Below are 144,179 nucleotides of genomic sequence, written 5' to 3'. Positions count from 1 at the left end.
GAGGGCAGTAGGGTCATGGATTGACTGCAAAATAGAAAAATAAAGTGCAGGTGTAGTTGCTTCACTTTTTCCTGAAAACATAATTGGGATTAATGTTATGGAGCACTCTGCTTCTACAGTTCTGCCACCATGGATGATAATCAAGTCAGCCCTTTGCCCAGCACAGGCGCACCTTTGGAATTGCCCGAGCTTTCTTCTGTAGAAAAACTAAGCAATATAAAATTCCAAGTTGGCAATGAGAAACCACTTCTCTGAAGAGGACAATGGTTGATTTAGGAAAATTGCTTTTCACTGATCCCATGTTTGTCAAACCCATTGTGTCTGGGACTGAGGCAGAGGACTCACTGAGACTGACAGCTGAGCACTGATGATGAACTTCTGTGCTGTGGGGGACTACTTCAGCCACTTGCCCTACATGGTAAAGACTCTGTAAGACATACAATTGGTTAAGGGTGACTAAGATCCATAGTAGACTTAGCTAAGTGCTTGCTTTCTATCCTATTTTAGAAATAGCCAGTCACAATTTGTTTTCATGTAGAATGATTTGAAATTCATTTGTATATCTATCTCCCAGGGATATTTAAATACACCAGCATACTCAGAGTCTTGTGTGATGAGTTTTGGTCTTGGTAACCGTGAAGCATAGCTGATGCTTCACTAGTTTGTCATTATGATTGCCTCCTTGGAGAAAGAAGAGCAGGAGGATTTAAGGATTATAGTCAACCATGTGACAAATAGAGGATGGAAAACAAACCCAGCCAAAACTCAATGTCCAATCTAGCCTGAAAAATTTTGGGAATGTCATGGGACAAAACTACTGGGACATCCTTCAAACTGAAGAAATAAATTATTATGTCACTGACACACCTCTAAAAAGGAAGCCAGGAGACTCTTAGACTTGTTTGGGTTTGGGCAAAACAACATCACCCTCATAGAAGTCCTGCTGGGCCCTAGCTGGAAAGTCACAAGAATGAAATCTTAATTTACATTGAGCCCTGAAAAGAAACAACAATCAATGTTTACAAAGGACCACCAAGGAGGCAATGTAGCTGGATGTAAATATCCAGTCTCTCAAATGCTTTTTGAAGTGTCTTTGACGAGAATGCATGCAGACTGGAGCCTCAGGCAGAGATCCCACACTGCCACTCAGCAAATCTACTGCGCAGACTGACGCAGACTCTTGATAAAGCCCTACTGGAAGAAAATTGCTTGCTTCTGGATGTTAGCAGAGACTGTTTCTACCACAGAAAAAACATCAGGTAATCCTGAGATTGGAAATGCCCATCAGGTCAGTGAAACATTTGTATAGAGAGGGTGCAGCTCAGCAGAGCTCATTGATAAAAGCATAATGGTTTATTCAAACTCCCGGACGGGTACTATTGTGGGTAGTTTGCCTCATACATGAACAGGGAACTTCACTGCTTGTGGGGCCAGCGATAGAGCCCTCTGAAGATCTCCCTGACCCTACCACCAGCTCATAGGAAGTTATAATTCTTTCCAGCTGAGGCAAAACAGCTTGCTTGTTTTACACATGAGAGTTTCTGGAACAAGAATTTTGTTGCTCTTTGGATATTAACCAACAGAGACATGTGCTCCACGCTTGTTAAAATGTTGGTCTTGGAAGGTAATGTCAAATTTCCACAAAGGGTGGAGCTGAGAGCCATGTATTTAGTGGTAGAGGAGAAAGAGGACTTATACATTCAGGAGAGTATTTGCTTGTTTATAGGTTCTTAAGCCAGTAGTCTACAGATTAGCCATCATGATCCTGGACCTAGAGAACAGTTTCATAAAATACACCCAAAGTAAATTTTATGGGAGTTTAGAAGAAAAATCAAGGTTGCCTATGCATATGCCCATTCAGCAGGAAATTGGAATGCTAAGGCAGATACTTCAGTCAAATCTTATAACTAGGCTTATTAAGTGAGCATGCATGTTGTGTGTGTTCAAACAGTGCAGAGACGGGACAAATGATGACAGAGTCCTCCTGCAACCTGAAACTACCAATGTGGAAAGAAATTGAAGCCAGTGTCAACAGAAAATAAGTCATCTGAGGATGTCTCAAGGTAGAACTTTCCCAAGGACAAAGGACTGAGAATTCAGTTGAACATAGAGTTGTGTGTGTGTGGAGGGTGAGGGTGCTACCAAAGTGTATTGACTGAAATGATACTTATTCTAATCTAGACTTCATTTATTCTGCAACAGAAACAGCAGCAACTATATAAAATACGAGCATAAAAAATACAATAAAGAATGTTTACAATAGTTGATATTCTGTCAACTGGACCTACCTGCGTATAATTTCTCTCATCAAGGTATGTACTTCAGTGCCTTTAATTTACAAAAATGGGCAAGAAAACATAATAGACGTATCACATTATCTATCACCATTAGAGAACTAGTCTTACAAAAATTGCAGTGGGGAATTAAAGCAGGTGGTGAGAAAGGATTGAGGAACTTGCTGAATCGACTAAACAAGAGTGTGTTAGCTCATTATGTTATGACTGTTGTCAGTCTAAGATGGCAGCAGGTGGACAGGAAGAACACCCAAAATGGCTGCGGAAAGTTTCAGGTCCCTAGAATAGCACATTTTTGGAGAACCACAAAGGCCTCCTCACCCCCTTCTCCCTCACCGCCACATCACCTTCCCGTGTGTGATTTTCCCCACGTATAGGAAAGTCCCAGCTCAGCTTAGACTCTGGCTTGGCCCTCTCATCCAATGACAATGAGACAGCTCAACCTGTTAGGATATATAAGGCACTCCCTAGTTCTGCATGTGGCTGCTCCTGCTTTGAGAGGGCAGCCCACCCGCTCGCCCCTGAAGCCCTCCAATATACATTCTGGCTGAGTATGTGTCTCTCAGTGTAATTCTTAGAGACTCCGGGCCATCCCTTTCAGTGTGTTCTCAGATTTGAGGATGTATTCAACATTTTATCTTTTCCATCTTAGAGAAGTTTTCTTTCTTCTCACTGGGTCCATTCTCAGGTCAGGGCTATTGTCACATGTGCCAGTAAAGAGCATTATTGAGACATAAAACATAATGTCTACACCACTATAGTAGCCCTCCTGCTGCACTTAACAGGGTATATTCTTACTAATATTAATAATTCTCACCCCACATAGCTCAATTAAGATCAGCTACAATTCATTAGGTTCAAGTACAATGACATCTTCCTGGGAAAGGAGCAGAGCAGAAGAGAGAGCATGATTAACGTTGCCATTCTTGGGTAAGCAGCATTGTCAAACTTGAAGTCTATGCAATGTATTGATTTCAAAAAATATAAATAAAAGTTATAATCATTGGAAAAAAGAAAGCAAACCCTGATGTTCACAGATGATATTCTATAAATACAGCAACCCCCTAGAATCTATAAAAAAGCATTAAAATTAATAAGATAGTGTCAGTAGTAGACCAAATATAACTATCAAAAAATTAATTGATTTGTATACACTAGCAACAAAGAACTAGATAATTTAAGGAAAAAAATGAGAAAGATATTTGATGTAGCAACAAAAAGTATTAGGTGGCTAGAAACAAATCTAAATATTACGTGGGTTTTCCTACAGAGATATTTGCAGTATTTTGTTTAAAGACCTTAAAGTAGACCTAAATAAAGAAAATATGTAACATATTCATGAGTAGAGAAACTCAATACCACGAAGTAGTTCTGCCCAAATTCATAGTTAGATTCAATGCAATTTGAATAAAAATTACAACAGATTTCTTCATGAACGATGACAAAATGATTCTGTATGCAGAAGAGCAACAGGAAAAAAGACTGCTTCTCTCTCTCTCTCTCTCTCTCTCTCTCTCTCTCATCCGTTTCCCCAGGGGAAACTAGCTGCCGTATTACAAGAACACGCAAGCGGCCCTGTGGAGAGGCCCATGTGGTGATGCACTGAAGCCTTCTGCCAATAGCCTGTGTCAAGTCTTGGGCTGAGTGCAGCCTCAGCCAGCATTTTAACTGCCAGCTCATGAAAGACACTAAGCCAGAACTGTGCAACTGAGTCACTCGTGAATTCATGATGCACAGAAACGTTCAGACAAATGTCTGTTCTTCTAAGCCACTAAATTTTGGGGTAATGTTGTATAGCAGTAAATAATGCAACAGGAAAAGGAATGGACTAGTCAATAAATTTGCTTGGGAAAATTTCATACCATTCAGAAAAATCAATTTCATTTTGAATAAAGACAAATAGAAATAGACAAACTAACACTTTCATTTAAAGTATAAGAAAATACTAATATTACCTAGATTTAATCTCAATAAGAGAAAAAATAACTTAAAAGAGAATTGATATATTTGAGTACATTAGAATTTATAAGCATTTAATAAAGAACAATATAGAAGATAATACGTAAGCAATAAATTAGATGTTTTCAATTCTACTTGAACATATAAACACCTTTGAAAAAAGAAAAAAAAATGAGCAACACAATTGAAAAAAATGGGCAAAAGAATTAAATCAGTATTTCAGAGAAAAAAGAATCCTAATTGTCAAATAGATATCTGAAAAGTAATCAGTCTTATTAAAACTCAATGAACTATAAACAAAAAATAAAACAGGATAACATTTCATAACCACCAGTTTAGAAAATAAGTTAAAATGTCAAACAATATTTTTAGCAAAGATGTGGAACCGGGAGATAATTATATCCTGAAGATGGGAGGGAGGGGTGACAGATATGACTGCTCTGGAAAGCATGTGGCCACTACGTTGTGAGGCTGAAGATGAAGACAAGCCCACCCACCCTATAAATGGCCAATCCACTCTTCCCTTTGCTCAGGCCGAAATCTGTAGCCCTCCTTGACTCCTGTTTTTCTCTCAGGATCTGGCCACTTTTCACTACCCTAGCTTCCACCACCTCAATTCATGTCACCCTCCTCTCTTGCCTAAATTATTGAAATATCCTCCTAACCAGCCCCCTGCTCCTGGCCTTACCATCCCTTCCTCTGTCACTCTGTGTATTATCATCATAGCAGCCATCGTGATCTGCTGCAATAGAAGTCAGGACATATTACCTGTGTGTTCAAATGCCTCTACTGAACTCGTTTCAACTAGAGTAAAGGTCACATTCCACACGTCCTTTCCCAGTCTAACCCCAGCTTAATTCTCAGAACTCTACTTCACACCCTTCCTAGAACACGCAATTAAGCTTCTGCTGCAAGTCTTTGCCCTGCTTCCCTCTGCTGGGAGTGGTCTTCCCTCTAAGGGTCCCGTAGAATGACTCGCTTTCGTGCCTGCTTTGGTTATTTATCCCAATGACATTTTCATAACAAGACTTTCTGGCCACGTCAATAAAAATGCTCATTCCTCTCCCTGCATGGCTTCCAACCCTGTACTTTTGTGTTGTTCCTTTTCTCTCATACGATCATCATCTAATAAATTCTACCTGTGCTAGTCTCTAGGGCTGCTTTCAACTGGGCCATCATCTCCTTCCTTCTGGGAACATGAAAGGAGTTTGTGGTCCCATGCTGGAGCGTGGCCACTGTGACTTTCCTCAGGCAGTGAGGGGCAGTGGCAGTAACAGGTGTCTATTCTGTGCAGGAGCTTGAAGAATCTGCATGGACCTTACCACATTCTCTTTTTCCTCTTCCTCAGTGCTTGGCACATTCCAGAGAGTAACATTCTGGTCATCTGGAGTTCCAAAACGAGAAAGACGACAGTGTGGGGTAAACTCCTGTTAACCTTGAAGGACATGTAACATAGAATGTGTAACGTAGAATGTAAAAATCATAATATATAACATGATCAGGAACTAATATTTGCAGTTATTTCTAAACCAGCTAGATTGGGGGATTATTTGTCACAGCAGCATAACAGGCCTGTCCTGACTAGCATAGTATTTTATTTTCTGTTTTATTTATTATTTGCCTTTCCCCATGGAAAAGCATCAAACGGAAGGAATTTTTGTGTGTTTTCTTCAGCGCTGTAACTTCAGTGCCTAAACAGTGCCTGTCATACATACAATTCTCAAAAGTAAATAGTTGTATAAAAATTGAACAAACACCCTATGAACTACCAGCTTTATATCCTAAAGGAACTCTTGCACAGCTGTACAAGAAAGCTTATGGCAATACTGTTTGTTTGTAATAGAAAAACATCACAAGGGAAAATGAAAACCAGAAAATATATCATTTGTAGAATGTATAAATCCGTGTGTTATTTTCTCTCAGTGAAATAACATAAGAATAAAAAAGAAAGAACCACCTTTTCAATAACATGCTGGCATTGTAGGAACCAAATATTGAGTGGGAAAATATAAGTCAAAGAAAAATATATTAAGTATACTACCATTTATTTAAATTTTTAAAATGGCAAAATGAAACAATATAACTTTGAAGGTAAGAAAACTATATCCAAAATCCAATCAATTATACACACACATTTCAAAAGTGTGGTCTTTCACGGGGAAGCAGAGAGTGCATGGCACTGGAAAAAGGCTTCGAGGAACATTCAGTAATGGTTGTGATCTCTCCTAAAGTGGACAGTGAATACATGCTTATTTGTGCTATTTGTTTTATTATGCTCTGGTCTTCACAGATACATTTTATAGTTCTTTATATGTCTGAAATGTTCACAGCAAACACCCCCACATACACATGCATGTGCAGAGACAGCTTTTAAAAAAATATCTAGTTGAATTGTGTTTTAGAAGAGGAGAGCTGGAAAAGGGGTTTAAATATGGAATTTGCCATTGTGCTCTTCCCTGAGGGCCCCCCCTGCATTGCACTAGGTCTTCATGGTTGTAACACCTGACCTGCCTGCCTCGTAAGGCTGGGGTGAGAGTAAATCAGATGAGCATGGCTACTACTTGTTTTGTATTGATCGTTTCCTCCAAGCCAGATATGGTGCCAGGCATCTAATACATTGAATCACATAATCTTCTTAGCCTACATCAAGGCCATGTAAACATCCCAATTTTAATAAAGACATTTAAGATCAAAAATGTCAAGAAATGTTTTCAAGGTCACCCAACTGGTTAGCGGAGGAGTTGGAGATAAGATTTCTATCTCCTGACTGTGCTGAGTTTGCTGCACTCTGACCAGTGCTACTACTAGCCAATGTGAAAGGATTCCGTAAAATTGGATGTATATGATGCAATTTTGAGGGATTTGTTTTCTATTATTTCTCTCTTGCAAGCCATCTTGGGCTGTAGGCAGGACTTGAAATTAGCATACCACCTAGTTTTAAAGTCTCATTGCTTCAACAACAAGACATTTTCTGTAAAGTGGTGGTTATAGTCATTGCCATGAGGGTGGTTTCAACTGCTTAACGTGCCCATAGTAGGTCTTACAGAAGAAAGGTGGTTGTACTCTTGGTACCATCTCCATTTTGGGGGGTTTAGTTATTGGAAGTTTATTGTGTTCTTTTAGGCTGTCATGTTTCTGTGATTCTTCATAATCTGTGTAGCCTTACATAGGCGGCTATGCATTTGAAGAAATAATCACCTCTTCCAGACTTTGCTTAGTTAAGGAAAGTCCTTTAACTTTGGAGAATGTGGGCACCTGACAGGAAAGTGCTGACAGAGGGGGCACACTGGAGTGTGTTATAGCACTGGGTCTAGTGGAGCTGGGTACCGTGTGCAGGAACATGTGGTAGCTCTGGATCTGTGGGGGGGTGCAGTGGCTGGGTGGCTCAGTTGGCTGGGGTCTATGTCATAAGCAAGTGAATGGTTCTTGGTTGAAGCTTTGGGGAGGTCTGGGGTGGCTGCGAGGACTATTGAGGTCCTCAGCAGTGCCCCTGAGTGTAGCAGTGAGTGTGCCTAGCTGAGTGGGGGTCAGGCAGATGGTAGCAGCTGCAGGGGCCGACTGTGGGCACATGCTGAGTTTTAGGGCTGGGGCATTCACAGCAGGGCTGGCTGGGGCAGTTCTGGTAAGGGGGATGCCAGTGCAGGCCACTGGGGTCTGTGATAGCAAACACTTCAAGATTCTTGGCAGTGAAAGCCTCAGTGGATCCTTGGTGGCCACGAGGACTGTTAAATTCTCAAAGCTGAAGGCTGCTGTGGTCCTCTGCAGAGCAGGCTGCTCGGGACAGTGGGAACACCCACCCGTCCTCGTTCTTAGCCATCTCCAGGAATCTTGGCTGTGCTGATCTCACCAAAGAGCTCAGTGTGATGAAACCAAGGTGCCCTGAAATGCTGGGGAAGCTTTTCTCTCACCTTTCTCTCCTTTTCCCCTGTGTCGGTTATTTGCAGGTTGAAGACATCCCTCTCAGTGTTGAGCTTTGCCAGTACAGAGGATGGGATGATGTAGGCAAAATGCCTTTCGACCCTTTCTGTGCAATTATTCTTGATTGTTTTCCTTCCCTGTGTTGTGGCAGCTTTTTAAATGGAATCCTGCGGTCTCCAAAACCTATTTCTGTTTATGAATAGCTATCTAATTGTTGGTTTTGCATTGGAGCACAAAGGCTGGGATCTCCTACTCCGCTATTTTGCTGATGTCCTACAGTATATTTTATTTTAGTCCTTAATCAACATTTTTTTAAAGTTTCTACAGTGTGCAACACACTGCTTGTTTCTGAGCGTGCAAAGATGAGTTTATCACCATCCCTGCCCTTAAAGGAGACACAGACTAGAGTTTATGCCTATTTTTCTACAAATTTCTCTCTCTCTCTCTCTCTCTCTTTCTCTCTCTCTCTCTCTGTGTGTGTGTGTGTGTGTGTGTGTGTGTGTGTCTGTGGCCCTTGTGCTCAAATAACTGCCTAATATTAGGAGCAGAACTCTGAAGACCTGTGGCTGAAATTAAATATCAATGCATATAAAGAGGCACTGATATCTTTTCTTATTTAAATTATAAAACAACTAGAAATTAAAAGACACTCTTGGGTAGGAAAAAAAGGTGTGAATACTTTTTTCTTTCCTTTAAAAATTTTCAGTCTGTAGTTTCCTCATCAAGCCAAAGCAACACCTTTAGCTTTGAGATTTAGCAGCTCTCAACGCTGTTAGGGTAGCACATTTAATCTATGTACACTGAATAGGAACTCTGGGGCCAACAAGGGTGAAAGGGTGATTATTTAAATGGTTAGCCGAGAGTAAAAGCAGCAGTACTATCTCCTGCAGATATTTTATTTTTATTTTATTTTTGGTATTGCCTAATTAATTTAAATATCATGCTACATTGATTTGAAATAATCTATAATACAAAATGTTTAGAAAGTTCTTCTTAAGAAGTCCTCATTTAATTCTCCATCTTTCGGTTGCTTTAATCCTGCCTGGCTTATTTTGTATTTCCATCCTTCACATTCAGTTTTTATGTAATTTTCTTCTTATTCTGTACTGTCTTCCCATTACCTCTATCTCATTTCATTCACTCATTTTGTTCTTAGAGAGCATCTGTGCACTATTGGCTACTCTATGCTCAGAGGAAAGGGTCTGCAGCAACATGTCACATCCGCAGAGGTGAATGTAGGACACGAGCAAGAAATCTTGGCAAGTGAAGAATGCACAGACAGTGGAGAAATCTCAGGAGGAATGTTTGCTGAGTCAAGTTTTCCTATTCCACGTGGATATCACTAAAATCTGGAATCTTACTATAAAAAATGAATAGCTTGGGACAAGAAGAGCACAGATTTCGACCAACTGTAGAGTGCTGAGATGGCTTTTAGCATTTAGGATGATTCTGAATTTATGTCCGTAGGCATTCCAATATCTGGTAGGAAAATAACTGGCTTCTCTTGGTTGTCAAAATGACAGTCTTATTTAATATGTCACACAGTGGATGCCTGTTCACCTTCTCTTAACTAAGTCAAAATAAAAGTGACTGTAAAAAGACAAAAGAACAAAAACACAAAAAACAAGTTAAAAGCAGTGTAGAGCATGAGATGTGTCAATTAAGAGGTATTTGTCTGTTTGTTTGTTTGTTTGTTTTTTGTCATCAGCAGCAGAATACCTAATGGTAGATAAAACACGGGAGATGTTTGCAGACGCCATCACCAGTGAGGCTTGAGGTGGACATTGCAGAGTCTCAGTAACTCTCTGTTATCATTGAACACTAGCATCTGGCTCCCTTCCTCCTCCCTAGCCTCAAAGCGCTAGTTTTAGCTTTGCATTTGTCACCCCTGCTTCTTAAGGCATCACATCTTCATACTGTGTTTAATGACAAGAAAAGGCAACGATAGTGGAAGTTTTCCCTGCCTGACGGCCTTCATGGCCACATCTAAAACACTGGAGAGCATGCCCCCCTTCCTGGGGCCGGCACAGCTTTTGCAGCCCACTTTCTGACAGTGTGAGCTCTGGAGCTAAGGGATCAGCTTAGGGGCGGGGTAGTCACCGAATGCTGCCAGTCAAACTTAAGAGAATTCTGGTCTGTTTGCTTCCAGTCAATTCTGTGTTCTTATAACCACAACCAAAACATTGTATAGACATTATATAAACTTAAAACTGGCTCCCTTTTATCCACTGGCCTTGATGCTCTATTCATTACATTAGTCTTTAAATCAATGACTACTGCCCTCAAGCAGTAAGAAATTGTAGTCTCAAATACAGAAGCTCCCTTTTAAACTGACTTATGCTAGCAAGATCACACCTTTAGTTGGGTAGAGAATGCAGATAGAAAATGCTTGAATAGATTATTTGGTCCTGTCTCATCAGCAGCAAGTATACTGCATTATTGCAATGCGTTGTTTTCCATTAGGTGACAGAATTTGGCAAATCCTTTTTTTTTTTTTTTATTAACCTCTCAGTATTCTGACCTGCTACCTTTACCTAATCTCCTAGCTCTATTATAGGAGCTTAGACAAGGATGCCAACAGCCAATATAGCCCAACATTTACCAGTTTTTATATACTCCTGTGTGTGTGTGTGTGTGTGTGTGTGTGTGTGCAATTCTATGAAATTTTATGACGTGTATAGATTCCAGTAACCAGCATCACAATTGGGATACAGAACTGTTTCATCATCATGAAGAAACTCCTCATGTCATCCTTTAATAGTTACATTCTTTCCCCAACCTTTATCTCAGCAACCACTGATGTGTTCTCCATCAGTACAAATTTGTCACTTTGAGAAAGTTATATAAATGGAGTAATACAATATGTAATACTTTGACATTGGCTTTTTTACTCTGCATAATGTCTTTAAGATCCATCTGTTTTATTGCTTGCCACAATAGTTCATTCTATTTTATTGTTGAGTAGTATTCCATTATTTAGATATATCATGCTATTTTAATCCATTCACCCATTGAAGGACATTTGAGTTGATGCCAGTTTTGCGCTATTTCTAGTAATGCTGCTATCAACATTTGTGTATGGGTTTTATGTGAACATATGTTTTGATTTCTCTAGAATAAATTGCCAGCAGTATAATTGCTGGATAGTATCTTAAGTACCAGTATATGCTTAAATTTATTTTTTTAAATGTCAGTTGTTTTCCAGAGTGGCAGTATTATTTTACATTTCCCCAGCTCCGCATAAAAGAACCAGTTTTTTGACATCCTCTTCAGCATTTGGTATTCTCAAGATATTTTATTTAGTTATTTTTATAGGTGTGTAGTGGCATTTAATCATGGTTGTAATTTATAATTCCCTGATGAATGATGATGTTGAACATCTTTCTATGTGTCATATATTTTCTTAGCATATCTTTGATAAAGTGTTTATTAAAAGTCTTTTGCTGATTTTCCAACTGGAGATATTTTTTTCCTTATCATTGAGTTCAGGTAGTTATTTACATAATCTAAATTCAAGTCCTTTTATGAATATATAATATTCCAATAATTTCCAGGTCTGTAATTTATCTTTTCATCTTCTTAACAAGATCTTTTGCAGAGTAAAATTTTTTAATTAGGATAAAATATAATTATTACTTTTTTCTTTTGTAGAGTATGCTTACGGTGTCATATTTAAAAACTTTTTACCTAATCCTAGGTCACAAAGATTTTATATTATGTTTTCTTCTAAAAGTTGTACAGATTTTAGAATTTAGATTTATAATGCAGTTTGAATTAATTTTATGTTAGATGTAAAGGTGTAAGTATTAGTCTGAGGATTTTTTGTTTTGTTTCGTTTTTCTATGGATATACAATTTTTCCAAAACCGTTTATTAAAAAGACTGTTTTTCTTTCACTTAATTTCTTTTGTGCTTATGTCAAAAATCAGCTGGCCATTCTTGTGTGAGAATATTCCTACATTCTCTATTCTGTACTGTTAATCTATTTACCTATCTCTCTGCCAATATAACACTGTCTTGATTGCTATAGCTATAGTGTCTTAAAATCAAGTAGTGTGATTTCTCAAAATGTATTAATTTTTGTCTCTTTAGTTGTTATGTTCTTTTTCTTTTATTGTACTTTAAACATAATGGATAACATTAGTTGGTCACCTGATGTTGCACAAAACTTTCTTTCCTTAGCTAGACCCTACTTAATGTTGAGGTGTTCTCTGGATTTGATTTGCTAACACACATTCATGCATTTGATGTTATATGTGTAAAAAGAAAACTGGACTTCAGTTACTATTTATTGTGTTATCCAGGTTTTGCCATAAGTTTGTCTTAAATACTGTCAAATACTTTGGGAAACTGTCTGTCAATCAAGTGACATATGTTGCCCATCACCAGGAGCAGCAGTTCCAGAATATCAACCCTCTATGTAGTTCACAGGTGCCATAGTCACAAGAAAGATGTGGCTTACATAGGAACCTCACAGAACAATGCTTACTCACATAGAGAAAGGACAGAGTGACACCAGCTTTAATAGGGTGTATTGGTCTCCTAAGGCCAGTAGGTTTCACCTCACAGCTGATGTAGGAAGTTGGTTTGTGTGGACCCCTCTTGTGCTGTAGGCAAATGGCGTTTTTCTCCCCGACAGAAACAGATGTATCAGTGGGGTTGGCAAGATGCCATAAAATGAACATGCTGAAGAAGAACAAAGTGCACACCAAGCCTGGATGCAAGAAAGATATTCCCAAACAAAGAGATAAACTCAGCACTGGCTGTGAGGGCTCCTTATCTCTGTGCAAGGAAATGTTCCAGGCCCCAAATCACATTCACGCAGCATGCAGTGGTCATCAGGCCATATGTGCCTCTTCTCCACCACTGTTCTTCCCAAAACCACTCTTTTGTTCATGTTTGATGATTGAGAAACACATTTTAAAATTTCTGGGAATAATTGACCTTTTAAAAAATGCACCTTCTTTTCGTAAAGTGTTTACCTTCTTATATTTTATATTTTAAAAATCTCTAAGTGGAGGAGTGACATCAGCAAGATGGCAAAGTAGGAGACACCAGTCTTCATCTCCTTATAAAAAACAACAATTAGACAGCTATCCACACATGAAAATAGCCTTGGGAGGGCTCAAGGTTTCCATTAAGAACATGCAGCAACACCATGTAGCAAAACAGAATAACCACACAAAAAGATCACTGGGGAGAATGGAATACCTGAGACATCAGATGATGGCTAGCTACAAAGAAGGGCAGGGGATAACAGTATCAGCTACATGGCAGCTGCCACCATGGTCTCCAGTGACCTGCTCTTCAGAGGATACACAGTATTCACGACTGAAGTATCCAACAGCTAACACTATCATAAAGCTCCTGGAGAGGGAGACACTGCTGCACTCTATCCCAAAAAAGGAGCCACTATTGTGTTGCCCTGTAACCAGGACCATTAACCCGTCCAAAGCCCCGTGCATGCTCTGGACTCTGAAGCAGTGACCACTTCATACATGTCCATGCTCCAGACCTCAGCTCTACAGCCACATCATGTGTGCTCACACCTAAGATACCTGCTAGTCTCACCCCATGTCCTCAAGCCAGGGATGCTCTGTGCAAGCCTTTACTACAGACCCTGATTTTGCTGCTGCTCCATAATTGTCCATACTGCAAACATTTGATCCTCTGCCATGGTGAGATAGCTCATGTCCTGGACCCTGAAGTCACTGTTACCCCATGCATATTCCAGACTCTGGCTCTGTGGCTTCTCTATAAGCATCTTCATTGCAGATACCAGAGCCACTACTGCAGAAGAAGTGCTCATGTTCTGGTCCCCAGAGCAGCAGGAGCCCTGCATATGCCCACACTCTAGCCCTAGCTCTGCAGCTTTTCTGCGAGTACCTGTGCCTTATATATTATTACCAATGTGGCAGTGGGTACACCTGCACCATGAGCATTGGTAACATTGCTACCACACCCTTGAGCCATGGTTTCTCCACATGTGCCTGTGCTCCTGACCTCAGCTTTGTGCCCACTTTACAGGCATTGTGGAGCAGACACTAGTGCCACCCCTATGCAAGTGTGCCCATGTATTGGACCAGGTAACAAGAGAGATCCCCTTGGTCATAAATTCTCTAGGGAGAGTAAAAAGATCAGGAGAACACCCGGAGCCTCTGCCACATAAGACCCCAATAGGCCTAACTGCCTTTTGCACACCCAAATCCATGGACACAGAAAACCCCTGCAATCTTCAACCATACTGACCTCAGATCACAGATGTATGGAGACTACCCTGCTGTACCTAAACTAAAGCAGAAACCACCACACCCCACCCATCCAGCACTCTTACACTCACCTGTTGGGGAAGGTCTTTCCCCACTAGAACCAGTCCATACAATCTAGAAGGGTGCACACAGCAACACAAGGTAACAAGAAAGATGAAAAACCAAGGAAACATGTCACCACCAAAGGAGCTCAATAATTTTTTAGTAACTGACCTCAAATAAATGGAAATCTATAAATTGCCTGACAAAAAATTCAATACAGTTGTTTTAAGGAAGCTCAGCAAGCTATAAGAAAATAGTGATAGATAAGTTAAGGAAATCAGGTAAACAATACACAAACAAAATAATAAATTTAACAGAGAGATAGAAAAAATAAAAAGCCAGACAGAAATTCTGGAGACAAAGAATATAATGAATGAAATGAAAAATGCAATAGAAAGCATCAACAACAGACCTTATCAAGCAGAAGAAAGAAACTGTGAACTCAAAGACAGGGCATTTAAAAATATCCAGTCAGAAGATAAAAAGAAAGAAGAATGAAATGGAATGGAGAAAGCCTACAGAATATATGAGACACCATAAAGAGAGCTACCATTTCCATTTTAGATGTACAGAAGGAGAAGAGAAATGGAAAGGGACTCAAAGCTTATTGGAATAATAAATTAAAACTTTCCAAATCTGTGGAAAGATATGAACATATAGGTACATGACATTCAAGGTCTCCAATCAAGTTCAACCCAAAGAAGACTTCAGCAAGACATGTAATCAAATTGTAAAAAATCAAAGAAAAAGAGAGACTCTTTAGAGCAGAAAGTGAAAAAATGTTTCTCACAAATAGGAAACCTTTGTAAGGCTACCAGTGGTTTTCTCAAAAGAAACTTTGAGAGGCTAGAATACTATATGATGATATTTTCAAATATCTGAAACAAACAAACAAACAAAAAATGCCAAACAAGAATACTTTGACTGGCAATGATGTCCTTCAGAAATGAAAGTGAGATAAACACCTTCCCAGACAAACAAAAGTTGAGGGAGTTCATCTCCCCTAGAACTGCTTTACAAGAAATGCTGAAGAAAGTTATTAAAATTAAAACAAAAGGACACTATCTGGAAACATAACAACATGTGAAAGTATAAAACCACAGATAAAAGTAAATATATTTTTAAATTTTGAATACTCTAATATTGTAATGGTGGTGTGTACATTACATCATTACTTCAAGATTAAAAGACAAAACTACTAAATGTAACAGTAGCATTAAGAATTTGTTAAGTAATACAAAATATAAAAAGATGTAAATTGTGACATCAAAAACAGAAAATGTTGGTGGGGGAGTAAAAGTGAAGGATTTTTGTATGTGATTGAATTTAAGTTGTTATTAACTTAAAATAGACTGTTACAACTATATGTTATATGTAAGCCTCATGGTAACCACAAAGCAAAAACATATAGCAGATATACAAAAGATAAAGAGAAAGAAGCAAAACATACCACTACATAAAATTATCAAACCACAAAGGAAGACAGCAAGAGAATGAAAGACACAAAGATTCTATGAAATAGCCAGATAACAATCAACATAATGGCAATAGGAAATAATTACCTGCCAGTAAGCACTTTAAACATAAATGAATTAAACTCCCCAGTCAAAAGTTACAGAATGACTGAACGGAGTTTTTAAAAAGATCCAGCAATATGCTGTCTATAAGAGACTAACTTTGGATATATGGACATACATAGAGTGAAAATGGAGGGGTGGAAAAAGATATTTCACACAAATAAAAAACAAAAGAAAACGAAAGTAGCCATAGTCATATCAGATAAAATAGACTTGAAGTCAACAAAATATTAAAAAGAGACAAAGAAGGTCATTATATAATAATAAAGGGGTACATTCAACAAGTGGATATAACTATTGTAAATATATATGCACTCATTATCAGAGCACCTAAATACATAAAGAATATATCAAAAGATATGAAGGGAGAGATAGACTGAAACTCAATAATAGTACAAGACCTCAATACCCTACTTTCAAGATGGGTAGATTATGCAAGACAGAAGTTAACAAAGTAATATTAGACTTGAATTACACATTAGACCAACTAAAACTAACAGGCATATGTATGTATATTCATTATATTGAACAGTAGTAGCATATACATTCTTTTCAAGGGCACAAGGAAAATTCTTCAGGATAGACCATAAGTTTGGTCACAAGACAAGTTTAACAAATTTAAGAAGACTGAAATTATATCAAGTATCTTTTCTGACCACAACTGTATGAAGCTGAAAATCCATAACAAGAATGTATTTGTCCATTTCTGTTGCGTGTACGTGGAAATGAGTAATTTGTAAGAAAATGAAATTTGTTGCTTACAATTTCAGAGGCTAGGAATTCCAAAGTCCAGGGAACACTTATGGTGAGGGCCTTCTTTGGTGGTGGCTTTATAGCAGTGTGGAGGTCTCACACGGTAGAAAGTGACAGAGCAGTGAGAAAATAACTTCCTCATGTGCTCTCCCTTTAAAACCCTCAGAACCATGCCCCTGGCCACCATTACTAATTCACTCACTATGATGTGGTCCTACAATCTAATCACCTCTTCAAGACCCCATCTTTCAATTACCATAACAGGATTTTCCCCCTCCCAACAATCACAGTGGGAGTCAAGTTTCTAATACATAAAACTTGGGGAACACAATTCAAGCATCATGAGTTTGGAGCAAGACTTTCAATCCATTATATTCTGCCCCTGATCCCACAAAACTCATTTCCTTTTTGCATGCAAATACATTCATTTCATCTCTAAAGTCTTAACTTGTTTCAACTCAAAAGTCCAAAGTTCAAAGTACCATCTGTACATTCAAAACAAGTTATCTACTTCCAAGATACAATGATGGGACAAACATAGGGTAAAAGGAGGAAAACTGAAAAATTCACAAATATGTAAAAATTAAATATGCTTCTGAGCAACCAGTGGAGAAATCAAAAGGAAAACTTAACAATATTATGAGACAAACAAAAATGGAAGCACAACATTCTAAAATTTGTTGAATACAGCAAAAACATTTCTAAGAGTGAAGTTAATAGCAATAAACACCTACATTTAAAAAGAAAAAAAAGATCTTAAATAAAAAACCTAATGTTAAGTCCCAAGGCATTAGGGAAAAAAAGAAAAAACAAAGCTCCAAGTTAGAAGAGATGAAATAATAAGCATCAGAGCAGAAATAAATTAAAAATACAGTAGAAAAACAATAGAAAAAAAGATCAATGAACCTGAATAGGTTTTTTAAAAAGATAAGCCAAACTGATGAAACTTTATTTAAACTAATTAAGAAAAAAAGGGAGAAGACTAAAATAAATACAATAAAAAGTGAAAGAGACATTACAACTGATAGCACAGAAATAAGAAAGATTATAATTGAGTACTATAAAAAATTATATGTAAAAAATGAATAACTTAGATGAAATAGATAATTCTAGAAACATACAACCTGTCAAGCTTGAATCATAAAGAAATAGAAAATCTGAACCGACCAATAATGAGTAAGGAGATTGAATCAGTAATAAAAATTCTCTCATCAACAAAAAGCTCAGGAACTGATGGCTTTACTGCTGAATTCTGCCAAACATTTAAAGAAGAACTAATTCCAATCCTCCTCAAACTCTTCCAAAAAATTGAATAGTAGGAAATACTTTTGAAATTATATTAAGAGGCCAGAATTACCCCAATGCAAGCCAGACAAGGACACTACAAGAAAATAAACCTACAGGCCAATATCCCTGATGAACATAGATGTAAAAATCCTCAACAAAATACTAGTAAACCAGATTCAACAGCACATTAAGGGAATCATTCACCATGTTCAAGTGGAATCTATCTCTGGAATGCATGGATGGTTCACTATATGCAAACCAATCAATGTGATATACCATATTAACAGAATGAAAGACAAAAATCATATGAGTATCCCAACAGATGCATAGAAAGCATTTGACAAAACCCAACACTTTTTATGGTAAAAACTCAATTAAATTTAAAAGAAATGTACATAAATGCAATAAAGCCTATATATATGACAAACTCACAGCTAACATCATACACAGTGGTGTAAAGTTGAAAGCTTTTTCTCTAAGATGAGGAACATGACAAAGGTTCCCACTCTCATCACTTCTTCCTGCATTGTACTGGAAGTCCAGGCCAGAGTAAATAGGCAGGAAAAAGAAATAAAACGCATACAAACTAGAAAGAAAGAAGTAAAATTTTCTCTACTCTCAGATAACATGATTTTATATATACAAAACCCTAAAAAACTTCTAGAACTAATAAACAAATTCGGTAAAGTTGCAGGATACAAAACCAACCTACAAAAATAAGTTGCATTTCTATACACTAATAATAAAGAATCTGAAAAAGAAACTTAAAAGACAATCACATTCACAATAGCATCAAAAAATACTTAGGAATAAATTCAACTAAGGAGGTAAAATGCCTCTATAGTGAAATTATAAAATATTGATGAAAGAAACTGAAGAAGATATACAGAAATGGGAAGATATTCTATTTTCATGGATCAAAATAATAAATACTGTCCAAACATCTATACTATCCAAAGTGATTTACTGATTTAACACAATTCTTATCAAAATTCCAATGGAATTTTTCATAGAAATAGAGTAAAATAATTCTAAAATTTGTATGGGGCCACAAAAGACCTCATATAGCTAAAGCAATCTTGATCAATAAGAGCACAGCTGGAAGCACCACATTTACTGAATTTAAATTACATTACAAAGCTATAGTGATCAAAACAGTATGATACTTGCGTGGAAAACAGACATATGGACCAATGGAACAGAATAGAAAGCTCAGACATAAACCCATGAATATGTGGTCAACTGACCTTTGATAAAGGTGCCTAGAATATATGATAGGAAAAGAAGTGATGTTAGGAATACTGAATATCTGCATGCCAAAAAAAGAAAAGAAAAGAAATAGGATCCATAGCCTATGCTATACACAAAAATAAACTCAAAAAGCATTAAAGAATTAAACATAAGATCTGAATCCATAACACACTTAGAAGAAAATACAGAAAAAATGTTTTATGAGACTGGTCTTGGCAATGATTTTTTGAATTTGACATTAAAAGCACAGACAATGAAAGCAAAAATAGACAAGTGGGACCACATCTAACTAAAAGGATTCTGCACAGAAAAAGAAAAAAAAATCAACAAGATAAAAGGCAACCCATAAACTGGGAGAAAATATTTGTAAACCATATATCTGCTAATGAGTAAATATGCAGAATACTCATACTAATAAAAAATAACCAGACTAAAAATGAGCAAAGGGCATGAATAGACTTTTTTCCAAGGAAGACATACAAATGGCCAGCAGTTATATGAATAAGTGCTTGACATCACCAATCATCAGGAAAATACAAATCAAACCCGCAATGAGATATTCACTTATACTTGTTAGGATGCCTGTTGTCAAAATCTCAAAAAATAACTAGTGTTGGTGAGGATGTGGGAAAAAAGGAACACTCATACATTGTTTGTGGGAATGTAAATCAATACATCCATTTTGAAAAGCAGTATAAAGATTCCTCAAAAAAATTAAAAATAGAACTAACGTATAATCCAGCAATTCCACATCTGGGTATATATCCAAAGGAATTGGCAACAGGGTAATGAATAGATATCTGTACTCCAAGTTCACTATGGTATTACTTGCAATAGCCAAGATATGGAAACAATCTCAGTGTCCACTAATGGATGAATGAGCAAAGAAATTGTTATATATATATGTATGTATGTATGTATGTATGTATGTATGTATGTATGTATATGCATAGTGGAATATTATTCATCCTTAAAAAAAGAAGGAAGTCCTGCCATTTGTGAAAATATGGATAAAACTGGAAGACATTATACTAAGAGAAATAAGCCAGACACAGAAAAACAAATACTCCATGATTTCACATGAGATCATGAGAAACAGAGAGTAGAATGATGGTTTCCAGGGGTTGAGGGGTAGGAGAAATAGGGAGATGTTGGTGAAAGAGTATAAAATTGCAATATAAGTATAAGTTCTGAGACCTAATGTACAGCATGGTGACTATACTTACTAATAATGTATTGTACACTTGAGAGATCTACTAAGAGAGTAGATCTAAAGTACATAGATAAATTAATTAGTATAATCGTGAGAATCATTTCACAATGTATAAGAATATGAGGGTACTTTAAAAAGTTCATGGAAAAATTTGTATTATCTTTTAATTCTGTTTTCCATGAACTTTTTGAGGTATATTTGAATCTAAACATCATGTTATACACTTTGAAAATATGTAATTTTCATCTGTCAATTGCACCTCAACAAAGCTAAAAAACCTCTGTGTTAAATTTCAATCTTTGTTTTGGTTTTACTCTTGAGTATGTATTTTATTAAAATCAAATCACATATTATTTCTTTCTTTCCCTTTTGTTGTGTGGTGTCCTTTGGTTTTTTGCAGTGGTAAAGTCTAGTTTCTTTCTTTTTCCAATTTGTATATCTGCTCTATCAGTGGTTTTTATTCTTTCTTGTATACTTGTGATGGTGAATATTGGTTTTTATATCCTAGATGCAGAGCTCTATTGAGAATTTCTTGTAGGGCTGGTGGTGTAGTGGTGAACTCCCACAGTTTTTGCTTGTCTGAAGGACAGCTTTGCTTGGTATAGTATTCTTGGCTGGCAGGTTTTTTTTTTTTTTTTCTGTTGATACTTTGAATATGCCTTCCCATTCTCTTCTGAACTGTAAGGTTTCCTCCTTCAGATCCTGTAATGTTCTTCTCATTTCATTGTGTCATCTGAGTCACCTTGTATCTCATTGTTTCTTTAAGATTGTTCCTATGAATTACTTTTCAGACATTTCAAAGGTTTTCTGCTATTTGGGGACTGGTACCAGAGAATTATTGTATTCCTTTTGGGGTGTCATTTTTTTTTTCATATTTCTAGTATCCCTACTTTGATGTCTGGGTATCTGGTCTTGCAGTTGGTTCTGCTATTACTCTGGAATGGCATTTGAGGAGAGAGAAATGTTTTTGCATTGAAATGCATGCTGCTTAGTGTTAATATCACCAACCATCAGTTCTTTCATTATTTTTTCTGTTTGCGTTTGTCTTTATTTAGCATCTTTGATGTTTATTTTATTTTCACTTGATGTATAATATGGTTTGCATGAAGCATGTGTTATGAAATGGTCTTTGAGTGAAAGCCTGTGAACATCCTTTGTTATGTGTTAGAATTCATCACATGTGCCCTGTATAAGGCTTACCTTGTGGGAGCATAGCTTGGGTTCAGCTCCTTTGGTGAGATCTTGCTTCATGCAGAGTACAGAAGGAAGGGCTTCCTAAGCCTGTTTTGACAGTGTAAGCTCATGTGCCCACTATTGAGAGTAATGCTGGAAACACTGATAGCCTGGCCTTGGGGGCCTAATGGGAGATCTCTGGTCCAACCAGCTCACTGCCTGGCAATGCAGAGAAAGCTTCCGGACTAAATCATCAGAAAATCCTCCTCATCTCCATACCATTTAATTGCATCTAAAAATAATATCTGAGCATCTTTGTCTTAGAATAGAGGAGCTTAACTAATTCACATTTTTGTTAATGTTTTGATTTGATATATGTCATCCTAATACATAGTTTTGCATTTTGGAGGAGTTAAGTTATATTATTTTTTCTCATTATCTCTGCTTATTTTTACTAAAATGTAAATATTCTGTTTCAAATACAATAAGTTGTTATATTTAGAATATTAAATGACATAATTGAACCTTTATTTCTGGGCAGTGTTAAAGACGATAGGGTATTTATTAACAATAACTAAGACTCGCTGAGACCTTACTTCTTGTTGGATGACATCGTAAGTGTTTCCTTTGTATCAAAGAAATTCATCCTCACAACATCTCCATGAGGTCAATACTATTACTATGCCCAGTTGTATGATATGGGTATAGTTACTTCAGCTTTCCTTTCATTAGTGCTTTGTGATATATTTCCCTCAATCTTTCATTTTTAAACTTTTTATGTCTATAAAACATATAGTTTTTTTAATCCAGTCGAGCAATAACAATATTTTATTTGGAATATTTATTCTATTCACATTTAATGTAAAACCTGATATTACTGGGCTTATTTTCACCATGTTACTTTTTGTTTTCTGTTTGAATCAATTATTGTATGATGCTTTTTCTCTTTGTTTCTGCTTTCTTTTGGGATAAAATATTTATTTACCATTTTATGTTTTCCTTATTAACTTGTTAGTCATATGTCATTTCTCTATTACTTTATTGTTCCCTGGAGACCACAAATTCCGTGTTTGGCTTATTATGATCTAATGTAAATTTTTGCTTTTATCACTTTCCCAATAAACCTGGAACCTTAGAAGACTTAAAACCTACTTAGTCCTCTTTGCATTTTGGTGCCTGCGTTTGTAATTCTGCATGCAATGAAACATCTATCTGCCTACTCTTTTGCACATTTTCTTGCTCTCCTTTCTTTCAGGAGAAAGAAAATCCTCTGAGGTCATTCTGCATCTGACCAAACTCTGTCACATATTTCTTTTAAGACAGATCTGCTGGCAATATATTCTCTTTTTCTTTTGTCTGCTATTATTTTTTATAACATATTCAATTTGGAAGAGTATTTCACTAGCTCTAGAATTCTGGATTGGCAGTTATTTTGTGTCCAGGATATGAAACATATCATTTTCTTATCTTTTTGCTTTTGTATTTTTTTTGTTGTTGTTGTTAAGAATTAAGCTGTCAATTTCATTGTTGCACCTCTGAAGGTCATGTTCACTTTTTACCTCTCCTTAGAGAGTCTTGACCCTCTGTAGTAGTCAGTTTACTTGTTTGCTTTGCAGTCTCAGCATCTCAGTTATCAAATGGTCTCAGAAAATATTAGATTATGTTTATTATCCAAATTTTCCCCATTATGAGGATGAGACAACATTATTTGTAGCTTTTTGCATCCTGAGCAGAGGACCTGTAAGTCGAAGAAGACTTTTTTAACAAGAAAAATTAGAAACTATTTCTAACTAAATGATAATGAAAAAACGAAATAGCAAAGCAGTCATCTGAAGGAACTTTAAATGTTTTCATTAGAAAATAAGTAACCACAATAAACGTAAATTGAAAATAGTCACAGATTCTTAGAATAACAAAAAGAAATGTTTTATAAGAAACATATCTAATCTATCAGACATAGAATGGAGAAAAGATATACTAGATGAAAGCATGATTACATAATTGAATGGACAATAGTTTGAATTAACCCAACACTTGCAACCATTTGAACATTATAATGTCTTCTACTTCCTGGCCCCATCACAAGTGCCTTTGTTTTCTAACTCTGATTCCAGACAAATTCTGTCTTCCTTCCTGTAACCAGTTGGATGGGTCACAGCATTTCAAACTTAGCATGTTCAAAACTGAGCTGCTGATGTTTCTCACCCACAGTGTCCACAATATTTTCTCCTTACGCATGCCCCTCTTCAGAGAAAATAAAAATTCCACTCCAAATGTATCAGGACCCCAAATTGGTCATCCCTCAATCTATTCTTTCTTGTACACACCCTACAAAATATATGCCATTGGCTTTAACTTGCAGATATATCTAGATTCTGACCATTTTCCATACCTTCCTTGCTACCAGTCCAGTGGTTTGGATGATAGTTTCTTATCTGGTCTCCCTTCTTCTCTCCCCCTCCCCTTGGATTTTATTGTTAAAAAGCTCAGAGTGTCTACATTAAAACTTGTCAAATCAGGTCACACCTCTTCTAAAAACTCTTCAGTGTCTTATTTCACGGACAATAAGCACCAACATGCATATATTTAAATGCCCATGAGACCACTTATGTCTGGCTCCCACGTTCCATCATCAGCCTCATCTTCCAGTAAAGACCACCACTAACTTCACTCCCATAACACAGGTCCTCTCAGCAACCCTGCAGCAAATCAGCCACACTCCTCACCCGTCATTCAAATGTGCCCTTCCCATGGCCTGGACAGCCACTGCTGGGCTCAGATACCTGCACAGCGCTTTATCATGTCTTTCAGATCTTACTAATGTAACTTCAGCATTGAGAATTTTCCTGACTATCTCTAAAATGACAATGTCCCATCTCTACTTGCCATTTTTTCCGTCTCCAGATAATAGTTCAAGGGCAGGGATTTAAGTTTGTTTTTCTCACTGCTCTGCCCAAGCCTTTTGGGACACTAATGGGCACATGGTGGGATTTCAGTAAACTGAATAGGCTGATTGCCTGAATGAACTTTTTTCTTCCTAGGCTAGAGGTTTAGCATTGCCTCATTGCTCGTACTGTGTGGATTATGACACAGACCGAGGAAAAATATCCAGTAAGTGTAGAGCTAGGCCTTAATTCAAGAATGTCAGAAGAAATCCAGGCATGTCAGACTGGATTTTCTTCCCATTACCATGACAGTTTTACCAAGAGCTGATCCTGGTCAGAAAACTTATGAGAAAGGCTATGGGATTGGACAGAATGCAGACTCTTATTATCAGAGGGGAATTTTTTGTTGTTGTTATTAAACCTTTTTGTTTTCTCCATGAGAACAATTCATAGATTCTAGCAAGGACTTTTGGTCACTATTGTGTTGTCACAACAAAATGCAGGTGACATTGAGCATGGCAACAGTGGCATGAGTCATGGTTTTAGATGACCTGAAACCTGGTGAGACTGTTAAGAGCTGGAGGGTTTTGGTGATCAGTGCAGGTCCACTAGGAACACCTGTATCATTCTCTGCAGGAATTCTCAGCACATTCCTGAAGGAAGGAAAGAGCAGCTTCCTGAGCTCCCTGCCCTGACCAAGGAGACCACCCATGCACGAGCAGAAGAAGAAAATATTCTTCCCATTTCCAGAGGTCTCACTTCCTTCCCACATCTACACCCATGACTACTCGCACACAGAAATTGAAGCAAACAGCACAGATCCCAGGCTCCATTTCCTTAAATTATTATTATTATTAAATTTACAGCTTTGGTAAAATGAAATGCGCTGAGAACTTAAAGTTAGCAGACCCAAATTTGAATCTTGCCTCTGTCGTTTTTTCCTCTATTTAATCTCTTAATGATTTTTTTTTTATTAGAGATATTGGAGTTAAAGGTTGTGCATGTCTTTAACAAGTTAAGAATTACTGGGGAGAGGAAAGTAAATTAGGAAACATGTTATAGAAATCAGGGTGTGAATACTCTGGTGGAAATACACCATATCTGCAAGCATTCTTGTAAATTAGGCCTGAAAAGGAGAGGTCGAGATTTCTACAAAGAGGGAATAAATAGTAAAAAATGCACAGAAGTCAGAGATGGAAAAAAAAAAAAAATTCTGGGAGTTATAAATATGAACAGATTATAAAATTCAGAACTAACTAAATTACTAGTGTATTAATTTTTTATGTAGAATTAAATGTAGATTTTATTCTGTATATTAACAGGAATAAAGTTCAGATTAAACAAGACTTTCGCTATGGAAACTTCTGGATTTCTGTAGCCAAAGAAGCTCTCAATAGCCATTCCCTCCACCCCTTAACTAATAGATTTTTCAGGTTCCATAAAAGCTCCAGGTGTTTGCATAACACTGGCCTCTCCCCAACTTGCAAATATTTAAATTCATTTGGAAGAAGGCATTTCCAGTTATCACTTCTTTCTCCCGACAAATGTTAGAATATTTGAAATATAATTCTACAACAGTTACCCAGGCTCCAAGTTGTGCTGGAAGTTCTTCACACAAACAATGCTTTTATAGCTGTCTGTGGATGAATCAAAGAGTGTATTCCTGTTGGAGAATCTTCAATTAGTGTGATTAAAGATTTTGCTGCCATATCTCAAGAGTGTGAAAGTCTGCTACAATGCCTTGACCTGCTGTCTACATGGCTCGAAACATTCAACGGAGGGATATAAGAGTATAAATGCCACGCTGGTCAATTAATCAACATAATAAAATACATGTAAAATAATAAAAAGGATTCTCTGGTGGCATTTAATGCTATTGTCAGTGGTAACAAAAACTTTTTAGGAAATAATGTATGGCATACCATTTATAAACTATAAAACTAAATATATTGTAAATTTACTTCAGTGCTTCAGTATTTTTATCAAAAATTCTTTCACTGATTCAATTTTAGCAAGCATTTACTCAGTGCTGCCCATGCACAAGCACTGGTAAAGACCTGTGTTACTATGGCAGGCATAGAAGACATCTCTGCCCTCATGGAATATATAGAATATAGAGGAGACAGAAAATAAAAAAGGAAATGAACAAGTACAGAGATGACTTTAAAATTTATCTCTAAAGGGAATAGGAAAGGGTGTTTTAATCTTTGTAATGGAAAATTCCAAATAAAATATGTAGATATTCCTCCTTCCAGGGGATGAAGTACAATTTCTCTCTCTTTGAGTGTGGCCTGGACTTAGGGACTTATGTCCATAGAATGAAGTACAGAAGAGAAAAAATCATGTTTCCAGTGAAGAAAGAATCACGGTTCACATGACCAGTGTTGAGTCCTCTTGTTCTCATGGCCTTTGGGACATGATGTGACGATCAGTGCACTTCACTCTGTGGTATTCCTCCCCCAAACCCATAACCCCAAGCCATTTACGAGAAAACATCAGACAAACACAGATTCAAGATGCACTTTGGAGGTAGGTTTGGCAAGATTTGGAGATGGACTGTCTATGGTAGGCAAAGAGAAGTTAGCAATAAATTCTGACCCACCAGTTTCTAAATTAAACAACCAGTTTCTGTTGGTTTTATTACTGATGTAGAAAGAAATAGGTTTGAAACTGTTTGGGTTTGGAAATGTGATGGTTGAAATACTCATGTTTGCATGTAGGATCATGAAGGACCACAAGATACTAGACTTGCTTTGTCCGTGGGGGAGGTGTTAGAATAGTGAATCCACAGGATTCCAGAAGGAGGTGAAGGTGCATTCAGAGGACAGGTAGAGGAGGGAGAAATAAGCAGAGGATACAGGGAAAGAAAGGCTGAGATGTAAACAAAAATGGGAAAAGAAGAAAACCAAGAGAGGAGAGGCTTTCAGAAATAACAGAATCAGCAACAGCATTGAATGCAGTTGAGATGTTGAATTTGGAGAAAGATGGAGGGCAAGATGAGTTTTACCAGGGTGGTTTCAGGGGAGTGATCTGGGAAGAAGCCAGATTGGCATGAAGGGGAAGTAAGAAAGTAAAGCCATGGGTTGAGACAACACTGAGGATGAAACAGAACCGAGGCAGAAGCTGGATGGCAATGAGGCCCCACAGTAGCACTTATTACAGTCGTGCATCCCTTAACAACGGGAATACATTCTGAGAAATGCATAGTTAGGTGATTTTGTCTTTGTGCAAACGTCACAGAGTGTGCTTAGACAAACACAGATGGTATGGCCTGTACACACCTAGGCTGACCGCTATCATATGTGTGGTCTGTCATTGACTAAAAGGTCACGATGCAGTACATGACCATGTTGTGGTAGTGTTTCTATGTTTGTATGTTTGTTTTGCCATTTTGTTTGCAAGATGTGAAGTATAGGACCTTATTGCTGATGAAAATGACCCAGTGAGGAGGAGAAAGTCCTACACAGAAGGAAAGTATTAGGTGTCACAGGTTCACCTACATTTTAATGGGGCTATGATTCTATTTAAAGATGTAAGAAACAGTCATAGAAATTGGTTATATTGCCAAAGAAACTGATTTTGAATTTGTGTGTGTGTGTGTGTGTGGTGTTGAAGGCCTCCAATAATGGGTGGAAGTAACTCATTTTGTTTTATATGTTTTATTTTAGTTTTGCATTTTCTGCCAGGAAACTATACCCCATCTGATAACTTTTCATATATGTATTAATTTCTTTGGTCATTTCCTGCCTTTTCTTTCTTTTCTGAGCCTTTTATTTTTATGTCAATTACCGTTTAACAGTCTTTTGAGATATGTGTTTCTTAAAACTTCCCTGAGGTAGCTCAAAAGAATAAGGGGTATAACTAAGTAAAGTAGTTGAGATCGTGGAAGCTCATTTAATCATCAAGCCATTTAAATAACCCTGATTCACAGTCATTATGATAAATCACTTGCAATTTACAATTGAATATGAAATAGTTACTCATTACCTCAAAGAACAGAAAAAATCTTAATGAAACAATTAATTTACAGTAGTTACTTATTCTTAAAGATTTTACTTGGGGAACTAGACGACCTGCTGATGCATAGTGGTTTCTTACCATGTTGGGGAATTTTAATGACCTATTAATGGTTAACTTTCTCCACCAGACCTGAACACTATGCTGGATTTCTATAATTAAGCAAAAACACATGATTTAAATTTAATTGCTCATTTGATATATGATTATATAATTGTATGGTCATGTCTGATTTAGAAAGGACTAGAATTAGTTGAGAAAACAAGGCTCTACCCCATGCAAAATTAATGTGTACCGTATAATGGAACATTTCAATGTTATGATCATTTTTGTGAAAACAAATAGTGTAATAATGCTAACCGCATTTTCTGACTTCTAGTAACTACTTCCCGTGTGTCAGGTGCCATGCCAAGTGATCAATGTTGGTTTTTGTTTAACCTCAGCCTCCCAACAAGCCTATGAGGTTAGTGCTGCTTTTATTTTGACATAACCAATAAGAAAACTTAGAAAATAATTATTCTGTTCAGATTTACATAGCTAATAAATTTCAAAACTAAACTTGAATCAGGCAGCCTGATGAAATGTGGAAACAAGTTTTCTATGAACTAAAAATATCTAGACATCGTCTCCTGTTCTTTATCCCCGCTGATCCTGCCCTTGATGAAGTCATATGATGGTTAATATCTGGTGTGTGGCTTTAATATCCAAACTAGTCCTCTTGGTTTAAACCTCTTTGCTTCCTCTTCCAAGGAGGCGGCCGGGGCAGGGGATCTTTACAGTGTGCGTGCTTCTCAAATTTAGTTATCAGTTAGCTCAGTTGATGTTGTCCCTTCTTGTCACGGCAGCCAATGCCTTTAATAACCTTGCTCCTGACTCCTCTTCTAGTCTGAAATCCTGCTTGAAAACAGTCACGCGTGTATTAGCAATTTGATCTCCATCTCAAAGGTCCATTCAAATTGTGCACAGTGTAAACCGCTACTTAGGCTTCCAGACTGAGTTTAAGTGTAAACTCAAAAAAGCCATCCCAGATTTTCCCCGGAAGTGTTCACCTCTTCTTCCTCAATGTTACATTGTAGCTTGTACATGCCAGTATTTTGCCTTTTCTAAAATTGTTATATGAAGATTAGTAAAATGATTCATTCTCATCTCCCCGTCTTCAGGACAGGGACACTATTTTATTCACACTTACAGAACCAAGGCTCAATACAGACCAGCTTGGTATAAAACTCAATAAGCACATTCTGAATGATTTTTGAAAGAAAGACATTGCAGTTGAAGAGGGCCTGGGGAACCAGAGATCAGACTGATTGAGTGAGCTTCCAAGCAGAAGTAAACGAAATGAAGGGCAGAGAAGGAAGTGAAGATGGGGAACCACGGTACATGCAGGTGGCCTCTCACCCATTCTCATTGTTGCAAGGAACACCGCTGACTTCCTCCCTCCAGCACCTGTGCTTTTCTGCCTGAAGTCTTCTCCTGGTCACATGAACAGGCTCAAGCCAAGCCCAAGGCAGGCTGGAAGTGTCTGTACACTAGTGCTCCAGGGAGCAGCCCTCGACCGATGAAGAACTGACAGCTGTGCTCCCTTGCCTTGCAGCTTGGATACCTGAGGATTGTTTTGCTCAGGTCCTGGTGGGGATCCCCCACAGTAAGTAACATCTTCATTAGTTCACCCCACCTTGGGATTTCCTTCCTTTTCTACCTCACTTCCCCATTACAAGGAACACCTCCTAAATAAATTAACTGACTTTAAATCCTTAACCTCAGGATAGGCTTCTGTGGGGACCCAAACTAAGACAGGCACCTTGGCAAATACACTCATCTACTGAGAGAGAACTAGCTAGCTTTGGCATGCCAGTCCATAAAGCTGTGCATTTTTGTTAGGGTTGATGTAAGGGACAAAAACTGAAAGCTGGTGAGCACAGAGAAAGCAAAGTTGATAGGATCTGCAGAGTCTAGGATCCGAGTCATTTGTGTATAGTACTACGTACAGTACCATATGATGCCACCTTATGATATCACAGCAATATCACTGGTAATATTTCCTATCATAAAAACAAACTGTACTCCAGAGATCCCCGTAGGGCTCAGAGGCTCCCTTACAGCTTTCTTAATAGCCACTTACAGAGCTTCTTAATAGCATTGCTACAGAACACTAGGAAATGGTTGCTGATCAATTTAAATGCAAGCTAAATAGTTATTTTGGACATTTTTTTCTGTGAGCCTTTCTGCAGCCATTAACTAGCACTGTGAACACAACCAAGTCAGTTAATCTTACTGGGTTTAGTTCCCACATGTGAAGGATGCAGATTACTAGATGCTTAAATGAGATGTTCATAAGATACCCAGATCAATGTCCATAACAAGTGTTCAATAAATATGTCTTGAGAGATATTTACGTTCATCATTTGTGAGGAATAAATGGCAATGTTTTCCTGAATGTGTTGGTAGGTAGTAGATTCACTTCTTAAAAATCACGGGTTTTGATACATTAATTACTTTCAATGATAGTTTTTGTGTGATTATACACTGCAACTTCTACTTGCTATATGTAGTGCCTCTTGCTCTGAATAAAGAACCTTAAGCCCATAGAAGAAATCTCTTTATTCATCACTGAAGCTTTGCCAGGTGAAGATCAGCAGGTGTTCACCCTATACCCAGTTATAGAGGGTTGGCCAGAGAAAATGTTCAGCCAATATAAGGAAACAAAATTCACATGACACCTCTGAATCATTGCTAGTACTCAGATTTTATTCTAACATCACTCTGATAAGTTTTATACACATATCAATAATAATTCATTTTTTCATAAATATTTTTGAGCACTTCTTAATTGTCAGATACCGTTAACATTGTGAGGGTTGTAGTGAATGCATAAACCAGGACCTTACTTTAAGGAGTGCAAAGTCCACTGTACATTACATAAGATAATTAAATACTACAATCTCAGGGGTTTTAAAAAGAACTAGCAGTAGATGGGATAGATCATGATAGTTACAACTATTCTAGGTTGAATGGTCAGGGAAGTCCTCTCTGAGAAACTGTAGTTTTAACAGAGAAAGAAAAGAGAGAGTGAAGTATTATTGAACTAAAGGTACTGGACGGCCCCTGTGCAAGGGAGTGTTTGCTAAGCTCAGTCGAACTGACAGTGAATAGACACAGTTTAGTTCTTAAGGGTTTTGTCCAAGCAGTGAGGCTACATACATACAAATTCACAAATGAGACTGCAAGGAGAAACTGATTAGTGATATGAGAGGTAGAAATAATGTTTTGGGATACAGTAAAGTTTCCAGCTTTGAGGTGATGCCATCATGGGAAGCTTCATGTAACAGGAGATATGCGAGTCGAAGGTCAGACATGGATTTTAGGAGTAGCCGAGTAGAGGGAGGCTATTGGGTACATGTTCCAGTTGACAGACTCAGTAATGTACAGGGCATGGAACGTGAATGACAATTCATTTTGGTTGGAGGTTAAGAAAAATGAAAGATAATATAGGAAGAACATTTCTGTCTCCATTATTACACTGTGAAATTCTCTGCAGCAGACCAATAACTTTATTCATCTTTGTGGCAATAGAACCTGGAGAAAAATAGATATTCGACAAACCTTAGTTGAGTAAAAAAAAAACAAAAAAATGCTTTATGAATAAATTAGTTCAAAGAGTAAGGTTTGATTTCTGCCTGTAGACTCCACTGCCTGTCTCTTGAGTGACCTTGGGCAAGTGCACTCACTTATCAGAGTCTCAACTTCTTTTGTGGAAAATGACAGTTGTGAACAACTGTGTGCCAGTTTTCAGGGACTAATAACTCAAGTGACTGAAGGCAAAATCAAGATATTTTCAGGTATTAACATTTTTTCCCACATAATATGAGGAAAAAATGGAGGATGTTCTCTGGTACAACTGTAGGGATACAAATCTAAACATGAAATCCCATAAAATATTATCCATAGAAGAAACATGTGCTATTGTAAAACTAAACTAAGCTAAACATGTAAGTGTTCTTTGTAAAATGTAAAGCAACATACAAATTCATGTCTATGTCTGTATATCTATATCTGCATCATCTTTATATATCCAACTTTACCTTTACCTATCTATCCATGACTGGATTCTTGACTCTAAATCTGTATATTTTCTAATTTCCTAGAAACTTTTTCTCATTTTTCTTCACTTTTACAAGGCTTAGTTTTTGTGCTCTCAGAAAACCTGAACTGATTAAAGTGATAGTCCATCTATTGTGTACATGTTATGTTTGGAGGTTATCATTCAGGAGATCAAGCCAATTAAACCAAGAAAGGGTGGAGTGGAGAGTTCTTCAGCAGCATTAAGACCTAAAGGCATGTAGGTGGGTGCCTAGTTGACTAAAACACAGAATACCATTAAAATGGATTTATTAGCAGTAGCCAATATTTTTGAAGAGGAAAGGCTCTCATTGCCATCTTGGCATAGAGCGCCAAAAGTCAAGCGACCTAAACTGATAACCTTGGCATTTGTGTGATATATTTTGGGGCATGCTCTCAAAGTGCAGTCAGTGAACTACCTGCTGGAGAGTGTTAACATGCAGACAATTAAACTTATTGTAACCGAATTCTTGGCATAAGCCCCTGGGAATGTGCATAAGGTTCCCAGGTGATTCTTAGGTACATAAAAGTTTAAGAACAACAATTCTAGACCTTCTACCAGTTAAAATTTATGGTGATATCAATTTGTTTTGATTTTCTCTTGTGGTTTCTGAAATTATGATAATCATAATTGGGCTACAATTTCCTGCACTTTGAAATCTCTGATGTTTACTTGTCTCTCCATCTTTCATTAAGTAACTTGTTTCACCGAGGTTGTGCTAAGAAGTAACTCTTAGGACTCCAGAATGTGGCGAGCTATGTTCTTCAGCATGGAGACCTGGGTACTATTTTAAAAAACAACAATTCTGACAACAAAACAATACCATAGTAGTTCAAGGATTTAGTTTAGCCTTCAGTATGGGGAATTACAGATCCCTCGATGCTACAATGTTCCTGCTCTTCACCTAGAAAATTTGCACACATTTGCTTAAAGACTGTATATACCAATGTCCTTGTAGGACAATTTATAGCAAAAGTAGGGAATATTTGACATTGAGGTATAGGAATTAACTGTATTAGCAAAGACTTTCTTTATCCTGGAAAAAGAGATCATCCTACGGGATTCTGTGAACTTTAGCGAGCTTTAAAAACTCTTTAATCAAATCTATGGCATGGACATCTAAATGTAATTTAGTAAACCTCATGTTGAAGACAGAGAGATGGGGGGCGGGACAGAAAATGTGTCATTATCCAGATGGCAGGCACATGCCACACCGGCATAGGTATTTTGCAGAGCACCAGTATAAAAAGGACCTCCTTCAGCCCAATTTAGTAGCAACGAGAAGCATTAACAACTAAAATAATAAAATGCATTTCGAAACAAAGATGGTGCCAAGTGGAAATTACAGTTTTAAACACATCTTGGATCAAAGGCAGAATGAAAAATGTAATTGCAGAATTTCTAGGAAATAGTAATGAAAACTAGACATATAAAAATTTTTTGCACATAGCTAAAGCAATAGTAATAAAAACTAGATAATAAAAATTATTGGCACATAGCTAAAGCAGTGCTCAGAGGAAAACTCACATAATTAAAACACGAATATCAATAAAAATTTTTAAATTAAAAAACTTTAAAGTGCAATTAAAAAATCTTAAAACATAGAAAAGACCAAAAAAACCAAAAACCAAAAAACAAAAACAAAAACATAAAACCAGAACCAACAAATCAAAAGGAGAAAATTAATTGGTATAAAAATAGAGATTAATAAGTTAGAAATTTTTGGATGAAAGCTTTAAAATGAATAAAAATCTGCCTCTGAAAAAATCAGTATAATAAAAGAGCCACTAGTAAGATTAACTCAAAAATGATAGAAATTATAAATTTATAAAATAAAAAAGAGGGAAATAATTATGAAAACAACCAAACACAGACTACCTTGTATATGTCTATATAAATAATTTATAAACTTAGGTAAGATAAATAACTTTTTGGGAAAATATAGTTTATCCAAATGGACCGTAATAGGGAAAAATATCTGAAGAGCCCATGAAGGAAATAAATAATACTATAAAAGTGCTCCTCAGCACATAATTCTGAGATAATTCAGTGGGTCCTCAACTACAGTGAGGTACCATTTCTCACTTAAGAGACAGGAAACATACAAACATTTGAGAAGATAATCTGCTAGTGGAACTGCTTACTAACACAGAGGACACAGCGATACGCAAGTTATGCTTATAGTATATCACTTTTCCATCAAAACAAGGAAAGTAAATAAATGTAAACACATTCACTGAATTTTGGAAGGCTTATTGAAAATCTACTAGAAATAGTTATCTGTAGCACAACGGGTGGACCAGAGGAGACGGGACAAGAATGGCATTAGGAGTTAAATTATGTCATGCAAAGGAAGGTATGGGAAAGTCCTAACCCCCAGGACTGCAGAATGTGTCCTTATTGGGAAGTAGGGTCTTTGACAAGACTTGTCCATGGATGCTCTCAAGAAGGGAAGATTATGTGAAGAGACACAGGCAGCGCATTGTGAGAAGAAGAGGGGTTAGAATGATGCATATCTGAGAGTTCTTCAAAAAGTTCACAGAAAAATAGAATTGAAAGACAATACAAATGCTCCATGAATTTTCTGAAGTACCCTCATATAAGCCAAGGAAGGCCAAAGATTGCCCACAAACCAGCAGGAGCCAGGAAGAGGCAAGGAAGGGGATTCCCTACAAGCTTTGGAGGGAGTATGACCCTGCCATTACCTTGATTTTGGACTTCGAGCCTCCCAGACTGTGAGGCCATCCATTCCTCCTGCTTTAAGCCATCCATTTGTGGAACTTTGTTACAGCAACCCTAAAAACAAACACAGATTTCTTAACGATAAGGAGGTCAATTTATCAGAAAGATATAGAATTTTTGTAAGTATTGATACCTAATAATAGAGCTTCGAAATAAATGAAGCAAAAACAAACAAACAAAACCTGATAGAAATGAAAGAAAAAAATCACAAATCTAAAGTTAAATTGAAAATTTCAACATCATTTTTAGATAATTGAGAAAAAATAGGCAGAAAATGAGAAAGCATATTAGATACTTAACACTGCTAACCAATGAGCCAAATCGACATTTACAGAACACGTCCCTTAACACAAAATGTGTAGTAAAATATAATATAAAATTGAATGCAAGAAGTCTTTCCTCAGTTTTCATAAAAGTTATTAAACTATGAAATTTTTCTCAAATTTATATTTTGTCTATAATTTTGTCTTAAAGTTTGGTCTCAGTTACCACTTGTCTATTCAACATGCTAAAAAGCATGTAAATGATTTAAAGTAGAACAAATAAATACTGAGGAAAAACTTTATAAATATAATTTTATATTTTATATATAAAAATTTTGTGCAATGTTGAAGCCTATGACAAATAATTAAACCATATATACACATTCATAAAGAAATTACTTATGTGGTGATTTTATACTTGAGTGTGAGAAGTATACATTTATTTTATAATATAAATATACAGATTCAAAAATTAAGAAGTAAAATTTCTTCAGTGATTTTTATAGATAATCATTTTGCTTGAGTGAATTTGAACTAAACATTTTATTCAAAATTTGATATTTAGAGATGGAAAAACAGATAAGCTATATCATTTTTAACAGAAGTAGCTGAATAAGGCTTATTCTTGCTTAGAGAGGAACGCACATACTGAAGATGCATGTATTACCAAAATTATTCTCCAACATTTTTTGGCCAAGAAACAAATTTTATCGTTGTTATTATAAAATATATCCATATGTATTAGTCCATTTTGTGTTGCTTATAACAAAATACCTGTAACTGGGTGATTTATAAAGAAAGCAAAATTTATTGCTTACAGTTTCTGAGGCTGGGAAGTCCAAAGTCCATCTAGTTGTGGTGACAGTGACCCAGGGGCCTCACACTGCAACTTGGTGGAAGCAGAGAGAGCAGAGAGAGAGACAGACTCTCTTCTTCTTTTAAAGCCCTCAGAACCATGCCCCTGGCCACCATTTTTAATCCATTCACTTTTGCACGGTCCTACAATCCAATCACCTCTCCAAGGCTCCACCTTTCAATGACCATAATGGGATTTCCCATCCTCTTAACAGTCACAGAGGGGGCTAAGTTTCTAACACATAAAACTTGGAAAACAATTCAAGCCTCAGGAAGTTTTGGGGGGACATAATTCAATCCACTATACCATATATGTATACGTCTGTCTATATGTATATTTTTTGCCAGGGCTATCATAAACGTTCCAACGTTTTGTTGCCATTTCTACAGCAGGATGGTGTTTCCCATTCTCCTTAAACAGTCCCCCCACCCATTCTCACCCCCAGGCTTTTTTCTCCTCTTGGCAATTTTTGGTAAGATACAAAGAAACAGAGCTGCTGTAAAATAGAAATGCACTGAAGTGAAAAAGTAAATCTTTGCCTTTGGTCACAGTGCCTGACACCTCAAGGCCAGCTGTCCCATCATGATCATGGAGAAGTCCCAGCCTGGGCCGTCTGGAATGGAACGTGATTTGAGTATGTTTGAGCCAAAGATTTTCATTGGCTGGAAACTCTCCTAATGAATCCTACACGAGGCTTGTGCCATTACTGCAGATGACTCTGGCAAGGGCACATCACCTCAAAGCAGCAAAGTGAGGGAATAAGTGCTCTGAATAATAAGACAGAGATGAATAGATGAGAAATACTATCTAAGTCACAACTGAGATGCATAAAGACACTACAAGGTGAATTCATTGCAAATTCTCCTCGTCTAAAAGAAAGTCTAAAAACATTCATTATAAAAACCTATTTTGGCATGTCTGTAACTGAGTAAGAGAATTATGAAGTGTAGCTCAAGAAAAACTTTTGTTAAATCAAAAAACTTCCTGAAATTGCCTAACATTGCCTACGGCTCTAATAGTGAGGAAAAGAAAAAAAACACAAAAACAAAACTAAACTCCTCGACATAAGGAGATAAGAGTTTCACAGGCACATACACACAATGGGACATTTAGATTATCTTCTCAAATGATTTAAAGCAGGTTATGACTAAGCTTTTAATATTTCTATATGAGAAGAAATGTCTAAAAATGTATCTTCTATGTTCAGTTTGGCCCTGGTGTCCAGTTCTACAGATGATTACATTTTCTTCTTCTATTCTAGGGTCATAGAGAAGAGAGAAGACTGTATTTCCTTCTTGAGGAAAGAAACACATACTTAAGGAATTGGAGGAAACAATGGTAGACTCTGGGTTACATTGGCCCCAAAACATGAAGAGCACTTAACTGTCCACTTTGTCTTCGAGGAGTTCTGCCACGATTTTTGGAACCTGTTTTAGTCATACAGTAGCACATGAAGCCAATATAAGAAGCAGGTAATTCAGTGTGTACTTTGGAGAGGCGGTAGGGGAAGGACACAGGGACAGTCCCTGAAGCACCTTGAGATCCAATGCTCTGTCCCTCAGGCCTGTTTGCAAGTCATATATGTTGAGATAACTGCCTTCAGAGCTCACAGGCTCAGTCACAGATGACTTGCCCCGCCCTCTCTGTGCCCCATTCATCCATTCATTCATTCACTTGTTCATTCACCACATCACGGCTCCCTACAGCCCTGCCTTCATTTTTCATCCTATTTTTCATGGCTCGGTTTTGCAAGTTTGGCCTATGCACTAATTCCTGCTTTTCTATCCACATCCTTGGCTCTTGCTTGTGCAACCCACTCTTATAAAGTCACCCTGTTCCCAGCCAATATCATCCTGGCTTTGCTTATTTTTAACTCTGTGCAGTTGAACTCTTCCGTCAGGCTGTGTCTCAATAGGTTAGCCCCGGAGCCTGGGGAGGGCCCAGGAGGCACCAGCATCTGCATCAGGAATGAGTTGCAGGCTGTTTATGAAGAGCTTGGGAAGCCTTAGGACTATCACTTGGCTGGAGCTCAGAAGAGTGGCAAAGCTGTAAGTATTCATGATTTGTTACAGGATGGTGTTTACGTGTGGTTAAATTTGGGGAGGGAGAAAGAACTTTAGTTAAATGCTTGTGACACACATTTTAAAATCTACAGTTTACAGTCTTAACAAAAGCACAGGCTTGTCAGGAAAGATGGAAATCAGTGACATTAATCCAGACAATCCATGAAATTCTGCCCCTGAAATGGCTTTGTCCCCAGAGGGACTTTTTTTTTTTTTACTTTAAACAATGTTTTTCACAGTCCTAAAACAAGGGAGATCTCCCTTAGTCACATAGGCCTTCCCACCGTGACTTTGTGGCCCCCTTTCCATTCTTTCATTTGAGCTTCACTTTATAATAATTGATTTAGGGGATTCTATTTTATAGAGTATTTCTGGAAGTCTGAGCTGTATTTCCAAATTTATTTTAGCAAAAAACTATTACTGTATTCTATCTACAGTAATATTCATAAATATAAAACAAAATTGACATAGAAGAGCATTTATTGGAGTACTGTATATGCTGATAATACATCTGAAATAAATTAAATGTCTAAATATGAGGTTAGACTTAAGTAAATTTTCACAGATATTCTCAATAATAGCTATTAAGACAATGTTCAAAAATGATTTACAAAAATGTGTTCTATTATAATAAGAGAAAAAGAAAGATAAAATGAAATATACAGAAGTTTTACCACTACATAAAATAGAAAATACTGAACAACATGAAAATAGGTATAATGCCTTGATAGACTTGTCGCTTACCTTCTAAACTTTTATTTTATTTCCTAAGTGTTTCATATCATACAAGTTTTGCTTTTAAAACTTGAAAATAAAATAATGTTGAATTAAAAGATATGTTTCAAATGTAAAAATGAAAAGAACCTGCTTGGGAAGAAAAAAATAAATGACTTCTGTTATTCTCCCTTCTTTTAGAACTGTGAAAAACATTGTTTAAAGTAAAAAAATAAGTAGTCTACCAATTTGGGTATTAATATGTGTAAGTGTTTATAAGGTTTAACACTATTCATGTCACAGAATATCCTTTCAGGCATCAGACTGGTATAATTATAAGCATAGGATTTAGTTCTCACTGACACCTGGTCAAAAGACATTCTGTTCTTTTAAAAATATCTTCAATAATACAGTATACGTGAATTTAAACATATTATATATTCCTTTTTAAAATAGGAATCACATACAACAAATTCGATTAGAATACTTATAGGACATAAGCTTTAACAATACCGAAACCACCACTTATCACGGGGTGAAATCTATGTCTTATGCATCCCAGTGATCTTTGATAGAGATAGGAAGTAAGGCCCAGGCAGGCACGTAAATACCTCACTTCATTCTCTTGCCATTCTCTGATCTGCAAAACCTCACCATTGGCTGAACCTTTAGAGAGGACTACTGGGCAATTAATGAAATCCATACAATTAATGTAATCCTACAATTAACACAATCTAAACAAGTAATGCAATTCATACAATTAATGCAATCTGAACAATTAATACAGTCTAGGACGAAAAAAGGATGGGGAGTTGGTTTGAAGGGACAAGTGAAAGATTTCCATCAAAATTACTAATACTTTTCTCTGGAACACTTGGCATGAATGCGTTGCCCAAGATTCCTATCAACATGGCATTCCAAATTTGATTGACCTATCTAACCACTCACATTGCTGAGAAACTCCAGAACAGCCTCTCCTAAACTCATGAGGGCTTACAGCTGTAAAGGGTGTAACACGGAAGAGTTTGGGACATGAATTTTCTACAAGTGGAGAATGAAGGGCCTTAGTCTCTTCTGCCAAACACTCAATATTTTTCTTCCTTGAGGATAAAGGGCAAGGATACTGAAAACAAATCACTCACCGGGTTATAATGGGGACACACACAACCGTGCATTGTGAAGGAATGTGTCCTCCTCGTGAATGTCAAGTAAGGTGGGAGTGACGTTTATACACCATGCAAATGTCCAATTCCCAATCCTCCTTCACCTGATGGTTTTAGCACCTGCTACTGACCCTTACCCTAAATAAGTATTTCCTTAAGAATGGCAAAATCATACTATTCCAGCGTTATCACCAATGCTTCCGCATTTGCTAGCTGTCTTTCTTATTAACTGTTGCTACTTGGATTCCTCTGATAAAGCACTATTTGGATTCCTCCAGTAAAGGACTTCTTTGCCCCATTTAATTACCAACTTTCAGATTAAAGCGAAGTAAAAGCCATCTCCAATAGAAGCACATCATTACTTTTTTCTTTCTGTTTTTTAAACAGCATTAGTATTTAACTACGTCCGTGGGCAAAAGATTAAGCAAACCCTTCCCCTTTCTGCCTGAGAATTTGACCTTCAGTTAACTTCGTAGCTGTGTTTCCCTGGAAACAGCCAAAGAGGGTAAGTTACTAAGCCACATTGCTTATAGTAAAAAATACCACTCATTGGTAAGTTACATCTGGACTGGAAGAATAATAAATAACTGATAGGAAACCATGTCTTTAGTCTTTCCTGAGGACGATGACTTTTGGGACAGTTTCCTTCTGGAGACCCTGGAAACAATGTCTATGGAGCTGTTCCTAGAAATATCAGCTTCTGTCAGGCTTCTAAGACAGGGAAGCTCTCATCCCTCCCAAGCTGTCTGAGGTGTGTCTGCAGGACTCCCATGGAAGAGTAACACTGGGTGCACTGCGGGCAAGCTGTAGCCCCTGACCTGCATCATAACAAACAGACTTGTCCATGGATGGCCCATCCTAAGCCAGTGAGATTGAGTATCCAGTTGACGTAAGAAGACCTTTTGCTGTGCATTGCAGAGCTTCCTTGTATTGTGGCACAATAAGATGTCCAAGCACAACCTTATGCTTTCCTTGTCCAGACTAACACTGGACTTGTCTGAGAAGCTCTGGTGCCTTCTAGTGAAGAAATGTGCTCAGAATGAAAGGTGGGTGTCAAGCAGGAATCTCAGATCTTCTGCCCCTTCCTCTGCAGGTCATGAGTCAGGTAATTGAAAGAAGACCCTGGCAGCTTTATGCAAGGTAGACATACTTTATTCTGAAGGTGTGAGCTTCACAGACACGCTTTATTCTCAGACATGAGCTCCGCCGACGCTTCATGCTCTGCCAACTTTCTGCTGCTCTGCCGTCCCCTCTGCTGCTCTGCTGACCAGGGATTTAGAGCAGTTGTCTCTATACTCTTAGTACACAATAATGGCCACAAGCCAAGCATTACATAATGACAGCAATCATACTGAATCAGTAAATGGGCACACATGCACAGTTACACTACTTTTATAACTTGTTTCTAGCAAATGTGCTGAATCTTACACATCTGTAACAGATGCAAGGTGAGAGATCCTGACTAAACTTTTCTACTTTCCTTACAACCCACCCCTTCAGGGTCACTCGCTGTACAATCTATGCATTTGATCTTCCACATGTTCCCTTAGAGAGGATAACTGACCCTTGTATCCATAGGCCACAGCAGCAATATAGGCTACAGCAACATGCTACTAAAATACAAGCACTTCCTCCCAGAGCAGCTAAAGTCCATCTCCAGGAAGACGACATATTGGCCCACCATTCCTGGAGGGGGTCTCCAGATATTCTCTGAACAGCATGAATCTCACTAGTAAACTGCTGCAAAGCCCGAGTAACATTATGATGATAGTCAGGGATATACACACAGCATTCTGTTCCGAGGACAGCACACACTCCACCCTAGGAGGCCATTATCATATCCAAGGTCATTCAGTTTTGCAGAACCACTTTTCTGATCTGATACAATTCTTGATCTAAAAGAGTTTAAGAGTTCTGGTCAAGATGTTGGAATAGACAGTCCCCAGCATCATTCTCTCCCACAAATCAACCAATTTACACCTATGAAAATGTAACATCAGCCAAGCTGGGGCCACTGGAGAGCTCAGGGGAAGAGGAGGAGAGACCTACAGAACTCATGAAGGTGGGAGAAACCATGACAAGAGAAAGAAAAAGCTGCTCTGAGTGTTTCAGGCTGTGGCTACTTTAATGCTGGAGCTGCTGAGTGCATGGAGCAGGAGCTGGCTGAAGCCGCAGCTGTGCTTTCAGATGGAGTTGCTTAGAGGCAGCAGGGGAGAAGAGGATCTTGGTGGCCCTCAGGACAGCAATACCAGTAATATTGTTCCCGTGGACCCACGCAGGAGCGAGGAGCTAGAACAGCTGAAAAAGAGGAGCCATTCAAAGACTGGTGAGTCATCTCAAGGGACTGGTGCAGGGCCTGTCCCATGGGAGTTGTTTGGAACATGAGAGGTGGGGGAGATGGGCCCACTGGGGAACACAGGGACACAGCAAGGACAGCCAATCTGCCCCCAATCAGTGCAGGACCACTCAGAGGAGACTGGTTGGGAATGCAGAATTGCATGGGGTGCAATTTGCTGAATAAACGCAGGCCCAGATCAGAGTTTCTACACAACCCAGGTGCACTGGGTTTCTGAAGAGCTGGAAGTACCTATAAGGTCAACCATTAAACTCTGAGCTGCACAAAGTGCCTTCCATAGGGAAATAGCAGCAAAGCAGCAATTTAGCCCAACAACACAGCTCAAATACTGGTTCCCACAGGAAGGTCCCCAATGTTAGAAATAAGCAAAGGACAAAAAATTAGTTGTGGCCCAGTCACACCACCAGCATCTTGAGACACACCAGGGGTCATGTGGCATGGAGCCAGGAACCAAACCCCCCACCCACAACCAGGCACACCATGCCAGTGCCTCGGGGCCTGCCCAGGGATCCGAGGCATGGAGAAGGGGACCAGACCCACCTCCCACAATGAGGCACACTGCGCCAGTGCTTTGGGACTTGCCTGGGGACATGAGGCATGGAGAAGAGGACCAGACCCCCCTCCCACAACCAGGCACACTGTGCCAGTGCCTCAGAGCCCACCTGGGGACCCAAGGCATGGAGAAGGGGATTGGACCCCCCCTCCCACAACCAGGCACACCTCATCAGCACCTCAGGGCCTATCTGGAGACCCGAGGCATGGATCCAGGGACCAGACACTCCCCACAACCAGGCACACTGCCAGCACCGAGGAGCATGCCAAAAACATCATGTCTATGTGGGTGGCCCACCACAGCCACCACAATAACCATGCCTGCTGCAAAAGCGGCTAGACACCACAACCACCACGCATATGGTCTGCCAGCCACTGGAGTGCATTTACACAAGGAGAGTCACCAGCAGAGATAAAGAAAAGAAGAGGAGGTCTCTCTCCACAAAGCCCATTTCAGAGTGACAGAAGAAGCATCTGCTCTTTGATAATATTGGGAACCTGATCACACCTCTCAGCATTGGACAGATCATCTAGGCAACAAATCAATAGAGTAACCATTACTCTTTCAGAAGGAGAGAAGAAATCTAGGGTAATTGGTGGGGTGGGGGGATGGAAAGCAGGATGGGGAGAGATTGGACAAGGGGCATAAAGAATAATTGTGATTTGTAATAATATATATGCTAGTAATATTGATTTGATCAATATATCTCAATGTTGAACCCCAAAAATATGTATAATCAATTTTGATTCAATACAAATTTTTTTTAAAAAGAGTTACAGCATGATGAGTCTGATTCAAAGCTCTAGCACTATGGTCAGCTAATGCAGTTATTTGCCATTTGGACACTAAAGCAGCTCCTTGTGGCACAAACAAAGCTAATGGATAATACCAACAGGGGGTACATTTTACTTGGTACCTAGTCATTTTTTTTTGACCGGGTAAGGGGAGCGCAACCCTTGGCATGGTGTGGACCACACTACGCTCAGCCAGTGAGTGCACCGGCCATCCCTATATAGGATCCGAACCCACGGCCTCTGCACTACCAGCGCCGCACTCTCCCTAGTGAGCCACGGGGCCGGCCTGGTACCTAGTCTTAACAGTTTCCCAGTAAGAGGGACACCAACCTAATGTTGTATACACTGAGGCTGGCAGGTAAGGTGTACTCCAGGTGCATCTACCTGTCCAGTTTCATGAGAGATATGGCCTCCACAAACCCACAGTGTTCCTTGTGGTCCTGGCATTACTGCAGTACTAGATCTATTCATAGTATCTTGACAATAGGGACTGGTAGTCCCTAATTATCTCTGTGCCTATGGTACATTCCACACACCTAGCAGCTTGACCCTGAAACTCCACTCTTTCAGCTATCAGCCATGAAAGTCCATCCCATACACTATATCCCTCCCAAGGCTTACTAGCATTCAGATGGGCTTTTACTTCTTTTACAATATGATATTTAGTAATATTCCATAAGGGGTCATGAGAAAAATTCTGGTCAAACCAGGTCTAATTAGCAGACATCAACAGGAGGATTTTCTACGGGAATCCTGCAGCCACATTGGTAGGAAACTCGGTGCATATCCAGCAAGCAGACACATTGGCCACACATGCATATGTATGTGCCCAATCGACTATGGTGTTAGCAGCCACAAGACTATGGGCATAAAGCAAAGGAGTTATTGGCTCCAATAGAGGGAATCCTCACCTCTCTGGCAGAATGCATGCTAATTTATCATCTTGAGAAAGAATAGTTGCAGGAACAGGTGTCTTACCTGGTTTATGATACCACACATTATCAGCTCACAGTGTTGGATCTGCAGGCTGTACATGTAACAGTATAGGGTAGCTCATGATTGGCCACAATGACAACACAAATGTACCTTTCAAAATAGAACATTTATCTGTTTCAGACATTTATCTGTTTACTTGGGGAGGCCATGTACTTGTTGCCCAAGATGAGACTTGCAAGTCTTCTTCCAATCCTCTTCCCCAAGATCTCTCAGGGTATTGAGCTCCATGGTGAAAGATGAGGAGTTCTGGTGTGCAGCTGGCCTGATGTGATGGCTACTGCTCACTGCACTGTGCGCCAACATGGACCAGGCACTCCATGAGGCAGCATGGCTTTGAGATCCAACACAAAAGGCAGACGTGCTGGACACTGAAGTACAGCAACAGGACACCCCACTTCTGAAGCTGAGGATGATGATGACCCTGAGGGTGAGTTGGGAGAGCTGGTACATGGGGGGCTTCTATTTTCCAAGTCCATCTGCACTGTACTGTCTGCCCCCATTGTAAACAGGTTGGGACTCATAAAAGAATATTTCCATTCTTACCGTATCCAGGTTTCAGGAGATCATCTTTAGTAGTAACCCGCAATTGCATAGGTGCTGCAGCTCTGTGCAGCAGAGTCTCCACCAGAGAGGTCCCGCCCTTGTGCGGTCTCTCATTCATGATTCTGACTGTTGGCCACAACCGACGTGTCCACCCCTTCAGGGATGGGGTTTGAGCTGACTGCTTTAATCCCTTATTCAAAAGACCATTGTACCGTTCAATCATTCCTGCTGCCTGGGGATGATACAGCACATGTAGTTTCCACTGGACAGACAACTGAGAAGCCCACGTCTGTACCTCACGTCCTGTAAAGCGAGTTCCATTATCACTCTCTATTACGAGAGGTCTACCAAACATGGCCATAAGGCTATTCAATTCCTTCACAGTGCTTACCTCGTCTGGGGACTTACAGGGCCATACAAACAAAAGACCAGTAGCCATATCAATGGTTGTGAAAAATACCTGTAGTTCTCTGTCTTTGGCAGTGGTCCCACAAAATCCACCTGCCACTGTGTCAGAGGCACTCTCCCATGAATTATCTGCCCATCAGCATGGGGTACCTGCCTAGGGTGTGGGCTCTCTTGAGCACATACTGGACAAATGCAACATGTTTACCACATCCTCCCATCTTATGGGAAGGTTCCACTTTTGAACCATCACCCACATGGTTCTGCAGCCAGCATGCTGCATTCTTCGATGTAGCCACCCAGCTACGTCAGCTGCTGGAGCTCTCTCCAGCCACCTTACCTTAGCCAATGCACCAGCTTCATCATTGCCCAGACTGGCTATGGGGGAATGTTCTGTGACATGGAACAAATTTACTTCTTTTTCCTGTCCCAATTCCTATAACTCTTGCCACATGGCTTGCTCCCACAAGGACCAGTGACCTACCAGCCACCATCAATACTTCCAAATAGAGATCCAAAGAGTCAAACCCTTGAATACAGCACAGCTGACAGTACACATGATTAATGGCCCAGCCTCATTTTTTTTTTTTTTTTTTATCACCGTCTATACTGCTCTTAGTTCAGCTCACTGGCTGCTTTGCCCTATACCATTCTCATACCACATGGTATTGGTTAAGGGCTGGATGGCAACAGCCATCCTTGATGCTGAAGGTCCAGTGATGAAGCCATCTGTATACCAAGCCTTCTCTGCAATAGCTTCCTTTCCCTCATGGAAAGGTATTGTCTCCACCTCCATGGGTATAGGTTGTGTCAAATTTTCCTCCACAACCTCTACTGGTTCTAACCCAGTTTGCAATTCATTGTAGAAAGGACTTGTAGGCACAGTACTTCTTTGTTATGTATATGCTCCCCATTTAGACAGAGTGGGAGTCTGAGCTTCACCAGTTTTAGGGGTGGTTGTCCATGTGAGTAGCCAACCTAGATTGGGATATGTTGCCCTTACTAGGACCTTGGCAGTTCCTGAAATAGTTTCAGTGGCCATCAGGGCAGAATACACAGCTGCCAACTGTTTCTCTATCAGAGAGTAATGCACTTTAGTGCCCTTCCAGAGCTGAGACCAGAATCCTATAGGCATTCAGAATTAGTCTTGTCTCTGCCACTATCTCCATCCTGACTCTTCTTGGGTTATATACACACCTAATTCAAAAGGCTTAGTGGGGTCAGCCACTTGCAAAGCCTGTACTTGCTGTATTGCCCTCTTAGTAGCATGGTAAGCTTGTTCTACCTCTTCAGTCCAATACCAAGGAGCTCCTTCCTTTATTAATGCATACAGTGGCTGTGCCATTTAGGCCATATGGGGTACAAAAGCTGTCCAATACCCCAGAAGTCCCAAATAAGCTTGTAGCGGACCTACTGCTGTAGGCTGGGGCTATGCCTATATCTTATCTATAATGGCTTCTGGGATGACTCGTGTCTTACCCAACCAAACAACTCCCAAGAATTTGATAAACAGCCTAGGTCCTTGCACTTTGGTTGGGTTCACAGCCCACCCACATTGTTCCAAACAGCCTAGCAATGTCGGAGCCACCTGGGTTAAATCTGCAAGAGAATCAGAATTTAGTAACGTCACCAATGTAATGTGATGGAGACCTGCTCCGCAGCATTCGATGGACCTGAGTAGGTGGTGTGGCGTCGGCCAGGAAAGAAAGAGATGGACCACAGATGTCTAGTGCAAGTGTGGACAACGACCACAAAAATCTTGCTTTATTTATATGTTTTTACCTAATCTTTTACACATTGATTTATCTTTTAATCAAAACATTTTTTATTTTGTTTCTATTGAAAAAGAAAGGTCAAATGTTCCAAGGCACTCATGTTGTGACAAGAACACCTATTCATGCATCAATAGTTCCCCCTAAAGCCTGTGGCTTGTGGCCAGGAAACTATACAATAGCAGCATGCTTGGCATTAGAGAGCGTCAGACTTTTGTCTGAATCACAATTCTTGACCTTTTAAACTTACACATAAACTTATATTTTAATTTCTTATAAAATCTTACTTGTACTTATATTTAACAATTTAATGTCCTATGTTAATATTTATTATTCTAATTTATGACCAAAATCACAATATATACAACATGATTTTATATAATGAAACTTGATTATAACATTCTATTATATTTTATACTACTATTAAAAACAATTATACTATAAACTACCTAAACAAAACCTATTAATATCAAAAACCTTATTATATATTTTTACCATTTTACCTATTCATCTTTATAGTAAAACTTTCTAATTTTTTTACCAATTGACTCTGGGAACAGTACAAGGAACAAAGTGAAAAATTAAATGATCCTACTCAAACTAACAAAAACGCAATATATCATTCTTATTATGACTAGGGAAACAACATGTACTTGGCAAATCAAGTGAAACTGTGGGAGTGGGAGAAACAAAGAAATCTGTAACTGGTTGATGATCAATTAGTTATAAACATTACTGCACCCAGACCCACCATCTCCCTGGGGGAATGTGGATAGAAATCCAACATAATAACTTCATTCCACATGTGCAAGAGCATGACCACAGCCACAATGGGTCCATGCACACATCACTAACAAGGAAGATTAATAACAAAATTAAATGGAGACAACCCATATTGGGAACATGCATCAAAAACACCTTTAGTACAGACAATGCCCTTTAAATAAACCAGTTAATTTTGATGTATTTTAACATGTCCTTTGAGAAAATGCAGGGAATTTCCCAAAGCCATACTAAGCCAAAAGGTTAGGCTGTTTAATTCTGGGAAGCCTCATCAAGCAACCAAAGGTGAACAAACAAGAACTTCCATGGAGCCGTACCACACACATGGAACCCCCTTGTAGCCTGCAGAACAAGGGATATCACTCAGGCTCCTATGCCGTTCCCTACAGCAGGATAGCTCATGGCAGTAATGAAACATTATAACCATGCTGTGCCTAGTCCACTTGGCTAGGTCCCCAGCCACCAAACTATGACAGATAGTTGGGCTATGCAGGTAACCTTGGAGCAACACTTGAAAAGTTCATTTTCTTCCTTCCCAGGCAAAAGCAAATTGTTCTTGGCTATCAGCGAAGACTGGGATAGAGGGGGAAAAAGAACTTGCAAGGTCCGGTACACAATGACAAGTTTCCAGCTGAGTTGTTAGATGATCCATCAAGTTGTGAACTGAAAGCACAGCTGCGTGCAAAGGAGGCACTACTTTATTCAGTTCTTGATAGTCCACAGTCATTTTCCAAGTACCATCAGGTTTTTTTATTGGCCACAACAGGGCATTAAAGGAATACATGCAGGAAGTGTGATGCCAGCATTTTCTAACTCTAAGATAGTGGCACTTATCTCCCCATGTCCTCCTGGCAAATGATACTGTTTCATATGTCCCCATAACACAGGCTTTACTGTCTGAATCCACAGCTGGAATCCCCCAACTGTTGTTTGCAGGTGCAAACCATAAAGCACATCTACACCCAAGATGCACTCAGCTACTGGGGACACATACACAGCACCTACACAAGGGGGCAATCTTCCAATGTCCAGCAGCAAAGACGCAGCTTTGACTTTAATAGTCTGTCCTCCATAGCTATCGACATTCACTAGAAGCTTATCAGGGTTGCTGTGTATCAGGTTACCTTCTGTACCAGTATCCACTAATACTAACACACACTGCACATTTGCCATCCACACCTAGGTCCCACAACCATAGGAGCCAAACAGTTAGGGGTTCAGCCTGATGTACAGTAGGTCATGCAAGGAGATACACAGGTTCTCCCAACTCACCCTCAGGGTCATCATTGTCCTCAGCTTCAGAAGTGGGGGTGCCCTGTTGCTATACTTCAGTGTCCAGCATGTCTGCCTTTTGTGTTGGTTCTTGAAGCTGTGCTGCATCATGGAGTGCATGGTCCACGTTGGCTCACAGTTCAGTGAGCAGTAGCCAGTCCATCCGGCAAGCCACACATCAGGACTCCTCATCTTTCACCATGGAGCTCAATACCCTGAGAGCTTCCTCCATGCTCTTGGGGACCCATCCACATAGTTCCACATTTCCAGTGGAGCCCAAGTCCACAGGAATGTTGCCATCAGGTACCACATGCTTGAGGGCAACCACAATTCCTTCCCCTCTCTAGAGGCTCATGGCTCCCTTACCTGCTCATCCTGCCAACTACACCAATTGTGGTGCAGGAATCTGAGATCCTTCTGCCCCTTCCTGTGCAGGTGGTGAGTCGGGTAGTTGAAAGAAGATCCTGGCAGCTTTATGCAAGGTAGACACTTTATTCTTCAAGTGTGAGCTTCACAGACATGCTTTGTCCTCAGCCATGAACTCTGCCAACCTTCTGCTGCTCTGCCATGTCCTCTGCCGCTCTGCTGACCAGTGGCTCAGAACAGTTGTCTTTATGCTCTTAATACACAATAGCAGTCACAAGCCAAGCATTATATTATTATAGCAATCATACTGAATCAGTAAATAGGCACACATGCCCCATTACACTACTTTATAACTTGTTTGTAGCAAATGTGCTGAATCTTGTCCATTTGTAACAGATGCAAGGTGAGAGATCCTGACTAAACTTTTCTACTTTCCTCACAGTGGGTTTCTGGAGCGCTCATTGCTATTGCAGTATTAGAGCTTCTAGGTCTTTTCTGTGGGTAGAAATATATCATCTTAAAAACGCTGAATTCTTAATGCTAATTCCAATTAAAATTTAATATTGGGAGACTTTGACATAGTTCTTTAGTAGCTTACATTTAACTCCTCTCTTTTACTGATAATATTAACATAAATAATTATTTGTTTCATACACCATAAAAACAATTTCAGAATAATACCAATAATTCTATTAATGGTAAGACCACTAAATATAGTGTAATTTTATGTTTCTGATCTTTTGTTCCATAGTATATGGCTCATTAAGTTATCATAGAAGTAGTCCTATGTTCTAGATTACTAGAAACAATTCTTTGCTCCTTGTAGTTATCATAGCTATTTGATACGGAATTATGTTCTTTTTTTCAGTCTGTGTCTAATTTTTTCTTGTATATGATTTTGTTTTTAAAAGAATAAGTGAAATATTTATGTAATTCAAAATAAAAAAATGGATACTCAAAAGTGTAACAAGCCTTTTGGAAATATAACAATTCAACCCATTTTTATAGGGGAGAGTAACTGAGTATTTAGGCATATTAGTTCTGGAATCACACAGCCAGCCACGACTTCTAGCTGTGCAATGTGATGGAGATAAATCCATGGTAATTATTTAACAAGTCCATTTTACTTTTCTTATTTCTTTAGTGTAGATAAATTAAGCACAGTAATATGAAATAATATATATGTAGATGTTATAGTGTGTTATATAAACTCAATTTATATATACATATATGTTATGAAGATATTGTACAAATATAGATGTTATATAGGGTCTGCTATGTGTTAACACTCAATAAATGACAGAAAATGTATTAAGCCAAAACGCCAACTTATTGATTATATTAATAACCTAATTATTAAATTGATCAGTATGTTGATTTATCTGATTAGTGAGTGGTAGTGCTATCAAGAAATTTCCTGGAAAAGTGGATTATTCAGATATTATTGCTGGTAAATGACCCTGAGGGGGTTCTGAGAAAAATGAACTTCCCATGTTGAGAAATTATGGAAAATGAAGATTAAAATAAGAAAGGAAAGATGAAACTTTTGCAATTTCCATGATCATGGTAAATGGCCCTCGTAATTCTCTCCAGGCTCTTTTTAGTCCCTTGGTCTGCACTAGGTGAAGTCCCACAAGATTTCTGGCTGATCTAACAACACTGGCTCCAGATAGCTCTTCCCCAACCTCTACAAATAAGGGAATTTCCCCAATGAAGGATGCTTCGTGCAAGTGCTTACATAACATATACAAATATATAAATTGAGTTTATAGAACACACTATATATAACATCGACATAAATACTATTATGCTCAATAGTTTATAAATATTATTATCCTCTTTGAACAAATGAGAGCAAAGTTTTCTGTACTGCTGATCCCAATCCTTGTTAGCTTCCCCAGAAATCATTACTTTACCCCAAAACAGTGGACAGTGATATGTGTGAATTTCCATGCCTCCAGAGGACAAGAATGAGGACAGGTGACAAAAGACCTTGACTTTCAAAATTTAGAATAGAACTTATCATATAGGCTTGTTTTTGTTTTTCGTTGTTTGTTTTTTGAACAAAGAATTGAGCCAAAGAGAGAACAAAGGCACAGCTGCCTGAGGGAGGGAGCCTTTTGCAGTGAAAGCCAAAGTTCAGGCAGAGCTGCGTGTGCTAATGCACGACTGGAGCACCTGCGCACGCCTCACACTGTGGTCCTGTGTGTGCAGCCAGAATTACAATTGCTCGTGCTTATGTGTTTGGGGATCTAAGCCTGCTATGTTCTCAGGGGGCTGACCCCACTCGCTCTCTAAAGTGGAAACACCAATATGAAAATTCTTCACTTGTATTTTTCAGTTTTCTTTTCCTACTGCACATTAATTTTTTCCATAACACACTGTGCTTTCTAAGCCAAACAACCTCCTATTTTCACCCTACCTGTATTAATATACTTTGGTTGTATCTAATTAAAGTTAGCAGTGTTAACAAGTCATTCGTGTTTAGAGTTTGGATTATGAGATGTTACCTGTCAGCACAAAATAATATGAAACAAAAAGGAAAGATGGAATGGAAGGAAAGAAGTGGGGAGGAATAAACAGAGAGAGAGAGAGGGTCAGAATGAGGGAGGGAGGTGGAGAGAGAAATTTATGTTCATTGGCCTCAGGTTGCACATGTTATAGCAAACCGATTTTTATTTATTTTTTATTAGCATATTTATTGTTACAATTCATACTTATTCTTTAAGCCCCTTATCCCATCTCTCCCCTCCCTCTCCCCCCATAACCACAGATTTGTTCTCTCCTTCTGATAGATTAACTGTTCCTCTGCTGGTTTGTTGCCTAGATGATCTGTCCAGTACTGAGACAGGTGCGATCAAGTCCTCCCCTACTACTGCAAAGCAGGTGCTTCTTCTATTACTCTGGAGCGTGCTTTGTATGGAGAGCGGACCTCTTCTTTTTTTTTTTTTAATTTTTGATCTCTGCTGGGGCCTCTGCTTGTGATAATTAGGTTGAGAGTCTGGCGTGCCATCTGCACAGTGGCTGTGACTGCTGCTATGGAGACTAACCACTTTTGTGGCAGCCATGGCAATTGTGGTGACTATAGAGGGCTACCCATATAAAAATGGTGTTTTGGGTGTGCTCTTTTCCTGGTTGCAGCTGGGTTCGGCTCCCCCTGGCTGGGCCCTGGGGTGGTGGCAGTACCTTGCCTGGTTGAGGCTGGGTTCTGCTGTTATAACAAGTTTATTAAAAGCTCCCACCTTGTGGGTCCATGTGACGATTAAATGAGATAGATAAAGCATGTTAGTGGTATCGTCATTTTTCTAACTTAGAATCATAGGAAGAAAGGATGGAAAGCTGCTTTCAGACAATAGAGGACTTGGAAACTTGAAAGTCCTTTCAGAGAGACAGACATTGCTGAAGTGAAAATCAGTACCAGAGCAAATGTATTTGGATGGGGAAAGTTTAGATGCCAGGGCATTAGTGTATTTATTTCAGAAGGAGAATCTCTCTTTAAAAAGCAGTAGGAACAGGGGATATAGAAGACATTTAGGTCCTCACATCCAGGTGAGAACAAGCGTACACCTGCTTCAGATCAGATGGGTTGGTCTTTTTATAGAAGAACTTAGTCAGGTACAGTATGGCTGAAGGGTTATGGGATTTCAGAGCTTGGTCTATATGTTATGTTAATTATGGGATCAAGGAGGAAATGACTCAGTTGAAGTCCTTTAATGCTCCCTGAGAACACAGTGTGAAAGTAGCTGCAGGAGCCCCCAGAAGTGAGATGGTGAAGACATAAATGTAGGACATGAACACCCCATTTTGCCTGCTCAGGGCCTCTTATGTAAAGCCGATGATTTCTTCAATGAAAAAAGAAGCAGCTGGAAGATAGAATTCTTTGGCGGAATGAAGAACAGTCTTCATAGATATGTTTTGCAACCTCAGTCCAAAGTAGTGATTCACCAAGAAAAAATAAGCCATGTTCACGTCAACCTCATTTTCTGTAAGTACCCAAGATCCTCCTCATTCTGCTCCCCAACTCAGTTTATGCACCTTCGTCTCTCAAATTTCCCCCCATTATTGTACTTTGTGCTTGTTGACAGAATCTCCTTCCTTTGGTCAAAATTTTAGAATTGCTATGTTTCTCACTGATGAATTTCTTATCCTGAAAAGAAATGCCATAACTCCACAGAGTGAGTCGCTGTGTTGTAGCACCAATGAGATAATCAGACATCATCAGCACAGACACTACCAGTTCTTGTAGATGGCCTATGTTTCACAATGTGCAAGGTACTAGCACTGACTTAAAATTTCAAGGAAAATGATTGCTTGGAATTATGCTCAGGTGTTGGCATTTGTAATAGAGTAGACCTTTGACATTTGCAGATTTAGTGTCCCAAGTTTTGTCTATTCATGAACCAATATGTCATGTTGTAATTTGTAATTTTGCTGAGGCATGAAGTTGAATCTCTTATACTGCAAAGGCTAGCAGTAACTTCTGAAGTGCTAAAAACTTTGTTTTGTGTGTGATAAATGATACCTGAAAAAAACCCTAGATTATTGTGATATTAGGAAATTTGGGGATAGTGGAAGCTCTCACGATGAGTTGCTCAAGAAATTCAAATGAGCTCTCCTCTGTATCTTAATAATTCTTATGAATAAATGAACAATGGATTGACCATCAAATAAAATATATGTTACTGTTTAGGTTTGGGGCATTTGATATTACCAAGAGGCAGAAAGCTTTGGGGAAGTAAGCAGGGGCTGCAAATGAATGACTGATAGACCATGTAAAGGACTCTGTATTTATCCTGAAGGCAAAGCAGCACTTAAATGAGGACAATGAGTGTCAGAGTGCTCTGTCCTCCTGATGTATTATTGCTTTGTCACCTACTGCTTCAATTTTCCTCCTAGCCTCGCACATGTCCCTATGTGTCAAACCAGCCATTTTTGTTTTAGAGCAGAATTCCCAGTCTCCATAACATCTTTGTCTAGTGTCTGAAATGATAAAATTCAGCCTGTAAATTTCAGATTTAATCATTTATATGCCAATTGTCTAGATAATTCTCTCTTCTTTTGTTAAGAAGTAATCTATGAATATCCTGAAACTGCTCTTACTCTCCTTCCAAGTGATAAAACAACAAACAAACAAGCAAACAATAACATTTTCCTGCTAGAGAATGCCTTCTTTCCGTGCTTGCTTTTGAAGGAGTTTTGTAAACCTTCATCACTTTAGGCACTAAAATAAAACCTCCTAATTTTGTGCCATATGAAATAATTTTTACCATTACTTCGAAGTTCCTGATTGCTTTTTGGAAGTCAGCCTTGCTAACTATATCTCTTGGTGTTACATCTCTTTCCTTAAATTGCAGTGACTTATAAAATAGAAATACCCACTATGAGTAGGCTGTGAGAATTAACAGAGGATTTATTAGAACAGGATTTGATAGATTGAATTCAGGAAGTCTTATATTTGCAGAATTAAACCTATGACAATAACTCTGTGGACGATACTATAAAATACTGCATGTAGGGAGTGCCTTGTTCTTCCTCAACTCTGCAGTGTGGAGCACGGTGCCTGCTACAAGGTGCTCAACAAGCCTCTGTGGCATGCACAAGATAAGCATCAAATATGAACATGTTTGTATGAACTGGCTATTCTCTTCCATGAGAGGCATTCTATAAATTCTGGCCCCACTACATATGTCTTCATTCAGAAGCAATCTCTCATAAAATGCTCTTTATCAGGCCAGAGTATGGAGACTCTCCCAGAAACAGATTTTTGATGAGCTGATGAGATTCACATAAAATATGATGATAAAATTCTGTACGTTTGAATTGTAACTCTTGTTGATAAAATCACTGCCATTATATACTGCCCCACTCAAAACACTGTGGCTAATTAGGTTCACACACCTGACAGATGGCTTTTCTCTCTTAAATTGATTAAATGCAATTTAATTACTAACAAAAGAATTCACAGCTAAATCAGGAAACAAATATGAAATTGATTCATCTGATGAAAGCATAGCTGTAACTTGGCATCTGAATATAGATTGCATGTGGTATATTCTTTCTCACTGTAAAATACTCTTGTAAGAAAATTAACTGATTCACCAGCACTTCTAATGTCTCAATAATTAATTGTGTATTTACAGAGCAAGACATTAAAATTGATCTTCTAAATGAGCTCTGCTGGCTTTAACCAATTACTGGTTAGTGAGTATATTTAGACTGAAATCCCAGTTCAGCTTTTTACTTGATATGAAACATCAAGTTATTAAAATATCCCAGTTTCATCATCTGTAAAATGGGGCTAATAATAATTCTTTCCTCAGTGATTTTTAGGAAGATTGGGTGAGACAATGAATATAGGTAAGGCACTTAAGGTTCTAAGTAGAAAACATTAGAAATAGGTTAGCAGTTATTTCTTCTGTGTTCTCTTAATTACTATTCCTATGACTAAGATTTAATCACAAGAAATAAAATCATTAAAAAACAGGCAAACAAGCAAAGGTTATTGAGTGGTCCCCAAGCACATACAGGGCGTAAATACAATGAAACAGATTCATGCTCTCAAGGAAGTGAAATTCTAGTGCAAAGTAAAGAAAAGCCTGGCATATGTGAAAATATTAATCATGGTATAGATTCAGAATCTAGAAGTATGGACTAAGGAAACCAAATGCAGAGCTACTTAGCCTGGGAACACCAGGAGAGTCTCGCTGGAGGAGATGGCACCTGAGCTGAGTGTTGAAAAGAAGGAAAGAGTCAGGTCAGAAAATGGGATGTGGGAGGGGCACTCGTGGGAGAAGGGGCACGCTGAAAGGCACAGGGAGAGTGAGAGTTTCAGGCTTTCCATGAACTGAATATAGATTGATGTTGCCTGGGTGTGTGGCAGAGAGGTGAGATCAGTCAAGAATTTCCACGCTATGTGAGCTATGACTTGAGCATGGATCGAAATTAAAAAACCAAAGAGCACTGGCTGGTGTGGATGGAGAACATGTGCCAGTTATCTGAAATGTTAGCTAGGATTGAAGTACTTGGAGCTCTTGTCTCTTGAACTAAACAAGACTTCAAATGACACCGTTTTAGAACATGTGGGTAAGTATCAACATGACAAGTTGACGTGAAGACCTAGGAATGTTCCAGAACAGAGGGCATGCTAGAAAAGCCCTGAACGTCACCTGCCATTTTGCTCTTCAGCCTGGGCCATCCTCAGGCTGAAGACTAACCCAGGTTTCAGGGGAGCCATGCAACACACATCCTTCCAGAAAACACAGATTGGGGGCGATCTGTGAGTAGTTATTCTCTCTCAGTGCTTCATCCTCTGTGGGGGTGGGGAGGCATCTCAGTCAGTTCACACAGGGGAGTCCACTGAGCTGACACCACTGTCATTAATCTTAGCTGCAATGATGATCTCTCTCAAATGTCTCTGGGACTCACTTGCATGTCTGGCTTTGTTAGATTTCATGACTTGGGGAACCTCATAGACTCATCCCTAACCAGCCTAGAGGAAGGTGATCAGTAAGTTTTCTTTCTGGCGATCTAAACAAGTATAATTCTGAAAGTAGAATGCTGAACCTAAACCTTGCAGTCACCCATTCTTATGTTTCCTGCTGAAGATGGTTCTAGTTTAGATCAAAACAGTGCAGTGGTGGGTCTCGAGAGAGGAACTTCCCCGCAGTTTACCACCCACTGCTTCATCACGTTGTGCAGGGCTGCAGAGGGGATCATTTCCTCAGAGCAGGTGGTGGAAGGGATGAATGCCTCACCCCAGCAAGTGCTCTGAGTCACCACATTTGTTTCTGGATCTCAAGTGACTCCTGGAAGCAAGATCATCTGAGCTCCATACCAGGAAAGATACTTTCACCAATGTTGCTCAATATGTACAATCTCAAGTGATTCATCTGTGAGTCATTGCACAAATAAAATGAGACCCTGTATGTGAAATACTAAATACAGCGTTGAGAATATAGAAGGCATTCAGTAAATGCTTGCTGTCCTGGGCTGGATTGCAAGGAAAGATTTTGTAGAGAAAACAGGTCTCAAATTAAGTCTGGGAAGGATCCTCCAGATGCATGTATTATAAAGTGAGTTTCCTTGAATATGAATAATTTTCCCTGTAACATTTACAATGTTGTGAGCATTGTAACTATCTTCTCCAGCATCACGTTCTTCCCTTTGGCAAGATAAGTACTGAACACTGAGAGTTTAGAGAACAATGAGAAATTTTTGGCACTCATTAGAAGCTGTGATTGTTGTGAAAACTATGTGTATTAGATGGAGCAAGCCCAGGATAAAGTATGGTTTTAGGCATATCTTTGGTCTGACCCACGTGCACATTGGACCATCACACTCAAAGCTTTTCCAGGTCAGTATTTTTCTCTTCAACATCTTAACAAGTCATTCCATGTCTTAATAGCTAGCAGGGGTCTGTATCAATGGAACTATTGAAGGGAGATTTCCAATGCAAGCTTTCCTCTCGTCACATTTGGCGACATGATTCTGTAAACCAGTCTTTTCTTCCTGCATTTCCCCCGGATGTACTCAGGCACACAGCATCAGCCATTCAGCATGCCAAAGCCCTGCTGGGTTTAGAGTGTCCTACTGAAGTTGCTCCATGGGGCACTGTTCACAGATTGTTCCAGGTGGCCCAAAAATTGATGAGAAGAGCAGGAATGATTTCTCAGAGGATGCAAGCTACAATCAAGATTTTGGAGTACAAGTCTCCTGAGATATTACAGATAAACCACACGTCTGCCTTAAATCTTTCTTTGAGTTACTGTGGTAAGATCTAGCTTCAAGCAGCAAAGCCCATATTATGTACTAACGTTGGCTGTTTAAGAAAAGTAAAAAATTCCTAGAGTTACTTATGCTCATTTAGCTCAATACAATATAGCCTTTGTTTCTCCAGAGCATGTTTCTTCACCTGGAAAACTAGACTTGGTTTTAGGGAGTTTATTGCACCCACTTTGTTCACCAATAGAAACAGATATTTCTTATCTGCCTCTCTCTAATCCAAGTATGTATAAAAACTAAATTTAAGTACCTACAATAGCCATGTTCTTCAAATCTACTTGTCAGGATGTATTAAGGTGTGATAGACAAAAAAGGAAATACTACTTGTGATTCATTCTTCAAACCCCTGGTCCAATGGTAGTGCACACTTCTGGTCTCAATGTGTCCTTTATTGTGAATGTCATTGGTCTGGACACAATAGTTATGAGAGTGTTGGCTTGACTATGATGAGGTCCCCACCCACTTTCAAGGGAAAACTAAGTAGTGTCAAGTCTCTGCCACAATTTCAGTTCTAAGCAGTCTCCAGTGCTCCTTTTGTCTTCTTATGGTTTTCCTTTTCTGCCCTTCTTTTCATAAACATTGCCATGTCAGGCAATCCTTCCCACAGAAGCTACATCAAAAAGAGTGCTCTCTTCTAATTGCCTGTGTCTCTCCAAAGACAAACTTCTTACAAGAGGAGAGAATTATTATTGATCATGGTACTTTACCACTTTGGGAAAAAAGAAGTTTAGTAACTCTAACTATTGCATTTGCCATCAGTTGATGAATATAATTTTATGTCTAATCTAATATTCAAGATGAGTTTTATCTGATGCTTCCTAAGATAAGGTGACAACAATATTATTCAAGAAATGGCCTGCTTACAAAGTAAAAATATGTATCAACATCCAACTCCAACTGATAAACTGAACGTCAACTTTCGTTCATTCCCTAAACGCAAATGGGTATATTCCATAGTTTCAAGTATAAATAGGAATGCAGGATGATGAAAGGAGCGTCAATTATAACTGAGACTATGGGGCAAATGGTACCAGTGGAAGAAACAAATGAGGAGAGATGGGTGGATCCAAGGCACGTGGAGCGTTTTCTGCAGATGCTAGAGACTGTGATCTTAGGTCAGGTGCTTCACTCCACACAGCTGACTGCAGTTCCACGTGAAATTTAAGTATTTATGACTTCCTCCAGTATATATCCCTGGCAAATAACTTGGGTTTAACAACTCAGTATTCATTAAGCCTAGCTACCACTGTTCCTGCCTGATACTTAACGATAAACAAGAAAAAAAAAAATCAAGTCATCAGAGAAGGCTCTTAAGTAATTGGGGCCTGTGGAGGACCCCTGAGATCAGGTAAGACTAGGATCTACAGAGAGGAAAGTGAAATCCTTCCAGGTGAGGGTGCAAAGGGTCAGTGTGACTGTGTGGGTTTTGGTGTGTGGCATACAGGACTCAGTGAACATGAACGTAAGCTAAGTGTTGAAATTGAACAATAGTATGTGCATACCCCAGGAAATACAGTATCAAACAGCAGAACAAACATGTAATCGGTTGAGCTGGAGGCAGGGTGCAGCGCCAGCCAATGACAGGCAAATCACTACCACTGGTGAATTTCTCTTTGAACAGAATGAATGAAAGCCAGACTTGGAAATGTGGCTGTGCATAGTATCATCAACAGCACTGGCTTCAAACTCTGACTCCTCCATATACTAGCAGTAGGACTTAGAGGAAGTTATACATTTTGACCAAACCTTAGTTTCCTCATCTATAAAACAAGCATACAAATAAAATATGCCATGTATGATTCATGAGGAGATTAGATAAAGTGATAATCTAATGGTCTTAGCCTTATCTCTGGTACATAGTAAAAACCTCAATGACTGTTAAATAACTATAAAAGTGGAAGCAAACATAGTCTTTCTCACTTTCTATTGTAAATGCACCTCAAGATTTAGTCCCCGACTTCCTTTTCTTTCTTCTTGCCAACACAATGCCTGCCATTCACCAGTGGGCATGCTGCATTCCTGTGGGAATCTCACACTGACCTGCTCACCATTCCTTAGTAACTCCTCATGTCTTTCTACTCCACCAATTCCACCTGCTCTCCTTGAAAGGCTGTTTACCCAAACCTTCCTCTGCTGTCTGTTCATTACATCATTTTTTCAAGAACCATGTCAATAGCCACCTACTCTTTGAAACCTTCCTTGATACATTAGGAAGAACTACTTGTTTTATATTTTCGCTGGAACCTGAAATAGTTCTCTGACAAACTCAGTACCATCGGGGCAATTAATCACCTCTATCACTTTATTGAAAACCATGGGTAGTTGGCATATGGGTAAGATCCTTGGTCGATAGTCTTTCTTCATGGTGCTGGCCAGTGACTGCTTAACTTTTACCCAGTGACTAACCAGAGGAATCATTCTAATGAAAAATCATTTTAATAAGCAAGGTAGTTTAAGGTAAGGTTAAAAAACAACTCTCCATGTCTTAAAGCATCTTTTGCAGATAATTATTATTTCCTAAGGGCACATCTACAAGGAATATGTCTCTGGCAGATATCCTCATTCATCAATTTATTCATTCTATGATCTATTAATTTCTTTGTTCAAGTAATATTTACTAACTCTTGTCTTATGCAAAAAGTAGTGCAGTCATTGGGATGCCAATGTGAATACAATGTAGTCACTCATATCAAATAGCCAAATGACTTGTAGCAGAAATTATCCAGACCATTGCATATAGAGTAAGAGGGTTATAAAAGAGATATAGCCATTGTTTGAGACCACAATGGATGGGTTTTTAAACAACCTTACAAGAGAATGCCACGTTTGAGCTGAAGTTTAAAAGATGAATATAAATGAACAAATTAAATAAGTGGGAAATTTGTTCTAGGCAGAGTAAACAGAATGTACATATCAAAAGAGAACGTAAACTATTAAAATAATTGCAAATAGGCCAACATAAATGAAGCTCAAAGTTTCAGAGGAAGCAGAGAGAGATTACCTTTGAAATTTGCACAGGGAGAAAATCCCTTTCTCTGTCTCTCTCCTATCCCCTCTCTGGTGGGTCCATATACTAACAGTAGAATATAAGAAAATGGCAAGTGGACTATTCCTATAGTTCAGGATAGGACAGTAGATAGGAGATAATTTGGAAATCATTAGCATATAGATATGGCTGTTGTAAACTTAGGAGTATATGAAGTTGTCCAGAAGAATATGTAAACTGGGTAGAAAAGTGAGGCTGAACAGCAGGAAAACACTCACACTTAAGAGGCATCCAATAGAAAAGCTGCCCATAAAAGAGATTTAATAGAAGTAGGTGGAGATAAGAGGAAAGAGCACTGTGTCATCCCATGGAAGACAAGGTCTGCCAGCAGGTGCCACCGGATCCACAACATCACCTATCAGAATTCCACCCTGTCCATGTGGAGTCACTTCTCCAAGGAGGCGGGGGCCCTCATGAGTCTCATGTCACTGTGATGTGGCATTTATGATGTTCATACAGCTACTTTATAAGAAATTTTGTAGGGAACAAAATTTTAATAGGGTTCTAAATCAGAATTTGAGTGATGAACTCTTAATTAATAGTCTACATCAGATATGTGTTTCTATGATGGCATGCAATACACAAGATGATACTTTAAACGCCAATAGTTTTATAAGAGAACATGTTGGGTTTTTCTTTCAAGTCTACATGAAGACAGGTCAGTGGGTTCAACAGTAGTAACTTGCAGCTCTTTGTGAGCTTTCAGTATTCTAATAGGATCTCCCTCAGGAGATTCTTGATTTAACACTGCTTTGAAGACCTGTCTTAAAATGCAGGTATTTATACACACATGCGTGTGCGCGTGCACACACACACACACACACACACACACACACAAACTTTAGTCTTCATTTATTTGTACTTTTAGTTATCTCTCTATAGAAAATTGTTAGTCTTTTTTCAGTTTCTTCAATTTCTCAAATAAATCCTTCAATAATTTAGTTTAAATAAACTATGACTTCCTCTTTCCTTATTTCATAAATTACCTATTCATGCGTCTGTCAGAATAAGGACTTATATAACTGCAGCAGCAGCTGGAGATTTAGTTTTTATCTACTTCCTCTTGCTCCTGCTTAAGATGGATAGTAAAATCAGTCCAGGAAAAAAAAAAAAAAAAAAAAAAAAAAAAAAAAAAAAAACAAAAAACTGGAGAATATCTGTGCTTGGAACACTGTAGTTTTACAAATATTTCTTGGGTTTTTTTCTCATTTTTTAATTTAAAATTTTTATCATTGTTCTTAACCTGTGCTGTTAGAAATAAGGTACCATTAGAATTAAACTTTTTAAACAATAAAAGTGTCGGATATCTTGCATATTACTAACTTTTTTTCTATTCAGAGGAAAAGAATATAATCTTAATGCAGACTTTGAATTGTTTTTGGAAAACCTACCTCTTTTTTTTTTCCCCCCTTTTCTTTTTTGTGACTGGTAAGGGGATCGCAACCCTTGGCTTGGTGTTGTCCGCACCGCGCTCAGCCAATGAGTGCACCGGCCATCCCTATATAGGATCCGAAACCGCGGCAGGAGCACCGCTGTGCTCCCAGCACTGCACTCTCCCGAGCGAGCCACAGGGTCGGCCCAAAATCTATCTCTTTTAAGACCAATAAGGAATAATTCATTTCTGTCCCCAATCTCCACTCTATTCATCTATCTTTCCAGAGACCTATCCAATCTCCATTGTAGCAATGGATTTAAAATAATGAATTCTTAACCTTATGCCCCAAATATCACTTCGGCACAGGTAAATTTCATATTAATGTTTTAAACTGCTATTTGAATTCTTTGGTCTCTACTCGTATATCATGATGTCTGTAGCATATGGACCCACTTCCCAGTTTCATTTTAAAATTAGGAGAAAGAATAATGCTTCTCTATGCGTAAACTTTTTACATCTGTAAAAAGAATTAGAGGAATTACCTATGCATTATCTCCCATGGCCTTGAAAGTCTAGGACATGTCTTACCTGTCTTCTAAGTAAAGAAACTGAAACTGGAAAAAATGAAGTGTTGTGCAGGCCAGGATGTGGCACAAATGTGGCACTGCAGAATGAGACCTTTTGATCCAAGGTTAGCAGTGGGATGCTAAGAGTGGATGGGATGGAGATTTATAACAGAAAACAAGCAGATTTGAAGGCTGAGTTTGTTCCTCATCACTGGTCATTTTGGGAGCAGACTTGATTCACTGTGTCGATTTTCTTATTTGAAAAGGGGTAATAATACCTTTACCCCAGTGAGTAAGAACTTCATAAAATAAAAATGATAACGTGAGTGAAGAATGCCTGGTACCGTGTCTATTACATACAGAATGTAAAAAATGTACAGTTGGTCCCTTTCCTTATTTTTGTTTCACCTCTGTGGTGAGTTGGAGGAACGCAGGTGTTGAGCCAGGAAAAGGGTATGACCACCAGGTGGCAGTAGAACACAATGTGGTTTATCTGGGTGCTGCTTTGACAGGTTTGCATGCAGAGGAGGTCCCTCAGGGCATGACACTGGTGCAGGGGCCACTACCCAGAAGGGCAGGGGGGCGAGGGAACTCCCAAGGGAAAGGGGGATTGGAGAGGAGGCTTGCATGTCTAGATGATGTCGCTTAGCTGCCTAGCAGGGGTCTCTGAGTTGGAGAGCTCTGAAGGGCAGTAGTGCCTGGAATCTACGGCTAATAGAGGTTGGTAAGTTTTGTGTAGTATGCAAAACAAGCGGGCTGTAAATTGATAAAAATTACGTTTATTTGGTTTATATTTAAAACAATTAAACATGTAAAAATTTGAGTTTGGTGCCAGCAGGATTATAACAGGTATTGACCTACTGTGAAGAAATAACCAACATAGGACCAATACACAGATGCTGTCAATTGTTCATTTATATAGCAACCACTACCAAACAATAAAATGAAATAAGATAGCAACAGCTTTTGTTTTCTCTGCTGTAAAGTTTTCATTTTGATTTATATGCATATATACACATAGTCGCCTACACATGTATATATTAATTCCTTCCACAAATGATTTATGAGCCTTACAGTGGAAATGATACAATATGGCTTACTAAAACAAGTAATATAAAATAAGGATGTGAGGGAATATATATTAGAAGAAAAGCTCAGAAACAAAAGCTAAAAATCTCACATATTGACCTTTATTTGTATCTATAAAAATAAAGCTTTTAAAAAAACTTATTAAAACTAAATATTACCACTTAAATGCACTTAAATATGTGTGTGTGTGTGTGTGTGTGTGTGTGTGTGTGTGTGTGTGTGTGATGGAAATGTTTGGTTAATTCAGTCCCTTATTCACCATAGAAAAGACTAAGAGTGAAGCCTTATTCCCAAAGCCCCAGAGCTAGCTGCTAATGCATCCACACCAGTAAGCATGAGTGACATCACTTGTCTCCCTGGCAATGCCACACCACCACTTCCTGGTCATGGCTTCTCTCTTAAACCAATTATATGGAGGTAACATACATCATCAATCACACATCTGAAGCCCCTAACATAGGGGCTAGTACATAGAAAGCACTAATTAATAGCTTTTAGTATTAATATTGCTAATATTACAGGTTAAAACACTTTAAAACTAATTATAACTGAGAAATCATTTTCAAAAGTAAAGAAGTTGAAAAAGAAGATCAAGAACCAAGGGGAAATTTTTCCAAGTTAGAGAAATTTTTATACATGGTGCTGCACCTTCTTTGGTCATTTGATGTTTAAAGAGAACATTAGGGCTCCATTCACATGTTTAAAAGTTCTGTGTCCGCAGAAGGTGTGTGTCTCTCTCACTAGCCACGAGGTTCTTTGTCTCTACTTAAACAACAATTCAATAACATATATCTAAAAAGCTACCACTTTTGAAAAGTTGTTTTAAAAATTCTTCCAATTTAATAACACCTAATTTTGATATTATTATCACTACCTTTGTTTCCAAAATGCCAGGCATCTCTCTACTTAAATAACATTTTTCTGAAAGTTCTGAAAGCTATTTATTTTCCCTTCTCCTCAGGATATGTTTTGGCATCTAACTTCTTGCTGTGCGGACCTCTGAGACTAACTCAACCAAGCATGGCTTTTCAATAATTTCAAAACATTCTCTCTTACTTCCAGACTTCTCTGCTTATATTCCCTGTTGTTGAATAAAAATATCATGATGGGCATTATATTTATTTCTCAAAAATTTCTTCATTTCCTTCATTGGGACCATAAGTCAATCTGCTTCCAGTTTCATAGTTTATCCACTTAGGATTCCACCAAATTGTTCTCATAGTGGGAAGAGAATCAGGTTTATAGTGCAGTGCAATATAATAAAATCTCATTTCTGAAAAGTCTGCAAAATGCTAGACAAGGTCAGTGGGTATCAAACTGATTTTGAGCTATGGTATAAAGGACAAAATATCATTTTTACACTTTCTAAATTCTTACCTTTGGACAATCAGTCTTTCTAAAGGCCTACAAGAGGGTCAGAATAGTAAAAAAAAAAAAAAAAAATCCTGACGATAATGGCTGCCTAAAAATGTCACAAATTCACAAATTTGACTCAAGAAACTTGGAAAAGCAGCAGTAATGAACATTTTTAATGGTCATCAATGTACTATTTGTTTTTTATCATTGCATAATGTTATTTCCCTATAAACAGGTGTGGCTGTCTTATTATTTCTGGAACACTGATCCTCTCGCTTGTTCCTTTATGCTAATAGGCAAGGTTTCAACTGAGCCCATGCTAACAGTGTTTCTTGGTCGATTCTGAGTTTTCCCATGTTAATTTCCATGTTACTTGAGATTGCATTTATGCTAATAATGTCCTAAATCTAATAACCATATGTTTATAGAGAAGCAAGGATGAATACAATATGAGTTAATAACATAATACAATACTCTAGAAAATTGCTGACACAATATAAAATATCAGCTTACTATAATTTCCCCAAACTTCTCTTGGCTACAATAAGGATGCAGATGCTGACATGAGCAAAACCCACTTAGAACTGCATCTTAAAGGTCATATTATTTTTCATTTGCCTCTGCATGTCTCAGTCTAAAACCTGTGACCCCGGTTATGTAATAACCCCTGCATTAACCCTCACTGAAGTTTTGGAGAGGCAGTGAGATGCTGGGCTTAAAATTATTCTGAAGGTGTAGACTTTTACACATGCAAATTTATTAAGGCATAACTTTGATCCTCCTTTCTAAGAATTCCACAGTAATTGCTCAGTGAAACCCCTGAAGCACAAGAATCATAAGCCTTTTTCTCTTTGGCCTCTCAATCATAATGTGCACCAAAGCCAATGAGGAGTGATTTTTCATAAAGAGCTGGGGTAAGACACACTAGTAAGTTGTGATGGAAAGTAATTGCCATCTCAGCCAAATGTATAAGAACACCAAAGTGAACACAGGCAGTATGGTTGAGGAGCTCATGAACTTGCCTGAAATTTGACTCATGCTTTAAAAAATGAAACCTGGACTTTATTATAAAGAATAGAAGACATTCTAAGCTGCACAAACGCACTCTCTCATTCTGAGTGGGCTGTGAGCACAAAGGCTGGTAGGTAGTTCAAAAGCACAGACTAAATAAAGGTAGAATAGGGTTGGGTTGTAATGGGGTCAGGATTTACTCTGTATGTGATTGGCAGCTGTGTAAGGATATTCTGAATCTCAAAATGATACAAAATTCCATCAAATCACTATTATAGAAGCCAAAGGTAAATATTGATTATAGAAGGACAGGAAGGTGGGGGGATGAATTAGGGACATAATTAATTAGGGAATGGCAGGGTGTATGGAGAGACATATTAGACCCATATTGAAGAATATGCAACACTCTACAATTTATAATGGAGTAGTTTGAACATAGAACAAGAAAACTAATTTGTTTTAAACTTCATAACTTATGAAAATGAAATCAGTAATTTAGCACACAGTGGAAAATGTCCATAGGATTGCAGCAAGCATCTACAGATACTCCCGAGATTTTGTGTTCATTGCATAATAAAACATACAAATAAAATGTGGTGTTCACATAAACATTTTATAATTTGGAAATTTTTCATGGTAGCATCTGGGCAGTTTAAATATTTTATAACCATAAGGCATTGGGTTTCTTATAAGGTCACCAGACAAAGATTTATAAACTGCAACAGAATTTTTAGGTCTCTGGAACATAACCTGTCTTACCTGGAGACAGAAAAATGAGGAGGCATGTCAGCTACTGCTGGTTTCATCTGAAAGACCAATCAACTGATAACTGTGATTTTTGTCTCATTATTCAGCTTTCATTTGGACCTATTTTGTATCCACAATATCCTGCACTGCTCTTCCACAGCTGGTTGCAAGCCCCCCGGATTCCCTTTTTATTCTCTCAGTGCTTATTTTAGAACGGGGCCATTTCAATCCTGTCTATGAAATATCTTTCTTTGAAAAAGCTCTACATTCAATTCTCAAGTAAAGAAGGTACATAATGATAGAGTAATGATTTTAACCTTGTGTTTGCTTTAAGTGGAAGGGAACTTTGCCGGAAAGTTCTATTCTGGTTCTTATCAATATGTGTTGAGCTGTTGAAGCACAGCTTCTGATTCCTTTCTACCCAATCCACCCCCAAGGCTCTTATCTGGGGTTTCATGGAGATAGTGGCCACCGCCTGGAGTGCAGCTTCCCTTGGGTCTGTAGAAGGATCGAATACAAAATAACTTTGGAGTTTTGTTTCTGGCCTCCCCTCTACCATTTTCTCAGGACAGTCAGAGCTGTGTCAGATCCCTGGACCAGACAAAAGTGGCAGAAACCTGGTGCAAATTGTTACAGGTCATTTTCCACCCTCCTCTTGTCCTCTATACCTTACATCTCTCATTTTCTGACTCAAATCCTCTTGCTTCATCTCTTGTTTCAGCCATGAACAAAATGAACAGTTCTGGGCAGGTTTTCACTGCCTCCCTCTGACATCATCTCGCCTAAAGTATGTACCATGTGGTTGCTGCCCTTTGGCTCCTCTGAAAGACCTGGGCCATCCCACCATAAGAGCAGCCCAGGTCTACTGAAATACTGATTAAAGATGAAAGAAATCTAGAAAGGGTGGTGGAAAAGGTAGCTAATGATTATCATCAGTTGCAGCAAAGGAGATCGTGGCTTATATTTTTTTAGCTCGTGTTATTAAGTCCTTTGAAGCGACTACACCTAGCCGATATCTGAAGTGTATTTAATACATAGAGTGGACTTACACTGGATCGTGTGAGGATCTCAACGATGCAAGAGGTCGACTGGTTTGCTGCTTAAATTCTATCCTCTTGGTCTCACCTTTGATGGCAGCTGTGGTGACAGCAGAGCTTCCAGACAGCCTTCTGCTCACTTCCTGCTGAGAGGGGTTGTCTCCAGTGGGCACAGTACACTTTCTTGCTCCATGAGGACTGAAGTCCAGAGTGTGCAATACCCACAGGGGAAGATGAAATCACAGGCCACCTAAGGAGCAGTCCCTCTGAAACAGCACTGACTGACAATAGTATATAATGGAAATTTAGGGTTGCCAGGGAACATAATGATGGAAATGAGTGACAAAGCCACGGAAAATGCAGGCAAGTGAACGATTGTATAGGTAGAACTCAGAGTGAGACTGGTTAAGGATGCATCTAGGCATGAAGGGGACCAGGGACAGTGAAAAGGTGACCTACCAAGGAGAGCTCCTCCTCTTCCTTTTTTTTTTACCCCCTTTGGAAACAAAGCATGTAAAAACCATCTTCGCTGCAGATTCTTCACCATTAGGGAATAACTATTTCATTAAATGCTCTAAATCTTCATCTCCTGTCATTATCAAGAAGTGATTACATTTTCTGTGTGAGACTGCTGGTTTGGAAAATTCTGCCTGGAATTTTGATGTATCATTGGATGTCATATTAAATGTTTCCTTCTGACACTAATAATTTTATGAATCATATTGCTAAAGTAATTTGTAGTTCATATTTCCCGTGAATATGACTGAATTAGTCTGCTTGGGTTGCTGTAGAAAAAAATTGCTATAGACTGGGTGGCTTGAATGACAGAATTTTATTTTCCCATAGTTCTGGAGGCTGGAAGTCCAAGATCAAGATGCTGTCAGCATGGTTCTTGATGAAAGCACTCTTCTTGGCTTGAGGATGGCTGCTTTCTTGATATGTCCTCACATAGCCTTTTCTCTGTGTGTGGAGAGAGAGAGAGAAAGAAGCACTCTGGTGTCTCCTTGTCTTATAAGGACAGCAAACTTTTTAGAATATTAGGATCCCATCCATATGACCTCATTTAACCTTAATTGCTTCCCTAGAGGCCCTATTTCCAAGCACAATGTTGAAGGTTTCTCCTTAACTCTCTTATATCCACCAAATGCAAGCTTCACGAGGACAAGGACTTCATCTGTGTTATGCACGGTTCCATCCCCAGCACTTAGCAGTGATTGGTAAACAGAAGTTAATAAATCTATGTTTTCTGTATGAATTAATGAGTGAATGGATGAGCAAACAAATTTATTATATTTTGACCTACAGAATTCACTATGAACTCTAAGAAGTTTCCATAAGGAAATATGAAATATCTCAGCATAAATGTCAATATTTGAATGATTATTCCATGTTCTATATCATTAGGCAAGTCTATAGTAAAAAATAAAGACGTCATTAATGAAAGTTAGTGGAAAATAATATGTAAAACATTCTAATGTAAAATAGAGGTTACATTATCACTAGATAAAAATTTAGAATGATAGAGGGCCATAACAATACTTAAATATTGGGAAAATGGAGGAATGGTTACCAGTTAAAATACATTTGTCTATAAAGCTCTATCTCACTTAAGTGGGGAATACAGAAAAATTTAATATTAACTAATACTTCGTAATGATATTCATTCAAATAAGGTGTCTTTCAAGAAATTATAATGTAGATTGCTCTCTACATTCTAAATGCTTTAGATGTGTTAATTTATTGGAGTAGGTGTTTTTATTTTCCCATTTTTACTTATCAGAAAACTGAGGTACAGAAATATTAAATAGCATGCTCAAGCCCACACAGGTAGGAAAGGACAGTGCTGTGATTCCAGCCGAGGAAGACCAGCACCACAGCTGGCTCTCTCAAATATAACACTCATCCTTGGGGCAAACACAAAAAGCATATAATTTATGTCTTATTGCCAAATGACCTAGCATATATGTACAAATGGTGCTTGCTAGTGGATGAATTTGGCACAGTTGTCATATATTTTTGAGTGGCTTGTCTACAATGTGCTTTAATATGGCTGATATTCTTTCTAGAGCCTGTATATCATTACCATTTTCAAATATACTCAAGTCACTTACAACCTGCAGAGGGAGAAAGAAAACAAACGAATAATTAACACGATGAAAAATCTATTGTTTGCATGCACCATGATACATAATGAAAAGCTGTAAATTTGGGAGCATTTTCAAATGAGATTTAGCTTCTTTTCTTAAGTACCTCTTCTTATTCTGCCAGATATATTATCAGCCTTATTTTGGGTGTTAGTATTTGTTTATAAACATTTATCTTATAATAAAAAATGTAAATAGAGATCAGCTCTGATGCACTGTAAATCTAACAGTCTAAAATTGCTTTGTAAAACTCGGCAATTTATCCAATTAGTAAATAACACTCTTTGAGCTGTGAAAAGATTTATTGACTTTTACAACTTGGATATTCATGCAAACAACCTTCAAAAATACCTATTTGTAAACAATTTAATCAAAAGATCTATGTTCTCAGTCGGTGGTGGGGCTGTGGGAAGAATATTAAGTTGCTAAACACTAAATCATTCTTAATAGCTAAAAACCACATTTAGCTTTTATCTTCAGAACAAATTTCCTTCCACTATATTTGTGGGGAGAGTTCTATAAAGGAAATGATAGCAATTAAAGCATGAACTAACTTAACCTTCCAGAATTGCTTTAATAATTCCATAGCTATAAGGTAGTAATCTGAAGAAAATATGACAAAACTTACTTAATCGCCAGTTGCAGGTTTTAGAAAACTAATTTTCATCCATTTCATAATTCTGAAGAGATCACCCAAAGACTCAAAGTAGGGTTTTTATTGTGAATACTCTAAAAGCCACAAAAGATATTATGTTTCATTCAGTTGGCCAGATAACTGACTAATGAATTAAAATCAGAAAATTAAATATGTCTGAAAGTAACAGTGATACCAACTGAGTATACGGACATGAGTTTAAATAAGTGTTCTAAATATAACTGCTATATTGAAGCAAGAGGTGAAAATCCTGAAGAGAACATGAAAGCATGTTCCTTGTTTTGATTTTATTTTTGTGTTTATGGAGCAAAACAAATTTTGTAATAGTAAGCTTGATGTGTAAATTTGGATGGCAATGAACAAAGTAGAAATGAGAAGGACAAATAAGGCATCACAAACACTCTTGTGCTTAGGAAATATTCAAAAACTGTAAGGTTTGTTCTTGACTTTGACAAGCAGGAAAATATAGTCAACATATGTGCTTGAGGAAATATATTCTACAGTAAAATTAATGACGGCTAACAGATTTTCAAAAAATCTACATGCCAGATTAGTACAGAAAATAAAGCAAATGATTTTATATATGTGAAACTTTATGTTGTAGGGAAAACAAGATAAATGGTGTAGAAAACAAATAAGCAATTATTTTCTTCAGAAAACGTTGGCAATAAAATATCTATTTCTGGAAAGTATTTTAAATATTTTATAGAAAATATTAATGTTTTTCACTAAAACTTGTTGAACAGTTTCTATGCACACTGCAAATTGCTGTGTGCTTTGCTATTTTAAGTACATTTTTTAATTATAAAATATGTAAACATTTTTCACTTGTTTGGGTCCAAGCAATTGGCCAATCTACCCAATGTGGGTTGTCCAGAAAAGAGTTTTAGGGCAACACCCCTAGAGAGTGGTGGGACATGGATAGCATGTATGGGGCTGTAGAAATGGCCCTGGTGACTAAGAGTTTATGTACAAGGAGAATAAGTACATATGTAAATATATCGAGGTTAATGGAAGCCAGGATAAAAGACAGTTAAAAATATGAAAATAAATAAGGCTAGGGTTAATCCTGTGGCTCTTGATCAAAATCCAAGGTCTAGATGTAATCTCATGGTTACTATTTATATAAAAGATAAATATAGAACTAGATGGAGATATGTGCATGTACACGTGAGTGTGCATATCCATGAATTTGTTTACCAGCACTGTCTGCTGAGGCAGACTAGAAGTAATGACATCCTAGTAGGAAAGAGTCAGGATCATTGACAGCAGGGTCGGGCAGAGAAAGCACAAGTTGAGCCTGGAGCATCTTGTGCCAGAATGTAAGGAAGTGCTCAGAGAATGACAAGTATTGTCAACAGGACACAGGCGGTAGCTTGAAGGATTTCCCTCTGGCCACATCTGGGAAATGCTGAGCTTCAAAATAAATAATGACCTTAATGAATTGTGACATTAACAATCCTACTTAACATTGAGTTAGAGAAAAATATGAGTTTATACTCATATAAATCAATAGATAAGGGAGATCAGTAGCTCTGCCTTATAGTAGAATATCAACTAATAAATAGAAATGAAATGATAGACTATGAAAACCACCGCATGGGGCCGGCCCCATGTGCTGGTAGCGCCGAGGCCATGGGTTCATATCCTATATAGGGAAGGCCGGTGTGCTCACTGGCTGAGCGTGGTGCAGACAACACCAAGCCAAGGGTTATGATCCCCTTACTGGGCAAAAAAAAAAAAAGAAAAGAAAACTACCATATGGCTACCATCATGGTAATGATGAATTCAGGTGAAGAATCAGCAAACAAGTCCTAAAACTACTCAATGAAAGTTTGATGTGGAATGGGATATTTATAGAGTATCAAAGTATCTCATATTTAATTATATTAACTAATAAGTAAAACGCAATTATTAATTAACTTTCCAGTGTAGAAAAACCCAGACATCATTGTAACTGAATGAAAAACTAGTCAGCAGTAACAGAACAAATCAACAGCATGTTCTCCTGATGCAGTGAAAACACATCATCATTTCTGTGGTACTTCTACCCAAAATGCATAGACCATGAGGAAACATCAAACAGACCCAAACTGAGGAATATTCTACAAGGAAAATACACTGCAGTTATCAAAATATCAAAGTAATTTTAAAAAGCAAACAATAAAAGTAGGAGGAAATATTTCAGTTTGAAGGAGACTAAAAAGACATAACTAAACAAAATACATGGTCATGAATGGGATTGCCAATCTGTGAAAAAAATATACTAAGACAATTGGTAAAATTTAAATGGGGTCTGTGGATTAAATAGTAATATTAATTTTTTAATTTTGATTTTGTACTGTTGTTAAGTAGGAGAGTTTTTTTTATTTAGGAAATAAATACAAGCATTAAGGGGTGAAATGGCAACATGTTTGCAACTTGCTTTCAAATAACTCAGAAAAAAAGTGTGTGTGTGTGTGTGTGTGTGTGTGTGTGTGTGTGTGTGTGTGTGTGTGTGTAAAGAGGAAGAGGGAGAGAAAAAGAGAGAATTTGTAAACATACACAAAAGGAGAAAGAGTAACACAAGCCAATGTCCATCATCTAGATTCAACAAATCGCAAAATTTTGACACGCATGTTTATTGCTTCAACAATCCACTGTAACTTGCTGAAGAATTATTATTACAGAAATTCCCAAGCATTTTCTAATTTCACACATGGATATTTACATGCATAGAGTCTTGTAATTAGGATATAGAAAAATTCCATCACCCCAAAATCCTCCGTCATGCTTCCTCTTTGTAGACACACCTTCCCCCAACCTCTCTGCCAGTACCACACCGTGTCATTCCTACGGAAAGAATGCTTCTTTCCATTTTATTTTTCTTTTAAAAAATTATTTTGACTATTCCAGGGCTTTCTATCTCCATTTACAGCTAGAATGAGCTCCTCTATGCCTACAAAAACCCTTGCTGAGGTTTTGGTAGTAATTGCATTAAATTTATAGATCAATTTATGGAGAATTGACATCTTTAATCTGTTGTGCCCTCTCATTCATGAACACAGAATGTCTTTCCATTTATTTAGGTCTTCTTTCATTTCTTACAACAGAATTTTGTAATTTTTAGCATACAGATCCTATACATATTTTTTTAAATTCATACCTAAGTATGTAATTGTTGTTTGAGTAATTTTAAATGGTAAGGGAAGAGAGAGCACATATCACCGCCTTATTTATGATCATTGAGGGAAAACATTCAGTCTTTTGTGATTAAGTATGATGTTAGCTATAGATTTTTATGGATTTTTTTAAAATGAGGTTAAGGAAGGTTCTCTCTGTTCCTAACATACAGATGGTTGGATTTTGTGAAATGCTTCTTTGCTTCAATCTATGTAAGATAATATAACTTTCTTCTTCAGCATGTTGATAAGGTGAATTACAGTGATTGGTTTTCTAGTGTTAAAACAACTTTATATACCCAAATAAATCCAATTATTTGTGCTTTATTATTCTTTTCATACACTGTTGGATTTTTTTGCTACAATTATGTAGATTTTCGCATCTAAGTCCATGACAGATATTGGTTAGGGGTGTGTGTGTGTGTGTGTGTGTGTGTGTGTGTGTGTGTGTGTGTGTGTGTGTGTGTGTGTGTGTGTGTGTGGTGTCTTTCTCACATCAGATTTTGATATCAGTCATACTGGTGTCTAAGTTGAAAGTGTTATCTTCTCTATTTTCTTGAAGATATTATGTAAAATTGGTGTTCATTCATCTTTGAGTGTTTGGCATAATTCTTCAATAAATTCTAGCAAGCCTGGAAATAGTCATCATTTTTTAAATTATAAATTTAGTTTCCTTAATACTTATAAGAGTATGAAAATTGTTTCATATTTGTTAAGTTGTGATAGTTTGTAATTTTAGAGGAATTGATCCATTGGTTTTAAAATTTATGTGTGCAGAGCTTTGCACAGTATTTCCCAATTATCATTTTGACATCTGGATAGTCTGTAACGATATCCCCTGTTTCATCCCTGATATTATTAATTTATGTCTGCTTTTTTAAATGCTACTATTACTAGAAATTTCATACTATTATTGATTGCCTTAGGAACCAAGTTTTTATTCCATTGATTTTTTTTCTCTTGTTTTTTCTGTTTCATTGATTTATGCTTTTCTCTTTATTATTACCTTCCTCCGGTTACTTTGTGTTTATTTTACTCTTCTTTTTCTAATTTTTCTGAAGTGGAAGCTAATATTAGTTATTTAAGACTTTTCTTTTTTTCTACTGTATGCATTTATTGCCATGAGGGGTCTTCAGAAAGTTCATGGAAAGATTTGTATTTCTTTCAATTTTATTTTTCCATGAATTTTTTTGAAGTACCTCATATAAAATTCCCCCTCATCACTAACAGCTATATCCTACCAATTTTAGTTATATGTGAGATGGAAGTTTGAGAGAGGTTTTTGTCTTGCTTTAGAAAAGAATAGTGGCTTTTTCCAGGCTGCCAAAACTAAGCCAGTTTCCTCGAATCAAATTGTCAAGGCACCACTTGGCTCTTCACCAGCTGCCAATCAACTGAGCAATCCATTCCCAGCAGTGGAGGTTCCACCCTGGGAGAAGCAGGAGACTGCTGTGAAAGGAAAACACCAAACTGTTTGCAGAGTTTTAATAAGTACATATTAAATAAACTCCTTAAGGGGGAAAAAAAAGCTACAATTTTGTATGTCCAGGGATTTAATAAAACAAACTCACTACCTATTTAAACTGATTGCAGTATTTTAGATATAAAATTATGCCACCTGGCACTTAGGCCATTGTGGTGTTTTGGGTTTGGTTGATGTCAAGTAGAACGTTTGATCAGATTTTCTATTTTTTTTTTCCAATGGGTATTCTAGAATATCATTCAAGGATCTGAGAAGTTATTGTTATTATTAAAGCATGTCTGCTGTGAATTCTTTATTTAAAACATGACTTAGTATTGATAATTGTTACTTCTCAGATTTAATAAACTACTTGTCAGCATTTTCTTCTCAATCTAGTCAGAATATTTTGTAATTCATGTTAAAATGCTTACTGACAGCAAAAAGGGTTATTTTTGTTTTTATCTTTGTGTCATGACAGAGATCTAATATGGAATGAGCAACAATTTATTGCAAAAAGCCTTCCTCAGAGACAGCCAATAAGAGAAGTATGATATTGCGCTAATGAAATAAATCTCACAAATGATTATTTCTAGCCACAGTTTGAGTTCAGATAGACAGATGGAAATAATAGATGGTGTCATGCCAGAACACTGGAGATGTTTCCTGCCAGATGTTGAACAATAATGACTATTTACCTCAGAGACTAAAAGTTTTATTTTATTTTCATATTAGATACATCACTTGCCTGTTTTCTTGCTAGAAGCCAGATACAATGCTGGAAGTTTTCTGAAAAGAAAATGTCTTTGAGAAACGCTGAAGGTCTCTGAATCTTCATTTCCTGAAAGCTAACGCTAGGGCAGTGGTAGCCGCCAACCTACCCCCAGGGCACACTGGTTTTCCGCTCTCAGAAAACTCTCTGCACTCCAAAGAAAGCATACAGGGCTGTCCTCCTAGCAGAGAAACTAATTTTGTTGGTGGTGATATCAGGTACCTCAGGAAAGGGCTGATTTCAACTTGGAGAAGAGAAATGTGAGCTAAGTTGCTGTGAAGCTGACAGGGTCCTTGCTCCCAGGAGGCCCCCAGCATACTTTTCCTGTAGACCCCTGCTGTACAATAGAAACACAGAAACAGAGGAGACTGATCGTGGTGGCTCCTTTTCCTCAAGGAATGTGAAATTATCCCACTGAAATTCTTCTATGTTGCTTTGGAATACTTTAAAAAACTTCACAAAACAGCGAAATGTACCTATTTTAAGCTTAAATGTTGCATACACTGTTGGCATTCATTTATAACAAAATATCAAATACCTGAGTTAGTTAATTGACATAATACTTGCTTGGGAGGACACTGTTTTTTGTTTTTTGGTTTTTTTTTGACATTCCTTAGCCATGTTTGCTCTTTTTTGCACTTTGGAAGATAAAATAGTTTCTGATATTAAAGCTAGTTTATTTGAAGTAATCATTTATTTATGATTTAATTTTAATTATCTAAAAATACATAACCATTACAATATATACAAAAGCAAACAGAGTAGGAAAATATAATCTAATCCACGTATCCAGAAACAGGCATTTTATAGAATAATTCCAGAAATATCATCATAAATACATAAAAATGAGTGTGTGTTTTCGTGTAAGTTATTATAACTAACCAAAATGAGACTTCTTTTACTCTGCATGATGGAATTTATAATGCCTCTTTGCATTCATGGAACATTATTTTTTTTCAAGATACATATAGATAAAAGTTTGGAATGACTGCAGAATATTTTTTATTGTTATTATTGTTTGTTTACTTATTTATTTTGACCTTCCACTTATGAGTGAGAACACATTGTATTTCTCTTTCTGTGCCTGGGTTTTTTCACTTACCATAATTTTGTCTAAGTTCATCCACGCTGCTGTGAATGGCAGTATTTCATTCTTTTTTTATGGCTGAGTAGTATTGTATTGTGTATATATACCACATTTTCTTTATCCAGCTATCTATTGATAGGCATTTGGGTTGGTCTCATATCTTGGCTATAGCAAATAGAGCTGGATATTTTTTTCAAGACTATAAAACACTGTGATAATTAATCTAAAAATGCATTCTGCTTACTATTCCATTAAGACAAACTGTTGTATGCTCTACTTTGGGGTCTAATTTTACATATCTCGTTAGAAGGGTTGATAGGTGTAGTAAATTTTGTATGCCTAAAAATTATATATAAATATGTCATTTAATCTTAGCCAATATGTTGAGTGATACAGGGTATTGAGTTATAGTCAATTTATATGAACATGATTATAGAGATATTAATATCAGTTATTACAATTATATTGATATATTATATAAGCTGTATATCATTATAAATTAATTATAAGTATAATTCTTCTTTTGTGAATTGATTGCTCTTGTCTTTTGCTAGCATTTTTTTCCTGTGACTATTGTTTTTCAGATTCATGAAAACTGTTTATATAATTAGGTTTGCAACTTCTGTCTGTCATATATTTGTTTTTCATTTCTGTTTGTCATTTTAAAAATCTTTTAAATGGTGGTTTTGTTTCTGTGTTCTGCCATTTTCTGTAGAGAAGGTTAAAATATATTTATTTTTTCCAATCTATCAACTTTGCCTATTTTAAGTTCAGCTTTTGATAACATGCTTAGAAAAGCTTACTCGTGTCTCTCTGTCATACATTTTCAATTATATTTAAACTAGTTAGACTTCAGATTCACCCTAAACTACATTGGGGATGAGATATATGACAGGATCTTTCACTTTCTCAGTTGTTTCTATAGAATTTTAGAATAATTCATTGTTCTCTTTCATATTTGAAATGTAATAATTATTATATGAAAAGTTTTTATATATATAGATTTCATATCTTCTACTTAAGTCAGTACTTGAGTTTAACCATTTGTCTGATTATTCTGAAAGTAGCATATTTTAATTATCATACTTTAATCATTTCTAATCCCAGTTAAAACAAGTTTTTCTTTAGAAAGGTTTTATTTCAGAGGCTTCTCAGATATTCTCCCAAATTTATTCATCCAGATAAACTATACAGTAATTTTATTGGGTTTTATTAAAAGTGATTTTAGGATATCAGTAACATTGTTTTAGATAAAGAACTGGAAATGATTGCTCCTCTGCCATTTGCTACCTTTAAATAGGAAAAACAATAAGAATAAGAATAAGAATAGTACCCTAGAGATGTTGTGATAATAAATAATTTAATGTTTAGGGGAAATTTAATAAAATCTTCAATAAATATTGGATGGATTCAATAATAAAATTACAGTATTGGTGCATTAAATTAATCGATTTTTACTCCTCTGACCTAGGAAAATGATATAGTCTCAGTACAGTTGTCTTAATCACTGTCCGTGAACACATATTTTAAGCATTGTGCATCGTAAGGTATAATTTTAATTACATTATATTTGTATTTTTATGAAGTCTATAATCTTTAATAATACTTTTGAACCAGTTACTTAGAACATAAGAAAAGTACATTATTTTTAATTAAAACAAGCCAAAATATTAATTCCTTTATTATATCTGATTTTCTTCTAATTATTTTCTTGAGATTATTAGGTAAACTATTATCTCTTCAACTTGATATTAATTCTTCTTTGTCATATTTAACACATTAATTTTTGATTAAATTGGGTAACAATTTCAGAAAATGAAATAAAGATGAAATAAATCACAAAAATATGGATAGAAATGAGATATCAAGATAGAATAACCAGAAGAAAAAACAGTAAAAGGTTCTAACAGCTAGTTTGGGGGAGCTTAGGAAAAACAGGCCTGGTAATGCACAGATAATAGTAATGTAAACATGTAGAGTGTTTTGCTGAGTAATCTGTTAATATTAAATCAATTTCATGAGCTCTACGATATACATTTTTTCACATTATATGTTTCTGAAATGAAAGTCATCTAAAAATTGAATACATCTTATAACTGCTGTCAATTAAGGGGTATCTATAACTTATAAAATGTATGTAACCTAGAAAACCTTCCTTTGATACAGTCTGATAAAATCAGGGATGTTCCCATCTCAAAGCATCTTTGACTTGATGCAATGAAGTATCCAACGATTTGTCCCTGCAGTATATCTACTAGGAATTTAATATTTGTAAATACTTTCATAAGCACACAAAGATGTATAGTATATAATCTAGTACTGTTTATAATTCCAAGAATAAAATAACAAAAATCCATCACAGAAGCTGACTCTGTGTGTGTGTCCCCAATAAAATAGGAATATCTTACTCCCAGCTTCAGGCCCATTTTGGCACACTATCATACTGAATAGATTCACAAACTATCCTTTTAAATGCACTTAAAAATAATGTAAGCCATGGAAGGCCCTCTCCTGACATCATCAGCAACAATTTGTATTACCTTCTTAATAACTTTTGCAGTTTTGCTGACATTAAAGTGGCATCTAGTTGTCTTTATTGACATTTATCTGAATATTCCTGATTTTGAGAATATCTTTATATATGTGACAACCACTTGGGATTTTATTTCAATGACCTGCTTATTTCTATACTTTATTCCAAGTTTCTATTGGGTTACTTGAAGATTTGTGGGTGTTCTTGTTTGGATGTTTTACAACAATAATAAAAGTTTAGATATCTCAAAATATTTGGAAATTAAGCACTATATTTTCAAATAGCCCACATATCAAAGATAAAATTACAATGAAAACTAGAATACATTTCAGTGGAGTGATAATAGAAACAAAGTATGTTCACACCTGCAGCTTGCAGGAGAAACTGTATTTAGAGGGAATTATTTAATCTTAAATATATATAGTAGGAAAAAAATCAAGAGATATTTATTAATTTCCAAAAGTTAGAAGCAACACATTAAACTAAAAAAAAAAAAAAAGAAATAAGATAATAAATATAAGACAAGAATTACATGAAATAAGAAAAATTATGCAATACTGGGAATCATTGGAACCATGTAGTAGGTAGAATAATGTCCCTCCCAAAGATGTCCATGGCTTAATCTCCAAGACTCATGAATATGTTACCTTACATGGCAAAAGGGACTTTGAAGAGGTGGTTAGAATAAAGTCCTTATGATGGGAAATTATCCTGAATGATCCCTGTGGACACAGTGTAATCACAAGGGGCAATGTACAGGAGAAGAGGAAGCAGGAAAATCAGAGACTTGAGTTTAGAAGTAGAGGGAGGAATCATGGGATTACTGGCTGAGGGACACAAGTCAGTTAAGGCGGGCAGCCTCTAGAAGCTGATAAAATCAAGAAAATGATCTTAAAGACTTGATTTTAGAATTAAAATCTGCATTTCAGACTTCTGAGTGAGAGAAATCTAAGATAATAAATTTATGTTATTCTAATCCATTAAGTCTGTGGTAATTTGCTACAACAGCAATAGGAAACTAATAAAACCATATGATGATTTCTGGAAAAAGACTAATATAATGATAAATGCTTGGCAATACTTAACAAAAACAACAACAAAAGTGTAGAGAGAAATTTAAACTTTCAATATCAGAAATGAAAAAATGACAAATGTAGATCATAAAAATATCAAAAAAAAAGATATTAGGAACAAATCTGTGCCAATCAATCTGAAATAGAGATAAAATGGGCATAGTCTTATAAAACCCAACATGCCAGAACTAGCACAGAAAGAAATAGCAAATAATAATATTTCTAGTCCTAATAAAATCAAATTTCTAATTAAAACTATACATAAATTTTTGGGGTAATGTCAGTGAAAACGATGTCATGAGCACCTCTGGAAATTTGTCACTTCATAAAAGCAACTAAAAAGTGGGAAAATTGTGAGAATCAACTTTTACACATCTCTAGAAATTGACCAGACTTGCAGCAAATTAGAGTGCATTTAGTCAAGAGAAATGGCTAAGTCTTGGTAAAAACATTGACCTTTGTAGTGTTCTCATTTCCTGATACCAAGCTCAGCAGTAATCTTAAAAAGTAATATTTCACATCCTCAGTGCTAGAGAGAGAAGGGTAACTGGAGTTCTTTCAAACCCTCATTCTCAAAGAATTGTTATTTGACCTGTCTGGTGGTTCTACTTGAATAACTCATTTTATTTCAAATCACTCAAAATCTCCCAGTGCTAAAAGCATCCCCCTACAGGGGCATTTGTAGAAGGCTTAGTGTCATAGCTGCCTGAGATGATGAATAGCAATTGAAGCAAACAATAGTCTAAATAAAAACCTCAAAAGGAAAAGCTGAGGGATGAGATGTCCATGGCAGCTTTTAAAAGGTAAAATATATTCCTGAGATTCTAGAAGTCCCTACCCATGCATAGGGCATGGAACATGCTCAGAAAAGAGTTGACAAGAACCCAAGATCTCAACCCAACCTCTGGCTGATCTTGAGCCTCTGCAGAAGTAGGAAGCAAAGGATAAGGAAAAGTTTGATCTGCTTCTCTGAGTATGTAAACATTCCCCTTCCCCCACACAAAGCCTTTCAGAAAAGACTTGCGGGGGTCAGGGGAAGTATGGTTATTAGTTTCAGGTGCTTGAGGATTTAAGAAAATTTCTGTCTGCTAGTATCTGACTACTAAGGGAACTAATCGGAAACTTCAGTGGCCAAATGTGATGATGATACTGAATAAGTGCATAAAAAATATATAATAAGTTTAGAAAAATCAACAAGCAAACAACAAATAAATGCAGCAACCTAGGAGATGAGGGGAAATCTAATTTCCAGAGTTGCCACATTATATTATATTAAATATCCGTATTTCAACAAAAAATTATAAGATATGAAAAGAAACAAGTATAACCCAAAGACAGAAAAAAAAGTCAATAAAAACTCTCCTTTAGGAAGCATAGATTGATTAGACAAATACCATAAACCAGAATTTTAAATATGTTCAGAGAGGGAAGGAAATTATGTATAAAGTCATAAAAGAAAATATAAGAACACTGATTCACAAAATATAAAATATTAATATGAGAATAGAATGAATAGAAATGATACAAATGAATGAATAGAAATGATAAAAATGATCCAATAGAAATTCTAGAACTTAAAATTGCAACAAATGAAATAAGAAAATTAAAAATAAATCATTAGAAGGTTTCACCTGCAGATTTAAGTGGGTAAAAGACAAAAATCAGCAAACTTGAAAGTAGGTCAATGGAGATTATTCAGTCTGAGGAAGAAATAAAAATAAAATTAAAAAGAAGAAGAAAAATGAGTAAGGTTTCAGAGACCTCTGGGACACTATCAGTCATGCTAAGACACATTATTTAGAGTCCCAGATGATAAAGAGAGATAAAGAAGCATAAAGAACATTTGAAGAAATAATAGTCCAAATCTTCCCAAATATGATGAATATTATTTAACATCCAAGATACTCAACAAACTTCAAGTGGAATTGTGGGGAAAATAGGATAATTTAGTCAGGCTCCCTCAGTTCAGGTCTGGTTGGGGGTCAAGCAGCACATTTCTTGTAAACAAGTTGTGTGTGGGTGGAGTTAGTGCACATGTGCACCAATGAATCTTTTCAGTTTTGTTGCTATTGTGTGTTCTTCAGTTTGTGAAGTAGGCTGGCCGCAGAGAGCTTGCATTTAAAAGTAGAGCATGTTTATTCTGTTGGCAACTGCTCAGTTTTTCTTTTGACTTTTCCAGTAGTGGTTGAGTGTCTGAGTTTCTCTTTGTACTGCCTAGCTCCTAGACATGTGTGTGTTGAATAAAGACTATTCCTACTTCAACCAAGACTCCAAGGACCTTTTTACCCGTTACCTAGCTCATAGACCTGCATGTGAAGGGTATGTGAATGGGCTAGAGGGGTCTTTGAGCTCCAGACCTTAGCCCTCGCTCTACAAGGATAAAGTCAAAGGAATCTATAATTAGGCACATCATAATCAAATTCATCAAAAAACAAAACAAATAAAGGATTTTGAGAGCAGCAAAAGAGAAACAACTCATAACATACGAGGAATCCTCCATGACATTAACAGCTTTTTATCAGAAACAGTGATGACCAGAACACAGTGGGATGACATATTTAAAATACTAAGAAACAAATCTGTCAACTGAGAATCCCTTAACTCGTAAAACTATTCTTCAAAAATTAAGGAGAAATTAAGACACTTCCAGAGAACAAAACTGAGAGAGTTTGTCACTAGCAGGCCTTCAGCACAAGAAATACTAATGGAAGTCTTTCAGGCTGAAATAAAAGGACACTAGACAGCAAGATCAATCCCTACTAAAAAATAAGGAGCACTAGTAATGATAACTATGCTGGTAAACGTAAAAGAGAGTAAAAATATATGTTTTTGTTAATTCCTTTTTTATTTCATTTAAAAGACAACTTCATAATGCAATAGTGCAATAAGTTCATGGGAACACAAGGTACAGGAATGCAACTTGTGATAAGAATAACATGGGGGAAGATGGAGAAAATGTTACATAAGAGCAAAGTTTTTGTATATTGTTGAAATTAAGTTGGTATATATCCCACCAAAAACAGAACCAAAAATACAGAATACAAAAAATAATACAGAATTGAAGGAAGAAATAGCAAACTTAACAATAAATTTCAAAACTTCAGTAACCCACTTTCAATAATAAACACAACTACTAGACATAAAATCAGCAAGGAAATAGAAGACTTGAACAATACTATAAACCAGAAATATTGAACACTCCATACAACAACAGCAGAGTATGCATTCTCCTCAAGGACATAGGGAACATTATAGGCCACAAAAATGTGTCAATAAATCCAAAAGAATTAAGATTGTACAAGTTATATTTTCAACCACAATGGAATAGCAGTGAAAATCAGCTCCAGAAAGAAATTTGGGAAATCAAACAAAAAAAAAAAGCAAAACTTATATTATATACTCCTAGATAACCAATGAGTCCTAGGAGAAATGACAAAGAAAATCAGAAAGTATTGTGAAATAAATGAAAAGGAAAATACAATAGAACAAAATTTATGAGATGCTATGAAAGGGAATTTTACACATCAAAATTTATGAGATGCTCAGAGGGAAATTTACACATTTAATGGTCACTATTTTAAAAAGAAGAAAAATTTAAAGAAATAGCCTAAACATGCCCCCTAAGTAACTGGAAATAGAAGAGAAAATTAATTCCAAGGAAAATAAAAAGAAAGTAATAATAAACATTAGAGTGAAAATAAATAATATAGAGATTTAAAAACAATAGAAAATAATTAATAGTGCCAAAATTGTTTCTTTAAAAGATCAATAATATTGACAGATATTTATCTAGAGTAACTAAAAAATAATAAAAAATGAGCAAATAGTAAAATTACTAAAATCAGAAATGGATAGGAGGCATTATACCAACTTTAAAGAAATGAAAATAATAATAAAGCAATACCATAAAAAATGTATGCTGACAAAATTAGACAATCTCCATGAAATGAACAAATTCCTAGAAACAGGCAAATTTCCAAAGCTAACTCAAGAGGAAAAAGAATATAGAAAAAGAGTTATAAGAAGAAAGAGATTGAGTTACTAAACAAAACTTTCCAACAAAGGAAAGCTCAGGATGAAATTGCTTTCCTGTTGAATTCTACCAAACATTCAGAGAAGAATAAATACCAACCCTTTAAAAACACCTCAAAAAATGTAGAAGAGGTAGAAATACTTTCTAACTCAATCTTTGATGTCAGTATTACTGTTACTTTAAATTCAAAACAAGACAAAGACATCACAAGAAAACCACAGATCAACAGGGCTTATGAATATAGACATAAATATCCTCAATAAAATACTATAAAAGCAAAACCAGCACCATATAAAAATATTATAAGCTATGATTAAATGAGATTTATCCCAGAAATGCAAGTTAGGTTCCATATACAAAAAATAAATAAATAAATAAACGTAATTAATCACATTAATAGAATAAAGGACAAAAAACCCATGCTTATCTACATAGATTCAGAAAAAGCCTTGACAAAGTCAACACCATTTCATGAGAAAAAAAATCAGAAAACTAGCAATAGAAGGGGATTTACTCAACTTAATAAAGAACATCTAATAAGAACCAAGAGCTAGCATTGTACTTTAGGGGGAAGAACTGAAAACTTTCTGCATAAAATCAGGAACAAGAAAAATATGTTGTTTCTCTCCTCTTCTACTCAACATTGTGCTGGAGGTTCTAGCCAGGGCAATTACACAAGAAAATAAAATTAAAGGTATCCAGTTGGATAAGAAGTAAAACTATATTCACAGGTGAGAGGATAGATAAATAGATTAGATAGATAGATGATAGATAGATAGATAGATAGATAGATAGATAGATAGATAGATAGATGTATTTTCTCTATGTATGTCTCCTCAAAAACATCAATGAAAAAAAATTTTGAGCAAATAAAAAAGTTCAGCAAAGTCAGAGGATACAAGATGAATCTACAAAAATCAGTTGTATTCCTAAACACTACCAATAAACTATCCAAAAATTTTTAAAAATCTCATTAACAATGTCACCAAAAGAGTAAAATACTGAGAAATAAACATAACCAAAGAAGTACCAGATTTGTTCACTATAGTATTGCAAAATATTTTAAAGAAATTATAAAAGACCAACATAAATGTAAAGGTATTTGTGTTAATGAATTGCAAAGAATTTATGAATAAAACTTCAAAAGTGCAGGCAACAAAAGAAAAAAACAAACAAATGGGATTATATCAAACTAAAATGCAAAGCAAACAATCAACAGAGTGAAAAGACAACCTACATAATGGGAGAAAATATTTGCAAACTATCTGACAATGGATTAATATACAGAATACACAAGGAACTAAAAAACCTTAGCAGTAAAAAACCAAATAATCCTATTTAAAAATGGGCAAAGGAGCTGAATAGACATTTCTCAAAGGAAGACATACAAATGGCCAACAGGTATGTGAAAAAATGCTCAACATCACTAATCATCAAGGAAATGCAAATCAAAACCACTTTGAGATATCACCTCACCCCAGTCAGACTGGTTATTATAAAAAAGAAAGAATAATAAATGCTGATGAGGATGTGGAGAGAGAGGATCTCTTCTGCACTGTTGGTAGAACTGTAAATTAGTACATCCATCATGAAGAACAGTATGAAGGTTCCTTAAACAACTACAGATAGAACTTCCATATGATCGAGCAATACCACTCCTAGGGATATATCCAGAGGACTGGAAAACATCAGGTCACAGGGATACCTGCACTCACATATTTATTGCAGCTCTATTTACAATAGCTAGGCAATGGAACCAACCTAAATGTCCATCAATGGATGATTGGATAAGGAATTTGTGGTATATATACATAATGGAATACTACTCAGCCATAAAAAGAACAAAATTCTACCATTTGCAACAACATGGATGAGCCTGGAGAAAATTATCCTAAGTGAAACAACCCAGGTGCAGAAAGAGAAATACTACGTGTTCTCACTCATAACTGGGAGCTTAATCCATAAATAATAAATGAACAATAAAGAGAGACAGAGAGAAAGAAAGAAAAAACAATCACAGAAATATGTTGATCTTTTAGAAGACTAGAGATGGGGGAGGGGAGGGGAGGGGAAAAGAAAGGGGGGTAATGAGAAATTGGTCAATGGACACAAAAAGTGATTGAGTATTGTAATGATGAATAAGCTAACTATACTGATCTAACCACCACACATTCTATACAATTATTGAAAATCAGTGTTTTACCCCACATATACGTATAATAATTTTTTTTAATTGCCTATTAAAGGGGAAAGGATCTGAATAGATATTTCTCAAAAGAAGCATACAAATGGCCAACAGGTACATAAAAACATGCTCAAAATCACTAAGCATCAGGGAAATGCAAATTAAAGCCACAATGAGATATCATCTCACCCTAGTTAGACTGGCTATTATGAAAAGGACAGAGAATGACAAATGCTGGTGAGGATGCAGAGAATAGGGAACGCTTTCATTGTTGGTGGGACTTTAAATTAGTACAGCCATTATGGAAAACAGTATAGTTTTCTCAGACAACTACAGATAGAACTACCATACAATCCAGCAATCCCACTGCTGGGTATACCTGCATTCCCATGTTCATCACAGCTCTATTTACAATAGCCAAGATATGGACCCAAGCTAAATATCCAATGAAGGATGACTAGATAAAGAAAATGAGTTATATACGCACAATGAAATTCTACTTAGCCATAAAAAAAGAATGAAACTCTGCCATTCACAGCAACACAGATGAGCATGGAGAAAATTATGTTAAGTGAAACTACTCAGGCACAGAAAGAGAAATACTGCATGTCCTCACTCATAAGTGGGAGGTAAAAAATAAATAAGTGAAGAAAGAAAGAAGGAAAGAAGGAAGGAAGAGAAACACCAATCACAATAATACATTGAATTTTCAGAAGGAAAAAACGAAACTGTGGCTTCTAGAGGTGGGGAGGGGGTAGCGAGAAATTGGTTAATAAACACAAAGAATGGTTGTTTTGTAATGACGAATATGCTAATTACCGTGATATGATCATCACACATTGTATACAGATATTGATATTCAGCTCTGTACTCTACATATATGTATAAGAAATTATATTTCAATAAAAATAAATAAAAGCTTTGTTATAAAAAAATAAATGAATTGGAAGATGTAATATTGTTAGGATGACAATACCATCCAAATTCAATGTAATCTCTATAAAAACTCCAAATCCCTTTTCTGTATAGTAAAGGACAAGATTATTTTAAAATTCTTCAGGAACTGCGAGGGACCCTGAATAGCCAAACAATTGTGAAAAAGAGAAAAACAAGTTGGTGGGCTCACACTCCCCAATTTCAAAACTTATAACAAGGCTAGACAATAATCAAGAAAATGCAGTACTATGTTAGTAAACATATCAGTCAATAGACTAGTCCAAAAATATGGCATACTTCTGCGGTCAATTGATTTTCAATAAGGGTACAAAGAAAATTTACTAGGGGAAAGAATATTATTTTTAACAATGAGTGGGATGGCAACTGAATATCTACATGTAAAAAAAATAAACTCAAACCCTTACCTTACACCATATACAAAAATTAACTCAAAATGGATAGAAGACCTAAAATATAAGAGCTACAACTATATATTCTTAGAAGAAAACATTGGTATAAATCTTCATTGTCTTGGGTTAGGAAACAGATTTTTAGATATGATATCAAAAGCACAGCAACCAAAAAAAAAGAAAGAAAATAGGATTTCATCAACATTTAAAACTTTAGTGCATCAAAGGACACTGTGAAGAAAGTGAAAATTCACCTCCTAGAATGTGAGAAAATATTTGCAAGTCATGTATCTGATAAGTTTCTAGTATTCAGAATATATAAAGAATGCTTACACCTCAACAAATAAGCCCATAGTAAAGACAAATAACTGAAGGTAAAAATACACACACACACACACACACACACACACACACACACACACACACACACACACACACACACACACACACACACACACACACAGTCATGTTATTTGAATAAACATTTCTCCAAAGAATTTATTCAAATGGCCAATAAGTACATGAAAAGACAGTCAACGTCCTTACTGGGGAAAAGCAAACCAAAATTACAATGTTTACACACAATAAGATAAGTATAATAAAAATAATCAAAAAATAAGTAGTGGTGAGGATGTAGCAAAATGGAGCCCTCATTCAATACTGGTGGGTGTGTAATGTGGTAGCTACTTTGGAAATCTTTTGGCAGACATCAGAAAGTTAAGCATAGAGTAATCCATAAATATGAGCCAGCAATTTTATTCTTAGCTATATACCAAAAAGAATTGTAAACAAAAGTTGTACATCAATATTTATAGGCATAGCATCACAGCCCCAAATTGGATACACCCAAATATTTATTATCTAAGGAGCAGATAAATATATATATTTATATATATGATATATATCATACTCACACACACACTGGAATATTTCACCATAAAAAGGAATGAAGTACTGATACATGAAGTTATCATAGGTAAAATTCAGGCTGTTTAATGCTGAGTCATTTGAAATGTCTGTCTCAACAATTTTGAACTAAAAATGCAGCCCCAAACTTGATATTTGTCTGAAACACTCAAGACAATCTGTAAATCTGGAATCGTGATGTGATTGGAAGGTGAAAATTAACAGATTGCTAACCTAATGATTTTGGACTTTGGAAAAGAGATATCTAGGCTTCAAAATTCAGAAGTCTATGTCTTGCTTGTCTCCAAAATAATTAGAAACCTCAACTAATTTACCTCTTGATAGATCCCATAAAAGTTAGCTAAGAAGCTGTCTTCATTTTTCCTTATTTCCACAGTTATGGGTACTCTGATTTACAGAGACTTTAATAGTTGAGACTTTCAAGATGTACTGTAGCTAAAATGCACCATATACTTGTATCTTACTCTCCTCCATGACAAAATCAGACATCAGAAATATTTCAAGGAGCTTATGTCTAATTGTATTTTGTTTGGAAGGATCTATCATTTGGTTTTTGTCGGTGATGGTACATTGTTTGGTAAATGTCAAATAACCACCATTGTTATCAAAGTCAGTTCTGATTCTTTAAAAATGCATACTGCTGCAGCAGTAAGACTTGTCTGTTCTCTAATGCATATCTGGGAGTTGTATTTCAGCAACTTATTCCACAGATCTTATTAGTTTGATTCAAGAAATAATTTTGTCTAGCAAAGGGAATGAGGTTAAATTATATATATGCTCTTGTCAGATAAATTTCAAATCGTTATCTCAGATAAGTTGTAAGGATGTTTTATGTTGCTGCAATAACAAGATTTCCTTATAAATTTTAGCTCTCTCAAGTTCTCCAACTATAGAAAAAATCATGGGAAACATAAATAAAATAGGTGAGTGATATATAACATGAATAGAACAACTTATTTCTAACAGTAATGCCCAAAGTTAACATAATAATAATCTACATGCATTTCCAAGTACAAACTATGCCCATCATTAATTAAGAATTATCTGACCTACCTAAAATGTTATTAGAATAACATATCAGCCTCTTTTTCATACATCTTCTATCCTGTTAGTAAATTATTTTTACTTGTAATACTCCCTTCTCATGTTTGAAAATGATCACTAAATTGATTAAAATGCTAGGATTAAATTGAATTTATGGAGAAAAATCAAGTGCTGTCCTCAAAGAAACCCTTATTAGTACATATAATAATGGCACTTAACACATTAAATATTATTTTTTGCATATTAAATGTTACTATATATCTCCAAACACATTCTCTGATTTTTATGTCTTACATACCTTTAGAAAACAAGAACTATTATCCATTGTACCTATTAGGAACCCCACAGAGGAAGGCTTAGTATTTAAATATTTACAGATGCATCCTAAGTCTTAGGTTCAGGAGATAGTATGATCTTCTCCTCCACACTTTTTTTTTTAACATCAGAATTTCGTTTATTATGCACCAATTCTCTTGTTCTTTATGGATAAAACTGTGGAAGTTCCTGGAATCTTCATCATTAATTGTCCTCTTCTAAATTCTATTTGAGTCTTTGAATATGCCCCTGGTATGCTTCTGTGAACGGTTTCTACTGTTTATGTTAAGATTTTGAATTCTTATAAACACATTTATATTCTTAATTATAGTAGAACAAGCTACTGTATTTATTGATTTATTTTCCAATAACCATCTGCTTTTGGAAATCTGAATGTGCTTTTCTTTGCAGCTTTTAAGAATGAGCCCACAGGGATACTTCACTCTCATACTTTCCTCTCTCCTACCCCCTAGATCCAGGAGCCTTGAATCATCCCACTTGACATCTCTATATAAAATTGGCATAAAATTTACTCTATGAATTTGGATTGCAATTTTGAAACTTTTAAAAAATTAATTATGTCTCAGAATCCAACTGGGCTATGATTTTAATCATTACTAAAGCCCATTCCATTTCTTGCAGGTACAAAAGAATCTTGCCAAACAAAAGAAATTTTAATCTTTAGTACCTAACGGCCATCACTAACACCTTGCTGTGATCACTCAGCTGTAGCAGGATGGACTCCTTCCTTGCCAAAAAAAAAAAAAAAAAAAAATTGTTTGAATGTAGAGACTGATCCCATGATACATGCACCATGAGGGTATGTAAATGTTTATTATTCCCATAATGAGGCTTTCTGGGGAGAGCAGGACAGGCTTTCTGAGCAGGCCTGATGATGGTTCAGGAGCGTGGGAGAAGGAAGCTGGCTTGGGGTTTCATGGTGTTTAGGGATGGAACAGAGGTAAGAGTCCCCACACATGCTCTGAAGCTTGAGAAGTGTGAATTTTCAGGTGGCCCCAAAGGAGGAAACACTTGGGCTTTCTCATCAGCTTGCACAGGTGTGTGGCAGAGGGGAAAGGGATTGGTGGGGTATGAAAGCTTCCCAGGTCAAACATCAACATTGGAGTCAGACTCTTTACTAAAATCCTCATTGTCAGAACCTACTGAACTGTTGTTACACAGGACTTGGGGCTCCTGACCTAGACTTTGAGTCTTGTTTCCTGTGGTACTGTGTTTAACAAAGAGCAATCCCCTCTTTGAGGTCTTGCTACTTCCTCAGAGCCCTTCCAAGAAGCTAGTTATAGTCTTTGATGTTTGTGTGACTTGTGAATTCTGCACACATTTTTCTTACAGATTGTCCACTGTCACCTGCAGTATTCCAAAGTCCTTTGTCCTCTCCTTTTCCCTCTGGAAGAATCTATGACAATCTCCTCATTAAACTTGGTTCTCACAAAAAGAGAGGGGAAAAATTGTCTTTAGGTCCTTTGTACTGTGGAACCCAACCTCACCTGTGGCACAGGAACACATGGGAATAGCTGCCTGCTTGGAAAAAGGAACAGAAAATAGAGGGGATACTGTGATTGATTGTTCTCCCCCATACTATGCAGTATGAAAATGGTACGCACCAGGTTGCCAGAACCACATTCTAGCACCATGTCTTGCTCTCATCAGTAGCATACAGAACAGGGTGTCCCCTGCTTCGCTCTCAGGCTCTCACCTGTATAAAATGAAGGACAGGGGTTTCCAGCTGTGTCTTTCTCCTGGTCATTCTCAGTCACAAAAGTCCATATGCTGTCTAGCTTTAATTCTTGGATGCAGGCCCCAAGAGTTCAGCCCCTTTTTCCCTTGTAAGAAAGACATTACCCCATTCTTTCCATGTGAGTGTGGAGCCTCCTCTTCCTGTCAGACTTACCTTTGCACCTGAAGCCCTTTGTCTTTACTGCTAATCACCACAGGAAAACCAACAGAGGCTGGGACAAACAGCACACATGGAGAAGTCACCAAGACTAGGAACTTATTCTGGTGGCAGCCCTTGTCTGTAACTATTGCTTCTCTTAGTTGTTTGCAAATAAGAGTTGTGGCTTCTTTCATTTATATTATTTCTCAGGGAAGGAGCTCATTAATCATTCTTCCCTCCCTTATGCTTTTTTTTTAACCTTTACATTTATTTTTTTTAATTTTTAATTGAAATATAATTGATTGTACATATCTTTGGGGCACAGCATTGAATATCAATACCTGTGTGCAATACGTGAGGCTCAAATCAGGACAATTACTATTTTCAACATTACACAATGGAATCACTTTTTGTCAACCTTTACCAATTTCTCACCAATCCTCCCCCTCCTTTCCCACCTCTGTTGGCCTCAGTTCTGTTCTCTCCTTCTGAAAGTTCAACAAATTATTGTGGTTGATGTATCTTTCTTTCTTTTTTTATTTATATGTTAATGAGGATTAAGTGGTTCCATATTACTGAACTTTATTCCTAGGATCTGAAGATAGAATTTGACTGAAAAAGCCAACAAACAAAATTAAAAGGAATAAGAAAGGGAGGAAGGAAGGAAGGGAAAAAAGGAAGAAAAAAGGAAGGGAGCTATTTGCACTCTCTGCTGCAGGTAAGCAGTCTCCAGCTCTTAGGCCATGTGGATTCCAGGGCCACTGGCCAGCTCAAGTCCAAGGTCCTCCAGACATCTCCTTACCGGGGTTTCACTTCCACCATCCTGATGGTTCCTAAAAGTCTGCGATGAATGCACAAGAAAGAGCTGCCACTGAAATACTGAAAGTATGTTTAAGAATCTTTCTCTAAATAGAAAGTTTTATTTCATTCTCCTAGTTCATGCCTGTCATCTTGTAGTGTGAAATTTTAAGATTGCTGAGTTAATAGTGTCCACAGTTACCAAATGATAGAGAAAAAATAAGCCTCTATAAATTACAGCAATCAGAAAGCACTACAAAGAGACACTTTTTTGCTGATAGTTGAAAAAGTTCCGTAAGTACCACCCAAGATGTGTCATATTTGAAAAGACATATCATTCTCCGATACTTTTCCACAAATATTCTGAAACAATGTCCTCCATCTGTCAATCTTGCTGCTTCATGTCTGTCTATTGGACCCTTTTCACTAGATTATTATGTTCTCAGAGGATGCTGAGGACAGTTTAGTTACAAAAGGGCACAGGTAAAAGAATAGAAAGTGTGTTTGATTTTTAAAAATACATCAATTTACTTTGAAAAGAAATTCTCATATTCTTTTTCAACAAATCCTAGGATGGACCAGACTTAAGAGAAATGTGATGTCATTGTCAACTTCTCAAGCTTAGAAAGGATTGCCTCCATGCTAGCACTGGTGGGGGGCAGCATCACAAAATTCCACCCGTGGAAATATCCCAAATTATCTATTTCTTTCATAGTGTCATTCTACCACAATGTTAACATGCTGTAATGATAATATACCACACATAAAGGAGACAAGATATAAGAAAATACTCTGAACATATCAAGTAGGGAGACAAGAATAAAGTTTCTATTTCAATAAAAAAAATTTTTTTGATTTTTTAAGAATTTGATTGATGCTACATGTTTGCATTAGTCAAGGAATTCAGGGTTAAGGATATGAAGCTAGCAATACGATTCATCCCCATGTCTTCTCAACCACACCGCCATAATAATATGCACTAAAATAAAAATGAGTGCAAACTTTTAATGGCACAACTGATAAACAGCTGGAGGAATGTCTACCAACCAACACTCATTCGTGCTGTTGGCCAAAAAGTGGGGCCCAGTCTGCAAAGACAGAAATAGGTAGGGCTCTCTCAGGGAGCTGGGGACATTTCACCACTGCAGCATCTCGTACACATGAATAGTCCTCCTTCAGAATGGCTCAGCTACTGCAGTTCCCAGAAACGCAGTGGATCTGCTGAGAACCTGGATAACAGGTGAGGTTTGCTGAATTTCTGGGTTAAATGGAAATGGAATAGCAGAATCTGGAAGGATAAAGCAGATGGTGTGATTTGCAGTTTGCAATGGTGTGTGTGTGTGGTGTTTAACCCACGGTTTTTAGCAATAGATGAAATTATTCATTACTTACATACAGCTTTAAATTATGCAGTAATAAACCCCACTTTTCATGTGAAGTTAACCAGATAGTAGGATTTAAGAAGGATTGCTCCTCAGGCAGATAGAATCTCACACACTAAAAGACTGCAAAACAGCAGAAATGTAAGCAAGCACATCTAACACTCCATATTAAGATCTGACATAAATAAATATTAGATAAGCTACAGAATGATATTCTAAATGTTTAACAACCAATATGAAGCAGGCTCAGACCAGGTCTCACATTCCATAGAACAGATGCTGGCCATTGTCATGGCTCAGAGGGAAGGTCCTGTGTCCCCCCAGGTGGCTGCCCTGACTGAAGCCAAATGGACCGTCCACCCTCCACCCCCTTGCCTACTGGAGATTCTGAGCCCAGCCAGAGTCCTCATAAGTAATGGATACAGAGAAAACCAAAGAAGACCATCCACTTAAAAGGTTAATACCCTAAACTCGGAATGTACGGAAAAGACATTTTGGGGGAGAAAGTAGTAATGATCCCAGCACTGAATAGTACAGGAGTTGAACATCCCAGTGTTGAAAACTTGTGTTTTAGCTGAGAGTAAATAGGGAGTACTCTATTTTAGATGGGATTAAAGAGAGGTTACCTTTAAAATGCCATCTAATCCAGTCTCTGTCATCTGTATTTGCTGAATCCAACCACTTTTCTCAGCCCTTTCACCCCAACACGCACAGGTCTTCTGCACTGTCATTTCCCCTTCATTCTAGAAAGTCTGGCTTTCGGTGCTCACACCGTGCGCCTAAGGGGTCTTTCCTGTGTCAACTCCTACCACATCTCCTCGCCTCCTTCGCTAGTTTCCTCTTCTGTGGATTCCAAAGTTTCAAGGCCCGACTCACAAATCACCACTTTCATGAGGCTTTCCTTGATTTCTTTAACAGATCTCCACTCCACACTGTACCACCAAGGCACTCAGTGCATTTCCTGGAATGTTGTGGCATTTCTCTTCATGATATAGTCATTTATTCCTTAACGGCAAGAACTTGGTCATGTTCCCATGAATATTCCCTCGTATTAGTAAATACAGCAATGACATATTTGTTCTGCATACAAATTTTTAGTAAAAGATGTGCAAAATTGAATTAGCAAACACTGAAACCTGGATCTCCTGTCTATTATGTAGTGCTCAAATGCTAGTCTTTGGGATAATCGCCCTCCTTCCTTTATCTATTTTTGGTCCTCATTTTAGTCTCTACAAATCTACATTTCATGTACTTGTTTAAGCAAGCTGTTGTTAAATGACAGAGCCTTGGCTGGCTTCTCTTGTTTTCATGGTTGACATCTTCCCCACTGTGTTGACATGAACCATTCCTTTGAAAATAGTGGTACTTAATAAAATTAATTTGTTGTCCTACCTATAATTAATTGTAATTTAAATAAGTCTTAGATCATTTGATAAAGTAATGTGTTTCTTTCATTTCTTATGTACAACAATAATGATGTGTAATTTATTTATTTATTTATTTATTTTTCTGTCGAGCAGTTCCGTTTATTATAACACAAGCACTTGCTTTTATTTATTTATTTTTTCCCCCTTAAAAATTTATTTATTTATTTATTTAAATTTTATTTGTCGATATACATTGTGGTTGATTATTGTTGCCCATCAACAAAACCTCCATCCCTCCTCACTCCCCCCCCACCGATGTCCCTTCTGTTTGCTTGTCATGTCAACTTCAAGTAATTGTGCTTGTTATATCTTCTCCCCAGCCCCCCGGGTTTTTTTTTTTTGTGTGTGTGTGTGTGTGAATTTATATATTAATTTTTAGCTCCCACCAATAAGTGAGAACATGTGGTATTTCTCTTTCTGTGCCTGACTTGTTTCACTTAATATAATTCTCTCGAGGTCCATCCATGTTGTTGCAAATGGCAGTATTTCATTCGTTTTTATAGCTGAGTAGTATTCCATTGTGTAGATGTACCACATTTTCCGTATCCACTCATCTGATGATGGACATTTGGGCTGGTTCCAACTCTTGGCCATTGTAAAGAGTGCTGCGATGAACATTGGGGAACAGGTATACCTTCGACTTGATGATTTCCATCCCTCTGGGTATATTCCCAACAGTGGGATAGCTGGGTCGTATGGTAGATCTATCTGCAATTGTTTGAGGAACCTCCATACCATTTTCCATAGAGGCTGCACCATTTTGCAGTCCCACCAACAATGTATGAGAGTTCCTTTTTCTCCGCAACCTCGCCAGCATTTATCGTTCAGAATCTTTTGGATTTTAGCCATCCTAACTGGGGTTAGATGGTATCTGAGTGTGGTTTTGATTTGCATTTCCCGGATGCTGAGTGATGTTGAGCATTTTTTCATATGTCTGTTGGCCATTTGTATACCTTCCTTAGAGAAATGCCTGCTTAGCTCTTTTGCCCATTTTTTAATTGGGTTGCTTGTTTTTTTCTTGTAAAGTTGTTTGAGTTCCTTATATATTCTGGATATTAATCCTTTGTCAGATGTATATTTTGCAAATATTTTCTCCCACTCTGTTTGTTGTCTTTTAACTCTTTTAATTATTTCTTTTGCTGTGCAGAAGCTTTTTAGTTTGATATAATCCCATTTGTTTATTTTTCCTTTGGTTGCCCATGCTTTTGGGGTCGTATTCATGAAGTCTGTGTCCAGTCCTATTTCCTGAAGTGTTTCTCCTATGTTTTCGTTAAGAAGTTTTATTGCTTCAGGGTGTATATTTAAATCCTTAATCCATTTTGAGTTGATTTTAATATATGGTGTGAGGTATGGGTCTAGTTTCATTCTCCTGCATATGGATATCCAGTTATCCCAGCACCATTTGCTGAAGAGGCAGTCCCTTCCCCAGTGAATAGGCTTGGTGCCTTTGTCAAAGACCAGATGGAAGTAAGTGTGTGGGTTGATTTCTGGATTCTCTATTCTGCTCCATTGATCACTGTGTCTGTTTTTATGCAAGTACCATACTGTTTTGGTTATTATAGCTTTGTAGTATAGCTTAAAGTCAGGAAGTGTTATGCCTCCAGCTTTATTTTTTTTGCTCAGCATTGCTTTGGCTATGCGTGGTCTTTTATTACTCCATATAAATGTCTGGATAGTTCTTTCCATTTCTGAGAAAAATGTCTTTGGAATTTTGATGGGGATTGCATTGAATTTGTATATCACTTTGGGTAGTATGGACATTTTCACTATGTTGATTCTTCCAATCCAAGAGCATGGGGTATCTTTCCATCTTCTTGTAGCCTCTCTAATTTCTCTCAGCAGTGGTTTGTAGTTCTCATTATAGAGATTTTTCACCTCCTTGGTTAACTCAATTCCTAAGTATTTTATTTTTTTGGTGGCTATTGTAAATGGGTAGGCTTTCTTGATTTCTCGTTCTGCAGGTTCACTATTGGAGAAAAGAAATGCTACTGATTTTTGTGTGTTGATTTTGTATCCTGCTACTGTGCTGAAATCATTTATCAATTCCAAGAGTTTTTTTGTAGAGGTTTTAGGCTGTTCAATATATAGGATCATGTGATCTGCAAACAGGGACAGTTTGACTTCATCTTTTCCAATCTGGATGCCCTTTATTTCCTTCTCTTCTCTGATTGCTCTGGCTAGTACTTCCAACACTATGTTGAATAGGAGTGGTGAGAGTGGGCATCCTTGTCTAGTTCCTGTTCTTAAAGGAAAAGCTTTCAGCTTTTCCCCATTCAGGATGATATTGGCAGTGGGTTTGGCATATATGGCTTTAATTATGTTGAGATACTTTCCCTCTATACCTAACTTATAGAGGGTCTTTGTCATGAATGAGTGCTGAACTTTATCAAATGCTTTTTCAGCATCTATAGAGATGATCATATGGTCCTTGTGTTTGAGTTTATTAATATGGTGTATCACATTTATTGATTTGCGTATGTTGAACCAGCCTTGCATTACTGGGATGAATCCCACTTGATCGTGGTGAAAAATTTTATGTATGTGTTGCTGTATTCTGTTTGCTAGTATTTTAGTGAGGATTTTTGCATCTATATTCATCAAGGATATTGGCCTGTAGTTTTCTTTTTTGGTTATATCTTTACCTGATTTTGGTATCAGGATGATGTTTGCTTCATAGAATGAGTTTGGGAGATTTGCGTCTGTTTCAATCTTTTGGAATAGTTTGTAAAGAATTGGTGTCAATTCCCCTTTGAGTGTTTGGTAAAATTCTGCTGTGAATCCATCTGGTCCTGGGCTTTTCTTTGTTGGGAGCCTTCTGATAACAGCTTCAATCTCCTTTATTGTTATTGGTCTGTTCAAATTTTCTACGTCTTCACGGTTCAGTTTTGGGAGCTTGTGTGTGTCCAGAAATTTATCCATTTCCTCCAGATTTTCAAATTTGTTGGCGTATAGTTGTTTATAGTAGTCTCAAATGATTCCTTGTATTTCAGATGAATCAGTTGTAATATCGCCTTTTTCATTTCTAATTTTTGTTATTTGAGTCTTCTCTCTTCTTTTTTTTGTTAGCCATGCTAATGGTTTGTCAATTTATTTATCTTTTCAAAAAACCAACCTTTTAATTTATTAATCTTTTGTATTGTTTTTTGGGTTTCAATTTCATTCAGTTCTGCTCTGATCTTAATGATTTCTTTCCCTCTGCTAACTATAGGTTTGGATTGTTCTTGTTTTTCTAGTTCTTTAAGGTGAAGTTTTAGGTTGTTCACTTGCCATCTTTCCATTCTTCTGAGGTGAGCATTTAATGCAATAAATTTCCCCCTTAATACTGCTTTTGCAGTATCCTACAGGTTTTGGTATGATGTATCATTATTTTCATTAGTTTCAATAATTTTTTTGATTTCCTGCTTGATTTCTTCTTGGACCCATATGTCATTAAGTAGAATGCTGTTTAATTTCCATGTGTTTGTATAGTTTCCAGAGTTTCATTTGTTATTAATTTCTAGTTTTAACCCATTGTGGTCTGAGAAGATACATGGGATAATTCCAATTTTTTTGAATTTATTGAGACTTGATTTGTGACCTAATATGTGATCTATCCTGGAGAATGATCCATGTGCTGATGAGAAGAATGAATATTCTGAGGTTGTTGGAATGAATGTTCTGTAGAAATCTGCCAATTCCAATTGGTCTAGAATATTGTTTAGATCTCGTGTTTTTGTACTGATTCTTTGCCTAGATGATCTGTCTAATATTGACAGTGGGGTGTTCAGGTCCCCTGTTATTATGGCATTAGTGTCTATTTCCTTCTTTAGGTCTAATAGAGTTTGTTTTATAAATCTGGCTGCTCCAACATTGGGTGCATACATATTTATGATTGTTATGTCTTCTTGATGGATCAGTCCTTTTATCATTAAGTAGGGACCCTCATTGTCTCTTTTTATGGTTTTTAGTTTAAAGTCTATTTTTTCAGATATAAGAATAGCTACTCCAGCTCGTTTTTATTTTCTGTTTGCATGGTAAATCTTTTTCCATCCTTTCACTCTTAGTCTATGTGAATCTTTATGGGTGAGGTGGGTCTCTTGTAGGCAGCATATAGTTGGGTCCTCCTTTTTGATCCAGTCAGCCAGTCTGTGTCTTTTGATTGGGGAATTTAAGCCTTTTACATTAAGAGCTGTTATTGAAAGGTGTTGATTTATTCCTAGCATTTTATTGGTTGTTTGGTTGTCTTAGGTGTCTTTTGTTCCTTGCTTTCTGATTTACTGTTTGGTTTCTGTGTTTGTTGGTTCGTTAGGTTGTAGATAGCGTTTTTGTTTGTTTGTTTTCTCTTCATGAATGCCTTTTTTATTTTACTAGTGGGTTTTGATTTTCCTTGGGTTTTTGTGGCAGTGGTAGCTATTTTTCTGGAACCAAACCCAGTATTTGCTTGAGGATTTCTTGTAAGGGTGGTCATGTGGTAGTGAACTCCCGCAGTTTTTGTTTGTCTGAGAAATATACTATTTGCCCTTCATTTCGAAAGGATAGCCTTGCAGGGTAGAGTATTCCTGGCTGGCAATCTTTGTCTTTTACTATTTTGAATATATCATCCCATTCCTTTGTAGCTTTTAGAGTTTGTGATGAAAAGTCTGATGTTAGCCTGATTGGGGCTCCCTTATAGGTGATTTGACGCTTCTCTCTTGCAGCTTTTAAGATTCTCTCTTTGTCTCTGAGTTTTGCCAATTTGACTATAACATGTCTTGGAGAAGACCTTTTTGGGTTGAATACGTTTGGAGATCGTTGAGCTTCCTGGATCTGAAGATCTGTGATTTTTCCTATACCTGGGAAGTTTTCTGCCACTATTTTGTTGAATATGTTTTCAATGCAATCTCCATTTTCCTCCCCTTCTGGAATACCCATGACTCGGGTATTTGAGCGCTTAAGGTTGTCTCATATCTCTCTCAGATTTTCTTCAATGTCTTTGATTCTTTTTTCTTTCTTTTTGTCTGCTTGTGTTATTTCAAACAGCTCATCTTCAAATTCAGAGGTTCTCTCTTCAACTTTGACAAGCCTGCTGGTTAAACTCTCCGTTGTGTTTTTTATTTCGCTGAATAAATTCTTCAGTTCAGCAAGTTCTGCTACAGTTTTTTTCAGGACATTGATTTCCTTGTACATTTCCTCTTTCAGTTCCTGTATACTTTTCCTCATTTCATCATGATGTCTAGCTGAGTTTTCTTGTATCTCATTCAGTTTCCTTAGAATTATCACTCGAAATTCCTTGTCAGTCATTTCAAGGGCTTCTTGTTCTATAGGATGTAGAGTTTGAGATTTATTAGCTTTTGGTGGTGTATTTTCTTGATTTTTTGTATTTCTGGTATCTTTTTTTTTTATGTTTATTCATTGTGGCAGGGGGTTTCACAGTCCACAGGTTTGAGACCATTGACTAACTAAGATGTTGCTGTGGCTGCCAATTTGCTATAGCTACCTCCGTGACTGCTCAGTTGGCGTCTACTGCCTTGTGTCTGTGGTTGCCTCAGGTTTTGGGCCTCTCCGGGGAGCCACCTCTCTGGTCAGCTTGGACTCTGCTGGGCTGCTGGATCACGGGGCGGTACCACAGGGTGTGTTGTCTCTGCTGAGCTTTCACTTCCCGTGCAGGACTTCTCCCTGTTCCATGTGCTCTGGCCCGGGCTGTTGGATCATGCAGTGGCAACACCACAGGGTGTGTGGTTTCTCTCGAGTCTCCGCCTCCCTAGCCAGACGTCTCCCCACTCTGTGCGCACTGGGCTGGGTTGGGACATGTCTTCTGCAACCCTCGTCTATCAGCTGGGCCTGCAAGACCCTGCTCTGCACCGCCTCGCCCAGGAAGTCTACCAGGTTTCTGCTAGGCGCAGACAACTGGTCGTTCTGGGTGCCTTTGTAGCACTGTGTAGATCTTTCTCGGGACTTATCACCTTCCCCCTGGTATCGCGGTTATTTGTGTACTTGTCTTATCTCCCACACCAGAGCGTGAGCTCCTAGGGGGAGGAGCCCGCAGCACTCGGTTCACCTTTTTATCCCCCCTGCGTGGACCGAGTCTGGTACCCGCCCGCAGTCAGGTCTCTGGCAGGTTCAAGCGGACTTGGGAACTCTCCAACCACACTATTCCTAACCCGAAATTGGTTAGGGGTTTTTCCGAACTGGTGGCTGCAGAGATGGTATCTGCCTCCCAGTAATAGGAAGTTTAGCGGGGGCCAGAGCCCAGGATGCAGTGGAGTGACAGTCGGCCCAGCCTGCATTTCCTTGCCCTCCTGACGCTGGCCCGGGATGCCCCATGCCACCAGCCCCGCCAGAGAACTGCAGAGGGAGTGGGAGGGGAGGCCGGCCAGCAGGCCCTGGGAAGCCCCATGCCAGGGCAAGCAAGTAGGAAGGCTCAGTGAGGAGCCAAGCCGGGCGAGGAAGACAGGCTTGGCTGAGCCGGGCCTGAGCTGCCACCACCTGAGAAAATGGAGGCAGCCCCGGGGGTGGTGATTGGCCCGGTGATGCAGGCGGAAGCCGGGCGGGTGTCTGCCCCCCGAGCAGGGCCGGGTCGGGGGTCACTCACAGGGCTGTGCCGGGTGGGGCGGCTCCCTCTCTGCTTCTGCTTTGTTGCCATGCCGTTCTTGGCCGCCGCCACCTCGGGCTGCCTAGTCGGTCCCGTGGAATCTTCTTTTATGCCGGCCTGAAACCTCGAATCCTGAATTGGGCAGCTGGCCGCTTTCAGCGCGGCCCCGGCCTCCAGGATCCTGGCTGCATCAACAGCAGCCCTGGCGCCATGTTCCCTGTTTAGAGACTCGCTTTTGCAGCTAAGAAACAGTTCTTTTCCTGCTCCATACTTCAAAGCTGTTGCCTGTAAACGAGGCAGCCTCTCCTGCCAAGGGCAAAGTCGTGGTCAGCCCTCACGACCGGCCACCAGCAGCGGTCCTCCCTTAAGAGACGGCAAAAGGAAGGTCCACAAGTTTCCCGGCTGCCTAAGGCCCAGTGGCCGCCTTTTCCACCTCAGCTACTCCACGCCAACCACTGCAGCCATCGCCATCATGATGTGTAATTTAAATGTCAAATCGAATTTAAAATATTTTTTCAAGTTTCTGAGGATGAAATATGCTCTATTATTAATTAGAAGCATTAATAATTACATAGCTATTCATTTTGCCAATTGTTTCATAATGACTCTGCAGATTACATTTTAAATTGTTTTATTGTTATGAAGAAGATGACAAAGATAGAACTTTGCCTCAGTTGTTCTTTTCAGGGAAATCCAGACAGTGACACATTACAAGTTTTCTCTGCAAACTAATAAATGCTCCCCTGATTGGGAGAATTTTTCAGCCTGACAAATTTTTAATGAAATTGTTATGGTTTAAATAAACAGAAATGTTTTTATACAAATAAATTTGAAATTTTGGGACAATTGGAACAACTCTATAATAATATTCATTTATTGTTATTCAGGAAGCTCCAGTAGGTCCCACAGCTTTAGAAATGTTTTGGTTTTAATGAAGCAAGAACTACAATGTAAAATAAGCCAGCATGTTAATTGAAACCTCAGTACACAGTTATACTCTAAGAAGTCTATGCAGTTGTTAAATCATTACTAGCTGGTAAATAAAGGATTGATAAAATCCCATCTTGGTGCTGTAGCTCTATACAAATTTACTTTTCCTATGCACCTGACAATTGTGCATGCTCAGAATGTTGGGCAGTCAGGGTAGGTTTTAATGATGAAATTATACCACCTACCATTTCTTTCCTTACTTTAATGCCCTCTGTTAACAGGAAGTCATGCAGAATTATTGCTGGGCAAATATTCAATAAATATGGCTTACTAGAGATGGGAAAGGGGGAAGGAGAGAGGGGTCAGTGAAAATTTGGTTAATGGACAGAAAGATTGATTACACATTGTAATAATGAATGTGCTAATTATCCTGATTTTATCATCACATATTCTATACAGGTCTTGATAGTCAATGATGTACCCCACCAATACGTATTATCAATTATGTTTCAATAAAAATAAATAAATAAATAAACACGGCTGTATAAGGCAGTGAAATCAATGCCAGATATGTAATCCTGAGTGAAGTGCATATCTCCTTCCTCACTGGATAGAGACTGGCTGAGTACCAACTTTCCACTACGCACATTGCTCTGTGGGAAGAGGGGCTGGCCTGCCCCATGGGAGACCCACTCACCGTCCTTGGGGCAGTGATGGCAGGAGTGAAGGAGAGGGCACCGAGAATGGATGTGGACTCATGTTGTTTACCTTCCTCCACCTGGGGAGTGAGGGCAGGATCCAGCAAGGTGGGTCCCGGGGAAGGATGGTATGCCTCCATCTCCTGCACAGGTGAGGGGGACGAACTGTCCAGTGATGGACGGACTGCCCTGACTATGAGGCCGGGCCTCAGGGCTCCTCCTTTTACCTCTGACTTTCAAGGTCCTGGGAATTATATATATATATTTAATTTGCACAGGTGAGCCTTTTTAAATGCAATTCCTTAAGATCACTGCTCCTTATATTCCTGCTATTGCGATAGGTTTGGGCATTTGGGGAGCTCCTGTGGAACACTTAAGTATGCCTGGAGTCTGGGTTTATTTGTTGTGTGATTTGCTGTCACATCCTGAGTTGAAAGAGAAATGAGTTCCAGGACTGCTCCCTGGCCCCTCTGGATTCACCTGGCATTGTGGCAGGTGGGGGGTGGGACACTGCAAGTGGGTGGCAAAAGATGGATAACAAGGTTTGAGAATTACAGGCATGGATTCTAGTGCATAGGAATTTCTTCCAAGTCTTAGAAAAGTAATTTGATGGAAGTGTTTCCTAATTGGCTACAACCCTAAAAATTTACAAAGGTTTACCAGTAAGGAGTTGTGTGTTTGAAAAAGAAATCGAAGCTATCGAAAATATTTTTATGAACGACCATTCTAGAGGAAGACTGAATTATCTGTTACTTTATATGACAAAAGGACTATATTCTAAAATAGCTACATATAAGGAAACAGGGTATGAAATTAAAATAAAACAAGTATAAAAGATTTCAAGTAGTTTATTAATCAAAATATTGTGTTATTTGTCTGGATTGTGTGACTTTTGTAGTGTTTGTCATGTTTTTAAAATTTTTAATTCATTATCATATCTTTTCTCATTCTAAATTTATACTTATTTTTATACCAACCACTCTTGTGTGTGTAATTTTGTTTCATCTCAAGGGCGTCATCTAAACTTCGTAAGTGTCAGTCCCCAGGAAAACTGGATTTGCACCTCCGCTTTTCTGTGGCTGGGAGTAAAACTATAAGGATAATAAAGATAAAATCCTTTTAGTGATTGATTGTTTTTGTTGATGATGGCGATGATAGTGACTATGACCATGAAGATGATAAATATTAGGGGGACAGATATGGGGAGTGTGGAGAATTTCAGAAAGTTTTCACAACCTCATGAGAAGGATGGGTGAAATTTTCAGAGAAGTGCATAATAGACAGGGGAGGGCTCTGCTCTCAGCCATAATTGCATAAGACATAGAACCTAAAAAAAATGCATGTTTTTATTAGGAACAGAAATGAACCCAGTGACACTGGAAGCTGGGGTGTCCTGGGAAGTGTGGGGTGAGGGGAGCAGCTGTCATTTAGTGGAAGAAATAGCAAGTGATCAGGTTGGGAGCCAAACTTCAGATAGCCCCGAATACTCTGGAAAGAGAGGAGCTTTGCAGCATTAGCAGCATGGCACCGCTACACATATTGTTCTTGAGGACGTGATGTGACTAACTACAATTTAAATAAGCCAACTGTGCCAAGAAGTGCTAACTATCATATTTCTAAAATACTTCCACTTGCCTCTTCTAGAGCACATGTGTAAATCCTACAGAAGTTACATCAGTTTAAAACAAAAAGACAGCCTGCTTTTACAAATATAAAGTTAAAAAGAAATCAAACACACTGAAGATTATTCTACAGATGTTTCCATAAAGTCTAGTTTGAATAGGTTATTAGTTCTAACTAACTAGTCTTCTGCCACATTTTATAAGGGTGAATAGAGAATGAACTATTCACTAAGTAGTATTTTTACGTGAGAGAAATTAGCATAACTTTTCTTTTTCCTCCCCATTTTAAATTTTTGCCTCAAGCTTAGTTTATGGCATTCCCATCTGCTTATATCCTTTGATGTTCTCTGTAAAAAGTGGTAGTCACTTGGGTCTCACAGCCTTCATTTGCACGAATAAAACCTGACACAGCTTTTATAAATAATGTCAATACTATATCAAGTTTCTCTCAACATAGTTCCATGCAGCTGCAGCAACTGAGAGAAACAAAAACTGCCTTCAACCATAATTTATACAATCATAAATGAGTGAAATGCTCTTCTTAAAAACAGCCTTGATACCCTATAAACATGGTGATAAATCACCAAGAACTTATTGTTTGCTTCCCTTTCTCCTTTTGAGGTCACTGGAAAAGTTCTGTTGCTTTGTTACTTGTTTGTTTACTTTTTGCCCAATTTGAGGTTAGGTTGTTGTATAAAGATGATAAATATTTGTTGAGACATGCTTTGGAAACCACGTGACCTGATGGACATAGGTAAATATTTGGAAGGATAAAAATATATCTATTTTTCTGTTGCTATAGACATATTCTGTAAGTATTTTATTAATATTATAAGCTTGAAAGAACTACTAATTATAATTTAGAACATTCAAAAAACTTGGAGACAAAGTCAGAAATAAGGATGTTCTGTGGTTGGGGAGGTGGAAAGCAAGCGTGTAGACCGTAGTCCAAAAGTAGATGTGTGGAATCTACAGGACAGAGGAGGATAAGAGATGAAGCCCATTCCTTTATTCTCTTAACTTTGCAGAGACTCTGTGAGTGTGAGGTCACCTAACTACCAAAATGAGAAGCTCTCAACTTCTCGTTCTCCTGAAATGGTGGAGGAACGCTTCTCTGGATGAAGGAAAAAAACGAGAAGTTACGAATTTAGGATTAGGAGAACTACTGAGCACAGCAGGAAGGAGGAGGCAGAAGAGACCTCTGAGTCCATTTACTGTTGTCTTCCCAGTAAGCGGTTGTTTTGCTAGGATGGTACAAAAGTTGGACATTGATGAAGAAGGTCTAAACATACTAGAGATGTGACAGCTTTATGATAAAGAAATATGCATGTGCAGGTTAACCTGAAAAGTGGACAGGTTTGTAAGAAAGAATAAATATAAAGGTAAAGGATACAGGTAAGTAGATGCAGAAAAGTTTAAATTTGTTTGGGATCACAATTTGCAATGAAATGAGAGAAGTCAAAATATTATGGAATACTATTCTTTTCCTAATAGTTTATGGACTACTAGTCTACTGCAAAAATAAATTTACAAAATGATGGTTTAAATGAGTTAAACATGTTTTTCTTCTGCAAGACATTGTCAGTGTCTTTAATATACTAATAGGCATTGTGACTTTCTTCTGAAACTAATAGCTTGCAAACTTTCACAGCCCTATTTGACCACAGAACCACTTTTCATAAGTGCCTATAAAAATCTTCCAGAACCATTAGTTACTTGCATACAATTTGGAATAATTTGGTTCATAGGAATATCATATGTTCCAATTAATAATCGGTTTGGGCAGCTGTTGAGCAGGAATCTCAAATCCTTCTGCCCCTTCCTGTGTATATCATGAGTCAGGTAATTGAAAGAAGATTCTAGCAGCTTTATGCAAGGTGGACACACTTTATTCTTCAGATATGAGCTTCAAAGACTTGCCTTATCCTCAGATATGAGCTCTCTCTACTCCACTGACTCTCCACAGTCTAGCCACCCTCCATGCTCTGCCGACAAGCAGTTCAGAGCAGTTACCTTTATACTCTTTGTACACAATAATGGCCACAAGCCAAGTGCATAACGTAACTAGAGCAAACATGCTGAATCAGTAAATGGGCACACATGTGCAGTTACACTACTTTCATAACTTGTTTCTAGTGAATGTGCTGAATCTTGCCCGTTTGTAACAGATGTGAGATGAGTGAGCCTGACTAAACTTTTTCTACTTTCCTTACAACAGCGGTCATAAAAAGTGGAAGCAAACTGAGCTAGAATCCATCATAAGGCAGAGTTTAAACCCATGTAAATTTACCAAGAGTAAAAACACATGAAGATCCCTAGGCAAAAGTCTTGCTGTCCCTAAACCACTAGATGTCCATTTTCTTCTCAGGAGACACAATTCATCCAAAGGGCAAGCATTTTGCTCAGGAAGGATTGCAAACCTTAATCTTGACAACAAAATTAAAGGCAGGATGATCATTATCTCCAAGGGTGTCATTGGAGTTGAGCAAGGTTCTGAGAAGGTTGCACTCTGAGAAGGAAGGCTCCTGACCTCTTTGGTCACCAAGGTTAGGGGTCGGGGAGAAGGCAGCTCTGTGGACATTCAGGAGTATGATGTCCCCCAAGGCCATGAGAGGCCATGGTTTGCAACACTGATGTGTTTGTTTTGATATGGGCCATGGGAGGATTGAGGTCTTGGTCCCAGCCAAGATTGACACTTGTTCTGGCCACTAAGAGGCTTCAGGGAAGGGTGAGTCAGTCATTCGGCCCTAGCCAACTGAGGTCAAAAGAAATGGGGTGGGGGGAGACGCTACAGAATAGCATGAAGATTAAAGTTCAGGAAAAGAAAAATCTCCTAATAGAGAAGTTCACAGAACACCCGAGAAGGTTGGACCTCCTCCTCCAGTCTCCTCCCTCTGTTTAAGCACTTCTGCCTTGGTAGCTAATCTCTCCAGGAGGATTTAAACCATGTCCTTTCTTGAGGCATAAAGAGGTTTTCCAAGGTTCCATTATAGACACAAATTCTATAATAAAAGTTCATTGTCTTTAGAAGTCATTAATGTGTACCTTCCTCTCTGTCTACTTCATAAAGAACATTGTAAACATGGATAGAATTTTTATAAAATGTTATAAATGATGAAACACTTGAGTCTGAAAGAAAAACTGCCCTTTCTCATCACTTCTGGAATACTAAAGAATGTAAATACCTTGCCACTATTTTGTATGCGGATGCCTGTGGCACATAAGCTATGTCTCATTCTTCTAATTTCTCCATTTTTGTGTGATTTACAATCTCTAACAGTCTTCTGATTCTCTTTGGCAGGATGTGAGTGCTGAATCCTACTCTCTGTTCATCCATTAAGAACCTGAGTCTTCTGATAAAATGCCCCGAGCAATGTGTCCAAAAGAGCTCTCTTTAACATTAAGTCTGAAATATAAATAATAATGATATCTTTAATTCTGAAAAATGATGAAAATAGGAGGGAATTTATGATGAGAACAGGTATCAAGCAATGGGATTTTCTAATGTTGGGGTTTAGATATTGTCATGGAGAAAATTGCTACTCAGTTCTTTGTTTCGGCTTTTGTTCTCAACTCATAGGTCTGTCAAAGGAGGAGGATCTGCGAAAATAAGAGGGATGTGTGTGAAAGTGATTCGGCTTGGTGGCCCATCCTGGAAAACGCAGTCAGAACTTGATGCTTGGCTCAGGAACGTGATATATACACTACTTCACTCTCTCTGCCCTGTCCACATAGTTTGGCAAATTCCTTTAAGTAGAAACACAAAAGTGTCTTTATTTTTTCAAATATTGTTGTAAACATTTTGCTGTTGAAGAAAAAAATCAAAGGTAAACTGGGCACTACTTCTGGGTTATAGTCCTGTGAAAGTCTTAAAATGAGAAACAGTTTTACAGGTGAAATGTTGTTAACTAAATAGTACATGTACCATATATACCCCTGTCCGGGAAGGTTTGATAGTGTCGGGATCACAGGTTATCTGTGAAGGTCAAAGACACAGTACTGACTTTGACTGCATTGCCATGACTACACCTCCAAAGCAACAATGTCTTCACATTGTGGACAGGACCCAAGAGGTCACCTCCCTCTGTGCTTGAGAGAGCGTGGTGTGATAGAATGTACAGGTCATTCAACTTCTTAATAGCTGCAGATAGATTCAGACCACTAATTCACTCAGGAAAAGAAAAATCAAAGTAATACAATTACCAAAATTTACTGAGAAAGGGAAACAGAAAAAAAAAAAAAATGAAATTCTTGTAATTTTCCTCCCAGGAAAGATTTAGATGAAATGTTTACATTTATTAATTCCTTGATTACATCACATACTGTATTTGTTGGTTCACAATCATAATAACATGACTGAGGGAGTCGGTCACTCTACAAACTGAGATGCAAATACCTTTCTCACTCGATTATCGGAGCCTCTGCTCTATGACAAAACAAGATGTTCAGAAGCCCAGTACAGCTCTCTCTCAAAGTAGGGGAGAAACCAAGCTGTCTTCATTCCTACTTCAGTTTTCTGGCTGCAGCTGAATACAAATCAGGCTGGCATGCAAGTCCAGGAAGTGTCTCCCAGCACTTGCAATAACAATTCACATGCTTTAAATGCTTACTGTGTGTCAGACATTGGCAAGATTGTACACATATTAACTTACTGAATCCTCACTGCAACCCAATGAGGCAGCTATTATTATTAATCCTATTTACAAGTGAGGAAATTGAGGCATATAGAGAATAAGAAAACTATGATTAATACGAATAAGAAAAGGTCACAAAACTATGAATTAGAAGAGCCAGGATTCAAACACAGGTTGTTAGACTTCAGAGCTCTCACCATTAATTAGGCTCTGGATCCTTTAGTGCCCACTGATGTCTAGGTGGCATTGTGCCCAGCAGTGCTGAAGCTCCAATTCTTGTCAACTCTCTGATGCTGTTCTCAGAAAAGAGGGCTTTCCAACAAAGTGGAGCAGAGCCCCCTGGGGTAAAGCTCTTTTGATTTCTCATCTCAGCCACTTCCCTGAAATGCCAGGTTGGCCAGGTTGGAAGGGTGTGGCAGTGGACTGACGGGCAATAGAAGCGTTCACTTGGTCTGAAGTAAGACTGAGCACCAAAGCCTCTTGGTCAAATGGGGCAGCTTAGTTACATCCCAGTTGTCACAGGCTCATAGCAGGAGTTCTTAGGGGCAGTTAAGTATGGATTTCCTGAGGTGCGTAGTATAGGAGGTGGAGAAGTGAAGTCATGGGCTGAGAAGCGTGAACAGATCTCTGTGGCAGGGATGCTGCATGCTGCTAAGGAACATGGGGGCATTTGAGGGTTTTCACTGGGAAAGGCAAGCTCGAGGGGCTGGAGCAGGCCAGGGCAGCTGCTGTCCAGGGTGCTGATGAGGAGCCTGAGTTACCCGTGGCTGAATAGCAAACCACCGAACCCTTAGAGGCCCAAAAGATCTGGTCTGGTCAGGTCACGTGGCTTAATTTTGTCATGCTGCTTTGGTGAGTCCCAAAGCTCCAGTGCTCATCAAGTCCCTGCCTGCATTGAATCTACTGATTTCCTGTTGGCTGAAGTAAGCCATGTGGCCAAGCGCGAGTCAGGGAGGGAAGGGCCAACCTGACTCGTGGAGGGGTCTGTCCAACACCGTCACGAATGCTTTGTAGGTATTTTTCCAAGGAAGACAACCAGCACAGAAGCCATGGACTCTGCTTGGGCCTGAAGCTCAGGTGTTCCAACACTTGTACCTGTTTGTGACATCTCTCTCACAGCTCAAGCTACCTTCGCTGGGGTGACTTGGGCCCCCAGCCCAGCCCCACTGGTCTCTCCCCTGGCCTGGTGAGGGCTGGCTGCTTTTTCAGCCTCCCTCCAGCTGTGTGTTCAAGTCACTGCCATGTCAGAGTTTCTGTAGCCTCAGTTACACAAGATTTGATACTTAAGGTATGCATTACTTCATATAGACATTGTTTTTATGGTAAAATGTTTAATATCCACTCAGCATTTTTCAACAATACAATACAGACAGTCACAGAATTAGTGACGGTACAGCTTATGATGTTTTACTTTACTATGGTGCAAAAGCCATAAAAATTCAGTAGAAGCTGTAATTTGAATTTTTAATTTTGATCTTTTCAACAACTTGCATGAGATATTCAACATTTTATTATAAAATATTCTTTGCATTAGATGATTTTTCCATCTGTAGGCTTATTTGAGCACATACAAGGTTGGCTAGGTGAAGCTATGATGTTTGGTAGGTTAGGTGTATTAAATGCATTTTTGACTTATAATATTGTCAGTCTATGATGGGTTTGTCTGGGATCTAATCCCATCAAACATCAATGAGCATTTGTATATCATCGTTGATTATAGTCAACATGCTTGACTATAATAGATCTCTTGAACTATGTATTTCAAATCATGTTGATACATGCAATAGATACATACAACTTTATCTATCAATTTCAAATAAACACATACATTTGAAAAAATAAAAAGACTATATTACACATGAAAGAATGCATTCTATTAAGTGTCGACATTATACAAGAGTAAAAATAAAATCAAAGCAAAAAATACATATGTTTGGTGAGTTTTGGCAGGTGATTTTTCTGGAACCTGTCATGCTTCTCTCTTTTTGTGGTTTGCCTGGCCCGCTGAAGTTATTTGACTCTTGTCTCCCAATGAAGAAAGTCTTTACCCCTGGAGGTTTCAGATGGGGTGCAGACTGTGGTCCTGATTGACATATTCCAGTCACAATGGTCTGGACCATTAGGGAAGGGAACAATGAGTGGGTACAATGCCCTGTTTATCCTCCCTCAGAGGCTCAGACAGAATTCCCACACAAACACCTTCCAAGTGTTCCCTTTCCTCCTGGGATGCTAACACAGCAGGACTGGGCAATGTCTTTGTCTGTACCATATATCATCTCTCTGGAGGTCTTGCTTGCAGTTTCCCTCACTGACAGCACATGTTCTTCAATTCAATTAGTCAGTTTATTTTATTCCTGCCAAAAAAATACTCAAACTATCCACGATCATAATATATAAAACCTTATTATCCTACATTTTCTACATTTTCTCAGATTTGTCTTAGCAATCACTTTACACCTACACCATAGAAATAGATCTAAATAGGTTAAATAACAGATTATAAGAAACAAATACCATCAGTTATATGATCCACAGTGCTGTGTGATGAAAATAAACTTGCTGAAAATTTTCTGTTACTGAGATCTCAGTGAGTTTTCTCCCCTGGAAATAATGGGAACACATACTAATTTAGCTAAGAAATAGAAGGGAAGAAAGAAGGTATTCTCAAGAGAACAATATTTTATTTGCAAGTACACTTCTTAATGCTCAAGGAATTAAAAAATGTTCTTATAATAAAAGGTTTAAGCAACAGCAAAATGTCCAAGGTAAAATTTCGGGCCCTTCCTTTCCCCAGCCACTCTCACTGCACTCCCTTCCCTGGGTGCAGGCTGCATACATTTTACAGTTGGCAGGTACAGTGTCTTTCTCATGCAAGCATACAGACTCATTATTATTTTATATCTGTTGTACATGATATTTATTTCTTTTCTTTCCAATTAACAAACATGTTAATAAATATATAGAGAAAATACTGTGTCTTCATGAAAATAAATTTTTCCTCATATCATAATGGTCTCAGGAGAGTTTATTTTCCTTCTCTTATTGTAAAAAGCTACAAAATGTTGTATACATATATACAGTGGTCAACTTTATTCAGATCTTTATTCCCTTATTCATGTTTCAGATCTATGGATTTAGATTCATATGAAATTGTTTGTTCAAAGTTTGTTCAAAATGTTTGCATACATCAAGTTTTGATTCCTATTAAAAGTTTTTCTTCCAAACTATTTCAGCATTTTCTATTCCTCCAAAACTAAATTGTTGCCTGGGTTCTATCACTCTGCATCCTCACCGACACATTATCCTCACTAACACTGTCATAAAATGCTTTAAGGGAAAAAGGCATTGCCAAGTTGGGATCACCTCTCCGAGTTTCCCTTCCCTCTCAGACTTTTGCCCTACAAATCTTTGAGCCAGTGCTCTGATCCTTTCAAAAATATTTATTTTTAATATATCTGGTCTGGTTTATATATGTTTTCTGCAGAAATTTGATGCAAAGCAATGAGTGAACCATTGCTGGAATCAGACATTTTATACAATTTATATTCATAGAGAAAGTGAAAAGATATATACCTATATTGATTAGAGGAGAAGGCCAGGGGAAGAGGAATGGAAATTATAGATGTGGAAAGTAGAGAAATACACATAATATAAGTAAAAATGTAGGCTCCCATGTCCTATCTCTAATTTCATCTATTCAAAAGAGTAATATGAACCTCCATAATCATGGGGAAATAAAACATATAAAATTAAAATATTTTAAATAATAAAAATGAGATCATTGCAGTGATTGCTATAAAATTGTTATAAAATTATGTGGATATTTTCTCTAAAATATTTGGTAGTTTAATACAGGGTCTAAAATTAACTTAAATAGAGATGTTTTACTTCTCCCTTTTAAGTGGAGTAGTTAGCTGTGGAACAGATCTTTCACACATACAATAGGAAAGTCTGATAAAATAAATAAATCCTTGGTTTGAAGTCAGTGGAGAACAGCGGAGAGAATCAGAACTGGACAGGTAATTTTCTGGAGAGGCGAGAAACTCAGCAGGATGAAATGACTTCTGAGGCTACTTTTACCCTGGGGAATTTGTTGACCCTGAGCAATGGGCGGGAGGTTGAAAGAAATAGCACAGACTACAGAGACACATAAAATTCAGAGAGATTTAGGTACACATGTGCAAGCTGGAGTGCCAGAGCACACAAGATACACACACACACACACACACACATGCACACACATTTATAAAATATACATACGTTTATACATATTTATACATATTTATTTCTGCATAGCATGAGGAGATTAAAAACTTTAGCAGAAAGTCACTGAAAAAAGATTATATCTCTCAGAAATACTGTGAAACAAATATTAAAGTTCCTGACCCACCTGGAGCAACAATTTAAAACTAATATATCCTATTATCATATTTTAGATGCAGAAAATTATTTTAGTAGAATCCAACAATAGTTCAGCATAAAAGCTTTTAACAAACTAAATTAGGAGGTCTTTGTTTAATCTGATGAATAAATCCACAGACATGTTCCACATTATGCTTAATGGTGAAATCGTGATAGCTATCTCTGCGACCATCTGTCACCGCTTGTAAGATGAAGAAAGACAAAGTACAAAGAATAAATAAAATTATCACTATTTACAGATGACATGGTTATGTACAAAGAAAATCCAAAGGAGCCCATAAATTATTAAACATGACAACGTAGCAATATAAGTTCAATTCAATGTCGATATGACAGAAATTTATTTCTATTTATTGGCAACAAATAGAAAGTGTAATTTATAAAATACCATTTAACATAGTATAGGAAACATCAAATATCTAAGGATAAACGTAAAGAAATATGTAGAGATCTCATACAAAGAATAATATAAAACATTATATAGGAAAATTAAAAATAAATAAATAAATAAATGAAGATACACCACATTCAAAGTTTGGTAGATTTTATATTATAAAAATATAGATTCTTCCCCAAATAAATTAGAGATACAAAGTAAATCTAATAAATATTCATCAGTTTTTTTAATCAAAAATTTCTTAAATCACTAATTTTTTAATGAAAATGCAAAATGTAAAAAAAAAGGCTAGAGAAATGCTGTACCAAAAAAAAAAAAAAAATAGAATAAGGAGGAAGTAGAGAATAAAAGAAAGGGGGGAGAAATAGGAAATGTAGAAGGAGAAGAGAAAAAAAGAAAGAAGAGCAAAGCTGGAGGACTCACAAAACCAGATGTTAAATCTTATTATGAGTCTACATTTATTAAGAAAGTGTGGAATTAGTGCATGCATTGATAAATTGGACATTAAGCACAGTAGAATCTAGAAACAGACCAAATACATCTAGTCGTCTGATTAATGACATTAGTAATGCTAAAGTGTCATTGAGAAAAGACGATCCTTTCAATGGGTTATACTAAGTTAATTAGAGATCCATATAATAAGAGGAATGGTTGTTAACCTCTTTCTCACACCGTCTATAAAAATCAATTTTAGGTGACTGTATATTTGCATTTAAATAAATAATAAAATTTTATGATAAAGCATAGGAGAATATAATTATGCCCTTACTACAGGCAAAGATTTTTTAAACAGTTCACAAAAAAAATCACTGACTATAAAGGATAAAAAATGATATGTTTCTCTAAACTACTATAAAATTTTTATTTATCAAAAGACCCCATTATAAAAGTAAAATGCCAAAAATAGATTATGAGGCTATACACGATTTCTAGAGTAGAATCGATTTTCAGTAATCAAAGCAGTTATGTTCTATAAAGCCATAGCAAATTCTTAATTTGTAAATGCTAACACATTGCTGTACTGCTCTTAAAGGAGGAGGAAACACACACACACACACACACACACACACACACACACACACACACACACACATATACATATAATCTCACGTAGATTATAATCTTAGACCTTAAAAATAACTCATGCTGGTAGATGCTATTTTTCTTTATATTACAGAGGAGAAAATGAAGTTCAGAAGTGTTACGTGATTTGGTTGGGGGCTCAGTAACAGGTGCTAGAGCTGGGATTTGCATCCTGTTAGGGTAGCCCCAGATCCAGAGCCTCTTGCACTGCCCCTGCCCCCTCCATCCTCTGCTCATCTGTGTGATGCCGAAACAAGAAGGAAGCACATCACCTTCTTCCACCTCAGCTGGGAACATGGGTGTCAGAAAACTCCACTCAAATTTTTCACTGCTGTGCATGTGTAGATGAATGACCACAAAAGTGCTGTGAGTGTTAATTTTGAGGTTACGAATAAATTTTAGTGAGTAGACAAATATGAACATACATAATCTGTGAATAATTAGGACAAACTGAATTTTTTCTACAAAGGAATTATCTCCAAAATATATAAAGAGCTCCTCCAAATCAATAAAAAACGAACTCTATTAAAAATAGACAAATGTTTCATATCCGTAGTTCATTAAGTGGATGGATACTAATTTGCCTAATAAGTATGAAGTTTCTTAACTTCACTAGTCCTCAGAAAATGCAAAGTAGAACCAGCAAAGAGCAGACAGTATAACTGTTGGAGGACCCTGGCAACCAGACTCTCATGCAATACTCCTGCGTGTTGCAAGCAGCACACTTTAGCAAAATGGCAGTGTCTGCTTTTGCTGAACATATTCATGTTCTGCATCCTGGCTATTCCCCTCATAGGCATGTATGAGCAGATGCATTCAGTAAAAGAAACACACAAGAGTGTTTACAGCAGTATAATTGGGAATAATGAAAAATGAGGAAAAAACACAAATCAACAATAGAATGGTAAACAATCTTTAGTATATTTATGTTAAGTAATATCATAAAGCAACAAGAATGAGAAAAAGCAACTGCACTCATCAGCATGGATCAACTCACAGAATGTGGAGTAAAAGAAGATGTCAGAAAGTGTGCTGTGAGTGTGATTCCATTTACACGAAGTCTAAAAACAGGCAGAAATAACAGTTGGTATTTCACAAAAAGTGAAGCCTTGTGGGGGGGGAGTGAATTTCTGGGTGCATTAGGAAGGGCTTTTCTGATGTGGACACTGTTCTGATTCCTGATCATGTTCAGGCGTCAGTTACATGACTATTTACATTTTATAAAAATTCATCAATATATGCACTTCTGATGCATGCATCTTTATGCATATATACTTTACTATGTGTATAACATGCAAATTTTACAATGAAAAACAATGACTTTCTCTTCACGGAGACTGTATTTCTCTATTTAAATTTTTATGAAGTTTCCTAACTAAAAATTGGAATTATTCTAACCACACACAAAAGCATATGCCTCAATGACATGAAAGTAAATTTTAATATACATTGTACTTCCTAGAAAACATTTTTTGAAAAAGGCTATTTTAATGGACTTCTTAGTGTCTTTACCTAAATGTTTAAACAAACGATATAATTCAAGAGCAAAACATTCAGTGGAAATAAAATCATCTAAACATAGATAAATGGGACCTATCTTTGAGGAAAGATGAACAGACTGAAGATGAATGCCTTCCCCTAGGTTTCACATATATATTTTAAGTAATTTAGTTTGATGGCTTTCTTCTTCAGAAATCTTTGAAAAAATAGTAATTTTTTTTAAATGCACCATTTTTTCCCCTTCTGTATACTCACACCCTAATGAGCAACATTGGCTTGAGTGATTTTCATCATGGAAGTGGAAGATTTAAAAAGATAACTTATTCTGCTGTAGAAAACAGTGCCTATAGTTATAATAATACGGCATTGGTTACTTCAAAGTTTGTTAAAAGGTACATCTCATGGTAAGTTTTAACCCAAAAAATAAAAATAAAAAATATAAACACAGGGGCATTGGGAAACTTTGGGAGGTGTTGGATGTGTCTATTACATTGATTGATCATGGGTGTTTGCATATGTCCAAATTTGTCAAATTGTGCGCATTAAGTATGTGCAGTTTTTTTGTATATTAATTATACCTCAGTAACAATGGTTACAAAAAAAAGACCTGACCACCAATACCTCAGAATGGACCTTATTTGGAAATAGGGTCATTGCAGATTAATTAGTTAAGATGAGGTCACACTGGAGTAGAATAAGCCCTTGATCCGATAAGTCTGGTGTCCTATAAGGAGGAGAGACACAAACACAGACCGTGAGGGGAGAGTGACATGAGATGACAGAGGCAGAGATGGAACAGCTGCAGCCAGGGAACAGTGAGGACTGTAGTCAGCCAGCCAGCGGAAGCCAGGACGAGGTGAGGAAGACTCTCCCCGACAGGTCTCAGAGGCAGCATGGTTCTGTGGACACCTTGGTTTTGGATTTCTAGCCTTCAAAACTGTAAAACAATACATTTCTGTTGTTAAAAAATATTAATAAAAAGGAAGCTTAATATAGTGTGAGCAATACTAGCAATGTAGCTGGAATTTAAGTGTCAACACCAGGAACTTCAACCCATAAACATCTATTAAAAGATGTGAAATTATGGAAAGTCTTAGGTACGGAGGCAATTAATGTTAATTCCAGTTGCCCTGAGCCAGTAGCACTTTCTAGCACAATCTCCCCAGAAATGAAATGCCAGGTATAGTTCATTTGTCACCCATTGTCCTCATGCTTTCAAGTCAACAGCTCAAACAGGAAGACTTGGCTTCGAGTGAGGTCCTCCCCCCCCAAAAAAAATACCATCTTTCACAGCAGGTTTGTTGGTTCTCACTTTTCTGACTCTGGATTATATAACAGATTCCTTAGAACTTTTGGACATTTACAAATACTAATGAACAATCTGACCTTCAGATAGCAAAAAATCCCAGTTGAAGTCACATCAAACCTTCAGTGTCTTATCTGTTTTAAAGCTTTGCCTCTTCTCTCAGCTCAGGTCTCCCTCAGCCTTGAAACCTGTAGTTTGAAGAGACACCATTTATCTCCCTGATTTCTTCACTATCTAACATTTGAAGGTACTTATTACATAGTTCACAGTAAAAGTCTGAGAACCACAATCTTTGATGAGAATATATGTGTACTAACATTCATATCTCTGGCAATGAGTTGCCAAAGGTAACTACTGACACCTTGCAAAAACAGAAACAAAAACAGCAAACTTTCAAAACAAACGAAACAAACACTTGAATCAGGAGTCAACTGGGAACTACACCTACCCACCCACAGACCCCACTTGCACGCCCCCAGTCGCTTGTGTCCTGCGTAAAGAAGCAATGTGCAAAGAAAGAAGCAAGAAATATCTAACCTGAAATACGTCTGTGATGTGCAACAGGACACATTAGACAACGGTTCCAGTCTATACTGTTATGAATAAAAGCAGCATCAATAAGACATGAACATAACTATAAATTTAAACTGCAAACAAATCAAACTTACAACAGTGAACTTACAACAAACAAAAGACAATATAAAATACAATCAGGGACAATTTGATAATAAATTTGGTAAATTTTCTCAGATATAGGAGAAATAAAGAAAGGATGAAGATACAATAAAAAGACATGAATTATTATGTTACTATGTACTATTACAACTAATTAATAATATTATATGGTCCTTAAAATTATGGTTATGTAGAAGATAACTTAACAAATGGGAATGAAAACATTAATCAAGGCATAGAATTGAAGGATATGATCCACCAAAAACATTGTCAAAGCAAATCCTATTAAGTAAAAGTCAATGAGCTTGGTACTTGACAGCTTCAACATAGACAAATGAAATTACTTTCTAGCTTTAAAAAATTTCTCTTTGGAGTTTGTTGATTAATCATTCAAACTCCAATCATTCTTAGATAAACAAATGTGAATAAAATCTATTCTCATGTATTTGAAGAGTAGACCATGTATATGCTCCATCTGAATTGCCATCAGTTAATCATCTGTTGCGAATCATATTTAAATGTAACATGACCTTGCTTTTAAATGGCAAAGGGATAAACATCTCAAAGAACTGACTGGGGTCTGTGTAAGAAAGCTAGTTTTCTCATTCATTGTGTGTGATAGTTTGTAAGTTAGCACATCACATTACTTGTTACTTGTTAGTACTTGTTAGTACTTGTTTCCCTCACCTTTAGGGAGAATACCACAAATATTATCACAAAAATGATGAGTTTATTGTATATATGCAGTGAACCTATTAGCAAACCTCATACTGTAGGGACAAAACAAATGATTATTGCATTGTTTATTATTGTTATCATGACCATTATATTTACTTGCATTTCCTGGGAAAGTATTTCAAGGTGTGACATTTTTAAACAATTATGTTACTTTGGTGTTGGCATTTGGGGTAAATATTTTTTCTTCTCTAAATTGTATAGGGCTATGTCTTGTTTCTTAATGTTACAAATAATTATTTGGTACTTTTTGTGTCAAGCATTCAAGTAGGAAATATATTTAATTTACTTGGGTTTTTGAAGATAATGCTTATATACTTTCAGTTCTTTATGAAGTGGTATTTTATCTTAAATTAGTAGATCAAAAATGTCTACAGAAAACCAGGGTTACATTCATTAATTTGAAGTAGAAGCATAAAAACATCAGAAAGGTTAATTAAAAAACTAATTGGAATAAGGCATTTTGTATGTAAACAGGAAATAAAATATTTCTGAGTAGAAATCCATGAAGATTAATCATAAAAATATAAATAAAGAAATGTTGAATAATTAACTGCATCATTGCAAGTAGATAAGTAGAATATAGATTCTCCTATGTATCAAAAACTATCAAATACTAGGTCTCATATTTTATATTAGAGTCAACTTTTGAGCTAAGAAGATATATATTTGTCACACTTTGAGCAATGTATTGGTAGTTTGAGTTGTTTCTTAAAATGTCACTCAAAATTTTATTGCCTTAGCAACTTTTGCTCAAGTTCTTGCAGTGTGGATTTTTCCTTAATATTAACCTGCATAATTTCATTAGGTAGCTGTAGACTTTCTGGACAAGTCTGTCGCTAGCGGTATGTTCACAGTCTTAAATCTTATACAGTAATACCTCAAATTATTATTGGAATTTTTAGAGAGAAAGACAGAAAATTATGACAACTTTACAAATTGATGAACAAAGATATCTTAGGCATATTTTATTTGGTGAACCTTGTGTATCACATTTCATCTTATTCAAAATTTTTTCTTTTCTTACTTAAGCAATTTGCAAACTTGTTTGAATAACTGTGAGGTAAAATTTGGGTTTTAATTCACTTTAGTATGGTTTATCTGACACACTGTTGATTTTAGTTAGTAATATATTAATATTGATTGTACTTTTTTCACTGATTTTTAACATACCAGTAACAGTAACATCCTTCTCAGAAATAATACTGAATAGACTGATTTTACAATAAGAAGGTTTTGAAGAACTGAAGAAACACATAGCCTTGTTACTTTGCCAATGAGGGGTTCGTTTCCCAGGCAGTTTTCTTCTGTATTTATTAAAATTCTATTAGACACAATCCTGAGGCATAAGACTAACTACACCTCCTTGGGAAATTCGTATGAGGAAATCGTCAAGTATAAAGTATAAAGTGAAGGAACCACTTTTATATAGATATATAGGGTTTTTATAAAATATATATATGACTTTTTAAAAGAAAATAGTAATTCCACAAAACTGAATTAAGGTTAAATTGCAGAAAAGCACTCAAAATAATATTGCAGTCATTATTAGTGACACTGTAACGAACATTTTCAAACGCAGAGTTTTCTTTGAAAGCAGGAATCTTTCTAAAGGGATTGAATCAGAACCACAATTTCCCATGTGCACGCCATCACTGGCTCTATGGTAGTATGGGGAAAGCCCACTCCTGGGAATGAAAATAAGCTTTATAGAATATGTAAAAAATGCTCACTTCTTATTAGTGGTCAACTCCTGCATTTTCAGTTCCTTAAAAAAAAAAACTCCATGTTGTGTGGTTTGTTGTTCATATGAGCTGTTATGAATTGTACTGTGAGCAAATCACAAGGCTGGAAAAAAATGTTAGATGAAAGTAAGAGGCTATTAAAAGTAACTTTTATTAACAAACTTATAGCTCTAGCCTAAAACTAAAATATGTGGCTACATAAAAATTAATTTTTAAATGAATTAATTTTTGATATTTTATGGAAAATTTAGCTTTATTATTGCAAGTCTGAAGTACCTTGTTCCCTACATCATTACTTTTTCATTAAATTAGTTTTTATATTGTGACTTTTGACTATTTGCAGTTTCTTAGGAATGTAAATATTGCAGTCCAAAAGCCCATACAGAAAAGAGAGAAAAGCACTGTCTTGATCAGTTACTAGTGGAAGCATCAGGTGAAAGAATTTGTTTTAAATACTCCTTATGAGCTGTAGGGCTTTAGGTAACGTTCTCAAAATCTCTCAATATTAGTTCCTCCTCTATAAATCTGCTTTTCTGTAAAATTGTGTACCACGTGAATTAAATGAAATGGCATATATACCAACCATCACATAATAGATTTTCTATAAGTGTGAAGTTACTTATCTGATTGTAGTAAATATAGGATGCAGAAAAGTCTATACCGATAACTACGTAAAAGCATTAAGTACTCTTCCAGAAAATTTGCTTACAGAAAAAAAGACATTTTCTCCATTTTTGAGAGAAAACACGAAGGTATATACCATTTTAAATTTAATTAAACCTCTTAATTTTCAATAATTTAAATATATTACTATTTATCTACAAAGTACTTCAGAAATTACTAGGTCCCTGGATAGACGGAATCATACACAGCAAGAATGTGAGATGTCACTGACATTTACAGATGATCCCAGATGAGTATGTCCTTGCTGAATAAAACCAATTGCTGTCTATATTAAATACCAATATAATGTTGTAGTTAAATAATGCTTTTATAATACTTGTGGAAAGTGTGCTGCTCAAGCAGGAGAAATAGCTTCTCTTTGTACCAAATATATCCAAGTCATATGAGCCAGGCATATTTTTGAGGCAAAGCAAATATTCAGTCAATAAATAAATATTATCAAATGTGAGATAGTAACTTTCCATTTTTTGACAAGAGTAATGAAATCAGCGATGTAGGGAAAGAATAAAAGAAAGATGATGAGAACATAAATGGATTGAATACTGTTCAGTTTGCTCAGTTCATGGAATTATTATTGGCTTGAAGAAAAGTGAACAGAGGCTCAAGGTGGCGGAGAAACACCTCCAAAAGGAAGCAGCTAGCCTCTGGAGAGCAAGAATTATGCACCAGATCTTTCTTATTGCTAACCACTATGCCACGTGACATTGCTTCAGGGCACCGTCAGTTGCTTTGAATTTTCAATTGCTCCACTACGAACTCTGTGCATACAGTTGGGGTGCTCATGAACAAACATGGGGGTCTCCATGCAAACACGGTTAGTGAAGATGGAAGTTCTTACTTTGTTTCTGGCACTTATTCTGTAGAACTACTTTAGTATTAAATTAAAGAATTTAATAGGTGGACTTGATTGATCAGAACAACCTAGTCTTAGAGCTTGGATGTTGGTAGAGACTTTTGTCATGTTTGGCAAGTAGTAGATATTCTCTCAATCACAATGCTCAGCTCTCTAACATTCTAGGTAAATGAATTATTTACAAAATATTGCAACCTCAAGTATGAAAGTTTGTCTTGTCTCTTCCATCACAAACTGCTTTTGTGCTCTAGTTATAGGGATTACTCATCCTGGGGTGGATGATGACTCATCTAGGTTTCCTGAACCTATCCTTCAATGATGTGTCTTCCTCTTGGGGTTTATAAAGTCTCTCCCTTAACCCCGCTACACATAAGGAGGGAAAGGGAAGGCAAGAGACAAGAAGAGACATACAACTCTAGTCACTTCCCAAGAGGCATTAGTGTTCTTTCTGGGAAATGCCCTTATATTTCAAAATGAGTGACCAGTGAAAGTGAAATAAAGGGTCTTTAAACACCCTGAAATTTCGGTGGGAACCTTCCAAGACACTTGCTTGCCAATGAATATTTTAAGTGTAAGTGCAGTCTTCTTTCTTCCTTTTTTTAGGTAAAACTATCTAAATGAATAAATGATATTCTTTTTAGTTGAATACTGTTTTTAATTTGAATTTATTTACAAACTGATGTTTTTCTAAACACATTTATGTCCACTTTGTGGTACACACCCCGTGTATGTGTGTGTGTGTGTGAGAGAGAGAGAGAGAGACAGAAAGAGAGAGAGGAGGCATAAATGCCTTTAGAGAAATGACTGAGAGGCAGAAAGAGTAGAAAAAAGTTGTTTTAATTTATTCTAATGTTCTAATATTTTGAGACATTGAAATAGTCACATACCACTCTAACACTTGAATTTTAAAAATGGCATGTTCGTGTATCACAAAAAGCATCCAAAAACATAATCTTATGACAGTCTTACATATTAGATGGGAAAGTGAGTATATTATAGTAATACATAATAGCACAAGAAACAATAGGTATTTGTTTGGAAGTTTAGAAGGTCTAGATTAAAGGCCAATGGCTTGGGTCTCTACATTATGAGCTCAACTTAGAGAGGAGAAACTGCAAGATTAAAGGCATGGAGCTAAAAATAGAAACTTCTAGCAGAAATAATAACTCAACCAGTGAGGTTAGAGCAGAACCAAATTACCCATTTAATATTACTTTTAATGAAATTAGAAATTATCAAAATTTAAAAATGTTTGCCTTTATTTTTATTTTACAGTGTTATAAATTATTTATAATATTCATTATTATGTTCATAAAAGCTGAAGTATGGTGCTTTGTCCTAAATGCTAAAGCATCTCTCACTGTATGGCAAGATGCCTCACATCCAAGGTAGCAGCAAATTCACTGACAACATAAAATGAGATCACTGCGTATCTTAGTGACCCTTGCTCTTTTGATGATGATGTGAGATTAAATGCAAATTAAAAGCTTGGGGTTGGCAACGATTTTTTAGAACAAATACAAAATGTGGTAACTCTAAAGAAAACCTGGCAGATTGAACTTCATTAAAATTAAAAATATCTGCTCTCTAAAAGACACCATTAAGAAAATGAAAATTCCAGGCACAAACCAGAAGAGAATATTTGCAATATATAACATCCCACAAAGAACTTACATCCAGAATAAATTTTAAAAACTTACAATTAAATACTAAAAAGGCATATAACGTAGTTAGAAAAAGATGGGCAAACATTTGCAAGAACACATTAAAAAAGAAGATGTAAAAATGGCCAATAAACACATGGAAAAATGCTCACTGCTACTGGCCATCAGATTAATTCATTGATCTAGGAGTACATATTGCTAGGAGGGCTAACTATCAATTTGATGAGGATATGGAGCAAATGGAACCCACGTATATTACTGGTAGTAATATAAAATGATACAACCACTTTAAGGAACAATTTGGAAATTTCTTATAAAGTTTATACCCTTCCTTACCATAAGAACAAGCAAGTCTACCCCTATGTAGGTGCCCCAAAGAAGGCAAAACATGTCCACAAAAAGAACTGTACTTGTATCTTTATAACGGCCTTGTTTGTAATAGCCCAAATTGGAAGCAAAGTGAGTATCTAACAACTGAATGGGTAAAAGCATTGTAGTAAATTCATACATTAGAATATCAATGAGAAATCTGACAAGATTTAACTACTGATTCACAAAACTACATGGATGTACATGAAAAACACTTTAAATGAAAGACACCAGATGCAAAGGATTACATAATTTATGATTCTATTTACTTGAAGTTCCCCAAAAGCCTGTATGTGTAAAGAATTGTAGGGCTTGGCTAGTATGTACCAGCTAAAAATGGGAGATTACATGAGGGAATAGTTCTGAAGCAAATTAAATCAGGAGAAGAGCAAAATATTAGTCAAGGGAGAAAAAAGCAAAAACAAAAAACAACATTGACCTGGAACACTCATGCCATGGTTAGCATTCAATCTTTTGGCAAAAACACTTAGAACTGGTTCGAACAGTTTGCTAGAGTGGCTCCTTCAAGGTCTGAACACAAAGATGGATCACTGTAAATTAAGTTGCAATTCCAGAATGTCTGATGTAATACTACAATGAAGAAGGCTGAAGTAGATGAGCATGTTAGAATTTTTTTGTAATTTTGGATATATAACCTAAGAACAAACAAACTGGTTATTTTCTCTGGGATGTACTAGAGGGTATTAATAGATCAAAATATTCTGGGCACAAGGTAGATGCGAAACTTACGAGGTCTTGTTCAACTTGCATAATTGTAAAGGATGGGGAGGAGACGTGGGGGACTAACAGGAACAAAACTGTGCTGTCTACCCTAAGGGAATCACTGCACAGTACATGCACGTATCAAACAACATGCTGTACTCCACAAACATGTACAAGTCAATGTTAAAATATTCTGAATTTAAAAAAATTACAAAAATTAAGAGATGACTGTAAGAACCTCAGCTGCCACAATAGAAAATTTCAGTTCCTCATGTAATTTCCAAACATAAATCAGGTTGCAACATGATGGAAGATGAAGTTCATTGATTAAAGGACAGTTCAGATCCTCTTTAGTAAGAGCCCAGCAGCACCATCAGAAATGTTTGCAGTAATTATTACTCTAATCTTTCTCCAAAGGGACTTATGGCCATTTAGAAATACTCCTGAATTTACAGCTTAATATCAGATGATATGACTCTGCATTATCATACTCTTGTTAGATTGGGAGCTACTAGAAGCCAGTCGATAAATGTTTTTCTTTTGTTAGTTTTTTGAGTTTTGGTCTGAATCTGTCTCACAATGGATCCAATAGGTCTGCTTAGCCACCCAACTGGACCCACGAGCAGCTGTCTCTAGTCCTCAAACATGTAACTAACTAGAATATGCACTCTTTGCAAATGATTTACTTTGACCCATAATCTGTAAAGTAAGGGCTATTGTACACAAGAAGAGCAAAGTAGAATCCTGGGTAACTATAGCCGCATCAGGAGAGCAGATCAGAAGCAATACTGCTTAGCTGGAAGAATTGCAGAGTTTTTTTATGACCACAGAAGTTTTGAAAGATGCATGGTAAAGGGCCTTACCATATCCCTATTCCATTCATCTGTCTGGTTTCTGCAAAAACAAGATGTCAGTGGGATACCATAAACTTGATTAGCTGGTAGCATAATTGTATACACTATGACTTTAACACAGACTTTATTACCTGATATGGATTTTTAAAAATTTTATTTAACAAATACATTCTGCTTGATACCAATTGGCAGGGAGCATCAACCATGTTCAACCTTGTATGGCTGGAGAGAAGTTCACCTTCCCTGTCTTGCTCCAGAGCAGTGTGAGCTGTCAGTAGTGTAGAATCTACAGAGAGAGACTTTACATATTTGATAGAATATCACATGTCTATATTATGATAAATTCCAGCTAACTGGAACTGGTGAACAAGAAGTGGCAGATATACGAGAAGTCTTTGAAAGGTTCATTTAAGGGTTCAGCTTACCTTTTAATTCAATTTTTCCACTAACTTTTTGAAGTACCCTCATATACCCTAGATGACTTAACACCCATACTGGTCAGAGAGGCAGCTCAGCACCCAAAGATAAATGTGCCTGCAGAGTCAGTGAGGTGTTCGGGAGCCAGTTCTCTCTTGCATGCCAGGATGGTCTCATTACGGTAAAGGACAGGTTGTTGCACCTTGCACTAAAAAAGACGTGTAGTGCATAATGGACTTCTAAAGCTGAGGAAGCAGCATAACATTTGGAAATACTGAGACAACTTATTCACTGAGGGATGCTGTCAGTTTAAAGCAAATTTCAGAGCAAGAGAAGGCTCTGCAGCATGTCTAGCCTATAGCACAAGTTGCCGTGCCCTGGAGCCTACTGGCCAGAAGATTTGATAATGCTAAAGGTGTTGCAGATAATGATGTTACCTGAATCTCTGACAAGCCGCAGTAAGAGAGGCACATATTCCTAGAATCCTGGAGCAAGGATCTCTTTGAAAATCAACTCCTTTTGTGTCACAAGGACCTCATAGAGAACTTAAGTTTTTGATGAGGGAAAACCAAATTACTTATACTTGAGCTGCCTATCATGAACTGTGTGTATTTGAAACTTCTGAGTGACAACTTTGGAAAGGTGCAATAGCAATCTGTTGTATAATGGAATACAGGCTCCAGGCTTGAGTTGGTTCAAAAGACGCAGGTAAATTATATAAGCAGGTACCCCAGCTTCCTATGCCTGGCACAGAGAAGTAGAGTTGCTGCCTCTTTTTCACTCACTTCTGGGGCTCTTTGGATGACTGATGAAGACAAAATGAGCCAATACTGGTTCAGACCCAGGTCGGTATGATTTTTGGCACTAGTCAGAAGAAGAGTACTGCCACGTCTTGACCTTACTAAGGGATGGCATTAATGAAGTGGTAAAATGAAATCTTTCCAAAAGTCCAAGCAAAGGCCAATGCACGTGGTGTCTACTCTGTCTGGAAAGACAGGTGGCCTGCAGGATGCACACACATTGGTACCTGGGCAGCAGTGAATTGTTTGGCTGATTAGTTGGCGGTCTAGAAAGGGCATGATCAGAAGATTGGTGGCAAAGGGTCTATGGAAGAAGAGTGTGGATTGGCATGTGGTAGACAAGATGTGGCTGTTAGTGTCCCTTGCCAGTGCCCACCACAGGGCATACCTAGCAGAGGAGCCTGCAGTGACCAGATGAACTGGATGGCTGGCCTGTGGATATTTTGCAGCCTCTCTTCTCAACCATTCCAGGGCTTTTGCAATAGATCCATGAATAGAGTGGTCATAATGACAGGGATATATAATTTTCCAATAAGTATGCCTCCCCAAAAGTTTAGGTTTGGGTCTGGAACATTCCAAGTCTCAATCTGTATTAATGTCCTCTGCTTGCCACTGTACCTCAAAGTACAAGAGAAGACAATGACATTGACCTGCTTCCAAAGACAATAAACAGAAATGACACATAAACGGTATCCCTTGTGTCCCTAGTGGCTTTCATTTACAATTTCATTTCACCTCTAAGTCTATGCTTAACCCCTGCCCTCAGGCACCATAAGAGTCTCTTTTATAGTCATAATAAGGCACACTTCTACTTAAGCCAATCAGGAAGGTGTTTGCTTTACAGCAGAGTGACAATAGACATTATCAAAATCTGCGTTCTCAGAATTATCATGTTTTCTACAATTGTGGGTATAATATGTATTACACTTTTCTGAAAATGAATACAGGTGCTCTAAAACTAACTGTAGAACATATCAGGATTACACCCAGAAAAAAATCGTTCAGAAGTTTTTTTTGTTTGTTTTGTTTTTTAACAAAATCACTTTTCTAAAGATTTGATTATAAAGCTGTAATATTAAGCTGTTGGGAAATGGCAACATATAAGCTAGAATGTTTGGGATGGAAGGTTGTAGTTAATTATAGTAGTGAGAGAAATATTTTAAGAAATACTTTGCTCATCAAGTCATTATCAGTCCCAAGTTTTGTGATCCCAAAATGGTCTTTCTGAGTCCACATCCCTGTAGCTTTTTGCTCAGCCTCATCAGACTCTGTGACAGGGGGTTCCATCAGGATAGAGGCCAGGAACATGGCGCTGCACACCTGGTCAGGCCTGCCCTGACTCACCACTCCAGACTTCTGCCTTCACATCCCCATCTCCTAGTGTTGGTGTGGACACTTTGGCTCCATGGACTTGTTTCTCTCCAATATCCCACCTTTCACCTTGTCAAGTGGAATAGTTGAGCAAGTTGAATCTTGTTTAACTGGTGGAATACTGACCCAGCCCACTAAGCCTGTCTTCTGAGTATGCTGTTGTTGCAGTCAGACTCACTTGATAGGCTTACCTCATTAATTCTTTTCTGAAAATATTTAACTGACAAATTAAGAGTGCATATATTCAAAGTGTACACTGTGATGATGTTATAAACATATACATCATGTAATGATTATCACAATCAAGTTAATTAACATATCCACCACCACCCATGCTATACATTAGATCCCCAGAACTGTTCATCTTATAGCTTACAGAAATGTGCTGGTTGTTATTCAAAAAGCAACAGAGTAAAGATATAACTGCAAAGATATAACATACGGTCAATGAAAAGAAACATTGCTATGCAATGTCAGAGCAGGAGTAAAAGTGAGAAGGAACTAGTGATTAAAGAAAGTGGAGAAGAGTATTGCAGCCCATAGCAAGAGCAGGTGTATGTGAGCTCTGAGAGTCGAATGGCTGTGGCATCCAGGGTGATCGTGTAGCACAGCCCTGAGTAAAGCAGGAGAAGCTGGCAGATCCGTGATGGCCGTGTGAGTTTCCCCTGATTAAGGGTTCCCCCGTTATATGTTTAGGATCAGTCCACTGGGTCCCTGCTGGAGATCCCAAGCCTGGGAATCGACCACAAACAAAAATTGATTTTGAAATGTGTGAAAACAAACATGAGAACTTTATGGCGAGGGAGACAAAATTTCTGAGGTTGTATCTTAAGCTTATGTCAGCAGAACCCTATTTGGACATCACTCTGGGTGTCTGAGGCACATTCCTGGTAATTAATCACTTTGCTATGAAATACCAAAAAAATAAATAAATAAATAAAGAATGAAAGCTCTGGAACTTTTAAAACTGTTATTTCTGTATTATTCCTTTGTGGAAGAAAAAAACCAAAAAAAAAAAAAAAAAAAAAAAACAAAGACAAAATTCACCTTCCAAGGGTTACAGGCTTCAAAACTATTAAATCCATGGTAGATTCTGGGCCAAGCTAATACCCAAAATTAACAGGAAGAAGCCATGACATCATGTTTAACCAGTTAACTCTCTATGATATAAGCAATAGGATAGATTTTGAAAATACGTTTTATGTATAATATTCTGTATATGTACATTAAGATGTAAATATATTCGTATATGCACATATTTTTAAATTCAAAGTGTTAAACATTAACTCATCATGACATTTCACCTTCATGTGAATCCTAAATTCTAGAGTTTTGCCTGTGGTGATTAAGCTCAGTTTCTGGAGTTCTGACACCTCCTGGCTATACGATCCAGAGCCAAGAAACAACCTCACCCCCATTAACTCACCTCTGCAATAGGGATTAAAATTCTAGGATTGTTCTGAACATTAAATGAACTAATACACGTGCAGTGCTTAGAACAGTGTTTGGCACATGAGTGTCTGAAGGACTGTGATGTCTTCCACAGCTGTCCTTTGCTATTGTAATTCCTCTAAGCTTATAATTATCTTCTCCCATTTTGGATATTGTCTAGTCTCATCATCTAAGAATGAGATCTTCTAGCAGTCTGGCTTGTTAGCTTAGTTGGTCAGAGCATAGCCTTATAACCCCAAGGTCACAGGTTCAAATCCGTGTACCAGCCAGCTGTAAAAAAATAAAAAATAAAAATAAATAAAATAAATAAAAATAAAAGAATTATTCTACTGTTGCTCTCTTAATTAAAATATTTCCATAATTCAGAAAAACAGGTAACCACATACCCACTTTTCAATTATATAGGTAGTAACATTTTAAACAGATTTGGATATTTTAATGATTTTTCTCTCCATCACCTCATTTTTTAATTGGGTTATTTGTGTTTTTTACTGTGTAATTGCTTGAGTTCCTTGTATATTACAGATATTAATCCCTTGTAAGATTCATAGTTAGCAAAATTTTTCTCCCACTCTGTAGGTTGTTGTTTCACTCTGCTGATTGTTTCCTTTGCTGTACAGAAGCTTCTTAGTTTGACATAGCCCCATTTGTTTATTTTTTCTTTCGTTGCATGTGCTTTCGGGTTCATGTTCATAATGTCTGTGCCCAGACCTAGTTCCTGAACTGTTTCACCTATATTTTCTCCCAGTAATTTTAGAGTTTCAGGTCTTATACTTAAGCTTCAATCCATTATGAGTTGATTTTAGTATATGGTGAGAGGTGCATGTCTAGTTTCATTCTTCTGCATATGGATGTCCAATTTTCCCAGCACCACTTATTGAAGAGGCAGTCTTTTCTACAACGTATGTTTTTGTTCCCTTTGTCAAATATCAGATGGTTGTAAGCCTGAGGAGTGATTTCTGGGTCCTCTATTCTACTGCACTGGTCCAAGTGTCTATTTTTTATTCCAGAATCATGCTGTTTTGGTTACTATAGCTTTGTAGTATAATTTGAAGTCAGGTAGTGTTATGCCTCTGGCTTTATTATTATTATTATTATTTTTTGCTCAGGATTGCTTTGGCTATTCAGGGTCTTTTGTTGTTCTGTATGAATGTCAAGATTGTTTTTTCCATTTCTGTGAAGAATGTCATTGGTATTTTGACAGGGATTGCATTGAATCTGTACATCACTTTGAGTAGTATAGACATTTTCACAATGTTAATTCATTCAATCCAAGAGCATGTAATGTCTTTTCATCTTTTTCTGTCATCTTTACTTTCTTTCAGTAGTGGTTTGTAGTTCTCATTGTAGAGATCTTTCACCTCCTTGGTTAGATTGATTCTTAGGTATTTTAATTGTTTTTGTGACTGTTGTAAATGGGCTTACTTTCTTGATTTTTCTTTCTGTTAGCTCATTATTAGAGAATATAAATACAACTTATTTGGAGGCATTTATTTTTTATCCTGCCACATTACTGAAGTTATTAAGCAGCTCTAGGAGTTTTTTGATAGTCTTTAGGTTTTTCTATATATAGTATCATGTCATCTGCAAGTAGGGATAGTTTGACTTCATCTTTTCCAATCTGGATGCCCTTTATTTCATTCTCCTACCTGATTGCTCCGGCTAGTACCTCCAGTACTATGTTAAATAGAAGTGGTGAATGTGGGCATCCTTGTCTTGTTCCTGTTCTTAAGGGAAAAGATCTTTTTCCCCATTCAGAATAGTACTGGCATGGGTTTATCATAGATGGCTTTTATTGTGTTGAGATACTTTCCTTCCATACCTAATTTGTTGAGAGTCTTTATCATGAAGGTATGTTGAATTTTGTCAAATGCTTTTTCAGCATATACTGAGGTAATCATATGGCTTTTGTCCTTGATTTTGTTGATGTGACATATCACATTTATTGACTTTTGTATGTTGAACCATCCTTGTATCCCTGGGATGAATCCCACTTGATAATGGTGTATAATTTTTCTGACGTGTTGCTGAATTCTGATTGCTAATATTTTGTTGAAGATTTTTGCATCTAGGTTCATCAAGGATTATTGGCCTGTAGTTTTCTTTTTTTTTATTGTGTCTTTATCTGATTTAGGTATTAGAGTTATGTTGGCCTCAGAGAATAAGTTTGGGAAAATGGATTCTGTTTCAATTTTTTGGAAGAGTTTGAGGAGAAGTGGTGTTAATGCCTTTTTAAAGGTTTGATAGAATTCAGCTGTAAAGCCATCCAGACCTGGACTTTTCTTTGTTGGAAGATTGCTGATTACCATTTCAATCTCTTTGCTTATTTTGGTCTGTTCAGTTTTCTGTCTCTCCTTGGTTCTGTCTGGGTAGTTTGTATGTGTCCAGAAACTTATCCATGTCTTCCAGGTTTTCATATTTGTTGTCATACAATTGTTTGTAATAGTCTCTAATGATTCTGTATTTCTGTGGTATCAGTTATAATGTCTCTCTTTTCATTTCTGATTTTTGTTATTTGGGTCTTATCTCTTCTTTTTTTTGTTAACCTAGCCAATGGTTTGTCTGTTTTATTTATCTGCAAGATACCGTGTTATAGGTCTCACTAGAAAACATGGGTTTCTCTAAGAGTTTTGGTGTTCACAACCACTGCACACTTCCCACTACAACTCAGCCTGTTCTCTGCTCAAAGTCAGGTAAAGAAGGAGGAAAACAAACAAGGAAACAAACTTGAATCATGAAACATTTATATATTTTTCAAAAACATATATAACATACACATACATAAATACATACATACATATATTATATATATATATAATATTCACATATAAGTTTTGGATGCTGTCCTCATATCTATTTGGCAGCCCATATTTAAGGTAATTTTATTTTGTGATATCTTTTATGTTGTGGTCTCTTTTTAAATTGACCTATGACTGATATTCTTTGAATGAGGGTATTTCTGTTATTTTGTTTTTCCTAAGTTTTGTTCTTGATGGATCCTTGCTTTGGTATTTTTTTCTTTTTATTTCTTTTCGTTGTTCTTGTTTATTAACTCACATTAGTGGAGCTTTTTTTACACAACATTCCTCAGCCCGAGTGTGGAAGTTTCTCCTCAGAATTTTTTTTTTCTCTTTTACATTACCAAAATACATTCCTGTGTATATATACTTTCCCTTGGTCATTCTGGCATCATATGAGTAGTATAAGTTTAGACTACCAGTGAGTATTTGGAGTGATTTTAGGGGTTTTAATTTCCCAAGTGACATTTTTTTTCTTTCCTGTTCATAATCTTAAACAGAGAGATTATTTATGGCCACCTACCCAGGCTAGTAGAAATAACTTATTTAGATAAACTTTCACTGATGGGACAGACCCTTGAGGTCTCTCTATGGCTCAGTTCTATACTTCCATCCATGTTCCTGGGTATTTCCTACTATACCCGATAAAAAGGGCTTTCAATTTCCACTCACTTACTTGTGCCTTGAGATGTCTTGTATTTCTGGATCCACTTTACTCATGTTTCATCTGAAAGCTGCATAAAATAATAGAAAAAAATGTTTGGTCTACAATTCTGTGGTTAGGTTCAAAGTATATTGCAATTGCCTAATGCAGTGAATTGAGACACAGAAGCAGTACTTTTATAATAGCATCATTAGACGGCAAAGATATTATTGAAAATTACTGCTTGAGGCATTCATATTATTAAAATAGGTGATCACAATTTACCACTGTAGGAACAATAAGAACACAAACACACAACATTTACAAAGGAACAAAATGCCAAATATCACAGGTTGTGTATTACTTGATTTAATTAAGATGACCCTGCTAAACCATATCTCCCTTCTACACAAAGACCTTGAAACACAGAGAATAGCTTATTTCACTATAGCTCACAGTACTATTGTTTCATGAAGCCTTTAAGTCTGTTCTAAGTAAATGAGAAAGCTCTGGCAAAAAGAGATACGTGAGTGGTTTAAACTTCAGTTTTCCCCAGTACCATCATTATGTATTTTTGGACTGCGTATTCCATCAGATTTAAGTTATGAAAAGAGACACCTGCAGTATCTTGTAACTTCCATCTCTAATCAAAATAAACTGTTATAGAAAGTTACATCGATTCTGCCTGAAGAATGTGAAAGACGTCATTATCTAAGATTTGGTATGGGAATAAAACAATGTCTTGCTCATAAATACGATATGGTTAAAATGAATTCTCCTGACAAAAAATAAGTCAACTATTAATTACATTAATGGAGTGAGTGACACATTCATTACTAAAAACAAAATTCAGTGTGTGCAGAATTTATTTTTCATAATTTATAAGTATAGATGCTGCTAAATTTTTTAAGTTTATTCTGTTTGAAACTATAAAGCAAATCTTTCACTCTTCAATCCTTAGCCACAGAAGCAAGCATCTCACTGAGTTATTTTTAAGCATCTTGAGAGCAGAGCGATCTAGTACTGTGCATCAGACATGCTTCTCTTATTCAGTATTGATCTCTTTACTCTGGTGACATTGATTCTAGGAATGACTGGTTTAAATTCAGATGATTAGTGTGGTGCAATCAGTGCAAACCAATTATTTCAGATTTTTTAAAAGATAGAGAAACCTAAATTATATTTTCTCAATAAAACTGTTTGGGTCAACTAGCCCAGTGACAAAAGGGTTAGTTTAGATTTTCAGCCATAAAATAGCCATTCCTTCTTCTTCTGATTTAGTCCCTCTAAATTTTAGTCTAAAATGTCTTTCTGACTTTAGTCTTCAGTTGGAATTCATTGAGGATTCACAGTGGTATTTAGTCACCTGGTGCCTGCTGATAGGGGCAGTAATATGCCCAAGACTGAAAACAAACTAAGAATGATTACACTACATCTTCTTTTATTCTAATTAAAAGGAAGCAGAGGAAACTTTTATTAATAAATATACGATGCCACAGGGTTTTTGTTCACCTTCTGGCATGTAATCCTGTGAATCTGTGACATGTTTACTCTTTATTTAATGAAAATAAAAGAGACCCAGAAACATGAGATAATTAGCTCAAGTTTAAGTAGACAGACATAACTAAATACAAAACCAATTATCTTCTCCTTCTAATATTATTCCCTGGAGGAACAATTAATAAAAAGGATATGCATTTCTCCAAGGTATCTTCTGTCTTCCACAATAAAATATATAGTGCATACGTCACTGAATAATGCCTTGTTTAGAAATAATTATGAAAAGCGTAGCAATAAGAGCTAAGTTTTGCTGTATTTTTTATGTTTGTTTGTTAGTGATCATTAGGCAACAGGTACTCTTCAAACTTTTTTGTGCCTGTTAACTCACATAATATACAGTATAGTCCTTTGATTTAGATAATAACATTACACCCTTTTTAAAAGTCACTGATCTTACCATATCATCAATTTTGCACATTTCCCTTGTATTATTTTATTTATGAAATATTTACAAAAGAAATTCAAATTTCAAAATCGGACGTAAGATGATCTCAGAGAAATTAACTGGATGCCCACCTGCAGAAGAGCTGAGTGAGCAAGGTCCATACCCTGCCCTAAAAAAGGCATGGTTGTGCTTTTACCCCAGAATGAAACACGGAGAACTGGGCCCTTAAATCAGCAAAATTCTACTCATGGTGGGGAACTCGAAAGGGTAATAGAGTAGAACTTGAATTAGTTCACCTCTCTACAATAAACAATTTTTTTTAAAGGGTACAGGGAATAAGCATAAAAACAATCTCACACAGCTAATACAGTTGACTACTAACATTAGTATAATTGTTTGTCCCCTGCTCTTGCACAACATCCTTGAAACCTGCTCTTAGACAAGAAGTAACCAATAATGCAGGTGACAATCAGTTCAGGGAGGGCTGTGTTTGACTTATTTACCAGAACAAAAACCCAGTCTACTAGTTCAACTACTCTTACTTTAGAGCTATAAAAAAAGAAAAAAAAAAAAAAAAAAAAAAAAAACGGAGGAGGGGAGGGTCTGGGAGGGGGAGTATTTCCAGTATTTGAGGCATGAAATTAAGAACATGAAATAAAAGAACCAGGGTATTCAGCTGAAGCAATTAAACTCAAAAGAAATAAAAATAAAACAGGAAACAGAAGATGATTTTAAAATATTCCAAGAGATCTTAGTGAATATTGGATCTGTAAAATAGCATGCTATGAAATTAAAGGTGGCCATAGAAATAAGAAGAGGACTTGGAAACTGAAAACTCAATTTGCAAAAGAAAGAAAAAGTCAAAAAAATAAATAAACAAAGGAAAAATAGGTACATGTGGACTAACAGTGTTCAAAATACTAAAAAAAATAATTAGAGATTCAAGTAAATATTAGAAAAGATTAAAAAGAAAAGTGAGAAATTTCAAGGCAGGAAAAGAGCTTGTGGAAATCCAATATTTGATACAGATGGAGAAAATAGGAATAATAGAATGAAGGTAATAATTTAATGAATAACATAAAACATTTCTGAACTGAGCAAAATTTACTGTCATATTAAAGTTATCACATTGACTGACTATGGAAAAATAAAATCAAAATTTATAGACAGCACATGTAAACACACCATGATGGAACTCTGAAGGAAAGGAAATATCACTAAAAGTTGTAAGACAGTAAAAGAGATGATGTCAAATTCCCTTCAAATCAAACAATCAGAAAAGCATAGGAATCAAATCAGACATATTGATTTTGTGAACATTTAAAAATATAAAATATGTTATACATAAAATCTTCTACTTTTCTGGTTTTCATGCTATTGATTCCTTACATTTTTTATAATTGTGCCAATATGTTTGGTTCCCTGAAATATACATTGGTTTTTGTATATATTTTTGAATTTTACACAAGTAGAATTATTCTCCATGTATCCCTCTATAACTTGCTTTTCTTACTCAAAATAACAGGTGAAGTTAATCATATTTATTTGCATAATGGGTATTCATTCACTTTTCCATTTGCACACAGTTGGCTTTTGTGAATATAGCATGGTTGATTTATCCATTCTCTTTGTCAGGGATATTAATACGGCTACTCCAGCTCTCTTATGGCTATTGTTTGCATATATTGTTCAATTATTTTCTTTCAATATATCTTTGAATTTAGGGTATGTCTCTTGTAGACAACATATTCTTACACCTTGCTTTTTAATTCAGACTGATAATCTCTGCCTTTAATTGGAATTTTAGTCCACACACATTTAACATAATTATTAATGTGCTTGAATGGGCCGTTGGGATGTAGTGAATGTATTTTTCATTTGAGAAGGACATGCACTTCAGGGGTGCCCAAGAGCAAAGTGTTATGGGCTGAATTGTATTCCCCCCAAATTCATAATGTTGAAATCCTAACCCCAGTACCCAATACAGAATGTGATTGTATTTGGAAATAGGTTACTTGAAGAGGTAATCATGGTAAAATGAGGTTATATGGCAGTATCCCAATGCAATCTGACTGATGTCTTTATAGGAAGAGACCATGTGAAGGATACAGTGAGAAGACAGCCATCTACAAGCCAAGAAGAAAGGTCTCAGAAGATCCAACCCTGACTGCACTTCGATCTCAGACTTCTAGCCTCCAGGACAATACATAAATAAATTTCTATTATTTAAGTCTACCAGTCTATATTACTTTCTTATGACAGCCTAGCACTAACACAGTTACCTTGAGATTACAAGGCTGCTTCCCTATGCCAGTTGCACTGGGTGTGGATTGCAGAATGCATTCAAATTTGTAGCCAGCTCAAATCTCAATTTTTCTTTCTCTCATTTTTTCCTTCTGGTATTAGCATCTCCCCTTGCCCTGCAGTTTTCATAGTTTAACAGTGAGCCTTGCATGTGTGGATAGAGCATCTCAGTCCATCTATAGTTCTCTTACTTCTTATTAAATTTCTGGCTTTGATGCTTGCAGTGAATCAAGCCAAAAACTAGAGCTCACAAAGCTGTGGTTTTCTCCATATTTTCCAAAATAAATCTGCTCCTTTTAGCTAGCAAATCCATGAGTTTTCACACAAACTCTTTCCAAATGGAGACCAACACATTTTACTGCACAGCTGCTGATTTTTGCTGCCAGCCCCCAACTGGCAAACCTACAGTGGTTTTGCAAACCAGGTAGACACTTTGGATATGAGTATGACCAGGTAAAAAACCCACAGACTCCTGCTGTGCTTACCCAAATGAGAATCAATGCTTGTCAGTTTGTTTTCTTCCTTTGACCAATTTCCTGAGCTATTAAATGTTTGTTGTTGTTCTTATTGTTCAAAATTTGGCAGTTTTTTACTTTTTCCTTTAAAGGGGAATTGCCCAGCTTCCTTATGTAATTTTCAGTAGCGGTCCTTCACTCTCTTTACCAGCTGTGATGAGAGTCTCACAAGTACTGCCATTCTGAAGGAAATTTCATAGCATTAATCACAATTAGTGCCACACATGCTCTTGTACCTATAAGTTCCACAGTTGTGTTTCTAACAATCTATTAGGAAATACGTAGTATGTGCGAGAAACAAAAACATTAATTGGGTCCCTGTGGGATATAAAAAAATCAAAATAACCTCAAAGTGAATGTTAGGCAGTTTAAATGATGTATCACACTTAAATAACTTAATACAGAGCTGTTATAATGTTAGTGTAATAATACTCATGCTTGGAAATTTATACACACACACGCATGGAAGTATATACTTTAAATAGTGAATGTTTGTTTCTGGGATGGAAGAAAAGAAAAGTTATGGTTATTAGCAATTTTCACTTTTCAAAGTAAATATTCCTTCAATGTTCAACATTTTTGGCATAGAATGTAACACATTTTTTGTTTACCATTTAAAACCCAGAAAAACAAATAGAAACAAATGAAAATGTATTTCTATATTTATCTACATATGGAAGATGTAAGAACACTGAGTTTCTGGGCCTGCAAAGCTAAAGACAGCTTGTTTTGCCTCCTAGAACAGTTGGCAGAGATTTCCTTCAACATCATAATTTGATACTGATATTGTGTGTGGGGAAGTATAGCTGACCATTGTGGGAGAGTTATAACCCCCACTTCTAAGTTTACACTTACTAGTTTGGGTTGGACTCGTACCTTCAATTCTATCCCCATTAGTTTTCAAGTAGGCTTTGCTGTATTCCTGGGTCTTCACGTTTGCAGAATGTTTGGAGGCAGGTGAGCCTAAAAAACTAGCAAATGGGTATTGATGTGGTGGCTCCATTCTGCAGGAAGTAACGTATGTGCATGCTCTGCCCAAAGCCTGAAGTCTAGGAATGCTGGTGTAACATGATGGCCACATGCTATCCACAGATGCCATGGTCCATTTGGGGGCCTTCGCCTGCATCTGTCTTTGAAGGAATTCTGTTTGCATTAACATCCTTAACTTATTATCTCAAGACTGACTGCTATACAGCTTCTCCTTTTGTAGGTTTGGTCCAGTTGTATTTTATTTACATGTAATTCAATATTTTTCTGTAAATGCTACCTTCTATAGAAAACTTATTCAAATATATTTTGGTACTCTGTATTTTTTTTTTTTTTTTACTTTAAGTGTGGACTGAAAGAAACAGCCCCAAAGGGATTAACATGGAATATTTTACACTTCAAATCGGGAAGCTTGGATGTATTCTATATTCCATCCTCCAAAGAAACGTTAATTCTTTCTATTTTGATAAAAACTCTGATCTTAAACATAGCCTTTATCAATGATTTTACTAAGGATTATTTCCTCCATATCATCATAAAAATCACTTATGTAAATTACTAACCCAGTGAAGACTTTTCTGTTCCATTTGCATGGGACAAAGCTCTGCTGTGTGGTACCACCTAGGCTTTCTGTTTTGATGTAAGGACGTGGAAGGATCCTGTCACTACTTGTAGTAGAAAGATCAAATTTTTGTTTGTAATTCATACTAAAAACAGATACAATCTATCCAAGTGAAGTGACACTTTTTACTTACATTTCAACAGCAATCCTTGTACAGCAAAACAGGACAGATACTTTATCCTATAACTATATAATAATAAGTATTTTATAAGCTACATCATTTAATCAGTTCCTGAATAAGTGCATAACCCGGGTGTGTGAAATGAAAGATAACCTACTTCACAGAGGCCCATGGAGCTGGTTATAATATGATTTGCTGATGCAAACCTGAAAGTTGTGAAAGTGTACAATACCCAGCTCCACCAGCTCCTGTAGTCTACAAAGAGTTGTGACTTGACCACAATATGGACATACAGGAGAAAGAATCCCACCTCACTCAATACTACACATTGATAGAGTAGCTGAAGAGGGTTGAAACATCCAGTAACATATACCAAAGGGTTTCCAGGCACAGGAAACAAAACCAGGGAGGCCGCATACAGGTGGCCCTGGGAATAAGCAGAATTTCCTCCAGAATGTCCTAGGAAGTCTGCATACCAGGAGTACTGACATTAGCCAGTGACCTTGCTGAGCCTCCACAAATGGGTTCAGTCCTGCCGAATACTAAGCACCAGGGTAAAAAGAAGTGTAGATGGTACCCCCATGTCATTCCAAACAAGACCCAAACTTGTCTTCTTCCACCTGGAATATATAAAAAAAAAAAAAAAAAATACGGACTGATATTTGCATTTGAATTTGGAAACAAAATGCAAAGGTTTGATCACCTTCTATGTCTATGAGAGATCTGCTGTAGATTGAATGTCCCCCCACCAAAATCATTGAAGCTTGACCCCCATTGTAACAGTGTTAAGGAAAATCAGGCTATGGTGGTATAGAAAGGTGGGGCCTTTAAGAGGTGCTTGGATCATGAAGACTGCCCTCATGCATAGATTAATCCATTCATGGAGTAATGGGTTAATGGTTTAATGGGTCATCAGGGTGTGATTCTGATGGCTTTATAAGGATAACAAGTGAGCATGTTAACTCTCTTGCTCATGCTGTGCTCACCATGTAATATCCTGCATTGCTACAGGACTCTGCAGAGAGTCAATGCCAAGAAAAAGTCCTCACCAGATGTGCTCCCTGGACTATGGACTTCCCAGCCTCTGAGACTGTAAGAAATAAATTTTATTTCTTT

This window comes from Cynocephalus volans, chromosome 2, assembly GCF_027409185.1.
Source record: "Cynocephalus volans isolate mCynVol1 chromosome 2, mCynVol1.pri, whole genome shotgun sequence".
NCBI lineage: Eukaryota > Metazoa > Chordata > Mammalia > Dermoptera > Cynocephalidae > Cynocephalus > Cynocephalus volans.
Note: the sequence above shows the minus strand (reverse complement) of the source record.